General features: G+C 42.7%; 1 long non-coding RNA gene across 1 annotated transcript; it reads right to left on the bottom strand.

The window, feature by feature from the left end:
- Positions 1–62,066: 62,066 nt before the first annotated feature.
- LOC123588537 lies at positions 62,067–115,311 on the bottom strand. Its single transcript, XR_006707899.1, has 3 exons — positions 114,944–115,311; positions 69,684–70,019; positions 62,067–62,835 (listed from the first exon to the last, which is right to left on the bottom strand). It is a non-coding gene; the product is annotated as an uncharacterized LOC123588537 (long non-coding RNA).
- Between the last annotated feature and the right edge of the window lie 28,868 nt (positions 115,312–144,179).

The raw sequence follows: 144,179 nt of genomic DNA, 5'->3' as shown, positions 1-144,179 counted from the left end.
GACCTGGAGGCTTCATCACGCAGGCCACAGCATACATGTCAGCAAACGTGGCTGACACACCAGCTGGTCCCACAGGTGCAGGACTGGTAAGTCTTCTCCCACCACCACTTGAGACCTGAGGAGTTTGCTGTCCTTAGCAGCTCCTGTCAGAGTGTGCTTCATTTTCTCAGTGTTTGACAGAAAACCATTCTGTCTTTCAGCTGGAAAGGCCAGGAAAAGAGAGGAGTTGCTGCTGGTTATCTTCCAGATAAGACCATTGCACGTGCATCTTACATCCTGCTGCATATGATCGTAGAGAAAGTTGGAACCGCCAAAAGAAAGTCTACTAAAGCCATCCAGACTTATTTTAATGGAACTATTGATAATACTATTTCATTTAAAAATGAAGAATCCAGGGGCTCCTGGGTGGCTCAGTTGGTTGAGCATCCGACTTCAGCTCAGGTCATGATCTCACGGTCTGTGGGTTCGAGCCCCACATCAGGCTCTGTGTTGACAGCTCAGAGCTAAAGCCTTCTTCAGATTCTGTGTCTCCATCTCTCTCTGTCCCTCCCCCACTTGCACTCTGTCTCTCTCTCTCTGTCTCTCTCTCTCTCAAAAATAAAATTTAAAAAACATAAAAATAAAAAAATAAAAAATAAATAAAAATGAAGAATCCAACAAGTGCTAAACCAAACTGGATGCTGGGCCCATAGGCACAAAAGGACTCAATCCCAGGCCAACGAGATCTATGCACCTCTTTGTTCTGAACTAGCACCAGACTTTCATCCATGTTCTATTATTTTATATGGGCCAAATATGATGAGAAAAATTTGGAAGATGTCTGCAACAGTCGATATGTATTGTCCACCAACAAATTTTCCATTTCAGGAAGCTGATTTTAGTGCAAAGGAAGGAAATGGAGAAGGAAGGCCAGGAAATAGAGAAGACATCAACACCCAGACAATGGGAAACAATTTTAGAACACATCATTTTTCTGTGGGCCTGTAGAACAAAACAAAAGTGAAAAGTAGCCAGTTTCCCAGGCACTGTTTAAAATTTTCTGTGTGGGAGCCCGTCTTTCCCATCTGATTGGTGGACGTTGATGAGACAAGACACAAGAGAAAGCATGAGAACCATGTAGGTGAGTGTGTGTTTTGGTGGTGTTAGGGCAGGAAAATGTGTCATCCCCAAAGTATTATTCCTCTAAAGCCATGCCTTCTCTTCACAATAGCTGATGTTTTCCAGTTCTACCATGAAATATTTCAAAAAACAAAACAAAAACCTGCCTTCCAAATGTTAAACTTTCCAGTAAATTGATGCTTGGAGCTCGGCATGCTGCAGAATACAGACTAGGTTCCCAGAAAGCTTTGCTTCAACTCCCAAGCTTCCAACAGAGGCTGGAGGATCAGAACCAGTGTGAGGGGTCACTGGAGAGGGTGAAAACAACACTGGCCTTGGGTGTAATCCAAAGTGATTTTTGGCTGCTGAAATTTTAGAAAAACATCATTGTCCCCCAATCTGCACAAACATCTTCTTCCCTCTAGCATTTTCCCTGAAACACTGCTTTAGCAGAGTCTTGCTAGCAAAAATAACACATGTCTTGTAATCCACCCCAGCCCCTAGGGCATCCCCAAGGTTAGCCGTCTGTCTCTACAGAAGGTGCCAACTCCCTTTTTCCCCCTCAAAGGGAGTTGCTTCAGTTCAAGTCAAGAACTTTGGATGTTGTCATTAGCAGGATGAACCTGGCTTTCAAACTACCTAGAGTCAGAACTCATCAGTGCAAACTTGGTTGATCCCAAACTCACAACAGTTTCTTTGTCCTGAATGACGTTAACTTTGGCTATGGTTACTACACAGGGCACGTAGGGGAAATTAAGGGCTGAGCAGCTGAACAATGGATGTGAATGCTTTCCGGGCAGTAAATTATTTTTAAAATTCTCAAGGCAGGGCGGCTTCATCATTTCTACCCTTTCCTCTGACAATTGTGCTCAACACATGGGTATCAGAAAACTAAAGTACAGAATTTGGCTTCAAATATTTTCTATTACAGATATTCTGGTAACACACAGGAGTCCAGTTCCTCTAGCCACAAGTAAGCATGGCTTTGTAAACTGGTCTTTTGTTATCCAAGAGGATCAATAGGATCAGAGCACTGGAATCTACTGTCAGTGGAGCCACAAAAGTGCTGAGTGACCATGAACCACAACAGATCCCTCTCTGCCAGCTGCCCCAAGCATGCAGTGAGGGTTCCAGGCTCAGGGATGCAGGGGGGACAAGCCCTGACAGATCCTCAGTCCCCTGAGGGCAGAGATCCAATTACCTCATTCTCATATTCACCACGTTATGAAGCACGCATGGTGAGTGCCCGGCTCACAACAGATACTCAGCAAACATATCTTCAACTGAGTTCACTGTCCTCTTCAGAGGGTCTGGTGCCACAGCAATGACTGTGTACTATCTATCGGAATAGATTCACATTTTATTTGAGTAAACCCACACTCCCAAGAATGGCAAATTTGATTAAAAAGCACAAACATTAAAAAAAAAAAAAAAGCACAAGCATTGTCTTTTTTCTTTTTTTTTTTAATTTTTATTTATTTTTGAGGGGGAGAGAGATAGAGTGAAAGCAGGGGAGGGGGCAGAAAGAGAGGGAGACACAGAATCCGAAGCAGGCTCCAGGCTCTGAGCTTTTGCATAGAGCCTGATGCGCAGCTCCAACCCACAAGCCCTGAGATCATGACCTGAGCCTAAGTAGATCTCTCAACCGTCTGAGCGACCCAGGCGCCCAGGTACAAGCATTTTCAAACATGATAGTTTAGACAGGATGCAATTCTCATCATATCCTAGACTGGGAAAGGCAGACTGATAAGGAGGCACTACGGAAATAGGGGGAAAAATAGAAGGAGGGTGTAGACAAGGAAAGGCAGAGAACAAACTCAACAAGAAGTAAACAACAGAAGTCTTTTTCCTTAATTCTCCAAATTTTTCTTTGAAAGAAGCCTGAGTTTCTCAACTTTTTGAAATGTTAACATTGTTTTCTGTGTTGGCTTTTCACTTGTGAATAGGCTGCAAGACAGCTGAGGGTTGAAAGGAATGGACTGTTTCTGGGCTGTTTCTCCTCTTTGTGCCCTCAGGGCCTGGCCCCAGGCCTGGACCACAGAGCTGGCGTTCAATTTTTCTTTTTATTAAAAACATAACTTTTAGTGAGCTTTCACATATATTATCTGAGATTCTGATAAATGCAACTGTTGCCCATACTACCCCCGAACCCTTACCAAATCGGTTGGCGCTCCCCAGAAAAACAGCGCTGCCAGCTTCACCTCAGCAAGAAAACACAGTTCTTCCAAGAGGAGCAGTGGCTGGAATTCACATTCCATGCCTGGAAGTCACATCCTGGGCAGGCTGGGTAATTCTTATCGGCCACGCTGTGCTCTCTCCGCTGTGCTCTCTCCGTTGTCAACACTTCAAGATCACAGATCGCAGCCACTTGGGGGCGAGGAAAGCTGAAATTAAAGATACAGTTGACAAAGACTCAAGAGCTCGACTGGGAGCATGTGCAGCCAGAGAGACTCAGAATTCTCTGTAATTAATACAGCAAGCGTCAGGGAAATGGATTTGTATTGCTTTTGAAGCTCATCCGGCCACGTTGAATTAAATCAGGGACAGGGTGTTGGTTTGGAATCCCTGGGGAAAGGGTGTCAGATTCACGGAATCCAGGGAGGAAGCTGAGCCTCGGAGATACGTGGGACTGCGGCTGCTTTATGTGTCCACAGCCATGAGAGTTTGGCCCTGCTGAGGAGTTTGGTGCAAGAATGGGGGAAGCCCAATGTCTGCAAACATTGCTCTAAAGCAGGTGTTCTCATCTGAATAACTGGAGGGTCCTTAGAAACTATTTATGCCTGGGCCTCACTCTGGAGATACTGATTTCACCGGTCTGGGGTACAGTCTGGGTATCTACACTGTTTTCTATTGTCTTTGGCTTTTGAAAAGTTTTATTTAAAAATATACATATCATTTAATTCTGAATAGTTATTATATGTATAAGGCATAGAATTAAAAATGGACACAAGGACAATATAATAAGTCTCTATCCAATGTCTGTCCTTAGCCACTCACTTCTCTCAGAGACAACTTCCAGAGATCATGTTAAAACAGATAAGAAATCATATATGTTTACATATAAAGTGGAAGTGTAACATGCAGTTTTCCTACCTGCAGAGAAGTGTCACCAGCAGCTGCATGTCCTGTTAAATCCAAGGAAAACCCATCCCAAAATATGTTGCCTCTGCTCCTTCTACATGAGCCACCTCACTCCCTTTAAGAGGAAGATTCCTGACTAAATAAATCAGGAACTTGTAGCAGGTATGTGTGTGTGTGTGTGTGTGTGTGTGTGTGTGTGTGTGTGTGTAGCCTCCTCCCCTTAATCCCTAAATCCCCTGAGATGCTGCACAGTGATTACATATGGCCGGGTGCTCTACATGGGATGCAGGACACTTAGCCTAGAAGCCACAAGAGCGGCAGATGAGACCAAAGCAAGGATGGCAAAAGAAGAGAACTCAAACTCTCCCAGTTTAGAGAAAGTCTCCGTGATGGCCTCTGGTTAAGGGCCTCATCAGCTCCTGTTCAAATCTCACCCCCCACCCCCAGTAGGAATAAAATACAGGAGCAAAGACCTGGTGGGTACCATGAAGCCAGAACCTCAATCCTGGGAGGTTAGGAAGACAAAAGCAGGAAGAATGGGGCTGGGAAAGCAAGGCAGCGTCAGTGCTGGTGGTGGAGGGTCAGTAGCCAAAGGCCTGGTACAGTGCCTGGGCCACTGAGGCAGCAAGGAGATCATGTGGGGGAGAGGGAGCTACTGGCGGGACCTGGGGGGAAACTGGATCAAAGCAGAGGCCAGGTGGGAACAGTATAAGGGGTCAGACCCTAATGCCTAACACACGGTCAGCTTTCAGGAAGCATCTGTGGAAATAATGAATGACAGTTACAGATTCAATTGTTTCAAACCACCCTTTCTGTGATCATCATCATTATATCTCTCCCTTATAGGATTCATATAAGTGCTAGAAGATTACTCATAAGGTAAATACTTTTCCCATGTATTTTGGGATGCACTGTGATCCCTTAAAAAAATACACTGAAGTCCTAACCTCCAGTACTTCAGAATGTGACCTTATCTGAAAACAGGGTCTTTACAGAGGCAATGAGCTAGAGTGGGCCCTAATACAATATGATTGGTGTCGTAGTGAAAAGGGGAAACTTGGTTGCAGAGACTGATACGCACAGAGGAAGGACCATGTGGAGATACACAGGCTGTATGGCTGGGGGGATGTAGCTCCAGGACAAAAATCCCCAAGTAATGCCAGCACCCACTGGAGAAGAGGCAAGGAAGGATTCTTCCCGAGAGCCTTCCGAGGGAGCACAGCCGGGTGGACAGTTTGACTTCAGACCTGTGGCCCCCAGAACCAAGAGAGAATGAATTCCGTTGTCTTAAGTTGTCCAGTTTCTGGGGTTTTGTTACAGCAGCCCCAAGAAACTAGCACATTTGTTCAGGTGAAATAATCAAGGGACAACGACATTATGTACAGTGTCCAGGTTCACCCAGGTGGGAAGTGGGCCCATTGCTATTTTCGCTGTGGTCTTATTTCTGCCAGTCTACCTCGCAGCCACAGTGTAAATCTCCAGAAAGATGTATTTCCCGTCATGTGTAACCAGACTCGGGTAGACCCGATGTCATCATTTCAGCCAGGATTCTGCAGCCCAGCGTGAAGAGACTCTCATCGTGGGCTGGTGCCTGAACAGAGTTTTTTTTTTTTTTTTCCCCACCTGGATGATCCACTGTTTCTTGCCCATGTAAAAGGAGATTTTTCAGTAGGACATTTGACCCCATTTCATTTTGGAGAGAGATACAGAATCAGGGTATTTCTGGGATCATCATTCCAAGGGAGAATTCTCTTCAAGACAAGGTGAATATAAAAGTTAAGATCACAATTAAACTGGGTAAACAATTTCCCCTTAAAAATACCAGCCTAGGGGCATCTGGGTGACTCAGTCAGTTAAGCATCTGACTTCAGCTCAGGTCATGATCTCGCGGTCCATGGGTTCAAGCACCACTTCAGACTCTGTGCTGATAGCTCAGAGCCTGGAGCTTGCTTTGGATTCTGTCTGTGTCTCCTTCTCTCTCTGCCCTTCTCCACTTGCACTCTGGCTGTCTCTCTCAAAAATAAATAAACATTAAAAAAACAAACAAACACCAGCCTAAGGGTTACTCCCAGGGTGACCAACATGGAATTAAGGACCTAAAGAAATAGGGCTAAGTTCAGGAGCTTCCCTGAAGTAATGAGGAAGAGGCAAGTCTGATGAGTGAACTCACAGAAAAGTGCTCTTTTCTTCAAATGCAGAAACAAAAAGTGGGGTGAAATGTGAGTAGAGCCAGGGTAGAGTGGGGCTGGACGGGCACCTTTCAGGGGCAAGGGCAGGAGAAAGGGCAGGAAGGTCCTCAGCACTTCCTGCCAATGGCTCTGTAGTAGCCTGAGGCTGGTCACTTCTTCACCATCTGAGAGAACTTTTCTAGGGTAAGAGCTATAAACAGCTCCCCACAACGTGTCCCTGTCTGCCCCCGATTTCTCTGCAGAGCGGGAGCAGCACATAGCAGGCATGCACATAGCAAGCATTCACTGAACGGAAGGTCATGTGGAATTTGCAAACAATCCAGAATGCAAAAACCACAACAGTACCAAAATGTCACCTCCATCAATGGAGTCTTCCCAGTCCATGTTCCTTTTCACTTACTTTAAGTCATGAGTAGACAACCACTGCATCTAAGGAAGAAACTAAGGAGGGGCACCTGGGTGGCTCAGTAGGTTGAATGTCTGACTCTTGATTTCAGCTCAGGTCATGATCCCAGGATCATGGGGTTGAGTCCATCATTGGGCTCCACACTGAGAGTGGAGCCTCCTTAATAGTCTCTCCCTCTTTTCCTCTGCCCCCTCCCCACTTGAGTGTCCGTGCTCTCTCTCTCTCTCTCTAAAATAAAATTTTAAAAATAAAATAAGAAACTAATGAAAAGTGAGCATGTTTGTAGAGTTTATTGATCAAGTAAAACACAACCAAGAAAGTAACATGTTTACTGTATATAAGTATTACCATATTACATGGCAAATGAGCTTAAATTGTCAGTCGTGTTCATAAACGACTGCTATTAACAATATTCTTAGTGAGAAAACCAAATTTTAAAGTGTCGTTTTCTTGCTATTCTGCATTTTTATAATTGACATCAATGATCTTTCCCCTGTATTTCCCAGGCCTCATTTAATCAAGTAACCTTAGAATCTTTAAGTTAAACTGAAACTTAGAAGTATTCTATTTGAGCTACTTGTTAACACAGAAAATCTTCACTGTAAACCCTCATTAACACCACCTTACGCACATACACTTTCACGCATGAGCGCGCGCACACACACACGCACACAAACTGTCCTCAAGCAGCTACCTCCAGCTCACTTTCCCAAGGTAGATGTCCTAGGAGCTTGAGAACCCAGATTTCAGAAGCTCTGGGTCTTGGTCCATGGATAGGCTTCCCAGAGGTCATGGTCACACACAGGGAGAAGAAATGAAGGGAAGAGAAGCTCCAGAAGAATCTTGTGTACGTGGGAGTTTTGCATTTGGAAGGAAGATGAGGTGGTTTAGAACTAAGGGGGGGGGGGGGTAAGGGGAGGAGAGGGGACAGCCTGGTACCCTACTGTCTCCTCTAACCCAGCTCTACCCCCAGATGAACCACAGCAGATTTATTTTCCCAGGAAGCCTTGGCCACAATGAGTTCAGTGGCCAGGAAAAGCCTATCTCCACCTCTCTATCACCTTGCTGATGCCATATGTTGCTCTACCATAGGCAGAGCACTCCTGGACCCATTACAAATAAAAGGCTGTTATAAGCAAATACCTAGGAGGCAGAACTTAATTGGTATGAATGAGTTCCTGTTACAGTGTAAAAAAAAAATCAGATATTGTTGATATTTTGATAAAGCCAGCCAGATGGAAAAGAATTCAAGCAAGAGCAAAACAAAAAGGGAAAGGTCAGGGAGGAAGAACTACGGACTTCGGACTTTCTGATTCAGGATTTGGCTGACCATTGATTTCATTTCCAAATGCAACTTGGATTTTTTTGTTCCCTGAGTTTTAATACATTTCTAGCACCTCCACCCTTCTGTCAGAATACCCCAGCTTTCTTTCCTAAGCCTTGTGAACCTGTGGATCCATTTTGCAGTATTCCTTACTATGTACCTTGTATTGTACTTTGGGAATATTAACTACCTCTCTCACTAAACCATGAACACCTTAAGGGTACACAGCATCTGTGCCTAACTTTTCTCTTTAAGATAACTTGGGGTATAGCAGAGTGGGCAGAAGGGATCTGTTGTCAGGAGTCCTGAAGACCACCCTCAGGTTCAGTGATTCTCCAGAAGGACTCACAGAACTCAGAAAATCTATTCTACTCACAGTTATATTTGGAATAACATAAAGATACAGATTAAACTCAGCAAAGGTAAACGGCACATAAAGCGGAGTCCTGAAGAGAGAGACCACGCATGAGCTTCTAGTCGTCCTCTCTCCATAGAATTATACAGACAGTGCACAATTCTTCCAGCAAACAATGTGTGACAACACCACGAAGTATTGCCAACCTAGAAAGTTTACCTGAGTCGTGGTGTCCAGGATTTTCATTAGGCATCAGTCACATAGGCATGGAGTGCCCACATAGCCGATCATAGTTTCTCAATCTCTAGCCACTCCAGCAGTCAAATTGATACTGTGTGGCCCAAGGCCAGCAGCATATATCACATTGTTAGCATAAATTATCTGTTGTGGCTCAAGACCCCACTGAAATAGGGTACTTTCATCAGGCTGGATATTCTGAGGGCTTAAATGTCCCAGGAGCAGTCGAGAGCCAGAATTTCTTTGTGGTGTGTAGGGTTTGAACGTTCCAGACCCACTGAGTCAACCTCTATTGCAAAGGATCAAAGGAAGAGAAACTCTTTACCATGAGTTCATGTGCTGACCAATCACAGGGTATTCTAATCAGGCCCTGCCTAACCTTATAACCTCTCTTGTAACTGAGATCCAGTTCTGGCTGATGATGTGGTTCAAAACCTCAGGAGCTTCCGGCATGAAATATGAAACTGGCAACCATACAGAGATAACAAGGAGAGACCAAAGAAAGAGGCAGACCTCTCCAGATTGGTAGGTGGCAGGTGGCAAGGGAATTTATATATAAGGCTTGTCTTGGCGAATAGATCTCTGCACCTGCCCACCAGCATTCAAAGAGTGCACCAATCTTACATAGTGGCTTTAACTGAGTTCAGTCACATGGTCCAGGTGATCTTGGCAACATCTCTCTCTCTCTCTCAAGGCCATGTGCATGAAATAGCTCTGCTGACAGCAATGGTAAGTAGAATATACCTTCCAAGGAAAGGGGAGGGAGTGAAAAGCCTCCAAATGCCCAGGCCCAGGTCTCAGGTCAACTGGTAGTCATGTCCTTTCAATAACCTGCTTGAACAGGACGGAGTCCCCAAAAATGAGACCAGTTAACTTCTTGGTCTTGAACATTTAAAATATTATATTTAAAAAAGGATAATATCTCCAAAGGAATATGTCTCATTTTTGGTGAAGTTTTTAGTTGTGAGTTTTATGATTTTCAGGGCAAATGTTAGAAAGAGACGTAAGGGCTTATGCTTCAATATGCCAAACATACCTGCTTTCACCACATGCAGTGAGACTCCACTACAATAAAGGATTGAAAATGTAAAATGGAGTAAACCTGTATCAAAGAGACAATTCAAAATACCTCTGAAGGAAAGTGGATGGGAGTGAGTTAATGAATAAAATAGGCCAAGAAAGACCTGGCCTGGATGAGCAGTTCTCAAAGTGTGTAACTCAGAACACTAGAGGCCCACCAGATCCTTTCCCAGGGTCCATAAGGTCGTGGTTATATTTTCATACTAACACTAAGATGTTATTGGCCTTTTTTCACTTTGTTGATACTTGCACTGCACAAAAGCAATGGTGGGTAAAATTTCAGAGGCCCACAATGGATCTAGGCAGTAGACCAAACCATACTAGTAGTCATTGCATTATTCACTCCCGTGAACTTGCAAACAGACAAAACAATTTCACTTAAGAAGGTTATATCAATTGTTACATGTTGAAACAGTAAAGGCTTATTAATTTTAACCCTTAGTTTTGATGTAGAATAGAAGAATATACACAGTTATCTAGAAAGGCTGTTAAAATATTCCTCCCTTTCCTAGCTACATATTTGTGCAAAGTCAACTTTTCTGTCTGTATACTTCAACCAAAATAACCTATCACAGAAGGTTGAATGCTGAACTAGATAGGAAATCCAGACATTAACTCAGACACTCAAGAGATTTGCAAAAATGTAAAACAATGCTACTCTTCTCCCTAAATTGTTTTGACTTGGAAAATGTAGTTATTGTTCATGAAAAAATATTCTTTTTCTATTAACATGCGATGAGTTTATTATTATTATTGTTATTATTATTATCTAAAATAAGTGAATACATAATTATTTTTTCAATCTCTAAGTTTTAATTTCTGGTATGGTAAATATTCATAAATATAACCCAAATAACAAAAGGCTCATTGGGGTCCACAATAATTTCTAAGAATATAAAGGGTCCAGAGACCAACATGTTTGAGAACCTCTGAAATAGATCATGCCTCACAGAGAGTCAGTCTGTCTGGCAGTCTACCTGGAGATCTTGAGGGTGAGTCAACTCAAAGGGTAATTCTGGGAAGTGGAACTGAAAGCCAAAGATTGACAATAGGTCTGTGTGGAGGACAGGTAAACCCCTACTTCTTCTCCTTCCCCCAACCCATAGACCTTTCCAAGGTAACTATTGCTTCACTTTGCTCAAGACTGTCCTGGTCTTTTCACTGGAAGTCCCACATCCAGGGCAATCCTTTCCAGATGTGAGAAGTGCTGATTTTCCACCATAAGTGTGGGATACTAAGGGGCGGGGAGGAGTACAAACCCCATACAGCGGTCCCTAAAATAGGGGCTGAAAGCAGTCCTATCTTCAACATCAAACAAATATGGCACAGATTATTTGCCATCCACTGTCATTTCCCCTGAGTGCTGATGTTGGTTGGTAAGGGTGATTTCTGGTTCGGAATGATGGATCTTCCGTTGTTTTGTCACCCTGAGTAACATGGTTTATGTGTGCAATTTAAGTGCACTGTAATTTTGATTTTCCTTCTGGAGAACTGTTGTTCTTTGTATTGAGATAGTGCTAGTTCAATTTTTCACATTGTGAATACTTTTATCATGTTTTCTAAGAGTTCATACAATCAAAATGAGAACAATTACAATACGTATACCCTCATGACCCAGACATCACTGAATAAGAAGGCTAAATGGCTGTGGTATGTTAGTGACAGATGGAAGGACACAGACAACTGGCTTAGGGAAGTCAGTAACCAAAACAGAGCATACCACACAAAATGCCAAAAAGAATTCAGGTACAGTGAAGAAGTGGATCTAAAAGCACACGTAGAGACTGGATCTCAAGTATCCAGGATGAGACAGGCTCATCCAGAATGAGACAGGGTGTATTTCTACAACCATTCAAGGTTTTCTGTTTCCCCAAAGGACGCCACTGCTGTGACTGCTGAATCATCTTGAGTTTACCATGCAAACATGCACACATTATTGTACCCTTGATTGCTGTATTAAAAAATTGAGTGAAGCCATATTCTGATTAAGAAAATGCAACTGAAATGCCCTGGAGGTGGACAAAGAGCAAATTCTGATAAATTTCGTGTTGGTCTCATCTACACATTCTGTGAGATCCTCCCAATGATCATGCTTCCCACTGTATGTATATCAACAATTGAATTGCAACAAGTAAAAATTCTCCCACCCCCCATCTCTTGGTTACTTCAATTTTAAAACTAGAATTTCAAATCACCTTAATCAACAATCTTGTCCAAATAAAAATAGACTTTGCTAATCTATCTGTATATTTGGCAAGCCATGTAAGCCTATATTTTGGCAAATTCCATTCAGTCTGTAAACTTCTTAACAAAGAAAATAAAAAGATTTTACCTGTTAATAATGTCCTCCACACCTTATACAGAACATTGGAAGAAAGGAGATGTGATTTGCTTACCTATGAGATTGAGGCTTTCATAAAGAAAGTGTTTGATTACTTTTCCTGTTATTCAAAATGTGCAGAAGAATATAGTGAGATTTTTGACATCATAAAAGTGGGAGGTATCTTCCTGCCTACAAGATAGCTATCATTGTTGCCTGCCATAGAAAATAAGTTAAAAGTTGGCCTACCATAAAATCATATTGTCTAAATGTGAGACAAGAAGAATGCCTTTATCTGTTTCAAAATATATTAAAGATGAGAATGGAGAAAAGGATGATAGTAAAACAAGATTTATATGCTGTTTCTCCAAAGCAGTTTGATGATGCGGGAAGAGGCCATGAGGAACCTAGGAAAAGGTGAATGGACCACACCTGAGCTATTTGACACTTTATGCCTACATAGAGCATAAAAAGCAATAAAAAATCACACAGCAAGAAAATGACTCATGTTTTGGGAAGCAGGACTACTTCAGAACTCAAAACATTGTTACCAGAAATTAGCAGCCCAGTTAAATAGAATTTCTTTAATTTGTTTACTAAAACTGTAGTTTATTTGGAAGCTAGCTTTGATTTCACAAGTCCAAATTACTTCTTTGTTTTAAAACCATTTTCCCTGAGAAAGAGAGATTTAATTTATGGCACCCAATGTGCTTCAGCGTGTTTAACAATGATGGACATTGTAGACACAAAGAACCTGATTGACAAACATCTGGTCTATAGGAACAAGCCTGTAGATACAAAGTGAATGAGGCCATTCCATGGGGCGCCTGGGTGGCTCAGCCGGTTGGGCGGCTGCCTTCAGGTCATGATCTCACAGCTCTCGAGTTTGAGCCCCATGTGGGGCTCTGTGCTGACAGCTGGAGCCTGCTTCAGATTCTGTGTCTCCCTGTCTCTCTGCCCCTCCCCTGCTCTCATTCTGTCTCTCTCTCTGTCTCCCCAAAATAGATAAACATTAAAAAAAAATTTTTTTTTAAACAAAGTGAATGAACAATCTGGAAATATGGAAACTAATTACTACAGGTCCAAAATCCTGCGATTGTAGTAAGTCAAATCCTAACTATCCTCTGGTCAAATGCCTTTGTGGAGAGGCTATGCAGCTGGAGGCTGCATGTTGGCCTGACACCGGAAATTGGTATAATGCGGACTTGATAAGAGCAGAGCTTCAGGTCTGTAGATTTTGACCATTTTCAGTTACCACTACAGAAAAGAAAAGAAATCTGCCCAAAAAGCTGTAAGCAGTTCAAAGAGGTATTATTGTATAAGGAAACAGAAAGAGTAAAAATATCCAGGTGAGTCATGGGACAGAAAAAAATGTCACTGTTATCTCTCTCTATTAAATATAACTAATAACTATTTAATTTTTCCTATTATGTTTCCCTTTTTAAAGTCTTACATTTATATATCTTCAGAACATACAATGATATAGCTTAAAAAATTAAAATATTCAATAAATAGTTCCCCCCAAAGTGTTAAAATAAGTTGTATTGGGGATAGAAACATTATAAAAATATTATTACATTTCCTCACACATACTGTTTGTTTAGATACTATCAATTTTTTTTTTTAAGTAATCTGTATTTCCGATGTGGGGCTTGAACTCATGACCCCAATATCAAGAATCATATTGATGGCTTCACCAACTGAGCCAGCCAGACTATCAATTATTTTTAAGTATTTATTTACTATTAATTGCTACCAATTGCCACTATTAACTAGCCCTACTGTTATTTAGCTTAAATAATAATATGTATGTAACAGAAAAGTATTACTTTAAAAGTATTACAGGATAATATATAACTTCAAATAGCCAGCTGTTTTTCACATTTTTCTGTTACATTATAACACATACAGGTATAATTATTTTATATTACACTATTATATGGTTTTGGGTTTCGATTTTTTGTTTTTTGGTTTGGTTTTGTCTATTACAGCTATAACCCAAGTTGGATCTCTAAAAAAAATGATCTACATTTACCATTAATATTGTACTTTCCAAGTCTTCTCTAAATAAATCAGATAAATTTCAGGGGAAAGTTGGGTTTCTAGTGTAAATATTGATGAGCTAGAAGAAGGCTTTCTTTCAAGCATGAAGGTCAAGGAGGCCCTCAATCAGACAGTTTACTCCTCTCTCAGGTAAAGTAAAAACTGCTAGTTAGAAGCCCTGTTTTGCCTCCTATGAAGTTCTTGCTAAGACTCTGTCCTGGAGGGAGAGGCCTGGCCAGGAACCAGTCTACTGAGCACCAGACACAGCCCATCTGGCTACACAGTCCTTTTGCCCTAAATGTGAACAGAAAGCCAGAGATCACTAGGAGTATGAAGACACTCAAATATCTTCACTCGGAAAAAAATTTTAAAAGAGAAAAAAAAAACACAAAAGAAACAAAAACAACTCAGGGAACACAGGAACACTTTAAAAACATCCTAGTGAAAAATATATTTTACATCCTCAAACAATAAAAATAAGCCATTAAAAATTTGGAGAAGAAGAGACTTTAGAGTTTAAAGTGTGTCTGATGAGGATTGGCAAAATTCAAGAGAAGTGCCAGAAAACAAAGTGCAAGAAACCTCTCAAAATGTAGAGGAAAAAAATATTAAAATATGTATAAGGAGACAGAGAGATTAATCCAGGAAGTTCGTCTAATGAATGTCCCAGAAAAAGCGGGAGTCTAAAAAACAATCAAAGAAATAAAAAATAAAATTTTCTCCAGATTAAGGGACTCTTCAGGTAAAGGAGGCCTCCAGGAATGCCTGGGTGGCTCAGTTGGTTAAGCATACGACTCGGTTTCGGCTCAGGCCGTGATGTCACAGTTTGTGAGTTCAAGCCACACATCGGGCTCTGTGCTGACAGCTCAGAATCTGCTTGGGATCCTCTCACTCCCTCTCTCTCTGCCCCTCCCTGCTTGCAAGCTTTCTCTCTCTCTCTCTCAAAATAAATAAATAAACTTATATATTTAAAAAGAGGCCTCCTGAGGGAGGATCCAACGCAATAAATGAAAAAGGCCTTGACCTATTCTCACGAAATTATAGAATACCAAGGATAAAGAGAACATCCGATAGACTTCCAATGAGGAAAAAGAAATTACCTACAAAGAAACAAAACTCAGACTAGCAGCAGGTTACTCTTTAGAATCACTGGTGCCTACCAAATAATGGAGTAATGACTTCTGCTTTCTAATGGAAATAATTTTAATTCTAAAATTCTGTCAACCAAGAAATCAATGATCAACTGTGAAGAGAGAATAAAAGTAATTTGAGATGTTCCAAGACTCAGAAGTTTTATATCTCATGCATCCTCTCTTAGGAAGTTCTGGGAAGTCTCCAAGAAATAAAGAAGGGAGGATGAGAATTTGATAAAGCAAATTATTATTGAGAACTTATGAAAAAAATTAGGGGATAATTTGAAAAGAGGGAGGAAGAGGAAGAAAGAAAGAAAGGAAGAAAGGAAGAAAGGAAGAAAGAAAGAAAGAAAGAAAAAAGGAAGGAAAGAAGGAAGGAAGGGAGGGAGGAAAGAAAGAAGGAAGGAAGGAAGGAAGGAGAGAGGTAGGGAAGAAAAGAAAGCGAGGGAAAGAAAAAAGGAAAGAAAGAGGTAATTAGAAACTTTAGGAAAAAACCCTAAATGCCAACACATTCCAAATAAGAGCAGAATAAATTATGGCATAATTTGGAGCAACAATAAAGTACGAAAAAAAAAACACCCTATCTTGCTTTAGGAACATTGTTCTTTGAATGACAATGGCATCTATAGATAGGAACACATATACATTTTTTTCTGTAGAAATCCCATCATCATTTAAAGACTCACATCACTTGGCAGAAATTTAGTAGTGTTTATTTAGAACTATTTATTGGTTTTGTACTTTCAGAATTAGCTTTGTGGTTACAAGAGAGAAAGTAAATGTGAACAATCTGAAGATGGTAAACTTACGTGTAACTGGCAGAGGATGGGGAGTGGAAATGCAAAAGGGAAGGTGTAGGAATCCTAGTATCTTAATTGCAAAAAATTGATGGACTTTAAAGTTGTTGAAAGAAGAATTAATAATTAAAGTACATTATTCAGGGACACCTGGGTTGCTCAGTAGGTTAAACATCCAACTGTTGTGGGATCAAGCCCCACGTCAGGCTCCTCGCTGAATGTGGAGCCTGTCTAAAATTCTCTCTCTCTCTCCCTCTGCCCCCTCCCTGCTTTCAGTCCCTTATAAATAAATAAATAAATAAATAAATAAATAAATAAATACATTATTCAAGGCTGTAAAGAAGCAAAAATAGTCACACAAATATTAAACAGGAGAGAAGTTTGGAGTGCACATTAGTTAAGTCCACCTAAGTGATATAAAAATTACTTTAAACTGAAAACATTTGGATGACCAGTAGCCACAGAATCTATTGAAACTATCGAAACTTAAGTGGAGCTTCCAAAAAACAGCTGCTGTTGAAGCTTCTCCAAGAGTCTCTTGTTTGGGAAGGACCGATCCTTAGAACATGAAGTGCACGACTGTTCAGCTTCTTTTGAGGGGATAGTAGAGAAAGAAACTGAGCTAAAAAGAAAAATGTTAGAACATAATTAGGTTTATTTGCTATGTTACACTGTATGAAAAGCATTGTCAGGTAAGAAGAGATACTACTCTTCCCTGGGTTATATTTGTATAGTTAAATGCTATTAATATAAGTTTCAGGAAAACATGAAATTCTTAGAAATTTGTCAATGACCTTGCTGTTCATGGTATGCCCTTATGCTGCTTGTTGGATAATGGACAGAATGGTATAATGCTACTAGACATAGTTCCAGTTATTATTTTAAATGTTGTATGTCAAACAAGTAACCAAATTTCTTAGTTGCATTATTTTTATAATGAACGCTCCTCAGATCTTTAATCATGGCTGTGTCAGGTGTTTGACCATTCACAGATAGCTATGGTTTCTCTCCAGTTCTTCTCTGAGACCCCTTGCAAACAGCTATAAACCACAGTTCCTCACCTTCAACAAGAAGGAACTGTCTCAAAAACCCATGATAAAGACCATGTCTGGGGTAAAAACTTCCAATGGCATTTTTTTTTCAATGTTTATTTATTTTGAGAGAGAGAGTTGAGGAGGAGCATAGAGAGAGAGAGAGAGAGAGAGAGAGAGAGAGGGAGAGAGAGGATCTCAAGCAGGCTCCATGCTGTCAGTGCAGAGCCCAATGTGGGGCTAAATCTGATGAACCACAAGATAATGACCTGAGCTGAAATCAAGAGTTGGACACTTAACCAACTGAGCCACCCAGGTGTTCCATGATGGCATTGTTTAACTAACTTTGAGATCATACCACTGGACTAAGTCAGGATTTCCAAAAACTCTAGTGGAGAAGCTGATGAGTTCATGAAATGGAAACCCCAGTTCAAGCAGAACAAGAATTAATTACTCGGGAGTAAATAAGCTAATGAAAAATAACTATGATTTTTTTTTTTTTTTACGGTTTTTGTTTGGAAAATCTCTGGTTCTTTTTTGTTTTATTTTCTGGATATAAGGAATTGGGGACCTCAAGAAGAGAAGAATTCACCCACATGTGTAGGGCATACAGGTGAAGTCTGATGGCAGGTTCTTGGTTTGGCTTCCCAGTCCCAAGAAGCTTTTAAAAGATATCTGAGATTCCTTATAAAATTTCCAGGAAAACAAACTTAAACAGGTGTGTGTGGCCAATTACTATTCTTGCTGCACTTAGGTAAATAATCAGGCCAGATTCAATGAGACCAGACTTATTTTGTAAATGAGAATAATCCCACTGTGATTATCTTTGATCAAAGCAGAAGATAGCTGTAGAGAGAGTTCACTTTTCAATAGAAAACTATAACACACCTTTGTGGGCTATCATATTCTAGTTCTGTTTCTTTTTTTTTTTTTTTTTGAGGTTTTATTATCTATTTGTAAACAGGACTAGATCATGCCATCTTACACATTTTGTTGGTCCTCGCCAAAATGTCTATTCTAGCTTCCTTCACTATCTGGTTATAACCCTCAAACTTCATGCTTTTCATTTTTCTCCCACCTTACTGACTTAGTGTCACTGAAAACTAAGACCCAACTGTTCAGATCCTTTCTGGGACTCTAGATTGGTTTGTAGTTGCTCTTTCACTCAAGGAGCTGAAAAAATCCTGCAAGCTGAAGCTGGTTGACTTGATAAAAACTTCAAAGGACTGATCACCACATCAGACCATGTATGGGAGGCCATCACCAAAGATATTCAAACTGAAAACCAGAAAATCCGTCAAGTTACCACTGCGACCCACACTCCACCATCTTGAATCCAATCTTTAACCCTCTAGATTCGGAAACTACATTCTCCCCCTTTGAGAGTTGTTAGCTCCCAACTTGTAAACCAAGTCTTCTCTCCATAGCAACTAAGCCAGCTCTTTGTTTGTGAAATTTCTTGGGAAGTTTCAAAATGGGGAAGATGAAGGGATTAACACCCCACAAGGCAATATGAAAATTACTCTAATTCAAAAATATTTGAACAATCAGGGGTCACAGAAAGAAATATTACCTGAACTTGAGCAAAGCTCTCTCAAAACAGCTGCCATTGACTGTCCCCCCTCCATCCCACCCAGGGAGCTTCCTGTTTGTGAGAAGTCTGGCCCTTAGGGCTGGAAAGTGAGAATTCAGCTACCTATTACCACCAAAATGAGCAATCGAAACTTCCAGACTTCCCCCATTAAAATCCTAACCTCTCCCTTTTTTGTTAAGTTGGTATATAAACCTTTACCTCTGGCCATTGAGCCAGTTACTACTAATTCTTAAGTGCTCCCACAAGCATAATAAACTCTTCTCCTGTTAACCTGCCTATTGTCAGCTAATTCACAGGCCAGCTTTCCTCCTAACATAGATATCCAAAATTGTGTAAAATTGATAAAGTCAGGAAACAGGAAAGTACATTTTATAAACATATTGTCTACAGTTGTGAAGGTAACCACAAAAAAAAAAAAAAAATGAGCACAAGAGAGTTTCTTGGGGGGATGGGAATGGGGCTTAGAAGGGAGAGTAGAAGACTGGCACTTTTCATCACAGACTCTGTTGTTAGTATCTGATTTCTGGATGCGCACATACTGCCTTAAGGAAAAGAAAACAGAAGAAGTGAATGTAGAAGAAGGTCCCCACAATGCCTGAGGACAAGGTGTTCACACCTTCATACAGTTTACAGGGCAGTTCTCCCTTCAGGGTCCTCAATCCCTTCAAAGGATGTAGCACAAAACTGTGATCACAAAACCTTTACAGCCCAGGGGACTCACATCTGGGCAAGAGTCCCAGTAGAGTATGCCGGGCACATGGAAACTGATTGAGACTTCAAACTCCAGACCAAATGTTAAGTGGATATTCAATTGCAAATGTGTCTGCTTTGCATTCCCTGAGGCCTCTGGCAGGGTATTCATGTGCTAATCAGAACTCACCAAAACAATGTTGCTCATCAGTAGCTAAAATCAGTACAAATTGTTAATGCAGAGAAACTTTCAAGAAGCCAAAAGGGAACATACTTCAAAGTAAAGAAGCCTCTTCTACTTTATTATGGAAAATGTGATTTCCCCACCTCCTCCAAATATGTTATGCCCTTCTTTGGACTATCAAAGGATGTGTACACAAGATAAATCTGAGTTTGCAAAGCTTCCGCTCCACACACAAATTTCTCAGGCCTTCATTAACCCCCAAGCCTCGCTGAACTGTAGGCACTGCGCTATTTCATGCATCTGTGCCTTTTTCAAGGAATGTGCCTTTTTCAAAGAAAATCCTGAAACGGAAGGATCTAGCCAAAGGTTCCCAGATTCTCTAGGTTCATGGTGCCCTCAGTGTCTCGGTAACTTTTTGTTCCAGCATTGCAGGCGGAAGCAAGTAACTAACAATTCACTTTGTTACACCGTTAGGTTCCAAACCACTTCATACATATTTATGTTCTACTATTTTGATGGCCAGTTGAAAAAACAATGCACATAAAGTGAAAAGAAAATAGTATTTTGTTCTTAACCACAGCTACTTGCCCCTGGATGTGTGCTCAGTGTGCACGTGTCATTGGGCACCATCGTCCTCATCTCCTGTTCCCCATTAATTTTTCACAGGAAGTGAGAAGTGTGAGAAGTAAGGGAAATGATTTATTATCAGCAATACCAGATAAAAGCTGTGCTGTCTAGTTAACAATAGGTTTACAACCTACTAGAAATATGTACAAACCACCCTCCACACACATTGGAGTCCCAAACCCATAGACACTTCACTTCCTGGTTCTTGTTCCCCCTCTCTGATTCACCGGCTTATATTCTCTGGCTTTGTAATGAGCATGAGCCAAAGAAGAAAGGGAGGAGGGACTGAAAGTCTCTGCGTCACCTCAGGGAATGTACATTTGTTCCATTCAAACTACTTTTGGCCTTACTTGGGCATAGACAATTTCTGGGTGAGGTTGTAACCTCTGTAGTGCTCAGCCAATGAGGAACCAGAGAAGGGACTTGCATGCTAGGAGATAAATTAATTGTCTGCTGTAACTGCCCTGAGTGTGCCTATCCATCAGGCACCTGCTCTTGCAAGAATGTTGATTAAAGCCTCACCTCACTGTGCTCTGAGTCTCCACACCCCTCCTTTGATTGGGTCCATGGTCTTATCTCTCACACATGATACTTCATTTTTATTACAGTGTAAAGAAAAAAGTTTTGCCTCTACCCTTCTGCGTTCTTAGCTGAGACCCCTGTATTAAAAGACAGGGCAGGAGGGGGTCCCTGGGTGGCTCAGTCAGTTAAGCATCTGACTTCAGCTCAGGTCATGATCTCACAGTCCGTGAGTTTGGGCCCCGCATCAGGCTCTGTGCTGACAGCTCAGAGCCTGGAGCCTGCTTCGGATTCTATGTCTCCCTCTCTCTCTCTCTGACCCTCCCCCATTCATTCTCTGTCTCTCTCTGTCTCAAAAATAAATAAAAGTTATAAAAAAAAATTTTTTAAAGACAGGGCAGGGGCACCTGGGTGGCTCAGTCTGTTAAGCATCCAACTCCTGATTTTGGCTCATGTCATGATCTCACAGTTCATGAGTTTGAGCCCCATGTGGGACTCTATGCTGACAATGCGGAGCCTGCTTGGGATTCTCTCTCCTTCTCCCTTTGCCCCTCCATCACTCGTGTTCTGCTCTGTCTCAAATAAATGAACTTCCAAAAAAAATTTTAAGACAGCTTAACAAGGGAAAAACAAGCAAAAGTGTATTAACATGGATAGCTCATATGTACACGGGACATACCCAGGGAAAATGAGTAACTCTTTGAGGTGGCTTAAAATTCAGGCTTAAATACCATCAAAATAGGGAAAGGGAGAGAGAATGTTGGCCTTTTAGGAAAATGCAAATGATTTTTAAGAAAGATGAATAGCCCTTAGAATAAATGGGAGATAGGATAGTTTGTGACAAAGTTTATCTGGGTGTGTTACCCACTTCTAGTTCCTCTTCTGTGGTAAGAGTTAATCTTCCCTGAAGATGAAACTCCCAGGGAGGGTATTTATGACAACTGAGCTCTTTTAGAGGCTCTGTCTTTAAGCAGCTAATGGGAGTTCAGAGAAAGCCTTTCCATGCATTTGCTGTTTTGGAGGTTCTTATAACTCCATAATCGACATGCCAGAGTACCTTATCTTGAGGTGGAACGTCCTGAACTCCTACAGTCACATCATTAGGGGTGAGAGGGAGAATGCATTGTGTGAATAGTAGTCTCAGTCCTTGGATTCCCCGCAAGAAGATTTTCATGGGGATCTGTGCTCGAATACAGATAGCCAAGAGGAAAATTGCAAGCACAAAGCAGTTTATATTAAAGCAACTCTACACTCTCAAGGTGGGAGAGATGGCAGGTTCCTTGAGATAGAACCTGCCCCTAGGTGTTTTTGGAATTGGATGCTATTGGGTGTCTGTGGGCCAGGAGGAGTTGTGAGGTGCAGTGGGGTGGTCTTTAACGGAGGCTACTTCCAATCATTTGGGGACCTCCCATAGTTTGGGAGAGGGTGCTTTTGACCCTGCAAGGTTTGTACCAGAACTGTCAGGGGAAGCGTCTCTCCATCTACGGGGCTGTACCTGCCTTGCAAATGAATTATACTGAGCGTAGGAGCTACCCTGGGGCAGAGGTGGAAAGGGAGAGCATGTGTTCTACACCTGTGGCTCTTGAGCTGTTGGGCCCAAGGTCTTGGAAGGTCAGGATAGTAGGCTCTGAGTTCATAATGTAGAGCTTTTTTAATCAATATTCTTGCCTCCAGCTCATGTCTCTATCATTCCCCTTCAAGGACTTGGGACTTTGCCTTGGGGCGTTTCCTCCACTGCTCATATCTAGTTTCTACCTAGCAAGACTTTGAGGGCTCACATTCTGTTACCCTTCAGCAGCCACTTTCGAAAACACAGCCTCACAAAGATATGACCGAAAGAAATTAATGCAGTCATATTGAAGCTATGGACCATCTCAAGCTAGTAATTCATGGGGTGAGTAAATGATGAGGTGTCTGTTGGATGTGTTGTCCCCCATCCCCCACCCCCCAAATTTCACTCCTATGAATCCAGGTGACTTAGCACATAGTTTGGAAATCACAGACCTATCCCAAGACAAAATTGAGGCCACACATAGGTTTCCGGAAAGTTAGATAAATAGTATTAAGTGGAAAATGATGGAAAGTGGGAGACTTCACCTTAGTACCAAGTAATCAGAAATTTCCAAAAATCTACATCTGAACTTGCTATCAGCAGAAGACCCTTACTACAAAACCTACTGGAGCATTCAAAACACTTCTTGTTCTAGAAAGCAAGACATGTGTAAGCCTCAAAGAATGCTTAAACTAGAAGGCATGTTAGAGATTAGGTAGCCCAACTCCTCCATTTTAAAATACACATTATTATAACTAACATTATTTAGTGTTTACATATATCAGTCACTTTCTAAGTGTTTTACTGCATTAACTCATTTATCCACACCACAATCGCCTGAGATGGTATTATTATTCTAATTTTACAGATATGTAAAAGCTGAGACACAGAGAGGTTTTGAAATCTTCCCAGGATCACACAACATGCAAGTGGAGAACTTGGCATCAGACTCCAGACAACTTGGCCCCAAAGTCTAAGCTCTTCCTGATACGGAAAATAGACCCTGAGAAGATTTTTCACTAGCTCTTTGGTTCAATACTTGACAATTTACAAAGTGCTTTCCAATCAGTTAACTTCTCTGAGAACATAAAGCTACAAAGTAGTCAGGGCAGATATTATACCCATCATACCCAAAATTCAAATAGGAAACTGAGGCTAAGTAGAGTCCAATCCAAGTTCAGGTTGATAGAGAGTAGTGCTAGGGGGCAAGCCCCACTCTCTGTCTGACTCCAAGTTTAGTGATGTGTACCACATTTGGGTGATTTTTGTTCCTCGTATGTTCTCTAAGAAAATACAAGTGACTGCTCAGAGAAAATTAAAAGGCTATCGCTGTTCATGAATATTCAGAAAAATAACAATAGTTTCAAATCATTGCACCAGGTGCCAAGCATTTTACTTCATTAAATCCCCTCAACAGCCTTACAAGATAGATGATTTCCCCCATTTTTACAGATGAGAAAACTGTGGCTCAGAGAAGTCAGTTGGCCAGAGTCCTGGTGAGCAGATTGCCTGGACTCTAAAAACTGATGTACACTTAACCACCGTGCAGGCTTTACAAAACCTGATTTGCAAAATAATACACTCAATTCCAGAAACTAAAGAGTTTTCACTGGCAATCCTGTTTTCTGGAAAAAAAATTATCTTACTTCTATGAAATACCATTGTAACTTTGTAATCCCCATTTTCTGCACTTGGAAATTGGTGGAAACAACCGAAAGGATAACATGAAGAGGTCAAGAGACAGGGTCTTTATTTCATTTGGCTTCTTGTGTAAGTAGAACAGTGGAATTTAAGGAGATTAAAAAGTCACCAAGAATTACAGATGCAAAGAGAGTAATCTAGAAAAATAGGAGGAAATGAACATGTATTACACCCCTATGGTGTACCACAAGCTTAACACCATTTCCTTCTCACATCCGCCAGCTGGTGGGGGTGGTTAAGAACTAGTAACATACCCACAGTGACATTGGTTAGGGATGCTGGGTTTAATTCCCAAACCTGACCTCCTTCTCCTGACAAAATTTCAGACCACAGAAATTAAAAATGCAAACACTGGAAAGTAATGATTTGGGCAAATATGCAAATCCACAAATGAGAGCAATATCCTGTGCCCATTTCTAAACAGTATGTAAAGGATCAATAACAAACAATTAATTTGAAGATCTTGTTTCACAAAGAGAGAGAAATAAATAAACCCACCCAGAGCACTCAGAGGCCAGTCAGCCGGGTTACAGGGTGTGATCCTTGTCTCCCAACAAGTCAGTACCTTGTGTTTTATATCACCTTGATCAAAAGCAAAATCAAACATTTTCTTACCCATGAATGCTTCCCAATTATTGTGCTTAGAATAAAAGACAAAAATGAAAGACATTCTATTAAATATGAACATCTAAGCCATAAGTGGGGAGTTTAAAATACTTGCTAAGGAGTATTACAAAGCATTGTTTTGTAAACTGGTAAGTTCTAGAAGAGTATTGCCAAAAAATGAGAGGAGGGGAAAGGAAGGCAAGGGAGGGAAGGGGGGGGGACTTACAGAAGAGAAATATGAAGTGTTCTGTAGTGATCTGTACATAGAAAGAAAGAAAGAAAGAAAGAAAGAAAGAAAGAAAGAGAAAGGGACAGAAGCGGGGGAGAGGAAGGGAAGAAGGGAAGAAGGAAGGAAAAGTGAGGAAGAGAGGAAGGAAGAAAGAATCTGGTTTTGTTTGTTTTCCTTTGTGTTTTTCAGGTGAATATCCACTCTATGTGATTGTTGTTAGGATAAATGAGTTAACTTGTGTCAGGTCCTCAGAACAGTAGAAGTACATCAGAAGCACTCCAAATGAATGTTGCCTACTATTATTATTACCACCATTATCATTTCTGTATCCACTGATCTATACTGGCATCTGTGTAAGGCTCAAAACCAGGTTGCAATTCTACAAAGGTCAGAACATGAGCATAGCCCAACACTGGTTTGCCCGTCTCTCCTACCAAGGGAGCCTGTCCAGGTAGGAGCACCTATCGAAGCAGACGTGCTTTCAGGTTTTAGAATGCCATTGCAACCATTAGAAGATGCATCCTAAGTGCCTAAGTATCGAATCTGAATTCAGTGTTCGGTTTGTTAGAATAAATTACTACTGCATTGAACTTGAAAAAAAAAATGGTTCTGTTCTAATCTTTAATTTAAAAAAAATTACAACAAAGAATAACAAAAAAAATTAAATTGATGGCATCTTTTTCTATTTCTGTGGTGTTAAAAAAGAGGAAGAAGGGAGAGGTGCAAAAGACAGACATTACCACTTAACAAGAAGTGGAAGAACATAGGATGAAGAACAAAGATTGATGGTTAGAAGGGGATTAAGAGGTATAAACTTCCAGTTATAAAATCAATGTCATGGGGCTATAAAGAACAGCATAGGGAATATAGTCAATAATATTGTAATGACTGTGCATGATGACTGATGGTAACTAGACCTATCATGGAGAGCATTTCCTAATGTATATAATTGTCAAATTATTATGTTGTACACATGAAACTAATATAACATTGTATGTCAACTCTACTTCAGCTAAAAAAAGGTGGTACCAGATATTTTTAAGCGTTCACTTTCCCAAAAGTAGCATGTCTATTATCTAAAATTTATACTGAATAAACCTCTAACAGATATTAGAAGCTTAAACACGTATGTGTCACTTTATGCAATCAGTCAACCCATACAGCACTTTCTCTGTACTATTCTTTTGGTCCTTAATAACCTCTTTTGCAATAAGTGAGTTACACCAATTTATCTCCCCTATTAGACTTGAAAGCTTATTAGAAACTGAGATTATTTTTATCTTTGCATCTCCAGAGTATTTTCTTTTGTGATTTAGGACATAATAGCCTCCTGATTATGATTTCAATGAATAAGCTAATCCAGCATTCAATGAGTATTTAATGAATATCTACTTATTTATGCAGTCCTATCTTGACACTATGGAGGATACAGAGAAATATGAGAAATAGTTTCCATCTGAAAAGAGTTTAGAATTTAAAAGATTTGATAAAGAGATAGATGAAAAGTTAGTCAATTCTTCATATTTAAGCATTATGAATAATGAGCATGGATATGGTGATTGAGGGTGGTCCCTCCCATGTACCCATCCTAGAAAATCACACAGTGTATCACTAACTGCACATGGCAGGTGTCCAAATGTTGCTTGTGGATTGAATCAATGAATGTGACATAAGCCATCAGATTTGAGTGTGAATTTAGAACTTATGAGTCCAACCTCCTCATTTTACAGAAAAGCTGTTCTTTAACAGGGTTCCTCCCACTCAGACTATGCTCCCTCTTTTCCATTTTTCAAGACCCAGGTCTTGTACTTCATCTTGGCAGAGTCATTCCTGACTACCTCCATGCAAGGAGACCTTGCAGTCCTATGAATTCTCAGAAATTTTCACTTCTCTTCCTGATTTCTTTCCTTCTTCCTTTCTGTCTTTGAGTCTCTAATTTATTTTTTACATATTGTACATAACATACTATTTACTTATAATCTTTTAATTATGAAATATTTCAAGGATACAATAAAGTAGAAAACAAAAAGATAAAACAGAACCAAATACCCACTATCCAGATTTATCAAATGATTACATTTTGCCACATTTGCTTCAGCTCTTTATTTAAACATATGTAGTAAAAAAAAAAAAAAAAAAATTCTTTTGGGAGGTTATACTCCAATTACAATGTGGTTGTTATCTCTGAGAAAGGACAGAGTTGGGAAGCAATCAGATGGGGACAGGGGCTGGGAATTAAGCTATGAACTGAGAAAAATTGACAGGGGCACCTGAGTGGCTCAGTCAGTTAAGGGTCTGACTTCGGCTCAGGTCATGATCTCACGGTCCATGAGTTTGAGCCCCGTGTCAGGCTCTATGGTGACCTCTGAGAGCCTGGAGCCTGTTTCAGATTCTGTGTCTCCTCTCTCTGCCCCTTTCTCTCTCTCCCTCTCTCTCTCTCTCATAAATAAATAAACATTAAAAAAGAAGAAGAAGAAGAAGAAGAAGAAGAAGAAGAAGAAAGAAAAAGAAAAATTGACAGTGACAACAGAATACACCCCAGGGACTGATTTCTGTTCCCCCTACACACGCCACCCCCACCCTTCTGATTTAAGGATCCGACTGTTTCTTTTTCCCTGGCTGAGGCCATCTGGCATGGTGAGGCGGCTTCTCCACACTTAAGTCTTGTCTCAACCACCCATTTGATTGCAAGCTCCTAGAGGGCAGGGGCCATGTCTCACCCACACTTGTCTTCTACTCAACACAGAGCCATGTGGAACACATTAGAGGCTTATTTCATTTTATTAAACCACATAGCTCCTGCGAATATGGCACATGCAGCCCATTTTTTAAAAAATTTAATAAGGGTTTCTCTCTCAATTTATTAACTTTGCAATGTCTTCATTTACCATCTCATTCCAAGTCTTCCCAAGAATGTTTTAAGTGTAGCAAATTTACATATGATCTCCAACTTGCTTCCAAGGGATTCCCATTACAATGAGTATGAAAAATTGCCTGAGGCAGTTTTCAAACCCATCTGCACATACCAGTCTTTAGGGATTCATTAGACACATTTTCTTTGCTTATTTTGAAGATAAACTATTGCAGCGTCTCCATGGTCGGGCAGATGTAATCTTCCCTGGCTGGATCCACGGCAGATGCTTTAGCTGCACGGTGGAATTGAATGTCTCAGAGGGCAATAACTCTTTCTATCATTTTTCATTAAAGTGCTTGGAGCGAGAAGTTCCTGAAGGAATAATTATCTGGAATCTGGCAAACCATTTTTGTTCACCCCAGTGAGTTAACCTTGAACATTCCACTCCAAAGCCAGCCCTTGACAGGTTTTTGTGGGAGTTTCGCCTCACACCTTGGAACAACTGAAATGTCTTAAGAAAACCACATTTCTAAAGTGAGAGTTCCCAGGCTGGGTGCAGAGACACGAAACTCTCTGATCACCATGCAGGAGGGTGGGCAGATTTGCCAGATGGGGAATGGAGGGGGTGTGGGGGAGGGGAGAACCCTTGTGTGTGCTTCATGAAACTGCTCTTTTCAAACCTGGACTTCCTCATAGGTTCAGGGAGAGTCGAACAAAGCTGTTATTATTCTAAACTCCAGGCTCTGGTGACATAATCCAGTTCCTCTGCACAACCTCAGCCAGAACCAGACTCCTTGGTCCTGCCTGACCAGTAGAACCTCCTAGTCCAAATGAAGTTCCTGTGGCCAGAGCTCAAGGTCCCTTGATCTGTAGTCAGATCAAGGCAGAGGTGCAATCCGGGTCTGTGGAGGCAGGAATGATGCAGTCCAGGTGGTCTCATCCTTTCAGAGTGGGCCCGAACATGACCTGTTGGAAGCGTTGGAAGGTTCTCTGGCAGAGCCATAGAATCATCTGTGCAACTCCCCAAGGAGATTTCAGTTCAGCTGGTCTATTAAAGTGTCTTTGGTTACAAATAATCCAAACTGCTCTGGTAGGGTAAACCACGAAGAGAACAGGATGGAAGAAAGCTGAGTTGGCTCAAGGAAGAAAAGACAGCTGAATAACCCAGGTCTGCGGAGGCTGGGAACCACCCGGCCCCAGGGGCCTCATGGACCTCTCCTCTAGAGCCGCTTTGTCCAGAGGAAATATAATTCCAACGTACGCAATTTCAAGTTTTCTAGTAGCCATATCTTAAAAAGTAAAAAGAGACAGGAGGAATCCATTTTAATGATACATTTTATTTAACTCAATATATCCACAATATTGTCATTTCAACATATAGTCAAAGAATTGTTAATGAGGTATTTTAAATCCCTGTCTGCATATCAAGTCTTTGAAGCGTGTGCTCTTCACTCGTAGCCCATTTGCATGAGCCACATTTCAAGTGCTCAGTGGCCACATGTGAGTTCACTATCCAGCAGCACAGCTCTAGAGCACTACACTGATGCAAATTATTACCAACAATGTCGGAGATCAATGGATCTTAGCTCAAAACTCCAAGTTTCTGGGAGACACAGGTGTGGCTGAGCCAGCTAGTGTCCTGGATCAGTTTGTCACAGCAGGGTAGGGACACTTAGTACAGACATGGCTGCCCAGTGTCCAGATGCAGAGAAGGGGGGTCAGCAGCCAGGTGGCTACCTCAGGAAGTGGCAGCCAGAGCAAATCTGGGGGGGTAGACACAGGAATTTTTTTTTTTTTTTTTTTTTTTTTTTAGAAAGACAGAACATGAGCAGGGGAGGGGGAGAAAGAGAGAATCCTAAGCAGGCTCCATGCTCAGCACAGAGCCCAACATGGGGCTTGATCCCATGACTCTGGGATCATGACTTGAGCTGAAATCAAGAGTTGGATGCTCAGCGGACTGAGCCACAAAGGTACCCTGAGACTGAGGGCCAGAGTGCTCATTTAACTGTTTAGAAATGGACCTCTTTTCCTGGTCATGTCGCTATAGTTTAGTGGTGACGGGCCAGCAGCTTTGATGAATATTTCTCTGTCACTAAGGAGTTCTCAGTGAGTGCTCCTAAGCTCCCAGGGAGGTATTGGCCCTTCCTAAACCCCCAGGATTGGGTAGTTTTGGTCATGTACAACTTCACTGTCCATTCCATCAATACTTTAAGCACCACCTAGACCACATCAGCCCTTTCCAGCTAATGTCAGGCTGAAGGCCTCAGTGTGCCTCCCCGTGGCTTTCCCTCTCCTCTAATCAAGTAGTGTCCCAGTAAAACTACATAGTGGGGGAGATAGGAGCTCTGATTTGTGGTACTTGCCAATTTCTGTGGTGTAAATGCTCCCACTGTGGCCAGTTTCAAACTACCAACATAACATCAACCTGCCTGCAAAAGTTTTGAAATTTTAATAGTCAGGTCTTGCAACTCAGCATGAGCTAGATCCAGCACACCCCTGCATTTCCTCCTCTGTGCCAGGCCCATTCTCTCCCTTCTTCCTGGTCCCCAAAGAAGCAGTTTGGGATGGACTCTGGCTTCAGAGCCAGGCAGAACATGGCCTGCCTCCTCGGTCAGTCTCTCTCCCCCAAGAAGACTCCTCTGACATTTGAATTGATGTTAACTCATTTACAGGATGGTGACGAGGATTAGAGAAAGACTTATAAAGATGGCATGTTGAAAGAACTCTATAAAATGTCACTGTTAGTGTTTTCCCCTTTCGAATTTTCGACAAGCCAACTTACATAACTAGCCAGGATTAGAGCCAGCATTTGCACACAGAAAAGTCCCTGCAAGGATCTCAAACTAAATTACCCAAACTATGCATGTCAGTGTGGCAAAAACACATACAGCATTTCTTCTCATCTCAGCAAGTATCCGTGGGACTGAATGCGGGGAGGAGCCCGGGAGCGAGACATTAAATTTCACTATGAATTATGATGACCTGGAAGTGAAAAATAGTTGTAGGTCCTGTGTTAGTTCCTAGGAATCTTGTAAGGAAGCACCACAAATGGAGTGGTGTCTGATAACAGAAACGTGTTCTCATAGATCTGGAGCCAGAAGTCCAAAATCAAGGTGTCAGCAGGGTCACGGTCCTCTCCAAATCTCTGGGGGGTGGATCCTTCCTGACCTCTCCCAGCTTCCCAAGGGACCCCTTGACAGATTTGAGTGGCCACCTTAAAGTGGTATTTTTTGGCAACTAATTGTGCCCCCCCCCCACCCTTCCACTGGTGACGGTTCTGAAAGAGGGGTGGGAATTTGATTGGAGAAGGACAGAGAAGGAAGCCCTTAGTGGGAAAGAACTGACAAGAGGTATAGGGAGCAGGTTAGGAATCAAGGATGTTGTGGGAGGGAAGCACCTTGTGAAGAGGTTAACACGTGAGTGAGTTGTGAAAAAAAGGGCCATTTCAGACGCACTTTAGACCTTCTTTCCTTCTAGTCACCACTAGTCTCTTGCCCCTCAGGAAAGATTGTTCACACCCTTGAAGCACTTTGCTGGCTGGTGGCAACTTTAAAGAGGAAAGAGACTGCCCCGAGCCCACCAGGAAGACGGAGTCCCTGTCCCGAAGGTTGAGATGATGAAGACTGCGTGGCAGCTCACAGGCAGGCAGGGGTCACCCAGTGGGTGACCTAGAGGGATTCTTCCAAGGGAATTGCTCTGGAGGGACACAAGAGCACACCTGTGCCTTCCCAGTGTACATCAGGGAGGCTGAGTGGTGATGGAGATGGCAGGACCCCTTTTCTATACCTCTTGCTTAGCTAGATCAAAGTGGCAGTGCCCTCAAAGCACATATTCACAATTACCCAAGGTAGGCCAGGGTGACTGTGGCTGAGTGCACAACAAGAGGGCTGTGGTTTTGAAGGGACCAGCAGGGAAGGAAGAAAAATCTCTTCATCTGTCCTGCACTGTGGGGGCTCAGGCAAGCCTCACCACCCTCTAAGCCTCCATGCCCTGACCTAGTCCTGCCCCATCATTCCACAGATTGTTCTGAGACCTCTCCTGCTCTGGGGTACCCCGGTATGGCCTGTCGCACTGGAACCTCTGTCCTGGCTGTCATGGAGGAGCTGACTGGCTTCCTTCCCAATGTTCCCACTGGCCTCCCTAAGTGGATTTTGGGGAACATGGCAGAAAGCCGTGATGTATCTGTATTTCAAACCTCAATGCATGTCCCTAAGACAGCTTCAGAAACAAGATGGTCACCCAGGCCTTTTCCCCTCCTCCACACACCCCACCCCAAGATCCTGCTGGGCCTTTTCCAAGAGCCTCTACATTCAACAGCTAAGGAAAGATAAAGGTGGGGAGCTGCAGCTCTCCCTGCCTCTGCTCTCAGCAAGCATTCCTGTCAAGCCCCTGGAGCAGAGCCAGGCAGTGACTAATTACCCCCTTTTCCCACTCTTCATTCTATTCCCCCTGAGGCAAACAAAATCCTTCAGGCTTTCAAAGTTCTTAGAGAAGGCAGCGTCTTTAGGGCTTTTTCTGTGCAGGGATCAGGATAAGAAAAGGAAAAAACATCCCAAGGCCTAAACAATGAAGTCCTTTGTTGCTGGCCAAACTGGAGGCAGTGGTGCTGGGCCTCTGGGCCAGGGCTGGGTGAGGTTTGCAGGCCTTTTGAACCAGGCCAACTCTTCCTCATCAGCCTCCTTAAACTGGGAAGGAGTGTGGGGAGGTGATTTTAAATAGATTCTAACAAGCGGGGATTGATTATCACCCCTCCCCAGCACTGATGGTGCTGGGACAAAAAGACAGTGCCCGGTTGGGGAATTTCTAGTAATTTTCTAAGTCATCTTTTACTTCCCTTGCTCTTTCTTCAGTTCAAATTTAGTGAGCACCTACTATTGGTAAAGTTCTCTCCTGAGGGAGATAAAACTAGGGACCCTGCTCCTGAGGGACTCAGAGGGGATAAACCCTGAATTACCTGAGGAAATGGTAATGGACTCCGCAGAGGCAGTTGCTTTGCTAGACACTGTTGATTCTCCTCTGGACTCACCACTACTACTCCTCTTTGCGAACAGACCTATAACTAGAGTCCCAAATGCTTGGAGACCCATGTTGCAGTTCAAGGCCAAAAGCCATCTACTGGCAGAATTTCCTCTTGCTCAGGGAAAGTCCATCTTTGTTCCATTCAGGCTTTCAACTGATTGAATGAGATGCACCTATATTAAGAAGAGCAATCTGCTTTATTCAAAGTCCACTAATTTAAATGTTCATCTCATCCAAAAACACCCTCACAGAAACATCCAGAATAATGATTGACCAAATATCTGACCACCGTGGCCCAGCCAACTGACACATCACAAGTTTTACCCCTTTGTCTGCTTGGTGCTCATACACATCTCCTTAAACCAAACAATCTCCAAGTAAAGATACAACAAGGTTACACTTCCACAACGTGATACAACTATCCTGAATACAACCAGAAATGCACGAACCCCTTCCCCAAAAGAGAGTACAAAGTCCTTGCATGACAGTTATGCTTCTTTTTGATGTCCTGCAACTAAATACTATGATGTAAAATTTACAATACTACAATATGAAGTCAATACATCTTATGTTACGATACAGGGATATCTGCATACACACACACACACACACACACACACACACACACACACACACATATTCATAACAAAACAAGGAAGAAATACCCGTGACAATGACACACCCTATTCTGTAACTGGTCACATGGTCATGGTCATGGCTGGTATTTATGGCTATCTTCTGTCACTATCCATTCTGTATTTTCTTTTCCTTCAGTAAGCACGTCACTGGGTCTTGGCTCTTTTTTTTTAATTTAACTTAATTTTTTAAAGTGCATATTTTGAGAGAGAGAAAGCATGAGCAGGGGAGGGGCAGAGAGAGAGGATGAGAGAGAATCCCAAGCAGGCTCCATGTGGTCAGCATGACGCAGGATGCGGGACTTAGTGTCGCAAACGGTGAAATGATGACCTGAGCCAAAATCAAGAGATGGACACTTAACCAGCTGAGCCACCCAGGCACCCCTGGTCTTGGTTCTTCACCTGTGGGGTGACCCAAACCTTCATTCCTGAAGGTTTTGAGCCATTAGTAGCCTTGCCTGCATTGGGCTGTTTTAGTTTTCCAATGACCTTAATTACAGAGCATGGTAGTACTAAGAGATGCCTTGAAGGAGCTTCTATATTTCAGACATACTCTTCGTCACACCCATATTGTGCAGCAAAAGTCCAATTGCTTTTTGTTGGTCAACGCTTTTAACAAGTACCCATGCCTGGCCTCCCTGTAGGCAATTGAAAGCTTGTCTGTGCTGGTGGGTTCTGGGTAACTGAAGCTTCAAAGATCTCTCTAGTGACTATAATATGCGTCCAGGGCTGAGATCCATTAACCTAGTGGAAAAGGCAGAAAGGGAAACAAGTGGGGGTGGGGTGGGGATATGATGTGGTTGCGGCTTAAGCAGGTAGACAGCAAGGACACATCACTTCTGCTGTGGGTGCATCCAAGGAAGTCTTTAACGGGAACAAAGGCAGCATGACAAAATCTAACAAATGAAATGTCTCCCTCAAAAATCTAATCTGGGCCATAACATCCCAAGAAATAAAAAATATGGTATAGTTTGTGAAAGAATAAAATTAGCCTTGAACTTGAGAAGTGTGAAGGGAGAAGAGACAGTTACCAGGATCATGATTCAGAGGATAGTCCCACATTAGCCAAAGGATTTTTAAGCAAAATCCCAGGAAGCTGCATTTCCTTTAGATACAAGAAGAGGTAGATAAACTAGCCTGAGTTTTCTCCTCACAACTGACAAGGCTTCAACACTATTTGTTAATATGTACACTCAAATTCCCTATTACTCAAAGAAATGGAAATTAAAACAAGGCACCACCTTATGCTCATCAGGGTAGGAGTAGGTGGGAAGTCAGTGCTCTCAGCATATTGATAGGTGTGTAAGTAGGACAGCCACTCTGAGACACCTTTGGGCCATCCTTCATGATATCAGGAATGCATGTGGCTGCAAGTTGGAATAGCCTTTCCTGGGGATAGGCTCCTGAGACAGTTTGCATAGATCCACCCAGAGATCACACACACATCTCCAATTATACATGTGAAACTCATCGAACTGGCTACATATCGGGAGAGACGATAGGAAGAGGGATGAGGAATGAGAGGAAAAAATTAAGCTAAAAACTTAAAGCCATATGGGAGCTTTGCAAAACCAGTTATGATAGTATGCCATGAACTCCATGCCATGGCATATAATTAACTAGACACTTGCATTTGCACTCCAATTTACTTAATTAATTACTTGCTTTGACTCAGCCTCTCAGGGCCAGTTCATCCCTTGGCACTGACAAAAGGCAAGTCTGAGCCTTCCAAGCTGAGCCAAAGCCAGTTTCAACCAGATATGCCTCAGATGATGTCATTATAATGGTGTATGCAAATGATTTCTACAGGTAATAATATTTTTTTAAAAATCTTTGTCATTCTGATGAGTGGAAAATGTCCAACTGGATCTTGGAAAGTACACAAGAATTTAAAAATTAGAGATTTCTTTAAAAGTCAAATGTTTTTTTATAAAGTGAAGATTTAACATTCCCTGTTGATGCCCAAGAAATCCCAAACTATCATAAGATACAGCTCCGTAATGAGATAGGCAGAATTATGACCTCCCATATGTCCATATCCTAATCTCTGGAACCTGTGAATATGTTGCCTGATAAGCCAAAAGGAACTCTGAAGATGTGAATGAGGTCAAATACCTAACGATGGGGGAAACTAGGATTATCCTGGTGGGCCATATGTAATCATGCAAGTTCTTAAACACAGAGAACCTTTCCTGGTCATCATCAGAAAAGAAAATGTGACTGCAGAAGTAAGGTCAGAGAGACAAGCTGTTGATGACTTTGAGGATGGAGGAAAGGACCATAAGCCAAATATTCCAAGTGGCCTCCAGGATCGGGAAAGGCAAGGAAATGGATTCTCCCCGAGAGCCTTCAGAAAACAATGCTGCCCTCTCAACATCTTCACCTTGGTGCAGTAAGACTTCTGATCTACAGAATTATATGGCAATCCATTTGTGTGGTTTCAGATCACTATGTCTGTCATAATTTATTATAGCAGCAATCGAAAACTAACACAGTAAGCACAATTTGACCTAATTTGATCTTGGCAATCTAGAGTTAGCTTTTTTTTTCTTTCTTTCTTTTTTCTTAACTTTTCCTGCTAAAACCCTACAGAGTCTTTAGGAGTATGATTCAGATGAGTCAGGACTGTGGGAAGCTCACAGAATGTTAGAATTGGAAGCCATCACAGAAGGTACCTACTCCAACTGCCACCCAAAGCCAGAATCTCTGATAGTTGGACACTCAGCCTCTCCTTGAACCTCAGGAAGAAAGCTGTAGCTTCAGGTCCACCCACGTCTACATTATTGAATTTTCACTTCACAGCTGACTTAGTTCTGCTGTCAGAGAACATTCCTCAGGACAAAGTCTGTGCATTGCTTGAGGGCTCTACTAAAATGTCTTTTCTTGCTGTGAACCAAAATCTATGCCTTGAAGTGCCTGTGTTTGGGCATTAGTTGTGTTCCAAAGGTAACATAGAACAAAAGAAAAAGTGTGCATACAGGGTGTTAGATAAGAAGATTGGGTTCAGAAGACAGGGTAGCAGATTATTGAACTGCTATTCAATTTAAGCCTATTCAATTCCATATATGTTCATTGAGCACCTCTTTTATACCATTCTGTTTACTACTGTGAATATATTTGTGAGCACACAGATGCAACCCCTTCCCTGTTGGAGCTTACAGTTTATGTGAAGCAGTGAATAGATACAAAATAAAAATATAATTACAGATTGAAATACGTTCTATGAAAGATAGGTACAAGTATTATAAGCATGTATAACAGGTACTTGAGCACTTGTCACAAGGGTTCCCATCCTGAAGCCCAGATCTAAGTTTGAAATGAAACTTCCTTTCATCACTAGACAGCCCTTCAAGTTCTCAAAAGTTGAGATGGATATAAAGCTGCCAGTATAACTTGACTGTAATATGGTGGTTTGAATTCAGGTGCTTCTGATACGTTTAACATAAAGGCATGGCTGCCTTAGCTATGTGTTTTTGATGGATTTGTTAGGATGCTTTTGCCTAAGAGACAATCCCAAAGGCTAGGCCATTTTTTCTGTACTTGCACACCCCATCATGTAACCACGTGGTCACCCTGGCCTGACTTGAACAGCTACTCCAGAAAAGAGAACTCAACGCAACAGATCCTACCAAGAGGACCCTGACAACTATCTGGGTCATCCTGAGACTACATGACATCCATCTTATTTCTGATGACCTGCTGGGACATAACAATAAGAGTCTGTCCTTCCCCTGGCCAACTTGAGAACCCACAGCTTTCAGGACCAGAAAGCTGGTATATCTGTATTAATCTATATATCTATATAATTAATATTATCTATAGTAATATAGCTAACATTTTTGGTGAGAGAGAGAGGATCACTACATTATGACAATAGGCTCCATTTGCTAAGATGCTGCTATAGCCTGGATGTTCGTATGACCCCAAAATATCCAACATGATGTATTTGGAGGTGTATGCTTTGGAATGTGATTAGGTCATGAGGATGTAACCCTTATGAAAGGGATTATAAAGGAGATTCCAGAGAGCTCCCTCACCTCTTCTACCATGTGAGGACACAGCAAGAAGACAACCATCTATGAACCAGGAAATGGTCTGGTCTCACCAGACACCAAATCTGCCAATGCCTTGATCTTGGACTTCCAGCCTCCAGAACTGTGAGAAATCAATGTCTGTTGTTTATAAGCCGCTCAGTATATGGAATTTTGGTTATAGCAGCCCAAACAGACTAAGATGTTATTTTTAAAATGTACATGCCTTTAAAAAAATAGTCTGAAAATATACAAAGCAATAAATAAAATCAATCTTCAGGGACAAATAAGTTCATCATCATAGTAGAATATTTCAATATATCTTTTTTGTTTTTTGAATGATCTAGAAGACCAAAAACAAAAATCAAGAATATAGAAGATCTATAAAAATCAATTTAAAAACTTAACCTAATGTACAAATAATGGTATACCTAACTTTAGAGAATATATATTTTTTCCCCTTGAGAATGCATGGTAGATTTCCAAAACTTGAGTATGAGTGATATCATAAAGAAAATCTTAATAAACTTCAAAAAAATAAGTGGCACACAGACCATGATCTCTGAATACAACACAATTAGGTTAGATATTCTCAACTACAATGACCAAATATTCATCAATACAGAAATGGAAGAACAAACAATAAAATATTATATAGCATTTGATAGTATAGGGGTCTGCAAACTTTTTCTCTAGAGGGCCAGATAGCAAGTATATTTAGGCTTTTGGGGCCAGTCTCCATCACCATTACTCAACTCTACCTTGTCGTTCTAAGGCAATAGTAGACAATATGTGAATAAATGGACATAGCTGTGTTCTAATAAAACTTTATTTATGAACGCTAAAAACTGAATTTCACATGAAACAAAAACCTTTTGATCTTTTTCATCTATTAAAAAATTTAAAAACCATTCTCAGGTGATAGCCATACAAAATGCATCAAGGAGTCTGGATTTGGCCCATAAGCCACCATTGAATATTCTTTTCTGCTTTGTCAAAGATCATTTGGCCATAGGTTTGTGGGTCCAGTTCTGGGTTCTCTATTCTGTTCCATTGATATGAGTGTCTGTTTTTGTGCCATGTAAATCATAATTCTTAATATTTGTTATATTTCAATACATACATTCAGGCCTATAAATCATCCTCTAAGTATTAATTTAGCTGGATTTTACAAGTAGTTCTAATTACTTAATAATACTTATTATATTTTTTTAACCTATGAGTTATTCACATGTATTTTATTATTTTTCTGATATGTGAGCTTTGGGGGCCCACTTTTGATGTTACTTTCTAGTTGTACTATATTGTGTTATGAGAAAATAGTTTTATAGTATTTTTGTTGAGATTTGTTTTGTGGCCTAAGCCCTGGTCAGCTTTTAAATGTTTCAGGACTGCTTTCCAAGCATGCATCCTGATATACACACACACACACACACATATATATATATATACACACATATATATCAGGATGCATGCTTGGAAAGCATTTATAATATTGTAATTTATAATTAAATTACATTTATAAAAATTGTAATTTACAAATTTATAATTTATTTGTAATTATAATTTTAAAAAATAATATTGTAATTTATAATTAAATTACATTTATAAAATTGTAATTTATAATACATATATATATACACACACACACATGTATACATATATATATATATATATATATATACACACACATATATATATATGCATGCTTGGAAAGCAGTCCTGCATTTAAAAGCTGACCAGGGCTTAGGCCTCAAAAAAAATCTCAACAAAAATACTAAAAAACTACTTTCTCATGACACAATATAGTACAACTAGAAAGTTGTATATATATATATATATACATATACATATATATATATATATATTTCTTATGTGAGCCTTCTAAATTATATTATTAATCCTTATTAATTTTCTATCTGTATGATCTATCAATTACTTATTTGCAGTGTAGGTTATTTTTTTACTTTTTGAGTTTATTCCATTTTACTTATTTGTTATTTTATTTATTTATTTTTATATTAAATATAATTTATTGCCAAATTGGTTTCCATACAACACCCAGTTCTCATCCCAACAGGTGCCCTCCTCAATGCCCATCATCCACTTTCCCCTCTCCCCCACGCCCCATCAACCTTCAGTTTGTTCTCAGTATTTAAGAGTCTCTTACGGTTTGCCTCCCTCCCTCTCTGTAACTTTTTTTACCCCTTCCCCTCCCCCCATGGTCTTCTGTTAAGTTTCTCAGGATCCACATGAGTGAAAACATATGGTATCTGCCCCTCTGCCTGACTTATTTCACTTAGCATAATACCCACCTGTTCCATCCACGTTGAAATGGCCAGATTTCATTCTTTCTCATTGCCAGGTAGTATACCATTGTATATATAAACCACATCTTCTTTATCCATTTGTCAGTTGGTGGACATTTAGGTTCTTTCTATAATTTGGCTATTGTTGAAAGCACTGCTATAAACATTGGGGTACAAGTGGCCTTATGCATCAGCACTCTTGTATTCCTTGGGTAAATTCCTAGCAGTGCTATTGCTGGGTCATAGGGTAGACCTATTTTTAATTTTTTGAGGAACCTCCACACTGTTCTCCAGAGCAGCTACACCAGTTTGTATTCCCACCAACAGTGCAGGAGGGTTCCCATTTCTCCACATCCTCTCCAGCATCTATAGTAGGAGTAGGGTTTTTAAAGGAGGAATTCAGGGTAGAAGATTACATATGTATTGATGAAAAAGCAGGGAAACTTATAACTGTTCATGAGGAAAGATGAAGCATGTGCATTAAGCAAACATATATGTAACATACATCCCATGTTCATTTGGGGGTCGAGACTTAATACCGAAATGAGGCAAAATTCAGCCCCTGCTGTCAGGAGGTTATCTTAGGAGAAGAAGAAGAGGCTATGGGTCTGCTCCAATAACTGGTATAAACTGGATGGGGTCTTGGGCTCTTGTTATCTCTGGTAAGGAAAGGAATGCAGGGCCTTGCTTGTTCATAGGCTGGAACCATATCAGTTGACCTTGAGTCCAGTCTTATGCAGAGACAGCTAGTGAATTTGTTAGTAGGGTCTGAAAAGACACAGTAGCTGATTAGGGAGAAATAATTCTCTGAAAAACAAGTTTTAAATTTCTGTTAGTTTCAACTTCATTAACCCTGTGGGGCATGGTTTCATGTCAACACACAAATATATGTGTGTGTATAATTTTTTATTTGCATTTTTAACTTTAAATTACCAAAAGAGTCTCATTTACATGTAATCTTTTGGGACGTCCCTTAACCTAATAACATGTTAGGATTCATCTGTACCACCAGTCCACAACTTAAGCAACAATAGATGTTGGTGAGGATGCGGAGAAAGGGGATCTCTTTTGCACTGGTGGTGGGAATCCAAACTGGTGCAGCCATTCTGGAAAACAGTATGGAGGTTCCTCAAAAAATTAAAAATAGAACTACCCTATGACTCAACAATTATACTACTAGGTATTTATCCAAGGGATATAGGTATGCTGTTTCAAAGGGACACATGCACTCCAATGTTTATAGCAGCATTATCAACAATAGCCAAAGTATGGAAAGAGCCCAAATGTCCACTGATGGATGAGTGGATAAAGAAGATGTGGTATATATATATATATATATATATATATATATATATATATATAGTGGAGTATTACTTGGCAATCAAAAAGAATGAAATCTTGCCATTTGCAACTATGTGGATGGAACTGGTATTATGCCAGGTGAAACTTAGTCAGTCAGAAAAAGACAAATATCATATGACTTCACTCATATGAGGACTTTAAGACACAGAACAGATAGATGCATACAGTGAAGGGAAGCAAAAGTAATATAAAAACAGGGAGGGAGACCAAACATGAGACTCTTAAACACAGAGAACAAACAGAGGGTTACTGGAGGGGATGTGGGAGGGGGGATGGGCTAAATGGGTAAGGGGCATTAAGGAATCTACTTCTGAAATCATTGTTGCACTATATGCTAACTAATTTGGATGTAAATTTTAAAAATAAAATTAAAAAATAAATTAAATAAATAAATAAATAAATACCCTACTCCTCAGCCCAGAATCTCGGAGGTGGTCTTTGGACATCAGTCCACCATCTCACCAGGAGCCAGCCTACTGAACAAAGCAAACCTTCCTTTTCAACCAATACTTGTCTCTGGAGTATTGGCTTTCCAGGGGTGAGCAGCTGAACTTGGGTTTCAGTAGCATACAGATATTGCTCTAATGCCTATCCCTGCCCACGTTCAATCCACTGATCACAGGGACAGAACCATTTTATTGCGAGTCACAAAGAGCTCAGGCTACAGGTTACATAAGAGCAATGAAATGACTCTGCATATGTGTACTCGCTAGGAATATTTACCACATGAAAAGGACATAATGAACACAGGATTTCCTCAGGTGAAAGGAAGGAGAGAGATGGAATAGGAAGACCATGGATGTGGGTTATTATCAGGGCCCTGGCTCTCATTTGTAATGGTGGACTTGCAAGTGCTTATTGCATCAAAAATAGCTAACTGTATAAAAGTGAGCTGTGCATAGTGACAGTATGTGATGGGACAAAGATTATAGTTAACCCAATTCTATGTACCTGAGACCCACCCAAAGAAAAATGTAAGAATTAGGTAGACACAGGGAAAGGGTGTGTGGAGAGGTGTAGGAAAAGTGGTACAGGTAGATGGAATCAGATGTGTAAGAGCTTTGAGGAAGGGTCCTGGGAACCAGAAGAAGGTGGCACAATTGCCTCTGTAAGAGTGATGCAGAAAAGGGATGGAGAGTTGGACTGACAGAGGCCTTGGAAGCATTTGGGTTTAGGTCTTAAGAGTGATAGGAAGCCACTGAAGGGTCAGAAGCAAAGGGGTAAAATGAGCAGATCTACACTTGATAATGATCACTATGGCTACAGGGGGAGAACCAGTCCCAGGAGCCAGGGAGTGGCCTCTGGGGACCACAAAGTTGATAGTGAGGTCAAGGCTTGTGGTCTTCCTTATCGCTGACAATCCCTGTAGCCTACTAGATGTTCATGGGATTTTCCTCTGCTCAGGCCTCTCTTGACTTCAAAGGCAAAAGAAATGACTTTCACTAAACCCAGGGGTTGGAAATGATAGGCCCAGGGAGCAGATGGTGCATGGTACTTCACTTCTAGTTTTGTCTTTCTCCATCAACAATGGCAATTGATGGCAAGCTCTCTCAATTATTTAGGAGCACCCTATTGTACTAATATGTGGGTTAATTGTCTTCCAAAGGCCACACCATCTCACAGTCTAGCTTTCTATGGAGTATGAGGAAAACATGTCCTTTTCATTCAAATGACATGGACTTCTTGCCAAACCTACCACTGTTGTACTGAAGGCACTTGGTGCTCCTTCCTGGCCTGTTTTCTCTACTCAGAGCCCACTCAGGGGTTGCTAAGCATGAAAGCCTTTGTTGTGTCAGAGCTACCCTCAGACAGTTCTCTCTGACTGCCAAATTTCTCTCTTGTAGATGGGGAGTAGAGGGAAGCCATTTTTGTTCATCCCGTTATAGATGAAATTTCTTTTCTAGGAGAACTTCAGGCTCAGCAGAGAATGAAGAGTGATAGGGTAAGGAGGAATAAGGATGATGAGCTGACTTGGATACACAGAATACTGATTATATAAGCAGATGTATCTGAAACAGGGAAAGCAAAAGTTGCCACATCTCCATGGCAATCAGCATGGAAACCCAATGGCACGCTTTGTCTTTTTGGTGGAATTTTCATTCCATAACAGGTAAAATTGTTTCTCACAAACACATCAGTTAAGATGGGAGTTAATTGATCTGCAGTGAGTATTGGTGGTCAAAACTCATCAATACATGGGTGCTTGGGTGGCTTAGTCAGTTGGGCATCCGACTTCGGCTCAGGTCATGATCTCACAGTTCATGAGTTCAAGCTCCGTGTCAGGCTCTGTGCTTGGGCTCAGAGCCTGGAGCCTGCTTCAGATTCTGTGTCTCCCTTTCTCTCTCTTCCCCTTTCCCACTCACACTCTGTCTTTCTCTGTCTCAAAAATAAATAAACATTAAAAAAAAGTCATCAATACTGATGTCTGGGGACTTGGTGAAGACTTCAGTGGACCCTTGCCTAAGGGAGACTGCATGTCATGGGAAAGAGGCTATAGTAATGGCTGGCGGATGAGTGTAGGGGGAGTTTCATAACGGAATGCCTGAATGACATTTACAAAGATGCCCTGAAAGATTAAGAAAGTGACAAAAACCAATCTGTAGACTTAGGGAATAGAGAGTTTTCTTCCAAACTCTCTCCATTATCCCCAAATAGAATTATTTGCAGGCCACATACAAATGTTCCGATCTTTAAGGCACAGTGAAATGTGTCTTCTTGGGCACCATGTCCCCAGGCTCTCTCCCCTTACAGGAGAGAATCAATAATGTGAGTCTTCAACTTGCTTCCTACAGAAGTCTATACTAGTATACCCATCTTCACCCTGATACCAGCCATGTGGATGAGGGAGATCACCATGAAGAATTACACCTGGTTAAGGAAGACTGTGCCCTCCCTCTCTTTGGGCACTGCATCTTCCAATCCAGGTAGGACTCTGAACACAAAAGTGGTTGACCATACAGGTGGTCAGGACTGATGCCAGGCAATAAGTAGTTACCTGATATTAAAATATCTTGTCTGATGACTCCCTGTTCACATTCAATCCGCTGATTGCCGACAGAGAACTATTTTATTACCAGCTACAAAGATCTCAGGTTACAACTTATACAAAGGTAACAAATTGTCCAACTAATTCTTATTGCTTTTGCTAGTTTATTCCCTTATCAAACTAGGGATAGTCTTGTTCATGATGGTTTTCTCTTGGCCCGCATAAATCCCCAACATTACAGCCCTGGCTCCCAGGGACACTCTGCATCCTTGTGCGGTCCCTGATCCACCTTCAAGTCCAATCCAGATCTGAGATGTCTCTCTGCAGAACCCCAAGCCCTGACCTAGCTGCTGTCTCTTTCACAAGTATCCATCCAAGACCATCTTTCCCAAGCACTGCATCCCCAGGATCTTACTCCATGTCTAGACATGCCTCTCTTCCCTTCTCACAAGTCTTCTCCAGATGTCTTACCTCTGGTCAATTAAAGTATTAAAACTATGCTTGCTTGGAGAAGTCCAGTTTGACTCAATTCATCCTCTTATCTGATTTTGCTTCTTCTCCAGATTCCTTTATTTCTTCATTCACACTCCCACACTCTACTGAGTGACTGGGCCTCTGGGCCCCGTGGTCACTCAACACACTGAGTATGCTGAAGAGAAGTGTCACCCACTTTGGGTCCCTAACCAGTCCTCATCTCCATTTTGAAGGAAACTTCCTCTGTTCCCTAACTCAAGTCTGTGCCCAGAGAAACATCCCTGGGTGGATCTCTTGCCTGCTCTTTGGTTCTGTGTAATTCCTTCTTCTCTGGGTGGGACCTGACCTCAAGGCAGACAACCTGAGAAAGCTCTGACCAAAAATGGCTGTGAAGGAACAGCACAATTAATCAAGACCTGTCTCGTGAGCAGTTTTGTTGAGGTGTATAGTCCATTCTCATCATTTGTGGTAGTTATGTGCTATAAAGTTACTGTAAATGCTGAATTAGCCAATACTGAAACATTGTTCCAAGGGGAAATACAGGGTTAGGTTTCTATGAGCCTTTGATCATAATTTCATGAACACATAACCTCATTGTATGTATATTTCTGTTTAAAAACACCTTATTTAATATATATTGTTGGTTAACATTGAATCCACAGCCAACAGCACTATAATGCATTCCTGAACGAAGCTTATCTAATACACATATTTTCTCCATAAGACACATCACAGCCTTCTTGCCCTAAGAACTATACAGCACTTTAGAAATATCTTTGAAGGTCATTTTAAACAGTGAAATTACCAACAAAAAACACAGAAATGCCAAAAAAAAACATGGCACTATACTGCAAAAAGAACATGTTTGCAGTATGAGAATTCAGATGGGAACATGCACATTAAGCTAGTCTAATTTTTCATTGTTCTGTACACGTCCACAGATGACTTCAAAAGCAACAGAGTATTGAATTGGGGTGTTACAAATAAATTTTAGTGAACAGAAGATTTTGCAGATAGAGAATCCTTAAATTATGAGGTTTGACTGCTGTTGGTTGGTTGGTTGGTTGGTTAACAGTCAGAACAAATACTGAGAGATCCAAAAAGAGACGCCACTGCATATTCTAAGAGGCTGTGGGAACCACAAGGCAGAAGAAACCTCGTGGGAACATCCTGCTACATGAGGTCTACTAAAAAGTCTCTGTTCCTTGCTATCAAAAAGCTAATCAGACCGCATATATATACCCATATTTTACTCTTGCTTTCCCCTGGCAAGGAGATAATGAGAGTTTTGGTAAGTGATGGTTTGTTTCAAAAAGTCCTATCAGAACTGAAATTGCACTTGAAGTCAATGAGACTGGTTATACCACTTCTAGATCACATGGCTTTGAGTTCCCTAACTCAGTTGTTTCATCCTTATGGGACAGATACCTGTCCATAACCTGCCCATGAACCTCCAAGTTCAGAGGGTTATCATGAAGGCCATGTGAGATCATGTTATGGACTCAGGTCCTTGTTATCTTCTGATCCAGCTTTTCATACTTCTAGAGGAGGACTACAAGGCTCAGCAGGAGGAAATGCAAAGATGGCCAACAAAGGAAATTCGGCAAGTTGACACAACACTACAGCAACTCTAAAGCTGCCAACCTCACTCTTCCCCAAAGACAGAACAACGCATTCCACGGTGGTTTGGGCAAATCTGTCCTGTTGCTCTTATGGGAGAGGTAGGCTGCAGGCAACTCAGTGAGAAAATCAAGGTATTTGGTTTCCTTGCCCAGTGAAACAATATCCTTACTTTCCTGAATGAGCACAAATGGTCAGGACATAGGGATTAGTGGCCTCACTGTCCACAGGAATGGGGAGCGCTCAGACTTTCTCTCTTCCCCTGCAACTGTAATTTTCCTGAAAAAGGGCAAGTTCTGTATTAAAATAAGCAGTCTGAACCTGGAGGGTCCCCTGAGGATGACAGATAGATACTTAGAGTACTTACTTCCCCAAGCAATAACTCCTGGGGGCTGCAGACCCCTTGTTTACCCTTTCCCCCCACCCCCCACCTCTGGCATGGGAAATCAGTGTTTTTTTACATTACATCCAGAGGTTCAGATCCTCTGTCAAATGGTTTATTTCAAACAACTCTCATCTCTGTCTCTTCACTGAATTCCTTCTACCCACTTCAGGGCAGACTGTTGGAGACATAACCGCAAGAGTACAAGAAGGTATTTTGGGGGAAGGAGAGAGAAGCAGACCTTTATTAGACACCTATTCTATTAGTTCACCATGGCCACTCAGTGCCCCAAATATTATGACCACCATTTAATAAGTGAACAACAGTACTTGTCCATGGTCAAACTGCTTGGCAGTGATAAGGTTAGAAGGCCAGCCCATTTGTCAAAGCCTGGCTTGTCTCCCCAGCTTATTAAACTTTCTCAGGACTAAATACCACTAATGAGAAAGATAAATGAATCATACTCCTGGGTGATCTTGGGCTCAGTGGACACAATCCATGGTATTTAGACTGTATGAAATATTCTTCCTGACCATTCACTGGGCAAACTCCCTCTCATGCTTCCAAGCTCAGTCAATCATCACTTCCAAGAAACCATTGCTAAGCTCCAGGTCTGGGTTCAGTAGCCCTCCCATGTGTCCCAGTGTTGTTCTACCCTATGAGGGCATATTGTGCTGCTTGCTTATTTGTCTGTATGGCCCCAAGAGATCAAGGACCATATCTGTCTCTGCATCTCCAGCTCCCAGTACACTGCTCAACATCATATAGCTGCCCAATGAATACTTGCTGAGTAAATGTTGACTCTAGCTAAACTTTCTCGTGTGTGAATTGCCTCTAGAACAGCTCTATTAGTGACAATCCAACCTCTGCAAGCGTAACATCAATAACAGAAAGCAAAGAGACGAACCCTTCCATGTTAATCCCACACCACATCCATTGTACCCCATGTTCTTTGTACTCCAGCTACACTGGCCTTCCTTGAGATCGTTAAACATGCTATGTTCCCAATACCACAGGGCTTTTGCACATACTGTGCCCTTTAAGTGCACCACCCATTTTTTTCTCCAGATGTCTGCTTAGTCATAGTTCATGTTCTTACAGCAACATATGCCTATTCCTCATGTCATTTAGTACATGATCTAGGTCTGATTGCCTGTCTCTTGAGGGAGACACAGAATCCGAAGCAGTCCCCAGGCTTGAGCTGTCAGCACAGAGCCCCATGAGGGGCTCAAACCCATGAACCGTGAGACCATGACCTGAGCTGAAGTTGGAAACTTAATCGACTGAGCCACCCAGGCACCCCCAAAGGCAGCCAAGTTCTTATAAGTCTTCCCTCCATAGCACAAACCCAGCTTCTGTAGTATTATAAATTCCATCCTTAGGTTTCAAGGCATCTGACCATAGCCTGTCATAGACACAAGTTAACCAGCCTCAGTTCTCTGTGTGCTATAAGTTCATGTATTTGTCTTTTTATTTATTTATTTTTTTAATTTCCCTTTCTGATCTTCTAGTTCTCCTGAATTCTAGTTTTACGGAATAGTATTTTAGGATAAGTGTGTTCAGTAAAGAAGGTGAGGAAAAAAACATCCGTCCTGACTTCAAGTATATAAATTAGATTTCTTTTTCCCCAAAGGAATGTGTTTCATTTTCTTCCTGCTATCTGACATTGTTCAAAAAATGAAATAAGCTTGATTAATGTTTACATACGTTCCAAAAAAAAAAATCAAGAAATCCAAGATTTGATAAGCATTTTGAACCTAAGAAAAACCCCAGTTGCTGATTCTTTGTGAGTGACAACGTCCTGGTTTGAAGCAATTATCACTGGGAAGTGAGTTCTGCTTGTCTCCAACACGATTACAGCAGGATGAACCACACTGATAGCTTTTTGTTATGTGTTATGTGTGTGTGTTTTATTTTATTTTTGGTTTTTGAGTGTTTTCTTTTTCCCTTGACATCAGATCACATGTACAGAAATAATTCCAAAATCTCCACTTTACCATTATCTGTTGTGAGCTATGAGATGCATTACACACATCTAGAACCCAGCTTTTGAAATGATTTCCCCAAATTTGTGGATTTTAAAAAATCAAAGTGAAGAGTTGTCAGATATTTTTCCATCTTTAGTTTACATCTGTAAGAAAACCAACACAAAGAGGGGAAGAAGGATGAGGGGGAGAAAAGCAGTGGAGAAAAATGATTGTGCCCTCTCTCCAGCTCTCATTCCAATCTTGAAACACTAGGAGAGGGCAGCTGGGTGGCTCAGTGGGTTAAGCATCTGACTCTTGATTTTGGCTCAGGTCATGATCTCACGATTCATGATGTGAGCCTGGCATCTAGGTCCTCACTGACAGCGCAGAGTCTGCTTGGGATTCTCACTCTCTCCCTCTCTCTCGCTCTCTCTCTGTCCCTCCCTTGTGTTCTCTCTCATTCTCTCTCAAAATAAATAAACTTGAAAGAAAGAAAGAAAGAAAGACTAGTCGAAAAAGAAACCGAAAATTACAGATTTGCTTTATGAAATTGAGACTAAAAGAAAAAGATGACTGCTCCAAAATAATGAACCTGACAGTGGAAGAAGTCATTGCCAAGGACAGAGCCCGAGGCCCCAGCCAAATGCTCAAGGGCTCTCTGCAGAGTCGCACTGGCCTGTCAGGTGCTTCAGCTGATTGCCTGCTCTTGAGGGGCCCTCATGTCTCCATTTAACCTACCAAGAGATAGAGAGCACTGGTCAAAGATTGTGCTGAAACCCAGAGATACCAAACCAGGCCACTTCATGCCCCACACGTTATCCATAACACCAGCCTTCAGAACAGGAAGAAGGCAAACCTGTGCCAACTTCTCAATAAATCTACCAGCTTCTGGTCATCCTGCTTCTTTTTCCGGCTGCTTATACATACCATTCATTTAAGACTCTTAGCAAAGGTGGGTTCCCAGTGCACTGCTGTGCCACAGGTGGAATGGAACATGCGTCACCATTCTCAAATCTGTGACCGATTGTCCCATCTACAGCAGTCATGCATGCAGGCAGAGCCAGGCACGTGCTGGCCAACGTGGCCAGTCCTTTATTAGATCAGAGCCTGTGACCTCACTTCAGGAATTTAATGAAGGAGCAGGCATCCAAATGCAAAAATTCTTCATTTGGAAGGAAACGCATTCTTCCTGCAACATTTTTTAAGCCCAAAGAAAGTGCCAGAATGTTTTTAGATTGAAGGTTAAATGTGATTCATAAAATGTATTCCACTGACCAACAGGAACTTGAAGCTAGGGTAACACATGCCAAGGGCTACGGGCCCCGACTCAACAGCCCCCTCCCTCTAAGGTCCCACAGGGTTCTAGAGAAGAGTCCAAGAATACCACAAAGAGGCCCCAGGGCCAAAGTCGGCTCCGAGTGCTCATTCATAACGAGTCCTTAGGGAAGTACATTGTCCAGGACTCTCCACCCGGCTTACTGCGCCACCTCACAGCCCATACCTAGGGGTGGGGACTTCCACGGGGGACTGGAAGCCTGATTCTGTTACCATCCCACTGATTAAATCCAGGTGTTCTGTTTATTTCAGAGTGCAAAAAAACACGCCAAGAGCTTAAAACTTACGTTACAGACAGGAAACAGCACTCCAGAGACACCTATGTCTGAAACTTAAAGACCACGCTGGGCCTTCTCTCAAACAGGGGCTGTTTCTTCCCCGGCTGGGGCCCTTGCCTGTGCCTCTGGAGAGAGAGGGCACTTCTGTCTCCTCACCCTGGGCGGTTCAAGGCTCCGCTGGCTATAAATTACCTATTTTAAATGTACTTAGTCGTCCTTTCTCCTTACTTTAAAAAGCAGATGGTTTAAACTTGATCCCAGCCACTCTGTCTCAAAAGAGACAGTCCTTATAAACTGGCCATTAAAATCTCCCTCAAAATGTATTTTTAATGCACAGCAAGAACAAGAGTCCTTATTCTTCTATTTGGGCAGCCAAAGTGAGGAGCTGGGGAGGGAAGGGAGGGTTTTGAGAACAATAACAGCCTCATTAAATCTAATTACTTTCCAGTGCTTACTGAGACCCAGAGATGGAGAGGGAGTTTGTGGATGGGATTTCTGAGTCCTTTGCATTAAAGTGACCCCCCCCCCCTTCTCCCTCCATCTCTCACGGGCAGGCATCACATGCCTGCCTCCTCACTTTCTGTCTCTCACATCAACAGCTTTGAGGAGATTTTTAAAAAACCAACCAACAAGACAAGAAAATTCATTTTCTTCCTTGTCACATTAGAAGTCACTGCCTCTTCTGTATTTTCATGGGGGATATGGATCAGCAAGAAAATATAAAATCCCATCATGTCCTTTGAAAGCCCTAAGGCCCGATGTCCACCTGCTGGCTTGCAGACTGGGATCCCTTCAGCTGTGTGCTCTGGAGAGCTCTGGTATCAGCAGCCATTGGCCCCACTGTGAAACCAACAGGCAGTGTGTCCCTAAACCAAGCCCCTCCCTGGGGCCCTCAGTCTCCTTGGCTGCCCAACCTGGGGAGAGCCCAGGAGGACCCCTCAAGTTAATTCCAGCTCCAGAGCCAAAGTTGTCATGTGCTCTCCAGTTCACGGAGGCTGCATGCCTCTGGAACCTCTGCTGCAAGCCCTCTCTGCTATCCCACCGAAGCACGCAAACAACGGAGAAAAGACTAGAAGGCAGTTGGCCGAAATGTAACAGTGGTGTGTCCACTTCAGAGCCTTTGGTTGTGAGCTGGAACAATCTACTTTAACAGTTGGAGCAAGAGGGGTTGATGGACTGACTGGGAAAACATGCTGACCAACCAGGAAGGGCAAGTGCAAGGGCAGATTTGGAGGATTTCTGGAGATGAAACTGTGAATAGTCCCATTTTGTTGCTGACATCAGAATGAGTCATCTCCAGCTGACTTTTATTCCTGAACTCTTTACTAACCATCCCAGTTCCTGGCAGAGTCCTGGCAGGAGTAGGAGTATATATCTACGGCTATGGACATGGTCCAGGGACTGACAGCCTAACCAGGACCACGATGGGAGGTGGGGGGAGGTGTCCTCCCCAAGAAGGGAATGCAGCACAGGCAGAAGCAACAGATGCCCGTGATCAGTGATCACCTCTGGGAGGTCATGATTTCCCTGCTTTTGATGCTTTTCTGGGATATGTAATTGTTTAGACATTAAGCTCCTACTGTTTTGCAATTATATATATATATATCTAAGAGACTGCTCCAGCCTAGAGAGGTTCCATCCAGCACTGAAACACTGAAAGCAAAGCCCTGGTAGTAGAAAAAGCCTTACAGGTAATCGGTGCTCCATCAGTTCCATTCAATAAAAATGGAATAAGGATATGCTACAGAAAGTGAAGATAAAAACCACCAACTTCACATGGAGAGCAATCCTGTCCACCTGCAGTGACCCACGTCGCTTGACAATATACTGCCCCCCCTCCCGCCACACACACATATATACCAACTCTATTGCTTTGCACCCTCTCTTCAGAGAGCGGCCAATAGATCCACTTGGAGAAGAATTTTTCTGTCTTTAATTTGTGCCTACAAATAAAGCAGAGGCTAAGTCTCTTCTTCAGTCCACACCACCACCTGCCCCTTAGAACAAATTACGGCCTCATATTTGAAGGGCTGGAATGTTGAACAAGACAACTACTGGAATATGGAAAAGCATACCTCCTTAGTTTTTTTACTCCCACTAGCCCATTAAAGTTTATTTAGCAGAGGAGCCTTTCCCTCCGCCTCTCGATGGCAACTCAGCAAGTTAATGGCTTGCCTCTGTTCAATGTTAGCTTAAAAGAGTCACTTTGGAGAGAAACAGCTTGTACTCGTCCATGAGCGCAGGTTCAGGCCACCCTTTGGACAACCTGCTGTGTGGAAAACCAGCACGAGACAGCCTGAAATTCCAGTGAGTGGTGCTAGAATTCCTTTCCTGGGGAATTGCCAAAGCAGAGTCAAAAGCCTGGCTAGTTTTTAAAGAACTTGAACTTGATTTTGTCCTCCGGTCAAAGATTTGCTCAAGACAGGGATTATATAGAGAAAGCAGAAAGACATGAAGAAGGGGCAGGTGGTGCCTGGGTGGCTCAGTCAGTTCAGCATCTGGCTCTTGATTTTGGTTCAGGTCATGATTTCATGGTTCTTAAGATCGAGCCCCAAGTCAGGCTCCATGCTGACAGTGTGGAGCCTGCTTAGGATTCTCTCTCTCCCTCTGTCTCTACCTCTCCCCCCGAAAAATAAATTAATAAACTTTAAAAATAAAAAAAGGAAAGACGTGATGAAGGACACCAAAAATAAGGAGGAAGAGAGAAAGGAGATGGGGCTTCAGATAAGGAAAGAAAATCCTCCAGCTACCTAGGGACTGCCACTCTCTGTTCCCACACAACCATCTACCTGTGCCCCACTTGTGGCTACTGATGCTGTATCATCACTGACTCCTGGGAACCAGAGCTGTGTGGAATTTATTCAGCTTTAAAAAAAGCTGCCCTTCGGGTGCTCTTACCTGGAGCCCCATTGGCCAAGCCCCTCTCCCTGCCATCTATGAAGACCTCGTTTGGGCTCAAAGGCTGCTTAGTAACCCCAGCCATGGAAAGGGACACTGGGAGCAGTTGCATCTGCTGAGAACATCCCTCAAAGTCATCACATTGAAGGTGACAAGATGGTCTTCTTATCATCTAGCAGAAGAAAACATGTTTGAGAAAGCAAGACTGTAAGGCACAGGGAAGAGGTCTTCCAACATGGCTGTCTTTGTTAGGGTGCTGCTCCCCACCCCTCCCCCCACTGGTGCAGGTTCCAACACTTCTCCCCCCAGGTGATCCTGCCCGGGGGGCTCAGGTCTGCTCTCTGTACCACCCTTACCTTCCCCCCCAGCTCCCTCCCTCTACAGGAAACAGCCACTGGGCAGAAAGACACACCTTCATTCACCTACATCATCTTGATGTCCTTTTCTTGGGCTTGGTTGCGAATCCTCATCTGAAGTATAGACTCACTGAGGTTAAGGGTTCTTTCCTGTTTTTTGATTACACTCCACACACACCCCCCACCCTTCCAACCCTACCCAACTAAGCCCATGGTGGGTCCCGTCCAAATTTGCCCCACGCTGTGGCCTGTGGGCCTCAGCCCTGCAGCCGACAGCTTTGGTCAGCTCTGTGGTGGCTTAGAGGTCAAACCCCACCCGGAGCTGGGGCCACACTGATCCTCAGGGTCTGTCCCTCCACATGTCCTGAGCTCATTCCCTGTCTTGGCCATCAGATGGCACCACGGTTCCACGGGTCACCCAGGACTGTGGCAGCCGAAAGGGGAGGTTTCCCACACTGACGCTGCCCCTCTGCCCACGGGCCGCGCCGCCCTGCGTGGACAGGATTCTAGCTTCCAGCTGCTCTCTGCAGGGAGTCTCAGCACTCTGAGAATGTCTGGGGTGGCACCCCTGTTCTAGGTTGTGTCCTTCTGCCATCTGGGGCTGGACCTGTCCTCCACACACATCAGCACAGGCTGCATTAATTGCCTGGCACATGAGGACACAGTCCCTCTATGCCCTGAGGGTGATGGAGCAGGTATGCAAGGGCTTAGCAGAGCCCTCCAGTGGCTCTCAGCTAGGGAGGTTCGGGGAAGCATGAGAAGCCCAGCTTTGTCATTGAAATACTGCCTTTAAAGAATGTTCCAGATTCCCCCAAATCCATAGGCTCCCTTTATCTCCATCTGTCCCCCCACGTCCCCCCACCTTCCTGATTTAGGCAGAGGAGTCAAAGACTTACTAAGTATTCCCTGATGAAGGTCATGGTAGACAAAGGGGAGACAGCACCCAGAGGACACTCTGCCCCAGAAGCCACATTCTCCCAAATCTTTAATATTTTTCTCTAAACTCACTTTGATTACTAAGCCTTTCTATCAAATTCTCAGCAAATAGATGAGAAAAAAAAAGTATTTAGCCAAAACATTTATTTTTTACCAGTTGACCTTTCCTCCTGAAGGCCTACAGATTGGATGATACTGAATGATCTCGATTTCAAATCACTGCAACTGTGGCCACAACAGCCATCAGAGACCTTTCTTCTGTTGCCTGTGACCTTGGCCATGGGTCTGTGTGTGCATCCCTTGTTACATCCTCTTGGGGTTGTACACAACCCATAGAGCCTCTGATGGTGAGAAAGAGGAAGAATGAAGGAACACAACTTCAAACAATTTACTAACAACTTAAAAGCCACTAACAATTTGACTTAAAAATCACACAATCAATGTAGTACGTGTGAATTACATGACAGCAAACACACAAAAATACACAGAGCGTACACGGGTTCATCTATAAAGTCAGCTTCATTTTGAGTTCACTTAATCCCCAGGACTTCAGAGTTTTCTTTTCTTTCTCTGTCTCTTACACACACACACACACACACACACACCTGTATTCGAATCAGATGTCAGTTGATTGTTTATGCCAGAAACTCTTCCTCGACCTACCAAAATTGAATGTGACATACTCCAGAGAATCTTAAACTTATTCTGAATTATAAATATTTGCGCCCCCACCCTGCACTGTTAGCTTCTTGAGAAAGGCAGCTAGGCTCCATTCTTCTTTGGTGCTAGTTTTATGCTCTACAATATTTGTAAAACTGATGAATCCACATGCACAGGCAGGGGTTGTGCAGGCACACACACAGGTGAGTGCACACACACACAGACACACACACACACCTCGGCTCTTACAAATGCACCCTTTAACCTAAGAACTAGCCTCTACAGGAATCTTCAGGAGAGCTGCCAGGGTCAGACGTTCTCTCCCAACACCCAAGGGATGCTTTTCCAAAAGCCAGGTTGTAGAGAAAGGAGCTTGTGTAGACAAAAGTGGTCCAAACTGCCCAGTCTCATACTTGATACTTGCAGACTGCAGGCTGGAGGCTGGGAGAGGGATACAGACATCACCACATAACATCAAGTTGGTAGCAAACAGACTCAAATTAAGGCATATGTGAATCCTCTCTTCCTCTAGTGTCGACATTTTACTTGTGAAAATCTCTCAGGCAGACAAGTAGCCCAGCTTGTCAGGCGCCTCAGCCACACCCACTTCATCTCCCCATTGATTGTCTGTTCAGCCCCAGCTCAAGAACAGCTTTAGTCCACCTCTCCCTCCAAGCCAGTCCAAAGCCAAAGCGCAGAAACCCTTCTCCCTTTCGCTCTCTCTCTCTCTCTTTCCCAATCTCTCTATCTGTCTCCCTCAAATTTGGATCCATAACCTGCTCTTTGGGATTTTCCCCTCTCACAAAGGTTCTACATTTTCTAGGACTGAAAATAAATGCATAAAATGCTTAAAATCAGAAGATTTATGATCATGCTCTCCCCCAATATTTTCTGTTGGCCAGAATGAGTAAGGGATTCTTGCTCTTTGCTCCTCTTGGCTTAAAAAGCAGATAGGGAGGCCAGCACTGCTCTTGGGGCATGTCCAGATCCTTCATAGAATCACAAGGCTCCACAGAAGTCAGGTCTTCCCTGTGGTCTCCACTCGATGGTCCCAAGTTCACTGTCTGAAATATTCCCCACACCCACCTCACCCCAGGCTCCCTTTTGCCCTTCCTTCGTTTTCTGTTTCTTCAGAGCACTTACCTCTGCCTGAATTATATCATACATTTGTTCATTTGCCTGTTCGTGGTCTGCCTTTTTTGCTAGAATTTAAGCTTCTTCGGGACAACAGCTCACCTCAGTGCTGTAGCTGCAGAGTGTGGTCAAATGCCCACCACAGTAAGAGTCTGATAAATGTTTACTGACTCAGTGAATGAATAAATGGTGATCTTTTCTGTGCCTCACCCTCTTCCAGCTCAATCTCCTGAGCTCTTTTCCTTGACCTCTGTGCCTGGGTGGCCTGGGTTTTAGTTCCCTTGCTCGACTTTCTGTTCTTGGGTTCGTGCACACCTAACTCTCCTCCACCAACTTACCCCCAGCACCACCCACTTACCCAAGCGATTTCAGGCTCCCACCACATGTTTCATACCTACCTGTACTTTTTCTTCACAGCGTCTATCACAGGGTTGCAATGTTACATTGATCTGAGAGATTATTCACTCTGTGAGTGTCCCCTCTGCCGAGTAATTGCCTTTTTCTTACCGTTATATTCCTTGTTCTTAGCACAACGTCTGCCACATAGCAAGTGCTTAATAAATATTTACATTTGATCATTTTTACTACTAAATGAACAGTTTCCTTCAAATCTTTGAGTTTTGGGGTAAAGGGTACAATTTATAAAAAGGGAAGTCATGTCCCAGATTACCAAGAAGTTTTTTTAAGTCTTTTTGGGCAGACTTCCCTAAATTTTCCTGTTTTCACAAACCAAACCAGTAGGATTGGACCCATTATTTTTAGCTATATACTAACCATAATTTTTTAAAGTGGCTACTCATAAGGATGGAGAGATGAATTCAGGGATGGGTGATAACGGTGGCACAAAGGGTTTGCCCGAGAAAGAGGTAAAGGTTACTAGTTAATTCTGAGTTTTTGTCTTTCCTATCAGCTACTTCCCTACCCTCCTCCATCCTATTAGGAAAAGCCAAAAAAAAAAAAATCTGTTATCACAAAACACCTTGGCAATTAAGATTGTGACTATATCTACTTTTATTTACTGCCATAAGATTAGCAAGACAACTTTTAATCCAATTTCATAGCATCTTGGAACAATTAAACAATTGGTGCAATCTGACCCTCTCATTTTAAAGATACAGGAACTAAGGTCCACAAGCTTTCCAAGTTCACAGAGTGCAGCCTTGTCTCCTAGAACCATACGCCACTCTCTCAGTTGTAAATTTTTTATTTTAACATTAGCTAAAACTTCCAACAATATCGTTTGCTGTCCAGAATATGGTAAGTAATGCAATGCTCAAGACTGCTGGCAAGGACAACATGTTGTGTGTTAACCACATAGCATGTCTTCGTTTGAGTTTTCCCCCAAACCAGCCTCTGAGACAAGGATTTAAGTGCAAGTAGTTGATTCCAGAAGGGATGGAATGGAAGGGACATCAGGAAACTGGGAGGGCATGAGGAGGTGAGACAGTGATAGGAAGAAAGCCCATGAAGGTGGGGCAGTTTCTCATCTCACTGGAACACCCTAGAATGGACCCACTGGGAGCCAGGTAGCTGGGTTAATTACTCCCAGCTCCCACCCCTCCTCAAACATACTTGCTCAGGGGGCTGATGACTGAGCAGCATGTCCAACCTACCAGCCAGGCTGCTAGCTGTGTTTCTTCAGACACAGCACCATGAGCAGAACATGGATAGGGGGAAGGTCCAGGCTGCAGGCAGCCTCTTTATCTCTAAGGTAGATGGAGGGGCATTCACAGACTCTCTCCCTAGCACTGTGTAGGCCATGAAATGCAAAGCTGTGTAAGGCATAATGCCTGATCTCAGGTCCCTGCAACAGGGAAGGACCTTTGCAATCATCTCACCAGAGGTTGGCAAGTATTTCCTGTAAAAGGCCAGATAGTAAATGTTTTGGTTTTGTGGGCAGTACGGTCTCTAGCGGGACTTCTCGGTTTTGCTGCTGTCATTGGAAAGCAGCTGTAGACAATATATCAAAAAATTGAGTGTGGCTGTGTTCCAAGGAAACTCTATTTACAAAAACAGGGTGGTGGGGGGGTTGGATTTGGCCCCAGGCCATAATTTGATAACCCCTAATCTAAACAAATCTTTTTATTTTAGCATCAAGGAAACTGAGACCCACAAACCTGACAGCTGCTCAGGGTCACAGTTAGGGACTTGCTTTTGAGCAAGCTCAGGTTGTGAGTGAAGAAGCTTTCAGTCTAAAACAACCCAGGACTCTTTCAGGCCTCAAATTGCTTGTGTTTCAACCAACAGAGCCAATCAGAACTTAGTGTCATCGCTGGGGAGGAGTTGAGCTAAATGCAAAAAACAAGACCTTTGACAATATGGGGCAGTACAGAGAAGCCAATCACGCTATGTAAGAAAGGTCTCCGAAAATCTCTGAGGTCTCCCCTAAAATGCAGTGCACATGGTTTCATGCACACACGATTTTGGATATCTTCTGCTTTTGCCTTTAGATCCAGTTTCCACTCATCTCCACCCTGCTCTAAGCCCCTGGAGAATGAACTATATGAACCACAACAGCAAGCTCCCATCCTCTGACTTCCTGTTGGGTTCACCAATGGCAGACACAGGGGGAAAAAGTAAGATCAGGAAATTTACTCTCTTATCTCCCTCCCTGTGGGGTCACCACCGACTGGCTTCCTCTCTCTACCAGCTTCCCACAAGCTGCTTCTGATACTGTTTCTTGCCCTTGTTCCTTCAAGCTTCAGGATGGTTAAGGCATCCCCTGATGCCAGTTCTGGGGTTCTACGTTATCTCTCATCCCTTCCCTACTTTATTCCCACACCTTTGTAAGAGACCCTGTATTAAATATCCCTCAAATTACCCTATTTCAACGTGCCACCTGTTTACCATTGGGCTCCTGACTGCCAAGATATAACATGTGTCAAATGAATGTCAAAGGCAGTATGTGCTATGGAACTTTGGAGGGAAAGGAGAATCCTCTCCTGGTTGGTTGAACAGAGAATGCTGAATGGGGCCTTGAAGATGAGCTGAAAGACATGCATGGGGAGGCCATATCTGGAAGCAGAAGACTATGGTGGTATGTGTGTGGCAGTGGTCAGCTTCAAATCCTTCCCTCGGCCTCAGCAAAAGCAGGAAGCCCAGGAAATTAGTCCAGATCCCTTGAAAAGGCAAAAAGAACCTGCATTCCAAATGGGGAAAGAGTCTACCCCACAACCTGCCAGCTTTTGCCACAGAGCTACATGAGGAAATTAATCAGAGTTGCTTCATAGAGTGGGAGAGAGCAGGCATGCTCCCAGTGGGCCCCCAGTCCTCACCACAGACTTCTAGTCAATCCCAACATCTGTGGAGCAGTCAGGGAAAGGTTGCAATTCTTCCCAGCAGGGTGTGGGGTCAGATTCAGGGCCTGGTGTCACTGACAAGTCCTGCCCTGCCTTTGGGGCCAGACCCAAGGTCCTAGGCAAAGAGCCAGAAGCTGGCGAAACCTGCAAGAAACAGTGGTTGCCAGGCCCCAGAAAGAAGGTCCTTCTCTCTTGATGGACTATACTGGGAAGAAAGCTAACATCTTGGACACAAGAGAGCAAGGCATAAAAATCATGACCCCCATCCCTTCTCCCAGTACAAGCACAGAAACACTGAAAAGGAAAATACACACAGACACATAGACACTTTCAAAAGCCAGGACTCGTCATTCCCAAATGGATTACATGGCCAATTTAGCAACTTCATCATGGATTACTTAGGCCCTGTTAGAGTCAGAGCTTTATAAATTGGATGCAAAATTCATGCAGATTTCCTATAGTTTATCAAACTGCTAACTCCCTGAAACCAAAACACAGAGCAAGAATGTGCCAAAGAGCTAAGGAGGGAGGAGATGAAAACTTTCTGAAGTTAACAGTGGATTGAGAACACAAGATTTAGCGCACTGCTCACTCAGCCCAGGGGTATTTTGGGGATGATCTGGTTCTTCTACTTGACCTTGGCCTCCAAGGCAGGAGATGTTGCCCCTGGCTGTTTTTTGTGGATTCATTATGCTCAAATGTCTTTTTTTTTCTCTGCAGAGATTGGTGTTTTGAATCCATGCTGACTCTTGAGCTCTCTAAATTTACTACCTATGAAAGAGCAGTACTTCCTTAATTTGTAATTCCTCCAAAAGTGTGCCTAAATTGGGTATTCTGGAAAGTCTCTCTTCTGTCTAATCCCACTCATCAGCTAATTAGACTTGGGTCATTTTGCTTTAGAATCTCATCCGTCCAATTGACATATGTTTGCAGAACATCTACCATGTGCCCAGAAGTAGATTCTCTGACTCCCTGCCACTCATTCCTTGGATTGTTTTGATTGTTCTTCCCTGTTTTTCCTCTTGACTTAACCATCTAAGTAGCTTTATTGGCTTGCAAAGGTGATATGAAAGTATCACCCTCCTTTCTTCACGTACGAACCATGGTGCAGAGGTATTTTACTCTCAAGGGACTGCTTCAGAGCCGCAGTCTCACAGGGTGGAGGGGAGCATTGTGGTTCACAGACGTGGCTTGTGGTCCCCTAGCCTGGCAGTCTTGGGCACACAGATAAACCACTTCAGAGTGGTTTATTAGGAGCCTTCAGCTCCTAATCTGTAGAATGGGGAGGATATCACTTCACTCAAAACCTTGTTGGTAGGTTAAAGAAAAACTCTCACATGTGACATGGAGCAGTTCTCCACATACACCCAGATCACTTGTCTGCAGAAACACAGCCATTTTTCCTGAAGAAGACACAAAACTGCAGGAGGCAGGCTGGGGTTAGGAAGAAAAGAGTCAGGGATTCTTTGTCCTTCTAACACAATGCGGGTCATGAGGAGAAGACAAAATTAACCTACTGCCAAGTGCAGATTGCCCCACCTAGTTGGAATAACATTATCCTCTCCCCCTGGCCAGTCTTCCTTCAGAGAAACATCATGCTGATGTGCACAGAACAGACGTATTTCCAGAGCCACTGGAAGGATTAGACCCTTGCACTCGAATATCAGGTTAACGTGCCACATTTAGCTGGTGTTATTTTATGGAATTATGGAAGATGTGTCAGTTTTTTCAGTGTTTACCCTCCCTCTGGCCTAAGAAATAATTTCCTTCTAGATGTGGATGCGAATGTGGAGGCTGAGGGGTAAATGTGGTGTCCTACTGAGAATAAAACTCTTGCTAAACTCAAGAGGCTCAAAACCTCTTGAGATTTTGAGATCCTTGAGAAGGATCCCTGGTTGGAAGCTGTGCAGAGGAGCCTGGTTGTTTAAAGTCACACTCTAGATCTGGGAGGGTGTTAGGGAGGGACCACACAGGGGTAGACTCACAAGGGGGGCAGAGCACCTCAAGATGCTGGGGAGAGCATTTGGTCCCTCTTGTGCCCCCATCAGTGGAATCTGCAGTGACCAACTTGGACCCCACACTTGTTCTCCACAAGTTTGCTGGCAAATGGCTTATGCTCTGTGCTCCCCTTGAGGCCATGCTTCTTTTTTAAGGAATCAAAAATTTGAAGCCTTCCAGAATCCCTGTGTGGCAGGTGGTGGCAGTTTGGTCAAGGATTCTACTGTGATCCAGTCCGGAACCCGTGCTACTTGTCTGAAATTTAGTACATCCTGACTAAAGCCTTAAACCTTCCTTCTGACAGAACTTGAACTAGAGACTGGCACTTGCCAAAGGCTTTTCTGCTCAAAAATAATTTTCGTACAAGGACAGAGCTGTTGTTCTGAGAAGCTCTGAGCAGGTCTGGAATCTTCCCTCTCACAGGCAGGTTCTATGTAACCAGCCACTCCCCATCCTCAACCCCATCCATCTCTCTGCATCTCTGGGGGACACACTGGCCCCCTCAGACACTCCAACAGAAACCAGGAAACAGTGGACAGGACCTTTGGGGCAGTGCTATGAATACCCTCTCTCAAAAAGGATTAAGACAGGCACCGAAGCTGTCTTATCCCATATTTAGTGCTGTTTTCACTTGCTCTTGGAAGCTATTTGGATGTCCCTCTGCATTCCTGGAGATCTTCAGAAGTTTTCCAAAGATCCACCTCCTTTTTCTTTATTTCACAAGGTATTCAGAGCCCCCAACCTCCTCCCCCACCCCCATGAGCCCCTGTCCTCAGCACTTTCCCTTGCCATCCTCCTCCCCAGACACACTACCCATGCCCTTTGGGGCACACTCGGCCCTTTCCCAGATCTGCTGGTGGTGTCCTGGACCTTTGGAGAGATCCTCACAGCAATTCTCCCTCTGGATTCAGGACCACCTCAGCATCAGGACCATTCTGACAGGTGTGGTGCAAACACTGCTCAGCATTAGGTAAGAAATATTAGAGGTTGAGGGAGTATGTATCCAATCAGTAAGGTTCACTGAACATGAATTCCTTGCACAGTACATCATGAGGTTCTGTGAAAGAACAGAAAATATGATCTTCAATTCCTGCTTTCAAGAAGCTCAGTCTGATCGTGCTGATTCTCTTTCACTCTGCAGACACTGGGAGCTGTTTCAGGTAGAAAGGCTCTGTAATTTAGGGATTCGGTCTTCATTACCCTTTTATCAAATAAGGACAGAGAGATTTCCACAGGTGACAGCTTATTCAGGGTCCCACCGGGGGAACATGGTAGGCTGTGATGCAAAGTCAGTGTGTCTGACCCAAAGCCCAGTGCCCTTCCCACCCAATCGGACTGGAACATCATTACCAGGATGGGATGTTTAGACCTGAGCTCACATTTGTTGGGACTTGCAAGTTGAGCGGTAATGTAATAAAAGTAGTTGTTCCTGGAAGAGCTTCTGGAATCCATGTATGAGATGGACTGGGAAGAGGAAGAGTAAAGATTGAGTCGCCATCTAAGGAACTGTTAAAAGAATCAATATGATTAGGTGACTTAGTGCTATAAATCCTCTTCCAGGACTGCGATACTGTAATTTATAACAATAATTATATATTTGGTCTTCCCTCTGATACAGGCACAGAGCTCCTAACACCCAAATTCCCTAAGTGCTGAAGGCCATAAAGTGTCTTTTTTTATGTTAATGCAGTGACTTTTGGACTGTCCCCAGGTTCCCTTAGGTTGGAGCTGATTGCTGGGGAACCAACCATGTGATTGGAAGGTTGCCTCTTTCAGTCCCACCCCTTGACCTCCTGGGAGGGGAGACAGGCTGGAAGTTGAACCTAGCATCAATGGCCAATGATTTAATCAATCACGCCCCTGTAAAGAAGTCTCCATAAAAACCCAAAGATATGGGTTTGGAGAGCATATGAGTTTGTGAACTTGTGGAGATCTGGGGAGTGTAGCACACCCAGAGAGGGCGTAGAAGTTCTCTGCCCTTTCCCCATACCTTGCCCTATGTATCTCTTCCATCTGATTTTCCTATTAAAATGACTGGTAGTCTAGTAACTAGAATATTTCTTCTCTGAGTTCTGTGAGCCATTCTAGCAAATTAATCAAACCGGTGGAGGTCATTAGAACCTCTGGTCAATAGCCAGTTGGTCAGAGCACAGGTGACAACTTGGACTTGGGATTGGCATCTGAAGTGGAGTTGAAGGGGGGAAATTTTGTAGGACTGAACATTGAACCTGTGGGATCTGACACTATGTCCAGGTAGATAGTGTCAGAATTGAGTTGAATTGTGGAATTCAACTTTTGTAGAAGCAAAAAGAATTGCTTGGTGGTGTGGGGAAACTCCCTTTTTTCTCACGCTGGAATCGCTATGAAAACTTTTTAAGGGCAAAGCTAAAATCAGCCTTTTGTCAGAGGATGGAATTGACTTTTCCAAGTGAGCCTACTGAACATCTACTCTCACAGCCCCTAGGGTGAAACTCGATCTCAAGCAGCTCCTTTTGATGCTCTTCTGCCTGCAGACCCAGGTCTGCTGTCCTTATTTTAACAAGGCCACTGAGTTGGAATTTCACGTTTACTTCTCCTTGCTATCACCCTGTATTCAGAATGAGAATCCTGAGAGGGGTTTCACAGTCAGTCCACACTGTCCACCACTCCGTGCTCTACTCTTTTGATAGTGGAGTTGTGATCTACTCTGTCAGTAGCCCATGATGCCCCTTGATGGCTCCTGCCTTCCTTTCCACACCCCAAGCTGAGCATACTGCTTCACTTCTGGGAACTCATCGCTCACCCAGTGTTTGTTGAGTGCCTGCTCTGTGCCAGGCACTGTTTGGAGCCCTGAGATACATTGATGGCACCAAACACCCTCTACTTCTGGGTTTACCATCTGTGAGAGAGTGACAGGCAGTACTCACTTCAAGTGAGAAAAATAAAACTACCAGGGGCACCTGGATAGGTCAGTCGGTTAAGCGTTTGGCTCTTGATTTCGTCTCAGGTCATGATTTCTCAGTTCATGAGACTGAGCCCCACGTTGGACTCTGCACTGACAGTACAGAGCCTGCCTGAAATTCTCTCTCTCTCTCTCTCTCTCTCTCTCTTTCTACTTCTCTCTCTTTCTCTCTCAAAATAAATAAATAAACTAAAAAAAAAAAAAAAAAGAAGAAACTTCCACGTAATTCATCACAGGACACTATGAGGAAAGAACTTTGGCAAGAGGTGGGGAGTACTAGTGAAGGCCTTTTAAACTGGGGGCTGAGGCCTGAATGACAGGGAAGTTTAAGCCTTATGAGAAGCTGGAAAAGGAAACTGCCAGCCAGAGCGGACAGCTCCTGACAGCTCCTACAAAAGCCCAAAGGCAATAATGACCTTCTGTGTTTGAGTAACATGGAGGCAGACATGTTGAGGCAGACTCAATAGCATGAGCAGGCCTAATACTCAGCCAGTAGGTTCTACTGCCCAGGTGCTTGTTTTTTGATTAACATCTGTTCTGATTGGCCAATTGTACATTCTAATTGGATAGGTGTATGAGAACCAGAAAGTGAAAATTTTCAGTATCATCATGTGATGTGACCTGAGGTCAGAGAGGTAAGGGGAGCCTGGGTGACAGTCAGCTTAAGCATCTGACTCTTGATACTGGCTCAGGTCCTATCTCATGGTCCTGAGATTGAGCCCCAAGTCTGGCCTGCACCGAACGTGGAGCCTGCTTGAGATTCTTTCTCTTCCTCCCTCTCTGCCCCTTCCATGCATTCTCTCTCTTTCTCTCTCTCTGTCTCTCTCTCTCTCTCTCTTTCTCTCAAAATAAAAAAAAAAGGGAGGGGTGAACAGGGTCTGGATCATGCAGGGTCTTGTGGGCCATAGCAAGGAATTTGGATTTTATTCTAGATTTAGTGGGGACTTCTAAGCAGATGAGTGAAGTAGACTACTCATATTTTTAAAAATAGTGTGAGCTGTTATTTGAAAATTGATTGGGGGACAATATCTCCTGTAGTTCTGATAGATGAAAATATTTTGAGTCATGGCAGTGGGTATGGGGAGACGGGGGCATTTAGGGTATGTCTTAGAGATAGACTTGGTTGTTCTTAATGATGTATGGGAAGTGGGGGGCAAAAGAATGATAAATTAAGGACCCCTATGTTTTTGACCTCAGGAACTACATGAACAGTAATTTCATTTGCTGAAATTGGGCAGAATATGGCAAGGGTAGGTCAATGAATGTTTTTAAATAAATAAAAATTATCATTGATTGGCCTCACAAGAAACTCTGTGGTTTGTGGAGCACAGCAAGCAGCCCATACTGTTATACTTTAAGCAGGTTAAAGTTGTATAATCCTAAACAGCAGGATTTCATCAGTCTCTTGGCTCCCATGCCCACCCCACTGCAGATTTTCACCAGCAGGGTCTAACCTCAAGGATTTTCCATGGTGCACAGAAGACTTGTCCAGATTTGTACTAATGGGGACAGTGTGTCCTAATGGTGGTAGTCAGGAGTGGGAACAGTTCTCTGCTCCCAGCCTGTAGCAATTACAAACGGCAGGGCCACCAGGGACCTAGGGTCTGCAGCTGGTTACAAAAGAACATCTCGGATGAGGTCTCAAAGTTCGGTTCTTTTCCCCTTCACTGTTTTTTTTTCCAAAAGGACTAGATGAATTTAGTTCCAGGTCAACCTGTCCTTTTACCCTTTCAGCTTATCAACCTTCTGTTTCTCCCATCCCTTTTATCTCTGCTACAACAATAAGATCCTGCTTTGAGCTGTGCATTCCAATTTGCAAAGTTCCTTTCTGCGCATCATCTCATTTGATCTTCTCAACAAGTAAAGATATTATTTCCATTTTACAGATAAAAACCTGAAGCTCAGGGGCTATCACTTGCCAAAGCCATAAAAATAGAACCCATAATTTTCCCTCAGATATCCCTTCCTCCAATTTACTCCATACCAATAATTGGATCTACCAATTACTCAATGATCTGTGCCAGAAGCCTGGGTGATGCTTTTGACACTGCCTCTTCCCCAGCCTTTATCTCACTAATTGCCAAATCCTGTTATCTTTATCTCCTAAATATTCTTCTCCATCTCCACCATTGGGACTACCATCTAGGTCACATATCTTTTCCTGGAACTGATAAAAGAGTCTCCTATCTGCTCTCCCAACACCACTCTTTTTTTTTTAATATTTATTTTATTTTTGAGAGAGAGAGAGACAGAGAGGTGGGGAGGGGCAACAAGAGAGGGAGACACAGAATCCAAAGCAGACTCCGGGCTCTGAGCTATCAGCACAGAGCCTGATGTGGGGCTCAAACTCACAGACTGCGAGATCATGACCTGAGCTGAAGTCAGATGCTTAACCAACTGAGCCACCCAGGCACCCCTCCCAACACCACTCTTTCCCTACTTCTGTCCATCTTTCATACTATGTTGAAAATTGTTGCATAAGTACAAATCTGATCATGTCATTCCCTAATTTAAAACTACTTACAAAATCCCAATTATTAGTAGTAAAAAAGAAAAGAAAAGAAAAGAGAAGAAAAGAAAAAAAAAAGAAGAAAATGCTTGACATTGCTCCCAAGCACTTCATGGTTGATCACTGCCAACCATTTCATCATCAACTGCATCTTCATCCCCTAACTCTTAGCTTCCATCTCTTTCTCCATGTTCCAGCCACATTGACCTTCCTCCAGTTCTTCAAGTGTTCTAACCATTTCCAACCTCAAGACCTTATGCTTGCTGTTTGCTCGCCTCGAATGTTCCTCCATTCAGTCCAACATCACATTGTTTACTTAATTTCTACTCAGGCTTTGGGTGTCAGCTTAAATGTTCCTTCCTCAGAAAAACTTTCCTGAATCCTCCAGATGATGTCAAGTTGTTCTCTTAAATATTTTCATATTTCCTCATATTTCTCCTTCATGACACATATCACACTTAGAATTCACTTATTATTTATGTAATTGTAAAAGTTACCCATTGCCACAAAAATAGTGCCTGGCAAAACTCAGTGACTTCAAACAGCAATCATATTTTCATGGATTTGCAAATCAGTTAGTTGTGGCAGAATTGTGTGTGTGTGTGTGTGTGTGTGTGTGTGTGTGTGTGTTGGGACAAAGAGCAATACTAAGGAGCTTAGTTTATATATGTTTGAAAATCCAGAGTTTTAGTTCTAGTTCCAGTTCTAGTTCTAGTTCTCTGAGTCTCTTGACTTGAAATCCTAATTTATGTTGTATGTTTTTGCACAAAAAGTATTCACTTTGCCACATTCACCTCTGCTACACCACATGCCATTCACTCCTACCCTTCCAATAGAGTGGCATTGCAATAGAGACTGTGATGGTTAATTTTACGTCAACTTGACTTGACCATCTGGTGCCCACATACTTAGTCAAACATTACTCTTAGTGGGAGGGTGTTTTTGAGTGAGATTAGCATTTAAATTGGCAGATAGAGTAAAACAGATTGCCTTCTCTGATGTGGAGGCCTCATCCAATCCACTGAAGACCTGAATAGAACAAAGTTGCTGTTCCTCTCCGGAATAAGAGAGAATTCCTTCTGCCTAAGAGCCTTCAAACTGGGAAATCAGCTTTTTACTTGCCATCAGAAACTGAAACATCAATTTTTCCTGGGTCTTGAGCCAGGTCTCGGACTGGAACTACACCATCAGCTCTCCTGATTGTCAGGCATCTGGACTCAGACTGGAATCACATTGTCAACTCTTCTGGGCGTCCAGCTTATAGATTCACCCTATAGATCTTAGGACATGTAGGCCAATTTACTAAAATAAGTCCCTCTCTCTCTCTGTCTATAGACACACACACACACACCTCCTATTGGTTCTGTTTTTCTGGAGATTCCTGACTAATACAATGACCATCTCAGTTTGTGGTGATTCAGAGTTTGGAATATGTGAAGTGTGTAGGATGGATGATGGGCTTTGTTAGTCACATCCTTGGTGAGGGACAGGGACCCAATACAGATGGGCTGGCCATCATTGCTGCAAGTCTGGCCCTGTCTAGTCTGTTTTTGTTAATATCAGGCCTCCCAAAAAGCAGGATGCCTGACACAGGGTTGGGCTAAGCACACTGGAAGTGGGTGAAGTTTATCTGGTGGCCTATCCTTCTGGATCTCCTCTCACCAATTTTTCTCTGCATGTGTATTGCCTGAAACACTTAAGAAGAGAGAGAGAGTTCTGGAAGACAGGAAATCCTTGAAAATCTCAGGAATAATCACTTAAAGTAGATTCTGGTATTGTGGCATGTTCCTGGACAAAGGGCATGCTTTGGGAAGCAGGGTCTTCCTCCAGGCCACACAGAAGGCAGGTCTTGTGCTCCAGGTTTGTTATTGTGGATATGGATGACCTTGAGCCACACACGGTTCCCTCAACTTAGCTGTTCGTTTGAATGACTTGGTCCTATATAAAAATATACCAATGGCTTGAAAAAGAAGAAAGAACCTTCCTGAAGCTGCAGCTGTCAGGAAGGGTCATGTTTTCTGTACCCTGGCAGGAGATTGATCTGGAACTCTTGCAAAACTCCCAACAATTTAGTCTTAAATTGCTCTGAAGTGGGAGCACCTGGGTGGTTCAGTCCATTAGGTGTCCAACTTTTGATTTCCGTTGGTGAGATTCAGTCCCCCATCAGGCTCTGTGCTGACAACATGGAGCCTGCTTGGGATTCTCTCTCTCCCTCTCTCTCTGCCCCTCCCCATGCTCTCTCAAAACAAATATAAATAAATAAATAAATAAATAAATAAATATTTTTAAAACATTGATCTAAAGTGAAATTCTATATTCCTTATCTTTGGCTTTACTTTCTTCTAGTCAATATTTATTCTACCATTTCCAGGATGAAGATTATTCTCTTTAGTGGAAATGACATGGTAACTAAAACTAGCTCTGTGCTCTCATAAGGTAGAGTAGAAAAAGGAAGATTGTACTAACAATAGTAGAGTTGGGTTCTGGTCCCACTTAACCACTAACTTCTCAGCTCTTTGACCTTCTTAAGGCACATAAACTCACTGCACACCATGCATAAACTGTGCACCAGCAAGGGAAGGGCAGAGCCAGGGAGAGAGAGAGAATCCCAAGCAGGCTCTGCACTGTCAGCACAGAGCCCGATGCCAGGCTGAAACTCACCAACCATTTGATCATGACCTGAGCCAAAGTCAAGAGTCAGATGCTTAACCAACTGATTCACCCAGACACCCCAGCAGCTGAGGCTTTTATCCGGCAATGCCCAACATCCTCTTCCTTTCATTTCTCCCACAGTTCCCACAAGATAGTGTTCAGCCCTGGTAGAGAGAATTAAAGCCAGTGCAACCATTCCCACATGATCTATCCCATCTTTCAAAAGTTGGAAGAGATTGAGGCAAAACTCACACAGGTTGGATTTTCAGCAGTCTCCCCCATTGCTTCTTCGGTGTAGAGGGAAATTTCAACACTTTAATACTTCATGTGAACACAACCATGGCAAGATCCACATCCACATCCAGCTTTTTGTTGGGATTTCTCTGTGCTAATCGATGAACTCTGTGCACAATTTAGCGTTGTCCAGCCTCATTCAGCAAGCACAGTCAGCCCGGTGCTGATAACGCCCTTGACGGCACTTCTGTAGCATGCTTCCATTGCCTCTTAAGCTGTTACCCCTCTTCTTCATTCTGGAGCCCCGGTTGCTTATGATTACTGTCATTGTCCAGAGAAGCACAAGAACTTTGCCTGGAGGGAAGAAAGAAAGAACAAAGTGTGCAGTGCTAAATGAAAGGGGGGAGGGAGCAAAGGAGAAAACTGAAAGAGAGTAGAGGTTTGGCTGGAGATAATGCTCGGGGGCGGTGGCTAACAAACTCCCTGAGCCCGCGAGCAATGGCAACAAAGGAAGAAAGTGCAGCCAGCTGGCTAAGTGGCCCTAGAAATCAAGAAAACTCTGGACCCATTGGTACTCAAGAGTGACCTTTAGGGTAAAGAAAAGAGAAAGGACCTTCCATCAGCCAGGCCTAATGAAAGAGTAACAGCCTCTGTTTAACAGATGGAGGGAAGAGAGTGAAGAACTCTGGACATCAATCTCCAGGGTGTGGATGAAGAAGACAGCCAATCCTAGAGGAGCAGAACAGGTCAGGAACCACACGGAAGTCCATGTGGACAGCTCAGAAATGTTGCCTTTGGGTGGAGAGGGGATTAAACAGACCCAGTAGCTCTGAAGCTCTGTAGAGGTAGAAGTGATAAGTCTTTGCTCTGCAGAGTTTGGTCGAGTCCATTCATGTTTTCCAGATAAGTGAGTAAGGGAGAGATTGGTGCTAAGACAGTACAGAATGTCTAAGGGGGTCTTCCATTTCTTTGTCTTAGAGGCTCAAAATAAATATTAATGACATTTGAAGTGAGCCTGAAGTTACCCTGGTTTGAGCTTTGTTTAGGCCAAGGACAAATATTTGAACGAGCTTACACCAGAACATCGAACTGGAAATACTTCTGTCTATTTCAGATTTAAAACCACCCTCAGAATTAGGTTCATGTTTAGCAGGAGAAGGAGGTGGTCAGGGGTAGTAACTCTTTTCTTTGGATCTGATGCAGCCTTCACCTCTGCAGAAAAAATAATTGCTTCCCTTACAACGCCTCCCATTTAAAATCTAAGATCTGATGAGAATAGAGGCCATCTATAGCTTCCTCTACTACTCAAGAAAAAGAGAGGCAGAAACCCCTATCCCCTAGTCAAGGTGTGAGGTTAGACAGAAGTCTTGGAAAACGGCCCAGATGGACTGTGGCATGATGAGAGAGACTTGCAGATAATGCGGGACATTTATAGGCATTCTTTCCAGAGGGGCTGCCTTCCCAGGCTCTGCCCCCTCTGACTTTGAGAGTGAGGTAAGTCCCATTCTCCACTCTAATCAAGTACTATAATCTTCCCATTAGTCTAGCACTTCTCAAAACTCTGGAGAAGCCTGTGACATGATATCTGTGTCTTGGGTGACCAGAAGTACCACCATTTTTCCCAGAAGCTGGATGGACCTAAGGAATAAAAGCAAATCCCTCTGTGAGCTCTCTCATAGCCACACAAATATTTTACATGTGAAATCAGATTAAAAATTTAAAAACATGGCTGCTTTGAAAAAAAATACTTTTCAAAAGGACAGTCCTTCTGTGTTATGCTGGGAAAGGTGCAATGAAGGTAAGAGGCTGTCCTACATATATGAGTCTTGGTTGGAAGAGGTTAGGGGCTGATTGAAGGGAAAGCAAGCTTCTCTTGGGGCTTGTAAACAATATGAATTTACTCCACAAATCTTGAGTACAGCAACTACTCATTTCTTTATTTCTCTAAATGAACTTACATCTGACTCAGCCTCCTAAATCAGCTTAGCTTCAAATCCTTTTGGGTCATTAAAAAAACAAAAACCAGGATTTATATGATCCAAGAAACAGGAAGTACCTCCTGCCTTCAGTACCTGCTGGTCATCAGGTTGATGCTCAGAGTCCAAGCCAGTGCGGTCCCTTCCAAGACTGCTCCAGTCCCCCTCCCCCAAGCCAAGAAGGAAGCCCCAGGAACCCTTCATAGTTCTGAAGTACATGAACTTCTTGTTCACCCCAGACATCTCCACATTCATTCTGTCCAAGGTCCTGCCACCGCCTGCCACTGTGTACAGGCAGAGCATGGGTCTTCACTCCCAAGGATCCCAAACACCCCTCCTTCTTCCACTCTAGGCATCTTTTCTTGGTTTAGGCAACCCCTCCCTTCAACCTGAGAGATCCCACTCTGGGATAAGCCAACTCCTCCCCTGCACAAGCCCATGCTTGTTTCTCCCCTGGGGCAAGAGAAGTCCAGCTCTCCAGAGCACAGAGTCTTGACTGTCCTCAAAGGAGGTGGGAAATACCACTCATTCTTTCAGAAGGCTCCTCTAGGCTGGGAAACAACAGGGAATGAATTCCTCAGTCAGGCTGTACAGCCATGCACTGTATAAGGGAACTGCCTACTCCTGCCCCAGCAGTGATTTCTTGGCCTCCTTGTGCCTATAATTTGGGGAGGGAAGGAAGCCTGGGGTCTTAGCTCTATTCTCCTCATGTTCATTACACAAAGTCACTGACCCAAAGAAGCAGGGAAGGCTGGATGCAGTCAGGGCCCTTCTCCCAAGCCCTGGGAGAATGCCTTTGCTGGGAGGAGGTGCCTTTCCTAATTCACACAAAAGCACTGTGTAGGCAGACAGGGAGCAGCCCTGGACCCATAAGTCTGTATGGCCCTCGGGTGTCAGGGGCTGACTGCCCTGGACAATGTAGAAGAACTCCCCAGGGCTCTGTGAGATTTAGACTTAGCACAGGAGTTTCACCAGGAAAGAAGAAATGGGAAGAGACCTGCACAGCCCAGTAGTCTGACAGGATGGGAGAGAGCCAACATGCTTGAAGGATGTCACCCACCCCAGCCATTTCTGTGGTGGGTCAGGCCAGGCCAAAAGAGAACACTTCTCCCTTGGATTGTCTCTTCCTGGAAAGCTTTTCTCCAGCTGGGCCAGCGTGCTCAGCATGCTTGGAAAACCCTGAAATAGGAACTGAGAAACCTGGGTTGTTATGTCCTTCAACCAACTTTGGAAAACAATTTTTCTTCTCCAATCCTCAGTTTCCCCATCTCTAGATTACCAAGTCCCACACAGAGTAGTTGGACAATCACATGAAACAAGATGGATAAAATCGATATGAAAAATACAAAGAAGTACACAAACACAAAATAACAGAGTGGCGCTGTTATGTTTAAGGGTCCTCTCCTCTTCTTTCACTCTGATCTTTGCTCCTGTAATAGGTCCGACACAAAGAGACAGTGAAGACATCCATAAGGAAGCTATAGGAACTATTTGTTGATGCGAAACCAAAAGTCCCCCATTTCAGTTTGACAGGAGAATATAAATGAGTTCCTCCACTCTCTCAAAACTCCCAACCCCAGTTTCCAGGAGCTTCAGACAATTTGTCTATTTGGGCTGAGTCTTGTGGTGATCATTTCCCCATCTGTCTGGAGCCACCCAGGGACAGCAGCCCATGGGGGCTGACTCTCCAGAAGCCTTCATCCTTCCCAGTCACATCTGGGCCATGTGCCCAGCTTGGGGGAGAAAAGGATCTGGGAGGAGGGGTGTTAACACAGGGACCTGGAGGCAAGAAGGAAGGACAGCCAACCATTGGTGCCCCCTCCAAAGAAGACTTGGACTCTAAAAATAGTTTCATGATGTCAACCCCAGAACAAAGGCTTCTGTGGCTTCAGGAGTAAAAAATTTCACTTTGGAATTCGACTGAAGGCTTTGTTACAAATACTTCATATGACAGAACCTATTAATATCTCTACCTAATTGCTCCCAGTTTTGTAATCTCTGTGGCAGAAATTCCAGCCAGGTCAATTAGGGGGAGTGGATTTGCTCTATCGGGGGCCCCCCAGGTTCCTGTAAATCAAGTCCTGTTGGCATTTTACCCAGCTCAGCAGCCTGTTGCTGTAACATGGTCTAAAGTCTCCTTTACCAGCCCAACCTATTGGCTTCTCATGTTGGGAAAGACAACAGGGAATTAGGGAGGGAGACAGAAAGAAATGCACTTATGTTAAAATGAGGCAGAATCTCAGACAGCAAGCATGTTTTAGTGAATTTGCTTCTGGCTGGATGCAAGGAGTTGCTAAAAGTTCTGGTCCTATGCTTTATAAAATGTATCAATCAAAATCTGCCCACTGGCTTTTCTTAGTGAAGCTCCAGGCCTCAGGTAGGATTGTCAGCCTCTCTCTTCTCCCACAGGAAAACCCAAGATCATCATGAGCAGAAATGATGGAAATTGAGAATTCAGAAAATGGTGGCAGGAGCATTTGACCCATAGCTCTGGCCCAACAGTACACTTCCAGAGAGAAAATTCCTTTGAATTTATATCTGTAAGGGCCTCCACAAATATAAAAGCTTTATTAAAATGAATATGAATCATTTCCTCCATGCACCACAGGTTAGGGCTAGGTGACTGAGGATCATCTAACACCTGTTGTCCCAGTAGTCATCTGAAACAGCTAATATCAGTGAATGTAAATGATATTAAAGTTTAAGAATATTCCCAGAGTTGAGGGGGAAACAGACTACCCCCACCCATACATAGATTCAATGGCAAGTTACACACGAGCAGAGCAGAATGCATGCTCAACCTGGTCAAGCACTGTTCTTTAAATGGAGATGGAGGGGCGCCTGGGTGGCGCAGTCGGTTAAGCGTCCGACTTCAGCCAGGTCACGATCTCGCGGTCCGTGAGTTCGAGCCCCGCGCCGGGCTCTGGGCTGATGGCTCAGAGCCTGGAGCCTGCTTCTGATTCTGTGTCTCCCTCTCTCTCTGCCCCTCCCCCGTTCATGCTTTGTCTCTCTCTGTCCCCAAAAAAATAAATAAACGTTGAAAAAAAATTAAAAATAAATAAATAAATAAATAAATGGAGATGGAAATTCTCTTTCAAGATCTTATTCTTCTGTTGGTTTTTGTGTATTTGCTTGCTGACTTAGTTTCTTCTCTAATTAATTATTTTTAATGCATTAACTGACTCATTCATCAAGAAATTTTTGAGGGACTCTTCGATTCCAGCTTCTATACTAAGTGCTAAGAATTCAATGAAGAGCAAAACTGGCAAGAATTCCTATTCCTCTGGTACTTACAGTCCAACTGGGTGGGGGCTGGAGAGAGAGCAGAGATCTTCAGAGGATGTAATGAGGTGCTGCATTGTATGTGATGGCTTTTTGCTTTGGGGTTTGACTTTTGTTGTTGCTGTTGATATTGTTGCTGCTGCTGTTGTTGTTATTGCTGTTGCTGCTGCTGTTGTTGTTTGGAAGATGAGCATCTGAAAATGGTGGTTTGGGATATAGTTCTTTAAACTATAAGTTTTACTTGTTTCAATGACATCTCAGACTGTAACTAAAAGCTCCTCTTGGCTGAAACCACTCTAATGATCTAGTCCAAATTGTTTGGAAACGTCAGGAAGATGAGTGCATAAGCTGCTGTCACCAATGTTAAGTCAGAGCTCACAAATAACCGGCCAATGACCTCTGATGCTGCACGCCCATGTGCTATGGTGCTGTCTTCTTTGCCAGACTCTGCAATGGTCCCTGTGGATCATTAGTCTGGTGATTGCCCCGAATAGATGTCTCTTCTTTTGAGTAATGACATTTTCCTGGGGACTGAGCTGTATGTACTCTGGCACCTCACACCAAGAACTTAGGTCTAGAATGAAAGCCAATTAGAGGTGGGGTGGGGGTGGGGTTCTGCATGAGCCCCTTCTAAATGCACTAGCTGCTAAAGTGCAATGAAGCTCCTTATAATCAGGTATGGAAACTGAAGCCTAGTTGAACACTATCTATGGTGTTTTCTACCCAACCTGGGGAGCAGCTGCTTCAGAAACAGTCCTGTCCTATGTGGACTTGCTTCTTGGGGCTACAGCTAAGAAACCATCATTTAATTGGCCTTCCCAATTTAACCTGCCATTAACATCAGTCTTCCTTCTCTTCACCCATCAGAAGCCTTTCCTTGGGGCCTCCCAATTGTCCATCCTCTTTGAGTCTCAGAGCCCAACTTCCAGGTAAGATGCTAGGTCTGGAAAAAGTAGCAGTCTGAGGGAGGGAGCCATGTTGGAACAGTGATTGTTGGGAAATCACTCAGGAATGTGGGGCAGCAGGGGACTGGGCCATCTCCTAAGTTTCTAGCCCAAGGCAACATTTACCCTTCCATCATCTAGAAACTTGGAGGTGGTTTTCTATTTACCTTCTGGAGAAAATAAGTTCCAAGCCTAGAATTGGCAGGGTTCCTAAAAGCTGTTAATATTCTTCCTTCACCATTTCATAAATTTTCCTCTAATGCATCCCCTTACTAAAGCCAAACAGACGAATTTTATATTCCTCTCTCTCCTTCTCCTTCCTCTTTTTCTTCCTTTCTTCTCTTCTCTTTCTTCTCCTTTCTTCTCACCTCACTCTCCCCCTAGTAGGGGGAATGTGAAGGGCACATGGGCCTCAGACTTTCTGTTTATGCAAAGGAATTATTCTCAAGGCAACAATTTTCCCAACGACAATGTAATTATGAAATATTACCCAAACACATTGGGTATTATTGAATGTGCCATTTCTGGATCCTGGCCAAGAGCTTTGGCAGAAACAGGACTCAAAGGAGGAAAAGAGGGAGAAAAATTATGAACATGTCTCCCCTTCAGTCCTGCTGTTGAATTAAACCACATGTAAGTTTTTCTAGAAGAGTACGCAGAAAGGAACAGCTCCAAAGCACATGTTTCAGAGGAGAGGCCTTGTCTCGGGGATTTTGAAAATTAGTGGCTGAAACAATATAACATGAAGTTCAGGAGCATGAGGAAGTTATTAAGTGCTATTGCCATGTACGGTAAGGGTTGTTAATCAGCACCTTACTACTGGCTACTTAGAGATAGGATTTGAGTAAACACGGAATTGTGCTCAATAACTATACCAGAGATTGTGAGGACCCTGGTCGACAGGGGTAACATTCATCTTCAGAAAAGAGTTGGGGTTAATGACGTGACAAATCCCTCAATAAAATAAACCCTAGAGGGAGAGCAGAGCTGAAACCTCATCGACAAGGTTGTAATTGTATATGCCTGGGGCTCAGAGGAGTCTCTGGCATTTCTTCCTGCCTCTAGTATCATGACATCACAAAGAAGCACCCAAAAACTAGGGTGTGTTCAGCCCTCTTGTATTTCAGTCATTCATTCATTTGTTCATTTATAAATGTATTCATAAATGTATTTATAAATTTTTTAACATTTATTTATTTTTGAGAAAGAGACAGAGAGACAGAGACAGAGTGTGAGCAAGGGAGGGGCAGAGAGAGAGGGAGACACAGAATTGGAAGCAGGCTCCAGGCTCTGAGCTGTCAGCCCCGAGCCCCATGTGGGGCTCGAACTCACAAACTGTGAGATCATGGCCTGAACTAAAGTTGGATGCTTCACTGACTGAGCCACCCAGGTGCCTCATTCATAATTTAAATGATAGCTATTAACTACTATGAACACATACTATAGATTTTATAAAGATCTGGTCCCTACTCTGAAAAGAATTATTACTTAGTGAAAACAGAAAACTTATAACTACAACAAGCTAAATTCACAACACAAAACAAAACAAAAATGAATAAATATATGTGTGTGTGTGTGTGTGTGTGTGTGTGTGTGTATGATGCATGTAAGTACATAATAATTCCAACCAGAAACTTCCAGGGACTTTAGAGGAGGAAGGCAAGAGCACTGTCATCCAGGTAAAATGAAAGGCATGGAATATTATTTGGGCTACAGATGGGCGGAAGAAAGAAGAGTCATTCCACGGCAGATAAACCAGTTTCATAGTGGTGGTGAAACCCTTCCTTTTTTGCTCCATTCATACGTAAAAGCCATGTAAGAGCTCTGCCATCAAGGACAGGACTGGCTGGATGACCTTGACATTGATGAGAGCTGCCAGAAAGAATGGCCAGAGAAAGTGTTAATCAGTTCAGTGTCCAACTTTGGCTTAGGTCATGATCTCATGGCTCGTGAGTTAGAGCCCCGCATCAGGCTCTGTGCTGTCAGCTCACAGCTCAGAACCTGGAGCCTGCTTCAAATTCTGTGTCTCCCTCTCTTTCTGCCCCTCCCCAGCTCACTCTCTCTCTCTCTCTCTCTCTCAAAAATAAATAAAAGTGTTAGGAGTGCCTGGGTGGCTCAGTTGGTTAAGCGTCTGACTTCGGCTCAGGTCATGATCTTACTGTGAGTTCAAGCCCCGCATCAGTGTCTGTGCTGACAGCTCAGAGCCTGGAGCCTGTTTCAGATTCTGTGTCTCCCTCTTTCTCTGACCCTCCCCCATTCATGCTCTGTCTCTCTCTGCCTCAAAAATAAATAGAAGTTAAAAAAAGTTTTTTAAATAAATAAAAGTGCTAAAAAAAATTAAAAAAAAAAAAAAAGAATGGCCAGAGATGGTTAAGTTAAAATAAGGCCATTATGGATACCCTAATCTACTTTGGGTGGCGTCTTTATAAGAAGACATCAGAACACACAGAGACACACCAGAGGAGCACACACACAGAGATGACCATGTAAACAAGCAGCAAGAAGGAGGCCTTCTGTAGGCAAGGAGAAACAAAATCTGCTGACACTTTGATCTTGGACTTCTGGTCTTCAGAACTGTGAGAAAATAAATTTCTGCTACATAAGCCACCTAGTCTACAGTATTCTTATGGCAACCCTAGCAGACCAAAACATATGACTTATCATTTCATCTGTTAATGTAAATAACATGAATAGATTTTAAAATGTTAATCCATGAATGTATTCCTAGGATAGACTAAAGTTATTTAGAATATGTTTTTAATAGATTTTACTTAGGATTTTTACACCTGTATTCCCAAGTGAGATTGGTCACAATTTCCTTACTTATATGTTTATTATTTTGTTTTGTTATTAAATATAAAGGGATATTTACAAAATGAATTGAAGATCATTCTGCTTTTCTATATAATGGGAAAAATTGAATAGCATTTAGTAGAATTCACCTAATCCTGTGGGGAGAAAGAAAGATGGGAAAGAATAGATTTTTTTAAACACTGATCCAACTTTTATAAAGATTATAGGTGTATTCAGTTTCTATATTTCTTTTTGAGACAGTTTTATTAAATATATTTTCTGGGGGTTTTTAAGTTTTGTCTAGGATCATTATACAAGAATCAATTGCATTCACAAATAGCAGAAATGTAATGTTGGAAGACTTTTAAAATATACCATAATAACATCACAAAATATTAAGTGCCTAGAAATAAATCTAACAAAATATATGTAAGATTTTAAATGACAGATGATAGACAGATAGATAGATGACAGAGAGAGAGAAAGAAGGGGGGGCAAGCTAGAAGCACTTTCAGGATGGTGGCAATAAGAACCTCTGAAATCTAGTCCATTGGAGAAAAAAATCATAATTAACCTATTCAGAACTCTGGAAATCAACTAAACTTTGCACTAAATCAGAGGATCCTTTAATTCAAGAAAAACAATTGAATCTCAAGAACAATTTCCTGTTCCATGTCATTTTAAAAATTGCTCTAATCCTATCCATGTCTTCCAGCCCTCCTGTAGCTTTAAAGGCAATAGTCTCACAAGTATGCTGACTGTGAAAACCAGAAGCCTAGAAGTCACCAGAACTAATTTGGAGCTCCTCAAAAGCCCCATCCTCAGAGAATTGTCATCATTTGATATGTCTGGCAGTTTACTGAAAAGCTCTTTTTTCAGAAATTGTCTTTATTTGACTGCATCAGAGCTCTCTGTGTGCGAATAGCCTTATCCAGGACATTTGTCAAAAACAGTCAGTGACAATTGTTCAAAATTGCAGCTGCTTAAGGCAGTGTTACCAGTCGTGAGTAATAATAAGCAAATGAAAAATTTTAAATAAATATTGAAGAGTTAGATGTCTACAGAGGGCTTTGAAAAGATCCAACAAATTCCTAGAGTTTAGAAAGCCACATGTATATATAGGACTGTACATAAGCCCAGGAAAGGCTGGAGAACACCCTAATCTCTCACCTCTGGTTGACTTTGAAGTTCTGTGAAAGCAGGAAGAAAAAGCTAAGGCAAAGTTGTAAACTGCCCATGGGAGCATTGAAATTTGTCCCAAATACACACATAGAGTCCCACAACAAAGGTTGGAGACTAATTGATTTATGGCATTTAAGGAAATCTCTGTCCAATCATTAAATTCTCACTAAACTAACCCCGCCAAGAATTCAGTGACCACATATGATAGAGGGTAAAAGGTTTACAGAATTAGTCCAGGCAAGTCACTAAACAAACAGAAACAACAAATACTAACAATAACCAAACAATAACCAAGTGTTGGAAGGGGAGTGAACTTGAATTCCAAAGTTACTACATTGCTTTATTTAAAATACCCAGTTTTCAACAACAAAATACAAGATATGTAAATAAACAGAAAAGTATAGGCCATAAACAGGAGAGGCAGTCAATAGAAATTGTCCTTGATGGGCCCCAAACATGAGACTTAATAGACAAAGACTTTAAATCAGCTATTATAAATATGTTTGAAAAACTTCAAAAACCACATTTAAAGTAAAAAGAAAGTATGAGAATACTCCCATCAAATAGAAATTACCAATAAACAATTAGAAAATGTTTAAAAAACCAAATAGAAATTCCGGAGTTGAAAAGTAAAACAACTGAATAACAAAAATGGAAAAATTCATTAGAGGGACTCAGAGCAGATCTGAACTGGCAGATGAAAGAATCAGTAAACCTGAAGATAGATTAAGATTATCCAGTCTAAGGAAAAGAAGAAGAAGAAGAGGGAGAGAGGGAGGGAAAGGGAGAGGGAGAAAGAGAAGAAGGAGAAGGAGAAGGGGAAGGGGAAGGAGAAGGGGAAGGGGAAGAAGGAGAAGAAGGGGAAGAAAGAGAAGGAGAATGAGGAGGAGGAGAAAGAGGAGGAGGAAAAGGAGAAGAAGAAGAAGATGATGATGATGGAGGAGAAGAAAAATGAACAGAATCTTACAAGCCTGTGGGACCCTCTCAAGTGTACCAACCTACATATTATGGGAATGCCATGAAAGAGACAATGATAGAAAAAAATAATTGAAGAAATAATAGTTTAAAGTTTGCCAAATTCAATGAAAAGTATAAAACTGTGTACCCAAGAAGTTTGACAAACTCCAAATGGGATAAATTGTAAGACATTTATACATAGACACATCATAGTCAAAGGATTGAAAGATGAACACAAAGAGAAAAGCTTGAAAACAGCAAGAAAAAAGCTATTTGTCATATATAAGGAATTACAAATAAGATTAATAGCTGACTTCTCATCAGAAGCCATGTAGATTAGAGGCAGTAGGATAAAATATTCAAAGTGCTGAAAGAAGAATGCCAACCAAGAAATCCATATCCAGTAAAAGTATCCTTGAGAAGTTAAGATATTCTCAGATAAACAAAAACTGAGAGATTTTGCCACTAGCAGACCTACCCTACAAGTATACTTATAGGACACCTTCAGGCTGAAATGAAAGGATATTAGACAATAACTCAAATCCACTTAAAGAAATAAAGAGCATTGGTAAAGGTAACTACATAGGTAAATAAACGTATTTTTTGCAATACTTTTCTTCTCATGGCAAATCTAAATGAAACTAGAAAAAAAAAAAGCAAACTATATCCAAAGCAAGCAGACGGAAGGAAATAATAAAGATAAGAGCAGAAATAAATACTGAATAGAAAAATAATAGAGAAAAATCAATAAAACCAAAGTTGGTTCTTTGAGAAGACCAACAAAATCAACTAATCTTTAACTAGACAAATCAAGATCTTAAAAAAATAGAAAAAGACTCTAATTAATAAAATGGGGGGGGGGGGGAAGAGGGGACACAACTACCAAATGAACAAATAAAAAGAATGATAAAGGTATATTATGAACAATTGTATACCATCAAATTACATAATCTATATGAAATAGACATAGTCCTAGGAAGACATAAACTACCAAAACTGACTCAAAAGGAATAGAAAATCTGAATCTGAACAAAATGATAGCAAGAAAGGAGATTGAACTACTAATCAAAAACTCCCCACAAAGAAAATCCTAGACCCAGGGGGCTCCATTAGTGAATCCATCAAATATTTAAATAGACCAATTTTTTTATGTTTATTGACCTTGTATTGGGTACAGTTTCTTAGATATGACACCAATAGCACAAGTGACAAAAGAAAAAATAAATAAATTAGGCTTTACAAAAGTGAATATATTTGTGCTTCAAAAAAAACTTGAACTAGTAAACCAGCATTCATAGCAGCATTATTCATAACAATAAAAATAGTAACAACGTAAGTGTCCATCAACTGATGAATTGATAAACAAAATGTGGTATATTCATACAATGGAATATTATTCGTCCATAAAAAAGAATGAAGGACTAATACATCATGGATGAACCTTAAAAACATTATTCTAAAGTAAAAGATGCCAGACACGAAAGGCCACATAGTGAAAAACTCTATTGATATAAAATGTCCAGAATAAGCAAATCTATACAGACAGCAAATAAATCGGAAGTTGCTGGGGACTGGAAACAGGGTAGGGAGAGGGAGAGTTGGGGAGTGACCACTTATGTGTATGGGATTTCTTTTGGGGGTGATGTGAATGTTCTAGAATTAGTAGTGATGGCCGCACAGCTCTGGGAACATAAACTACTGAATTGCACACGTTAAAAGGATGAGTTACATGGTATGTGAATTATATGTCTAATGTTTTAAAAAACCAGAAAAACATTAAAGACATGGGTATATGAAGAGAAACATAATGACCATGGCTTATAAAATCAGTATGTTAAACATAATAATTTCGCTCAAATTATTTTATAGAGTCAATAAAATACCAGCCTAAATCTTAATGTTTTTTAAAAAAATTTTAATGTCTATTTCTTTTTTATAAAGAGAGATAGAGAAAGAGAGGGACAGTGTGCAAGCAGGGGAGGAGCAGAGAGAGGGAGACACAGAATCTGAGGCAGGCTCAGGCTCTGAGCTGTCAGCACAAAGCCCGATGTGGGGCTTGAACCCGCGAACTGTGAGATCATGACCTGAGCTAAGTCGGTCGCCCAACCCACTGAGCCACCCAGGCACTCCTCAATGTTGTTTTTTTTTTTAATGGACTTAAAAATCTAATTCTAAATATTATATGGAAGAACTTGCAGTCAAGAATAGTCAAGGGTATTTTAAAGAATGAAGTGAAGATGGAGGATTGCTCTACAGCTGTGAAAACTTATTTTCAACTATATAGCCCTCAGAAGCTAGGAAAGGATAAATAAAATGGGTCAAATTCCTGAAGAGAGAATCTGAGAAAAGGAAAGCCAAATAATCAATCAATATATGAAAAATTCCCAACCACACCAGTAATCCAGAAAATAAAAATTCAAACCACAGTGAAATACCATTATATACTTACAAAATTGCAAAGATTAATATCTGACCATATGGTATGAATTGGCAGTAATATGGAATGATGGGAATTCATACCCTGCTTTCAGGAGCTTAATTTGCACAGCCACTTTACAGCTTGATTTACCACTCTACAGTCAAATTGAAGATGTGCATACTCTGCAACCCAGCTATTACATTTCTATGAATGTAGCAGAAGAATTGCAAAATATTTTTAACAGCACTATTTGTAATAGGGAAAACTGGATATAATCTACATTTGCATCGATAGGGAGATTCCTGTCTTGTTTGCTTAGACTAGTGTCAGACACATGGTATTTCTCAATAAATATTTGTTGAATCAATAAATCAATGCAAAAGTTAGGCAAGCTTGCAGAAAGACATTCCCAAAGACACTCCATTTATCAGAAATCTAAGTTGGGAAAAGAACTTTTGGTAGAACTTTCAGCATTGTCTCTCAGGCTAGTCTAGTCTGGGATTCACCTCCTCAAGGTCCAGGAGTTTGTGGTTTATCTCAACAAATCAAAGTAAAAGGAAAGTGAAGGGAAAGGAAAAGAGTGAAAGGAAAGAGTCTTTCACTCCTCATTTTTCTGCTTCATTTTACTTCTACCAAAAAGAGCCTTTGCAGCCTCCTGGAAAAAGAATGTTGTCCCAAAACAGTAGCCCTTATCACCTATGGGGAAAAATATTTTTCACCAAAACATATCCTCACCAAATTAACATGTTTTCTAAAATTTAACATAATTATATATATTCTTTTTTATGGAAGTATACTTAACATACAATGTTATATTAGTTTCAAGTGTACAACGTAATGACTCAACAATTGTATTCATTACTCAGTGCTCACCATGATAAGTGCAGTCACTATCTGTCATCTGTCACCAACAATGCTATTACAATCTTACTGACTATATTCCTCATGCTGGACTTTTAATCTCCCTAACTTATTTATTGTATAACTGGAAGTTTGTACCTCTTAATCCCCTTTACTGATTTCACCCTCCCGCTATCCACTTCCCCTCTGGCAACCACTAATTTTCTCTGTATTTAAGAGTCTGGTTTTTTGTTTGCTTGCCTCTGTTTCTGTGGCTGTTTGTTTTGTTTCTTAGGCTCTGCATATGAGTGAAATCATATGGTATTTGTCTTTCTCTGGCTTCTTAATTATGCCATCAGGTGTCAGTACTACTGATGCCATATTTGTCAACAAGTCTGAATGAATCATGTGAGATGCTGATAGTTGGAGCCTTGGGGCTCTGCAGATTCCAAGTCCAATCAGAAAACTTCAGTGGGAATATCAATGCTAGAAGACCTCCCTGACCCATTCCTTCAGGGTGATTAACTGTAATTAGCTGCATAAAATCTCTGATCCCAGTGTCTCAAACTGGGTGTAGAGAGAAGCCATCTGATGAAATTCAAACCATTTATAAATGATCACCATGAGCTATCTTCCTACAAAGGATTCTTTCTGTGGGAAATCACATTGATAGTCAGAAAGCTTGGCTCTGTTATAAGCAGGTTATCCAGGAATTCTTCATATGAAGGAATTGGCTAGAAGCTCTGGTGGTCTAGATCTAATCTTGAGATTGCGAATAAGGAGAGGAATGGAGTATGTGCCAGGCTAGTCAAGGGAAGTGAGCAAGAAGTCTGGGACAATCAATCATCCATATTTCTTGCTCAGGGATCATATCTGGGATAGAATATTTGGGTTTTTTTCCTGCCTCTCTCCAGATAGCTCCTGATTGTGGCTGACTATAGCTTCTGTTGCATCAATCATAAATCTAAGCCAGTTAATTGCAAATCGCTGGTGACCAGACATTATGGTTTCTGACTCGATGTATCTCTGAATTGTCTCCATTTTTTCTCAAAGTCTTTACTCAAATAGTCTTACTACAACTACAGTGGTATTACAGATATTCAATGAATTGTTGAAGGGGACTAGCCAAGAAAACTTGTCTGGTTTCTCATTTCAGATTTAACAACCAGGGTCATTCTTCTTGAACTATTAAAAAGGAAACATCTCGAATCTTGCCTATTATTTTCAGTCAGATGTAGATGAGACCTTACTTATAACACAATTAAGAATGCATACAGAATGCTTCTTAATGATGCTCTTTTTTGCACCTACTTTATTAGCACTTTTTCCCACTAACATTGGCACTGTAGGAACCATGGAATTTGAATCAGACAGACCAATGCAGCACTACCAGAATAAAAGCTATCTACAGAGTATCTGAGCTCCCACTATTTTTTAAGTACTTTAATTTTTTTCAAAGTTTTATTTTCAAGCAATCTCCACACCCAACATGGGGCTTGAATTCACAGTCCCATGATCAGTTGTCCCATGCTCCACCAACTGAGCCAGCCAGGTGCCCCAGTTACTTCAGATAATTTATCTCTAATCCACACATCAATACAACATAGGTTCTCCATCCCCATTTCCCCAGGAAAGGAAATGAGCTCAGAAAGATTAATTTACCCATGGTCATGCAACTACTAAGTAGAATTACAATCCAAATCTAAGTCTGTCTTTCTCTAAAACTCATTGCATTAAGCATAGCATTTTTCAAAATGGCAGTTATAGTATCTCTTTTTTAAAAATATATTGTGCTCTTTTTTTAAGTTTGTTTATTTAAAGAAAGAGAGAGAGAGAAAGAGAGAGAGGGAGGGAAGAAAGAGAGAGAGAGAAAGAGAGAGAGGGAGGGAGGGGCAGAAAGAGAGGGAGAGAGAGAGAATCCCAGGCAGACTCCCCACCATCAACACAGAGCCTGATGCAGGACTTGAAGTCATGAACCATAAGATCGTTACCTGAGCTGAAGTCAGACGCTTAACCAACTGAACCACCCAGGTGCCTCTCATAGTCTCCTTTTGAAGAAACTACTCAACCCACTCCACCCGTGTGGGGAGTAAACCTTAGATGCTTTCTTGTATGTGTTGCCCTGCTGTGAACAGGTTTTTGGTGTCTTTGGACAAGCTGATTGGAGCAAAGGTGAGATCTTGCCCCCTAGGTTGACCAGACTGGCCAGTCTATAGGTTGAACAAGGGTCTATGAGCAAAGATCATTGCCCAGGAAGGATAATGATGATTCTTTTGACCCAATAAAATTCTCTTTCTCTTGGACTTCAACAGGAGATACATAGAAAGAGAGTCAATAGCTAGGTTTGGAGGAGGAGGAAGGGCACTTAAAAACACACAGAAAGAAGACAGGCCATGGGGGCCAAGAGAATGCAGAGTAAGCCAAAGATCTGAGACAACAGAATAAAACACATGTGGAGAATAGAGGATGAGATAATCAGAGTTGGTAGTCACCTGCATGCTAAAAGCAGTGACTAAGACACATAAGTCACTATAATAATTGTAAGGGACCAATAAATGTCAAGGTGGAAGGAGGGGATGGGTGAAAATAACTTAGCAACTACAGCTGCATTTTTCCAGTTCCCAAACTAAACTCCTGTGTCTTTGAGACCAGTTATGCAGCTCTGTGTAGGGATATTGTGACATTCCTGCCTCCCTTATTGCATACATATCCTTGCTCTAAGTCTCCATTCCTTGAAGTCACCGAGAGATCAAAGGAGGTAAATACATGTGCGTGCCCTCTTTGCCTTACATCTTGCTCTTCTCCATGTTGAGCAACTGGAAAGTTGTCTCCTGCTCTTGCTGTATCCTGGCCAGGGGAGCAGTACCTCTCCTAAGCTGGCTGAGTCCTGAGCCCTCATTGGCACCTCTCCTCTCTCAGAGGAGACCTCTGGTCGTAACCTTTGAAAGGCAGACCCATAGAATGTTCACATAATACATAGACAGCCTTAACACAGTGCTGAAAGATTTAACTAATGGAAAAGGGATAAGGTGGCTCCACTTTATGCTTTTTGTTTCTTTCTGGGATTGTGGGCACCTGTTCCCCTGGGGTTACTGAAGTTGTGTGCTTCAGGAATACATGTTCAGTGCATTTTTCCTGAATGTATTGCTATACTTGAAGGTCTAGTTGCTCACTAAGTGTTCCTTGCTACTCTGATGTAGCCAAAATTAAGGAGAGGATTTCCTAATCAGGAATAAGGTTGAGAGAAGGGTCCAAAACTCCACTTGAGACCCAGGGGAAAAAAAGAGAGTTTATTAAAGAATATGCACATGTTCCTCCTAACAGCTTTGGGATCTGCCTCAGAAAGAGATGAAGAATCCTCATTTGCCCTGACTTGAGTCAGAAAAGTCTGCCAGCAGCATGCTCTGGCACAAAGGACCAGGCACGTGGTTCAAACTTTCTTTGAACATCAAAGAGCCCATGGTCTTCTGGGTGACCTTGGAAAAAGGAAAGGGAAACAGGGAAGCTTAGACCCCGTGTTGATAGTATAAAGATCAAAAGGGACCCAGTGGGACATAATGCTTCCCTTTATCTCCTGACTCCAAGAGTGTTCAAACTGTCCGCCATGCCCTGAAGCTGGGGAATTAGGAAGGAATTGAAGTGTCTTTCTTCATTTAGGGAGACAGAATAATGCAGAAATTATACCTCATCCTAAGAAAAGCCTCCTGAGGGATTTTCACTTTCCCTGGCCAGGGCACAGCTTTTTCTTCTGAGAAGTTTCACTCCATAATCACATCTGCTTGCCCCCTTCTCCAGTACCCCTGTCTCCCCTCTCCAGTACCCCTGTTGCTTTGATTCTGTTGGGACTTAGTCCCCAGCACAGTGCATGGCCTAGAGATGGCACTAATGAGTATTTACAGAACAAAAGAGTAATACAGGAATGAATGAGTGTCAAATGTCTTGTTAGAGGGGCAATTTAGTAACAATCATTCTGCTTTCAGCATTTCACCCTTTTGCCCAACGTCAGTGAATATATGCCATATACCAACTGTGTGCTTGTGCTTATGGGGAGGCAAGAAAAGCTTTAGACACAGAACCTATACTCAGGAGCCCTCAGTTTACCTAAAGAGACAACATATGGACCCAATCACAGAAACGTGTCTGGATTCTCAAACTATCACTGAGGGAGCACTAGTTAAAACTGTGTTTCCCAAGGCCCACTTCTCAGGGTTCCTGATTCAGATAGGACCCCAAAATTTAAAATTTGAGCCAGCTCTTCATATAACTCAGAGGTTGCTATAAAGGAGTCCACTCTTAGAGAAGTACTTACTTATAGGGAAAAACAGATTAATTAAGCAAGCATTGAAGACCTTGCCTGGTCTTTTCAGTGAAATATCCCATTAGTCTTGAAAACTTCTGCAGCCTCCCTTCTGCCCCCACTCCATATCTCACTGGTGACTCAGAGCTCTAGGACTCATGCATGGCCCACTTAAGTCTCAGGGGAGGTATTTCTGGTAAACTGACAGAGCAGGCTCAGTGAAGCTCATTGCACGGGAGCTAAGTATGATCCTGGGAGAATAAAACCCATCTCTTTCCTCACACCTCAGCTTTAGTTCTTGCTGGATGTCCTAAGGGAAGAAGGAACCAGGTACAATGGTCTGGGTTGTCAGAAATGAGGTGTGCTATGAGGATGGGCTCTGGAAGGTGGACCTCTACCCCACTGTCCTCTTCTGAGTCTCATGGAGAGTAGGGAGTCTGTCAATACCAACTCGAAGAACCTTTCCACAAAAGCTGTATAATCATTAGGGAACAAGCAGCATGCCCTCAGAATGCTCAACACCAAAAGAGACATCCTACTCCCACCCTGCCCAGGTCATAGCACAACAGCCTGTGGTGGCAGAAGCACCATGAGGCGGGTGTGGAGAAACCGTGCAGGGGAAGTACACTCATTCTTGAGCACTTTCGAGACAGCCCTGAGAACCCACCAAAATACATGGGGACAGGGGCTATGAGATTGCAGAGTCTTCAGTGGAGCTAATGCCATTAAATTTGCCATTATGTTATCCCCAAATGAACAAATTCCCAAATATCTCTCAAATCTACCTACACTTCTTTATCTTTTCATGACTACTCAAATGATGTCACATTTGCTCTTCCTTTCATTTCTTCACTCTCTATTCTACTCATGGTATTGCAGCCATAATTATTTTTTTTAATTGTAAATCTGATACTTTACTTCCCTTCTTAAAGCCATTCAGTAGTTCCCCCATTACCTACAGGATAAAGCCCAGACTCCTACAGATCCTTCAGAGCTTGACTCAAGAATGAGGTCCACCAAGAAACTGATTCTGACTTCCTTAGGTAGAATGGACAACTTCCACATTGGTCTCTGCTATATTTTGTACCTTATTTAATTAAAGTATCACATTTTATGGAGTTTATTTATTTACCTGATTCTCTTAGATTGGAATCTCCTTGAAGACAGAGATTGTATCTCTTATTCATCTCTTCTACTAGTGCCTAGCATAGTGCTGGGTGAACACTATGAATTTAATCAATGCTTGATTCATTCATTTGTTAATACCCTCATATGAACCCTATTGAGAACTACTTTTTCCTTGTACCTTAATGTGTTCTCATCCCCACCATTGAATCTTTGCTTCTGTTCTTCCTATTGCCTGAAATAGCCTCTTATTCTTTCTTATTCCTTTTAAAATTTCTTTAAACATTTTCTGTAACCAAGAATTGCAATACATCAAATCCTTAACAGAATAATTCTGCAATTTGTTGTTTCTGTTGACTCTTGCTCACAGTGGCTTATTTCCTTATGTGGTTTGTAGTTTGGGTTTATGAACTCATGTTTGGTAAGATGCTCTAAGACACTACTAATCAAGAACTACTTTCAGTTAATTTTGTAGTTTGAAGTTTCTTGCACAATGGAGGTAGTATAAATTTAAACCCAATACTATATGAGTAGACCTACTTATAGTAACAAATTCATAGTGGAGATACTTTTCTTTTTTCCCCCAGAGCCCAACCTGATGAAACAAGTTTCCCTGTCTGTTTTTCTTTGCCAGGGACCACATTCTCTTAATCCATATTTTCCCTGGGGATCCTATTGATGTGTGAGTGTTGTCTCAGTTCTATCTTCTCACCTTGTATGGGCTTGAGATCATAAGATTCACAAAAGGAATTAAACTCCAAAATTCTAGATTAGAGATAGGCAAAGTATGGCCCATGGCCTAGTTCCAGCTTACTGCAAGTGAAATCCTCCTACACCCCTTTGTTTATGTATTGTCTATAGCCGCATTCATTCTACAAAGGCAGAGTTGAGTAGTTGCAACAGAGACCACGTGGTCTTATAAAGCCAAGAATATTTACTGTCTGGCCCTTTACAGAAAATGTTTGCTAATCCCTGATCTAGACAACCAAGACTGCCAAAGGCATCAGCAACTTTGTTTTTAGTCTCTAGGAATTACTGTCACCTTTTCGCAAACTCAGTGATACACTTCAAAAGAATTTTGCATCCAGCAAGGTTAGCTATATTGTATGAGAGATTTTCTAGGACATCTAGTTTACCACGTTGCCATAAGCCAATGTTAGCCTCTTCTTTCTTATTAGCCTTTCAAAATCCTGATCACTTTTTGAGGTCCAAAACAGAAACTTTCTCCTTCAAGGAAGGCTTCCCCAGAGATTTCAATTCTTGATATTAAATGTATCTCTAAGCTTCTAATGTGCTTGTCATCTATAACATATGGCTCAGTAATTTATTGTAGGAGGGTCTCTGTTTGTGTGTATGTGTTTAATTACCCTCCAGTTGCACTGAACAGAAAATTATTTTCATTTGTGAGGTTGCCAGCATCTTAATAACAATGCTTACCATTTAGATCAAGACCTACTATTTTGGGTATAGAAAACTGAAACAATCTTGAGATGCTACAGAGCTCTAAATCTGGTAGATTAGAAAAGAAATTTGGCAGTAGAGCATATAGCAGGGGGTAGTAACAACTGTTCAGGTCTTGGGTTTACAAAATCGAGTTCAGGGTCACCTGGGTGGTTCAGTTGGTTGAGCATCCAGTTTTGGCTCAGGTCACAATCTCACAGTTCGTGAGTTAGAGCTCCATGTCGGGTTCTGTGCAGACAGCTCAGGACCTGGAGCCTGCTTCAGATTCTGTGTCTCCCTCTCTCTCTGCCCCTCCCCTGCTCACACTCTGTCTCTCAAAAATAAATAAAACATTTAAAAAAAGTTTTTTAAACTGTGTTCAAATCTCGGCTCTGTCACTAGCTATATGATCTCAGGAGATTGTTTCACCTTTCTAAGTTCTGGTTGCTTCACCAATGAAACAGAGTATCATTCCTGCCTTGGATAATTGAGAGACTTAGAGATAAAGTACATAGTATCTATCACAAATAGGTGATCAGTAGGCCATTATCACATTGTTATAGACAAAACTTGTTTATTGATGATCTTAAGGCCACAATTGAAGATGGCTTTGACTATTCCAATACTCTATGTGTCCAGGAAGGAATGTGACCTGCATTTGTATCCAAATTTGAGAAACTTGGCCAAGGAGCATAGGAAATACAAAAAGTGAGGAATTGGAAAGGAGGCATTCCTAGACCTTACCAAAAAAGGCAGATTTTCAACATTTTTAGTCTGACCACAGAAATTCTGCAGGGCTAGAATATAAATAGACTAAAGATTCTAACCAGTAATTCAACAAAAATTATTTACTGAGATATAACTACAATAACTATCAACAAATGATACTGCTACTGTAGATAATATATCTTGGTTTTGTGTTTGGCATTGGCCTCCTGAAGTTCTTTTAGTATCTTGTTCCACCATGCCTAGCAGGCCTGAGTTCTGCCAGCTAGTTTTATTCTTCAGAGAAAAACAAATTTTTTTGTTGCTTTTTCCCTTTCTCTTAGCGTTTGTAACAGAGGAATGGAGCCCCAGGCAGGAACTGAAGAGGGAGATAGAATGGTATGAAGTTGCACTACCTACCTTGGCTGGCTTAGACCTATACCTTATGAACTGGTTTGGGGCTTCTAGAAGCCTACTCTAGGAGCTCTGGGTAATAATTTGGACTGGGGATGGCAGTGGAAGAGATCAGAGATTTATTTATGAACCCAGCCACAGAAGAGGCAAAGGCAGTTTGCTGGTGAGGAAATTGGCCCTTCCAGGCATTGGGCCTTGATTCCCTTGTCAGTACTGACCAGTTGCTGCTGACCTGACCTCTCCAAGGCCTTGCCTTGTGGCTGACACAGCCCCTACCTCACCACACTGCTCCTGCCCTTTCAGGGACTCCGGAGTCCCTTCATGCAGTGTCCTCTTTTACAGGGTAAAAGGGATTCTCACCCTTGTCCTCTGTCCACACCTCTCTTCCCAGTTGCAACCATTTTACTGGTCCACCACTTCTGGCTTATGCAATCATGGATTTTAAAATCTACTTGTTTGTATTTCTCACAGGGCCAAACACAGGTGTTCTGTAAGCTTTTCTGACTCTTGCAAATCAGTATTTATCACGTTGCTCTGCATCTGAATAGGGAAGTCTACCCACTTGTGAACATTTAACTTGTATAGGAATCTTTTTCAGGAATGTAATTGTGTACATTTTGATTAAATAAAGTAGCTAAACTAGGCCAATGGTATGTTTTACTGTTATTTAAAATGATCTATAACAAACAATAAATTGATGAAAGATTTGCAATTCAGATTTCTCTAATATACAAAAAGCATTGCAAAATTAAGAGACCAAACACCACCACCAATAACAAAACAGGTAAAGGGCATGAATAGACAGTTCATCGGAAAGAAAATAAAAATGGATCTTAAACATAGGAAAGTGTGTTCAACCTCATTCACAATAAGACAAAAGCAACTTAAAACTGTATCCTTTACTGTTTTTCTGCCTTTCAGATAGGCACAAGATACAAAATTTTGGTGCCATACCTGTTGCCAACTTTGTGAGCAAGGGTGTAGGGAAATAGGCAAGCTCATGAGCTGCTATTTGGAGTATAACTTGGTACAACGTCTCTAAAGTGTAATTTGGCAATATGTATCAAAATTACAACTGGATACACCTGTGACATAGCAACTTCATTTGCAAGCAATTGTCAAACACATGTATTTGTGAGTATAAACTCACATATACGTGAGATGTTATATACCCAAGATTATTCATTCTAGCACTGCTTATAATAGCAAAGTACTGGGGGAAACCTGGATGTTCATCAATAGGGAACATTGTTCAAATGAACTGTGGTACATCTATATACTGGACTACTATGTAGCTATTAAACAAGACATTGGAGGAGAGGAAGATGGCAGCGTAGGAGGACGCTGGGCTCACCGCGCGTCCTGCTGATCACTTAGATTCCACCTACACCTGCCTAAATAATCCAGAAAACCGCCAGAGAATTAGCAGAACGGAGTCTCCGGAGCCAAGCGCAGACGAGAGGCCCACGGAAAAGGGTAGGAAGGACAGCGAGGCGGTGCGTGCTCCACGGACTGGCGGGAGGGAGCCGGGGCGGAGGGGCGGCTCGCCGGCCAAGCAGAGACCCCGAGTCTGGCTGGCAAAAGCGGAGAGGCCGGACAGACTGTGTTCCGACAGCAAGTGCGACTTAGCGTCTGGGAGGTCATAAGTTAACAGCTCTGCTCAGAAAGCGGGAAGGCTGGATGACAAAGGGAGGGAGAGCTGCTGAGCCCCCGGACAACAGAGCTCAGTTTGGTGGGGAACAAAGGCGCTCGCCAGCGCCATCTCCCCCGCCCATCCCCCAGCCAAAATCCCAAAGGGAACCAGTTCCTGCCAGGGAACTTGCTCGCTCCGCGCAAACACCCAACTCTGTGCTTCTGTGGAGCCAAACCTCTGGCAGTGGATCTGACTCCCTCCCGCTGCCACAGGGCCCCTCCTGAAGTGGATCACCTAAGGAGAAGCGAGCTAAGCCTGCCCCTCCAGCCCCTGTGCACCTTGCCTACCCACCCCAGCTAATGCGCCAGATCCCCAGCATCACAAGCCTGGCAGTGTGCAAGTAGCCCAGATGGGCCACACCACCCCACAGTGAATCCTGCCCCTAGGAGAGGGGAAGAGAAGGCACACACCAGTTTGACTGTGGCCCCAGCTGTGGGCTGGGGGCAGACATCAGGTCGGACTGCGGCCCCGCCCACCAACTCCAGTTATACACCACAGCACAGGGGAAGTGCCCTGCAGGTCCTCACCACTCCAGGGACTATCCAAAATGACCAAGCAGAAGAATTCCCCTCAGAAGAATCTCCAGGAAATAACAACAGCTAATGAACTGATCAAAAAGGATTTAAATAATATAACAGAAAGTGAATTTAGAGTAATAGTCATAAAATTAATCCCTGGGCTTGAAAACAGGATAGAGGACAGCAGAGAATCTCTTGCTACAGAGATCAAGGGACTAAGGAACAGTCATGAAGAGCTGAAAAGTGCTTTAAACGAAATGCAAAACAAAATGGAAACGACGACAGCTCGGATTGAAGAGGCAGAGGAGAGAATAGGTGAACTAGAAGATAAAGTTATGGAAAAAGAGGAAGCTGAGAGAAAGAGAGATAAAAAAATCCAGGAGTATGAGGGGAAAATTAGAGAACTAAGTGATATACTAAAAAGAAATAATATACGCATAATTGGTATCCCAGAGGAGGAAGAGAGAGGGAAAGGTGCTGAGGGGTACTTGAAGAAATAATAGCTGAGAACTTCCCTGAACTGGGGAAGGAAAAAGGCATAGAAATCCAAGAGGCACAGAGAACTCCCTTCAGACGTAACTTGAATCGATCTTCTGCACGACATGTCATAGTGAAACTGGCAAATACAAGGATAAAGAGAAAATTCTGAAAGCAGCAAGGGATAAACGTGCCCTCACATATAAAGGGAGACCTATAAGACTCGTGACTGATCTCTTTTTTGAAACTTGGCAGGCCAGAAAGAATTGGCACGAGATCTTCAGTGTGCTAAACAGAAAAAATATGCAGCCGAGAATCCTTTATCCAGCAAGTCTGTCATTTAGAATAGAAGGAGAGATAAAGGTCTTCCCAAACAAACAAAAACTGAAGGAATTCGTCACCACTAAACCAGCCCTACAAGAGATCCTAAGGGGGACCCTGTGAGACAAAGTACCAGAGACATCACTACAAGCATAAAACATACAGACATCACAATGACTATAACCCATATCTTTCTATAATAACACTGAATGTAAATGGATTAAATGCGCCAACTAAAAGACACAGGGTGTCAGAATGGATAAAAAAACAAGACCCATCTATTTTCTGTCTACAAGAGACTCATTTTAGACCTGAGGACACCTTCAGATTGAGAGTGAGGGGATGGAGAACTATTTATCATGCTACTGGAAGCCAAAAGAAAGCTGGAGTAGCCATACTTATATCAGACAAACTAGACTTTAAATTAAAGGCTGTAACAAGAGATGAAGAAGGGCATTATATAATAATCACAGGGTTTATCCATCAGGAAGAGCTAACAATTATAAATGTCTATGCGCCGAATACCGGAGCCCCCAAATATATAAAACAATTACTCATAAACATAAGCAACCTTATTGATAAGAATGTGGTAATTGCAGGGGACTTTAACACCCCACTTACAGAAATGGATAGATCATCTAGACACACAGTCAATAAAGAAACAAGGGCCCTGAATGATACATTGGATCAGATGGACTTGACAGGTATATTTAGAACTCTGCATCCCAAAGCAACAGAATATACTTTCTTCTCGAGTGCACATGGAACATTCTCCAAGATAGATCATATACTGGGTCACAAAACAGCCCTTCATAAGTTTACAAGAATTGAAATTATACCATGCATACTTTCAGACCACAATGCTATGAAGCTTGAAATCAACCACAGGAAAAAGTCTGGAAAACTTCCAAAAGCATGGAGGTTACAGAACACCCTACTAACGAATGAGTGGGTCAACCAGACAATTAGAGAAGAAATTAAAAAATATATGGAAACAAACGAAAATGAAAATACAAAAATCCAAACGCTTTGGGATGCAGCGAAGGCAGTCCTGAGAGGAAAATACATTGCAATCCAGGCCTATCTCAAGAAACAAGAAAAATCCCAAATACAAAATCTAACAGCACACCTAAAGGAAATAGAAGCAGAACAGCAAAGACAGCCTAAACCCAGCAGAAGAAGAGAAATAATAAAGATCAGAGCAGAAATAAACAATATAGAATCTAAAAAAAAAAACTTTAGAGCAGATCACGAAACCAAGAGTTGGTTTTTTGAAAAAATAAACAAAATTGACAAACCTCTAGCCAGGCTTCTCAAAAAGAAAAGGGAGATGACCCAAATAGATAAAATCATGAATGAAAATGGAATTATTACAACCAATCCCTCAGAGATACAAACAATTATCAGGGAATACTAGGCAAAATTATATGCCAACAAATTGGACAACGTGGAAGAAATGGACAAATTCCTAAACACCCACACTCTTCCAAAACTCAATCAGGAGGAAATAGAAAGTTTGAACAGACCCATAACCAGCGAAGAAATTGAATCGGTTATCAAAAATCTCCCAACAAATAAGAGTCCAGGACCAGATGGCTTCCCAGGGGAGTTCTACCAGACGTTTAAGGCAGAGATAATACCTATCCTTCTCAAGCTATTCCAAGAAATAGAAAGGGAAGGAAAACTTCCAGACTCATTCTATGAAGCCAGTATTACTTTGATTCCTAAACCAGACAGAGACCCAGTAAAAAAAGAGAACTACAGGCCAATATCCCTGATGAATATGGATGCAAAAATTCTCAATAAGATACTAGCAAATCGAATTCAACGGCATATAAAAAGAATTATTCACCATGATCAAGTGGGATTCATTCCTGGGATGCAGGGCTGGTTCAACATTCACAAATCAATCAACGTGATACATCACATTAACAAAAAAAAAAAAAAGAGAAGAACCATATGATCCTGTCAATCGACACAGAAAAGGCCTTTGACAAAATCCAGCACCCTTTCTTAATAAAAACCCTTGAGAAAGTCGGGATAGAAGGAACATACTTAAAGATCATAAAAGCCATTTATGAAAAGCCCACAGCTAACATCATCCTCAACGGGGAAAAACTGAGAGCTTTTTCCCTGAGATCAGGGATGCCCACTCTCACCGCTGTTGTTTAACATAGTGCTGGAAGTTCTAGCATCAGCAATCAGACAACAAAAGGAAATCAAAAGCATCAAAATTGGCAAAGATGAAGTCAAGCTTTCACTTTTTGCAGATGACATGATATTATACATGGAAAATCCGATAGACTCCACCAAAAGTCTGCTAGAACTGATACATGAATTCAGCAAAGTTGCAGGATACAAAATCAATGTACAGAAATCAGTTGCATTCTTATACACTAACAATGAAGCAACAGAAAGACAAATAAAGAAACTGATCCCATTGACAATTGCACCAAGAAGCATAAAATACCTAGGAATAAATCTAACCAAAGATGTAAAAGATCTGTATGCTGAAAACTATAGAAAGCTTATGAAGGTAATTGAAGAAGATTTAAGGAAATGGAAAGACATTCCCTGCTCATGGATTGGAAGAATAAATATTGTCAAAATGTCAATACTACCCAAAGCTATCTACACATTCAATGCAATCCCAATCAAAATTGCACCAGCATTCTTCTCGAAACTAGAACAAACAATCCTAAAATTCATATGGAACCACAAAAGGCCCCGAATAGCCAAAGGAATTTTGAAGAAGAAGACCAAAGCAGGAGGCATCACAATCCCAGACTTTAGCCTCTACTACAAAGCTATAATCATCAAGACAGCATGGTATTGGCACAAAAACAGACACATAGACCAATGGAATAGAATAGAAACCCCAGAACTAGACCCACAAACATATGGCCAACTCATCTTTGACAAAGCAGGAAAGAACATCCAATGGAAAAAAGACAGCCTCTTTAACAAATGGTGCTGGGAGAACTGGACAGCAACATGCAGAAGGTGGAAACTAGACCACTTTCTCACACCATTCACAAAAATAAACTCAAAATGGATAAAGGACCTGAATGTGAGATAGGAAACCATCAAAACCTTAGAGGACAAAGCAGGAAAAGACCTCTCTGACCTCAGCCGTAGCAATCTCTTACTCGACACATCCTCAAAGGCAAGGGAATTAAAAGCAAAAGTGAATTACTGGGACCTTATGAAGATAAAAAGCTTCTGCACAGCAAAGGAAACAACCAACAAAACTAAAAGGCAACCGACAGAATGGGAAAAGATATTTGCAAATGACATATCGGACAAAGGGCTAGTATCCAAAATCCATAAAGAGCTCACCAAACTCCACACCCGAAAAACAAATAACCCGGTGAAGAAATGGGCAGAAAACATGAATAGACACTTCTCTAAAGAAGACATCCGGATGGCCAACAGGCACATGAAAAGATGTTCAACGTCTCTCCTTATCAGGGAAATACAAATCAAAACCACACTCAGATATCACCTCACGCCAGTCAGAGTGGCCAAAATGAACAAATCAGGAGACTATAGATGCTGGCGAGGATGTGGAGAAATGGGAACCCTCTTGCACTGTTGGTGGGAATGCAAATTGGTGCAGCCGCTCTGGAAAGCAGTGTGGAGGTTCCTCAGAAAATTAAAAATAGACCTACCCTATGACCCAGCAATAGCACTGCTAGGAATTTATCCAAGGGATACAGGAGTACTGATGCATCGGGGCACTTGTACCCCAATGTTTATAGCAGCACTCTCAACAATAGCCAAATGATGGAAAGAGCCTAAATGTCCATCAACTGATGAATGGATAAAGAAATTGTGGTTTATATACACAATGGAATACTATGTGGCAATGAGAAAGAATGAAATATGGCCTTTTGTAGCAACTTGGATGGAACTGGAGAGTGTGATGCTAAGTGAAATAAGCCATGCAGAGAAAGACAGATACCATATGGTTTCACTCTTATGTGGATCCTGAGAAACTTAACAGAAACCCATGGGGGAGGGGAAGGAAAAAAAAAAAAAAAAGAGGTTAGAGTGGGAGAGAGCCAAAGCATAAGAGACTGTTAAAAGCTGAGAATAAACTGAGGGTTGATGAGGAGTGGGAGGGAGGGGAGGGTGGGTGATGGGTATTGAGGAGGGCACCTTTTGGGATGAGCACTGGGTGTTGTATGGAAACCAATTTGGCAATAAATTTCATATATTAAAAAAATAAATAAATAAAAAATAAAGTAGTATAGATTTGCAAAAAAAAAAAAAAAAAAAAAACAAGACATTGGGATGGGTAGTTTTTAGGGCAGCTTTTAAGCTGCTAGTGATATCATGTTAAAGTGGGAAAAAAAGCAAAGTTCAGGATGATATATGACATACAATGTTGTCATCTGCACCAACAAAAGTGGGAGAGGAAAATACATACTTATACTTCTGTATGTATGAAATGTCTCTAAGGACACATGGGAAAGGTAACACTGATTGCCTCTAGAGAGCAACAATGATGTCTGAGGAAGAGGGATTGGATGCAGACTGCATACTATTTCATACCATTTGAATTTTGATCATCAAAATAAATACAACATTTTAATCAAGTGCCTCCATTGTTGGTGACCAGTGATGCTTCTAGTGTGCCCGAAGCACAAATCCCTTTGCAAGTAAGATGGCACCCAAAGTTTTGCCAGCTCCATAGTGACTTCCCAAGCAGTAGTGGGAACTCAAGCCCAAATATACTCTTGGCATTTCTAGGAGCTCTACACTGCCACTTCTCAGGTGGCCTTAAACCAGTCTGCTTTGTCCTTCTGCTCCCACTCACCCTCTCATCTGCCCATGGTTCCCCCAAGAAGGCCTCTTATAGTAGACCACCTCACCCCTGCCCATTGCTTCTGCCAAGGCAACTCCAGACGCTCCCAATATTTCCATTCCCTGGAATGCTGGCTCCTGGAAAGGCAGAAAAGCCAGGAACCCTGCTAGGGGCTGAAGCATCTTGGCCTGACTGTAGAGTCCTGTGGTCCCTCAAATATTTCTATCAGCAGTGAGTACTAACCTCCTGTTCCCTGTCTGTTAAGATCAAACTGATGGCACAAGGCTGCGAGGAAACAGATTCCATAACATCCATCCACCCTCCACTGTTTTTGAGGGGACAGATGGTGGAGGGGGTTCCTTGCTTCTTCATAAATTCTTTCCCTTCAGAAGCAAAACAAATACAGGTATTGGTTGGTAAAGGGGAACAGATATTATTTGTAATACTTGCAGTCAACCAAGAAGTTTTGCTAATTACTACCCTTACAAACACAATTTTGGGCAACTCCTCTTTTGCAAGGATTAGCACATTAAATTCTTCCTTGGCGTTTTCCACTGCACTGATTCTGACCCTTGCTAGCCCAAATCCATGTGAGCTATGGACCGGTACCTTGGTTCCAACCTACACTTTGAGTCTGGATTAGCCTTCCTAAAACCCTTGGATCAGACCACATCTGCAGAATTGAGTGTTCTGAGACAGTCATACTTTTCAAAGAACCCTTGAAGTTACAGCCTGTTCAAAGGAGACCTCCTACGAAATGTATAACACATTCAATAAGGTGTTGTGTACAAGCTACGTGGAAGTCACTAGGTTAAGTAATATGTGGAAGAGAGGCATTCTGGTCCTCAAGGAGCCTGCAGTAGAGAGTATAAAGCTTATATTCTCAGTAGAGAATATAAATCTTTCACACAAAATGGCTGCCATATAAGGCTCAGCAAGCCATGTGACTTAATCTATGTGCAGACAATATACTATAGAAGTTCACAGGAAGGAGAGTTTTCATACAACTGGATGAAGCAATAAAATATAAATTGGGTCATGAGGAAAGGGTTAGCATTTGGACCCATGAAGAAGGAAGAGAAGAGTCTGAATCAATGCAGAGAGTACCTGTAACATGTGGTAGTCTGGCTCCATTGGAGCACAGAGCCAGTTGAAGAGCATGGTGGGGAATGAGCCTGGGGTAACACTCAGGTGGCTGCAGTAAGTATAATTACTACCATTTGCATGGCCTTTCATAATTGCTACAGCTCTTTCCTGTGAATTGTCATTTGACTTTTACAATGACCCTATGACTTAGATATTTTCATGTAAAGAAACTCAGGCTCAATAAGACTTTGACGTAACTCACACAAGGTTACTCAGTGGCAAAAACTGCTTTTAAGCTAGGAATCTACAGAGCACTTTGCATGAGAAGGCACTAAAAATACCATAAATATGTGCTAGTTGGCCCCTTGTTGCCTGAGGCTAATTTTAAAAGATTGTTCTCTTCCATAGTGTTTTAACATTCCCCTTGAGTAAATTATTTTCCAATATTAGTTTGCATTATGAGTCATTTCTTTCCGTTTTTTTTTTTAATGTGAAATGAGTCATTTGTTAAGGTTAAATTTCTTCAGGTAAGCTCCAGGGTAAACTTAAATGTTGACCCTCTGAAAATAATCCAAATTCTGAATTACTGGTGGGTGAATTACTGTTCCTATAAATCAGGTCCCTGGGCCAGTGTTTCCAGTCTTAGAATTTTCACAGTTGCTTTCTAACTGGCTTTGTGAAGTTCTCAGACTAGTTGGTATGATGAACAGGGAGACCCTTTATCTTCTTCTCCTTTTTTGGTATTTTGGTATAGCTGTTTTGGTTTGGTTTTAATAAGAATTAAAATAATGAAAGTGACTCTGATACATCTTGAAGCGAGAATGAATGGATTTCTCCATTACTTCTATTCTGAAATTTCTTCCCATCTGCTCCCTGTAACTCAGCTGACTCAATAGCGATGGCTTCCTGTGAGATGCCTGTTGTTAAGTAATAGTTTGCTTTTATTGTTTTTTTTGCTCTGATTTCTGTACTCCTATTTGCAGCCAGATCTCTAGTTTTGTTTTGTATTTGTTTTTTATTTTGTTTTCATTTGCCTCACTTTGTTTGGGGGCCCGGATGGTTGCTGAGTAAATCACTGCTGTGGAGAGTGTGCTCAGTTCTCAAGGAGGAAACCTAACTTCGCACTGGCACTGCGAAGTCATGGTCATGGGTGCTCTGCAGTTGCTGGCTACATGAAAGCAGTGATCTTTGCACATGTGAACCGAGAACTTTCTAGAGCTCCAGTAATCTAGGGCTTTCTTCATTTTGTTACATAGAGAGAGGCCCTTTGGGGTATAAATGCTTACCAATTCGTCCCCATTCTCCTCACAGGCCCTAGTTGAAAAACGCACAGTTGGTTTTTGCTATTCGCAGTAGTTATGTTCTATAAAGGCTCTGCCAACACAGAATGAATGAGTGTGGAACCATTGCTCCTAGAGAAAATTCAGGGTTAGTCACATTCTCATCAACCTATTAATACATAACCTCATTTGATGCCTGTTTCAATTTAAAGACACCTTTAAAAAAATATTTATTGTTGATTCATTAGTGTAACTCAAGGCCAACAGCAAGATAATTCACTCCTGAATGAAGCTTATCGATCATGTATCTTCTCTGGAGGCACATCACAGCCTTCTTGTGCTTAAGAACACTGGACAGCACTTTGGCCTCACCCTTGTAGGCCGTTTTAAACACCAAAAGCACTAACAAAAAGCACAAAAATGCAAAAAATGTGGCACTAAATCGATCACCAAAAGGACACTTGTTTGAAACGGTATGAAACAAGGTGACAGTGGATCATCAGCTGGGAGCACGCTCATTAGAAGACCGAAATGTTCTTTGGCATGTCCATGAATGACTGCAAAAGTACCATGAGTACTGATTTTGGGATTACAGATAAATTTTAGGAAGTAGATGAATTCACAAACACAGAATCCACAAATAATGGGGATTAACTGAATATTGAAAACGTGTGTGCATTGGAGGAGTGTGCTTATGGAAAGAACAAAGGATCCTGCCTAAGGAGGGGCAATGTTGGGGCTTCTGTAGAGCCAGATCAAGGCCACTGCTGTCTATATAGTGGCTTTGTGTGAATTAGATAGTGGTGCCCTATCTGGGCAACCTCAACCCTATGGCACGCAGCTTGAGGAACAGACAGAGCAGTGAAGAAAAGAAACTCCTTCCTCCAGAGTATTTATTTTTGCACCAACACACAGGGCTTGGCTGATGGGGCAGACAAGATTTCTGTCTCTTCTCACCCCTTGAGCAATGCGAACTGTAGAGCCAAATGTGGTGGCCTTATAGAAGAATGTGGTGTGGATGGGTCAACCTTGTCTGGAAGCAAAAATTAATCCTTCAAACAGACCCTGTCGAGGATCCTCCAAGGGGACCTCTATGTCACTATGTCTACTCTCTGACTCAATCAAAGGCTCCAGGCCTTAGACTTCTTTAAAAGCCCCTGTATTTGTTTCTTAGATTTGTTGTGAGAAATTACCACAAACTGGGTGGCTTAAAACAACAGAAATTTGTTCTCACACAGTTCTGGGGGCTAGAAGTCTAAAGTCAAGAGCCAACACAGACGTGTTCCCTCCATAGGCTCCAGGGAGGAATCCTTTCTTATCTCTTCCAATTCAGCATTCCGTGGCATTCCCTGACTTGTAGCTCCAGTTGCTGCCTCCATCCTCATGGCCTTCCTCCCTGTGTCTCTCTGTGACCTCTCTTCTTATAAGGGCACCAGTCATTGGATCTAGGGCCCACTCTCATCCTGTATGCACTCATCTTAACTGATCATATCTGCAAAACTTTATATGCAAATAAAGTCACATTCTAAGGTTTCAGGGGGACATAAATTTTAGGGAACAACATTCAATCTGCTACTGACTCCATAATTGAAGTCTAGGGAACATAAAAATGAAGACTTTGTCAATTATCTGTTGTCCTTTGTCCAGACCTCTACAATACCTTCCAGGTCTCCACTGCTACACTCCCTCCAGTTACAGAGTCTCTTTGATCTTATGTCCTCTTTGGGCTTAAGGGCTTTGAATCAATGGTAGTAAATGAAAAGAAAGAGAAAGAAAAACAAGTAGCAGCCACAAAAAAACACTAAAAATATTTCACCTTGAAAGCTGATGTAAATATGCACAACCTCCTCAACAATATCTTAAAGTGTCCTGTGACCCAAGGGCAAATTCCAGGGGTCACCAATGGTCTGGGCTTTAGAATCACAACCAGAATAAAACAGAAGGTTAGACATTAATGACCCTTTGGCCACAATATTTCCTATGGACTCAGGAGAACTGGTACTTCAAGGCCTGCCTTCAAAATACACCGTGTACTCTGACAAATTCTGTAAGTGCCCTTCAGTCCACTCTGAACATCAGAATCTTGACTATGATGATGAAAAAGCCAAGTCAGGTCAGTAGATATTTACCTACAGTCTATCTGCCAATACCTAAAGCCTAAGTCCTTGTAATGTTAACAAAATAATCTCTTGAGAATGACCAACTCCATTGCCTTGTATAACAATTAACAAATACAGTTTACACCACAGTTTTTTGACTGTTCAGCATCCTTTCTCCCTCCCCCACCCATCCATGTGTCACCTGCATGTGGGGTTAACTCCACATCTGCCTCCGGGTAGATGTGTGAACTGACACATGGCCAGTTAGAGCACGGAATTCTTCTGGTCACAGCAATTAAATGAGAGATGCCTGTCAGAAACAATCAGTGGCAATGAAATGCAATGAGACAGTTTATGGCACTCTGGGGGAAGGACATGAGTTGATCCTGCTGGATTTGTGGAGCTACTGGCAGCCATATTGTCACTGGAGAATTACTTGGCAGTGAAGCCAAGATGAAGAACAGCAGAGATGAGAGAAAACTTTAGACTGAGACGTACTGGCATCATTAGAGCCCTGCATCTAACCACACCCAAAGCTGGGAGAGAATATTATACTCTTAGTTCCATGAAGCAGTAAACTCCCTTTTTTGTTAATTTCAGTTGGGTTTTGTGTCACTTGCAGTATCTCAACTCATATGACATGATACAACTAACCGTGAAGGTCACATGTATAACTTATCTAGTAGATTCTGACAGCAGGTCTCATTTCCTCCTCACTAGGACAAAAGAAATCATTCTGAACCAGTATGGTGGAGGTCCCCATGATCACCCAGTTGGGTCCTTTTCTCTGGGTCTCACATTGCTCTAATCCTACCATGTCTGGTCTTCTGAGTGGTGTTGATTCTTGATCATCAACTCAGTTTTTGCTCATATGTCAGGGTCTCTAGATTCAACTCCCACCACAACACAGACGGACAGAGAAAATGTAGTGTTTCTAGTTTGCCAATAGCTAATCTGATATTTCCCCTCTGGAGTCTCCACCTACTGATTAACAAGAAAAATATTAACTACATCCAGTTTAAACTTACTCTAATCCAGTCATGTTAAAAGCTTTTTTAGGAAACAGACAGACTCATTTGGCTAAAAATTCTTTTACTAAGATAAAATTTCCCTCCTCCTGCTTCTCCTTATAAAATGTTCTCTGGGTGCATGAAAAGAGGGGCACTTGCTCATCCTATGTCAGCAAGAATGGAGCAGAGACCTCGAGTTTGGTATTCTCAACCTCCTCCAGTGTCTGGATGCTATCCTTTGTCTACCAGAAGGCTGCAGTGTAGATCTCTCTCAGGCTGGTCTTGCTTATCTTTAGCAGAATTAAGTATCTACCTCAGATTGCCTTGGCCCCACTACTGGATACAGATGCTGACACTTTGCCTACCCACCATCTGGTTCAGTGCCCTAGAAGTCCAACACCAGCCTTACAGTGGGCCACTTCTGCCTGTCATGGTGTATGCCATGGAAGACCCCTTGGCTGCCAGCCCAGTGTCCGCACCACACATGACCAAAGGCAGCCTGAGGAGGTCAGCCCACAGGGGCTTCCAAGGCTACCCTATGTATGCCACAGGTTGACCTTAGCATGGCTGTGCATAGGTTGATGTGTTGCAGACTCTGTTCAGTATGGCCTCCATCCTGCTGGACTCCCCTGCCCCTCACCAGCCCAGGACTGGAGAGGACAGTTCCACAAACATAGGTCCAGGTGCTTCCCAGTTCTCACTCTTTTTTCTCTTCTGTCCACATTCTTCAGGCAGAACACACACCCTGCCTGTGCTTCCGAAAATACATAGTCTGGTTTGTATTTTGCTTTTCCTACTTCACACCCACTTTCCCTCTGACTGCAGCTAAGCCTGGCTCTCTTCTATGCTGTGGAGAAATTTCCAAGCTGAGTTGTGCATGCTCAGTTGCTGAAATGTTAAAGGGGGCAGGGTGGGGTGGGTAAAGAGATACGGAAATTTGTTTCTCAGGACAACAGTCTGGCTTGCACAGCCATTTTATTGTTGAAGGATCAGATTCTGGACGTCAATGGCTGAATGTTAAGTTGTTCTCCCTCTTCACATTTCTTGAATAACTCTTCTCATTTCCTCTGTGGCTTCCCACCCCCAAACAGAAGAATGTCTGGGCAGATGAGAGCCGCCCTGTCCAAGAGAGATTCAGGCAGTGGTGGGAATGCTCTACATCTGTGCTCTTCAGGACAGTAGCCACTGGCCAGATGTGGCTGTGGAGCACTTCAAATGCGGCTAGTGGGCCTGAGGAATGGACTTGTCATTTGTCTAATTTCAGGTAGTTTAAACTCAAATCGCCACACATGGCTAGTGACTAGCACAGAACTAGAGTAAAGGTCTCACACTAGGCAAAATAAAATGATAAAATCTGGTGCCCCCCCCCACCCCGTGCCCCTAGAAAATGGTTATGTAATCTTACAATCTTCATTCCAGTACAAGTGTTCTGTGTGCTGACTTACTTCACACCCAGAACTTTTTGTCTTTGCCCAAAGACATGGTAACTGATGTCTGGTTTTGCAGCCTTGCATGTCTCCCCATCTTCTAAAATGTCCTGCAAGAGATGTCCCCTGTTCCAGAGAAACACATCCTTACCCAAGACCCTTGACTTTCTCATAGAGAAATCTTCCTTGTTTTTTTTTTTTTTTCCAGATTTTTCCCTTAGTGTCAGCTAAGATGTGGCCAACCTCTCAGGCATCTTTAGGAGGAAAGTCAGTGAACAGCAGGAAACAGCTCCATAAAAGCCTCTTCTCCCTGGCTCCAGGAGGTCGTGGGCATGAGTAACCTCCCGGTTCAGCTTATTTTCTTTGGGAAGTGTCTGTCATGTTGGCATCTTCCAGGAGCCCGCCTGCCTGCACCTGGCTGATTGTTGGAAACTCCTGTGTACAATAATGCGCACTGCATCACAAGATAATCCAGAGTAACTGGGAAGGCCTGGGAAGGCAGGAGGACCTCCTGCCTTATACCCCCAACTCTGAGCTATCAAACAATGAGGTCATCATGCTGTGCCCTTGGACTCGCCCAGGGGAAAGGGAAAGGAAGAGGAAGAGGAAGAGGAAGAGAAAAACACCCCCAGGGCAGTCTGGAGTGTGGCTCACCGAAGTGGTCACTGCCAATAGCGCTCCGGTTTGAGGAGGAATAACTGGCAATGACAATGAGAAAAACTGACATCTGTACAGCTTTCCAGCACTTTCTCACGCAGTATCTCACTTCAGTCCTTTAAAGCAAACAGCTTTATTAACATCTTTGATTGTGGAAAGAGGAAGCCGAGCCTCTGCAGAGACCAGTGTCCTGTTTGAAGTCACATGTCAGGAACTGATGGGGCAGGGCGACTATCTCCAGAGCCCTGGATGGCACAGGGCTGGGGACAGGAACAGCCACAAAGGTAAGGCTGCCAGGCATAATATGTTGGAGAGATGAGGAAAATAGTCACCGGGAAAAACTCTGGAGAGGACATAAGACATGTTTGAAGTCTAAGATGGTGGTGAATTTCACAATACTTAAAGTGATCAATAACTCTGGCTTGCACTTGCCTGCCACCAGCCATTGGGTAGAAGCATGAAACCCCTATGTCAGGCAACACTTTTCAGTTTGTCAAGTTATTGCTTAATGAAGTTAAAAAAACAAAAACAAAAACAAAAAACCCACACACCTCACTGGACCTTCACAGCAACTCTGTGATAGAGGGAGCTAAGTCAAGGATACCGTTATATTCCCAACATGGATGAGAAAGCCATAGCTCAGAGCCATTCACAAGCTTGCTTCCTATCACCCAGCTGGGAGTTGGGCATGGCACTGGCTCTATGTCCTGCCAGCTAGTTACCTCCATCACTTTGCTTCATGCTTCTCTCCTTTCCAGCCATTGCGGCAGGGAGAGGTAGGTTCCCGTCTGATCAGTCCTCAAGTAGATGCTGCCCCTTGTGAGTCCGTGGGAAGAGACCCTGCGTGCCCACCTACCAGGAGCCTGCACCCCCCTCCTCTCAGGGGCCGCAGCCAGCCTGCACTGTGAGCCCGTGTTGTGTTAGCAAGAAGCCTGTCCTGTGCCAGGCCCGCCCGCCCATCTGCCGGGACATGTCTCCATTAGTCATCACATTCTCTTCCCTTGGGACTGCTCTGCAGAGCTTCCACAAACACAGATTGTCAGGACAGGCAACTGTGCAGCCAACCATGGGACCAGGAGCCTCCCCTGGAAGCTGTTTGCAGGAAGGAGCCCTGTGCACGATAGATAAGTCATCCCCTGAAGAGCCTCACCTTCCAAGACACACCCTTCCTGCTCTCCTGAGTGCCCCAAGGCCTGGGGGAACTGGAAGGTGGGCAGCTTGGCCCCTTCCCCAATCCTATCAAGGCTGCTTCCTGAGGGAAGAGCAAGCCTGAGCAGCTCTGGGCCTGCCATCTGGCTGCATCCCTCTGGAAAGTGGCTGTAGCCTGGGATGTGCTTTCTCAGGTTGAGACATTCTGGGAAGAGGCTCAGAGTTCCTGGGAACATCCTGAGAACAGCCTGTGTTGGCTTTCCCGATGCATAGATGCTTCAGACCTCTTTGAAGTCACTCTATGGGGGAGAGGGTGGAGCTTCCTGCAGCCACACCACCCAGGTCCTGCTTGCTCCCAGGCTGCTCTCAAGAGGCCTGTAGGGAGGGGAAGGGATGGGTGGGGTATGGAGGCAGGAATTTCTGCATCTGCCATGCCCTACCTGCGTGACCACAGGCAAGCCAGTCCAGTCTCTTCTCTGTCCCTCATCTCTTCCACCCAGGGAGAACTAAGAGTTTACTTGACAGCTTTCATTCATTCATCCTTTCATCGAGCACCACTGTATGCTAGGCACTCTGCTAGGAGCTGGGAGCATGCTGAGGAGAAATGCACAAGGGCACTGCTCTCGGAGAGCCTACAATCTAGTTCTTAAAGGCAAGAACCCGGTTAGCTGTGCCTGGCCCCCACCCACAGTCTGCTCTCCATAAATGTGTGTTGACTCTGCCTAATTAACCCATGCCCTTTTGCTCACGGCTGCTTGGAGAAGCTGATGAGATGGTGCAGGATAGGCACTTTGTAAACTATAAAGAGATTATACAAATGTCAGGGATGATTTGATTGTGGCCGTGACCAGCACAAGGGTCTGCCAAGAAGCAGAGGTGGGCCCAGTGTGGGTAGGGAGAAACCCAAGCCTGAAAGGAGACAGTGCTCGCTGAGAACAAGTCCCGAAGGAGGCGAGACCATGTATAGGCACACACCCGCTGAGGAGTCCCGGGGCCTGTGACAACATTTATGAGGCTTGACAGGCAATTCCCCAGGCTCTGCAGGGGAGTTGGGGTCTTCCAGAAAGTAACCATACTAACCAGGTGCCTGGAGGATAGTTTGTTCAGCCAGTAATCATCTTTCCAACTTTAAAAAGCAAAATTCTTTACAACTCTTATAAGGAAAAGCAACTATTTTTCCTCCAGGTCTCAGTCTCCCTCTTGCCTAAACTTTGGAATCCCTTACCTTATCAGACACAAGATTACCTGGGACCTGGCAGTCATTTCTATGTACTCAAAGTCCCTGTCAGCTCTCCTGCCACTGGCCTGAGGCCACAGAGTTAAAACTTCTTCAACATTTCTGAACTCCGCTTTTGTAAAAGTTCTGAAGTTTTGCTAACCTCCCCTGAAAACCTCCCCATATACGGGATTTGCATTTTTCCAAGCTGCTTTCCTTGTCTACTTCAGACAAAAATTAGTGACAAATTTTGGATGGATGGATGGATGGATGGACAGACTGAGTTTTGGCCATAGCCACCTCCTTGTTCTACAGAGCCATTCATTTCCAATAATGATATCATCACCCTGAAAATGCTAATGATAACTAAAAGGTCAACAAAAGTGAATGAGTGCTTCAGGCTGCCTAAGAAAGTATTTTGTAAAACACACACACACACACACACACACACACACACACGATTAGACCTACATGACAGTTCTCTTCCCAGTAAAGCTATTTGAAGAACAGCTAAGATTTGGGTTTGCACTTATGGATCAGAACCCAATACCTCTGGGGTCAGTTTTCCATTCTTCCAGGGATCCAGGCGCTTTGAGGCTTTCCCCTCTCCAGGCAAGTGGTCTTGAGGTCAGAGCTCTCAGCTCACCCAGATGTGTGTGGTCCCTAGCATCTGGACTACACTCGGCAGAGGTTTCACCAGCATCTGTTGAATTTGGCTAAGTCAATTGGGATTGAATGGACAGCATCCACAGAGCAGGATGGAGACCTTTCCTAGCTGCACGAGGACACAATTTCCAGCTGCAGCATCAATTCATTTAATAATAGTCAGGGAGGTTGCTCATGTCCACAGCACTGAACCAGGACTGTACAGTCAAGAGGTTTCTTGTCCTCAAAGACTTGCATGGTCATGGCATCAGGTCTCACTTACTCCCACCTGCTCCCTCCCTATCATAAGCCATCCTCACTCGAAAGAATTGAAAAGCAGAGATTTTTTGTTCAAACCGCCCTACAGAAGCCTCAATTGCCCCCCACCTCCATCAGATCAGCATTGCTGTCCTTGGGGCCCCCCAGAAAGCACTCATGGGGCCATGGTTCTCAAGGCTGGCTGAACTTCAGAATTCCTATAGAGCTGTGTTCACCATGGAACATTCTGATTTAATAGGTCAGGGCTGGGGCCAGGCATCTGCCCCAGAATTTCTGTTTTCAACTTTACCTTCCATTAGAATCAATTGTGTGTTTATGTCTATGTGTGTTTGTGCATGGGGAGGATGGTGGATTTAAGATATTTTTGCCAGGGCTCAAAAGGTGGAATCCCCACCTCCTTCCTGGCACTGATTGAGATGTAAACATTCAGAAAGCGGAAAGCAGTTTGGTGGGAGGGAAAGAACCCTGGGTTGAAAGTGAAGAGATCAGGTTTCAAAGTCCAACTCCTCCTTCACTAGCTGCATGACCCTCAATGTGTTACTCCACCTCCTAAGCCCCAGTTTCTTAGGGTCCAGGTCCAGGGGGTATATAGGAAGAGATCTAAGATCTGTCTTTGATATAACAAACAGTAAAAGAAAAGAGAATTGCTAACCGTCCCATGATCTGCTTTAAGGCCACCAAAGGAGAAATTCAGATACCATTCTACAAGGAACAGAAAAGGTTAGAGGCCTCCTAACCCAAGAAGACAAGAAGTGGCTCTCACTTCTAGAATCTTCCACAGTCCTAGAGTCTCAGTCACTCCAGACCTCAACAACAGTGTTGTAAGGCTCTGACACTTTGAAGCACCTTCTTTTGCTCTAAAATGATACATCTTGGCTTCACCAGGTTCCCTGTGGCATGCTGAAGTCAGAAGACATAATGGATTGTGCTGCTGGTCTGCCTCTCCATTGTTTTGAATAGAAAACCCTCATCAGTTCTCAAGTGAGCCTCACAAGTCAGAATTGAGAACTACTGAAATGGAACCACTTTCTGTTTTTGCTTTGCAGAGCCTGCATCTAGCCAATGACAGTCACCATTCAAGCTCAGTGGCAGCTCCTCCAGGCTGATAAGGAGATGCGTTGATGGTTTTCTGGGAAGCTACAGACTGATGGGGTTTTCCTATCAGCTTAGGAGACAGCCCCATCAATCCATTGCTCAGCCTCCACAGCTATAATTGGGAGCAGATGGTTTTGCTCACTGACAGACTGAATGGAAGCAAGACAGGCCCATTGCTCTTGTCCTTCATCAATTTGCTCTCAGACTGAGAATAGGAGTTTGACAGGGAGGTTCTAAGCCTGGGATAGTCAACTCCCAGAGAAGCCTCAGCCTCACCAGGATGAGATGAAAGATCTCCACAAGCTCAAACTGGGGAGCAAGGGTCTTGAGGGAAAAGCTAACTGGTGTGGAGGCCCTGTTCCTAATACTGGCTGAGGTCTTTGGGACTGAAGTAACCAAACTGCCTACAGCCATCTTACGCAACATCATCTCAAATACATGTTTGCTCTGGTGAACACGGCCAATGGCAACTTATGGGTGTGCCATGGGACACTGACACCCTGGAGAGGGACAGCAGTAGGGCAGCAGCCCCTCATTAGCTGAGATCTACTCCTGGGGTTCACTGAGGTTCTTCCTACCTGGGTTCCCCACCTCCACAGTGGTCAGGAAAGGCCTTTGCAGACCACATGAAATGGCAGAGTTTCTCAGTCATTTAGAAGTAGCCAGCCATTAACAATGAGGAGCAACAAGAGGGAATTTGGCCTGTTTCACCCACTGTGCAGTGGTCATTGTTAGAGATTTGGCTGTGCTTCCAGGAAAGACAGCCACCACTGTCCCTGTGGGTAGCTCTACTATGGCCTACAGAGAATGGAACTCGGGTTGGGGAAGGGCAGAGGTGTGGGCCTAAGACAATTGGCTAATTGTCCCCATTAGGGTCTCTTGAGAGGACTTCCTGAGCTCTCCCTAAGTGGGAGAAGCCTGGGTGAAAAAGGAGGGGGGATCCATCTGCAGCACTCTTCTTGTTTCGTAAGCCTGTCCCACTCAGAAGCCTTCTATGCTCCCCAACAGAGTGTATTATGGATTAAAACCTCTCAAATCTAGCCCCACTTGACAATCCCAATGTCTCTGCCACCACTCGGCATGGACACAATGTCAACTAACATGTTTCCTCACTCCCATTCTGGCTCACTTCTCAATCCAGGCCCAAGTTCACATGCTTCCCACCCTCTGGCCCTCACCTCAGTCACTGCACATGTGAACACTGCTCCTTTGGCTCCCATGCCCATCCAAACTAACCCATTCTCCAAGCCACATATGAAGACCCATCTCTTCCAAGAAGGGTTTCCTAACCACTCCAGCTGACAATGGTCTAACTATGCTCTGAAATACTCTAGTTCTTGCTGTTTAATATCCTTACTGGAGGAACTTGAAGTCCTGATGTAGCTGGTGATTCAGTTTTATGACTTCCCCTAGACTGTAAGCTTGGAAGTGGAGAAATCCCTTGCATTTTTCAAAAAAATATTTTTTTTTTGTGAATGAATGGATGCCATACTTAAGTGCCAACAATCCTAGGTTACCGTATACCTCTTAGCAGTTTTCCCATTTTGAATTGCTGTACTGAGTAGAATGTCCCTGGGGCTGGCATGGTGAGGACAGTCTTGCTTGAGATCCCTTGTTTTGGCCATACGGGTATCACCTTCAGCCTTGCCTCAGTTCTTCAACACAGAACTGCCCAGCTTGCTTCTGGATCTACACCTAATGTGTGTCACTACACAACTCTAGAGAGTGCCGTTCACCTAGGCTACAATGTGGCTTAGCCCTGTAGAGTTGCTCAGTGCATAACCTGTGCAACTGCATTTGGCAGTACTGTCCAACTTCCTGTTGCCAAGGTGGCCAGAAGTCCATCTTTTTATGGTTGTATATTTATGGCCACTAGGAAGAAAAAAGAGATCATACAGAACATCAGCTGAGCTTAGAGTTTGGTTGAGCATTCAGCCTGTGGCCTGAGAAAGAGCCAGCTTCTTCTCCTCGGCACTCTGTAGTTCATGTGCCAGGAATTGCGCTAAACCACCACATGGAGTCTGGTCATGTCCTTCACTCCCTGCTCAAGATGAAGAAACTCTGGGCCAGGCTTTGGACCAAACAAAGCGCCTGGGGCCATCTGGGATGAACCAACATGCTGCTGACTGAGATTCTGACAATTGTCACCAACTATTTGAAACTTTTCCCAAAAATCTTAGGAACTCCTGAATTCCAAGTGAGTTTCCGACTCCACAGTCCCTCTTCATTTCTCTGCCCCGGAGAGCACCCTGACCTCATGGGCTGCCCACACAGTTGTGGGGAGCCCATCACTGAGAGACTGAGCCTTTAGTCATTCTATTAAGAGTTTCCAGACGGTGCGTAACCAAGGGCAATTTTGTAGCAAGCAGGAAATTATCAGTAGAAGTGGAAGTGACAGGGTGTTTAGCAAACATTAAACCAAGGAAGCTTAAAAGGTCTTTGAGCATCGTTAAATAAACATTTAGGATGACTGAGAGGGCAGAATATGAAATGGAAAGGAAAGTATAAACACTTTCTGTGGGTGGAGGAGGCTTTCTCTCTCTTCCATCTTGATCAGAAGGCTAGGAGAGTGCTAGGAGTGGCCTGGATGATGCATTTAAAATTCCAAGCAAAATTATCCTTTGCAAGATGAAGTACCAATCAGCAAACATGCAGAGGAAAGAAACTGGTTCTCTAAGCTTGTCTTGATAGTCAGATTTGACTCAGATATTCATGCCCTAAGATGCTAGGCAGCAGATAGTCCCCAGAGTCCACCTGGCTCAGGACCTCACTCTCCAAGACACTGTGACTGGAATAAGCAGCAGGAAAGCCAGCATCGGGATCAAACAGTCCCCAACTGAGAGCAAAACACCTTATTTAAGCATCAAACCAACCCCCATAACACAGGTATTCTTACAGAAGGGGAAACAGACTGAGATTCAGGTCACATAGTAAATGGCAGAGCTAGAGTTGGGAACCCCAATCCTGAGTATTCCAGAGCCCAGAAAGTACCATGACAGACTCATGCCAAGCTCTTCCCAGGGGTACCTCAAGGAAGAATGAAGACAGGGAGAGAAAGGGGGCATTGGGAGATGAAGCCCAAAGGGACAGGAGCAACCACTGGAGTGACAAGAACACTAATGATAAAGATCAGGAACTTCACCAGCTTCAGGAAACAAGCATCTCCTGGCGCCCTTTTGCTTCTGTGTAGGTTCTCAGTGGCTAAGTTGCACGGGTTCATTTCTCACATGGCTTCAATCAATCCAGGGAAAGGGCAGTGGGGAGCAAGGCTGAGTCAGAGGAAGGGCGGCCAGCCTACCAGTTGCAGGGGTGAGTTTTAGCAATATCACTATTAACCAAAAATTTGGAAGCCTTTCTTAATTTTCTGCCATGGGGCTTAAGCTGGATAATAATCTTGGTGCTTCATTTTATTCCTGATTTTGTACAGACATAGAAGACATAAGCATAAGGTTAGTGAGTGTGTCTGCTTAGGACAACACCTACGCGCACACACACACACACACACACACTAACTTCTCCCCAAATAAATGGGATGGCTGGGGGCGCCTGGGTGGCGCAGTCGGTTAAGCGTCCGACTTCAGCCAGGTCACGATCTCGCGGTCCGTGAGTTCGAGCCCCGCGTCGGGCTCTGGGCTGATGGCTCAGAGCCTGGAGCCTGTTTCTGATTCTGTGTCTCCCTCTCTCTCTGCCCCTCCCCCGTTCATGCTCTGTCTCTCTCTGTCCCAAAAATAAATAAATGTTGAAAAAAAATTTTTATAAAAAAATAAATGGGATGGCTGAACACCAGAAACTACCATGAACCAACCTCCTCACAAGGGACCCGCTTCCACACTCACCTCCCCGCAAGAGACCTGCTTCCCCACTTTCAACTGCACCTTCCAGCCCTAGTAACTGGAGTACTTAAGAATGTAACATAGCAAAACAAAGCAAGTAAATAAGAATAATTCCGTGAGGGCAAGTAAAACACAAAACAAAATGCACCTACCAGAGCCTTCCCCAGAGCCTCAACAAAATCTTGGCCATTGTCTATGTTAAGGACTCATTCCATATCCCCAGATCCTTTACCACCTCCATCCCCAAAGTTGGCCCAGAGCCCCTCATTAAGCAACTGGGAAGAAGTAGCTCCCCGTCTCGAAATTACCCCTCCATGTGACTTGCAAAGTCAGTAGGCATGCTGGTCTTCGCTACCTCTCAACTATGTCTCCCCACTACCCGGTTTCTTCAGCATCCCCAGACCCTGGACCACTGGGTGGAGAATCTGTTCCCTCCTTTCTCTTCTGCCTTCCTAAACTTCCATCCTCCCTCAAGGCATGGCCCCACCTTCATCTTCATGAAGACTCCCTTGTCCACTACAAGCCACAGGGACACCCCTTCCCTGAAACCCTCTAGCCTCTCCAGGCCTGAAGCTTGGCTGCCTCACTTGTACCGAGGAAATGAGTCCTGACTCCTTGCTGAGATCCTAAATCCTTGGAATCAGAGACCGCAGCTGCCATTTCTCTGACACTTGGCACAAGTGTGTATTAGTCGGCCAGGCAAGGAGCGTCTGTCCTTTCTGTGAGAAAGTCAGGCCAGCAGCAATCACAGCAGCTGGGGTGGCAACCTGACTCTTGCTGGAGGAGCCCCACCAAGACCTAAATGGATATACCCCAGGGACCCCGGGAGTTACAGCAAAAACTTGGCGCCTGTCCAGAGCAGCTACAGCGTCAACTTTTACCTCAGAGATCAAACTTTGACCTGATTTCTGTTGTGTTGAACTAAGTCCCAGAGGCACCAAGAAAGGAGAAAGAATTTTTTAAAAAATTGCCTTCACTGTTACAAACTGAATCAGTTATGAACTTCCACAAACAAGGTTCAACGCTCTCCAGATTAAAGCTTTTTTTATTATTTTTTAAAAATGTTTATTTATTTTTGAGAGAGAGAGAGAATGGGGGAGGGTCAGAGAGAGAAGGAGACAGAGTATCTGAAGCGGGCTCTAGGCTGAGAGCGGAGAGACCAGTATTGGGCTCAAACTCACAAACCATGAGATTGTGACCTGAACTAAAGTCGGGGACGCTTAACTGACTGAGCCACCCAGGTGCCCCAAAGCTATTTTTATAGTAGAGAACACTGGCCCAAAGAACATTTACCACTTCTGTGATTCAAACAGCTGGCATGGCCTAGCCACAGCCTCAGACATGTGCATTTACTTACATGGGCTCAGATTTTTAACTCTCTTTTTGTTTTAATATAATGACACATTTTATGTGTGAGGCACTCTCCATATGTACGTTTTTCAAAATACCATCTTAGTGCCCATGTTGGGAACTGAGTTCCCAAAAGCATCTAGGAGAAGGAGAGGTGGGAGAATAGCGCCGTTAGCAGTGAGGGCCAGTGTGTGTAAACATGAGGCTACTGTCTCCCAGCTGGGGTCTGCAGGAGAGAGCCCAGGCTTTACAACAGGAAGTGGGCTTATGTTTCATTTAGGCTACTTGGATCTGTGTGCCCTTGGGCAAGTTACGGACTCTCTCAGAGCCTTTATTTCCATATCTGTCAAAAGCGCTCATGTTAGCCTCCTAGGGCTGCCATGACACAATACCACAAACGGGAGGCTGCAAATAACAGAAATGTGTTCTGTCATAGTTCTGGAGGCCGGAAGTCCAAAATCAACCTGTCAGCAGAGCTCCAAGGAAGAATCCTTCTCTGCCTCTTTTCAGCTTCTGGTTACTGTTCGTGATCCTTGGTGTTCCTTAGCCTCTAGCTCTGCTGCTCCAGTGTCTGCCTCCACTGTCACGTGGACTTTTCCCCATGTCTGGTGTTCTGTGTCTCTGTATCTGAACGTGCCTCTCCTTTATTATATAAAGACATCAGCCGTTGGATCTAAGACCCACCCTAATCTTGTATGGCATCATCTTAATTTGATCACATCTACAAAGACCTAATTTCCAAATAAGGTCACATCCATAGGTATCAGGGGTAAGGACTTGGACATATACCTTTTTGAGGATACAATTCAATCATCTATAAGAGGATAAAAATTTATGCCTCCCTGAATTGTTTGAGGGGAAAGACAAAATCAGTGTGTGCAATGACTGGCCTATATGTACACAATAATTGAGGACTCACTGAGTCACGGTAAACTTGCCTTTGCAAGGATCAGTCCTAACAAGCCCAAGAAGGTGGGGTTAGCCCCACAGCTGGAGTCCCAGGAAGTGGTGTGCAAGGAGATACATGAAGAGCTGCCTAATGGACCCTCTGGTTTAGAGCAGGTACCTACCAGCTACTAGAATTACAGACAACAGAGCCTGATTCCCAGGGCAAAGATTGACCAGGCAGTTAGATCCTCAGCATACTAGTTAGACCATACACAGGAATTAAAGCAACAATCTAGTCATACACACTGGCCAAGCACAGCAGCTTGGGAGAGAAGAAACCCACAGGGTACAGAAGTACCCTTAAGGATAGAAAGACCACTGCTGGAAGGGACAAAGAATGGGTCATGAGATGTGCCTGCTGTGGTCAAGACTTGCTCTGGAGTGAAGTGGGCCTGTTGTTTGAGGAAAATCCAGAAGTGAGAGAGAGAGAGCCCATGGACACAAGTAACCCAGACCTGTATCATTTCTCTCTTTGAAGTGGTGAGCTATGGTTGGTGCCAGCCAGCTCAGGGGATCCTGCTTCACCCTCTTAGTCTCCCTCTGTGCTCCTCTTGTAAATCCTACCCACTGTGCTGAACCCAGGGTTCAGCATCCCACTCCCTTAGAAACTTTCCCTGCCCACTAAGCGTCCTTAGTCACCTTACACTTTAACCATACCATTTACTCCTACAGAACCATTTACCATGGTTCTACAGGTTAGTCCCTCCCCAAATGGACTATGAGTTCCTTGAAAGCATATATAATACCTTATTCTGGGTATTCCTGTGAGCTCAAGCACAATACTCAGGATGTCATAACTATTCAAAAAACCCTTGTTTATTAATTTCTTATTTTTCACCCCTCCTCCTTTAGAGAATTTTATACATTTCAGTGGAAGATAAAAAATGCATTTCCGGGGGAGAAAAATGCAGCTTAAGACACGTATATTAAGCTTTGCTGTTTTTTGGGAATGGATCCTTTATTATATAGTAGGTTCCTATAACTAAGTGTAGCATACAATTCTGTGATTAGTTTGGAAGCCTCCTATCTGATTGGGGCAAAGTCTTTCATCACCCTCAACTACAAATACTCTCTGAGAATTTATTATATACTAGAAACTATTTAATTATAGGAGATGTCAAGCGGAATAGGTCCTTGCCTTTAAAAAACCAGAGTGCATATTGAATTTGTTATAAAACAACATTACCCAACTTAAAACATTCTGCACCATGCTGACCTATTTGGAAGGGGTCAGCCACACACACACAAAAAAAGCTGAGTCCATCTGCTTGAAAATGCATTAACCAGTGAGAAAAAGTTTTCTGAATGCAAAACAGGACACAGTGATTACATACATAAATTTTGATCTGGAATTTGGAGGCCATTTTATTTTAGTGACTGATTTGGGATATTGATTTAGTTGCTTTGCATGATAGCAATGCAAAATAATGGGGTAGATAATAGCAGAAGAGGGAGAAGTCCAAAAGACTTAGCCATTTCACCTCTCCCCTTCCTGCATACCTGCAGTGCGAGTACATCATCAGCATTTCCATTACAGAAAATGACTACTTCATGGAAAAGAGCCAAGAATTTCCTTGAAGAGAAACCACTGTAACAAGATCAACAATGCAGTATTCCTCCTCTGGGTCATCCAATTGAATATGGACACAGTTTTGTTGTACAGAGTCCAGAAGGACCTATAAATTATAAGCACCTAGATATACCATCTCCTGAATTAATGTCAACATAAGATTTAAGTGTATTTTTAAGGTCTTCAACTGATATTTGTGTGTCGTCATAACTGCATAAGCCCTTTCACCATGCAAAATTTATTATCATTAGAATAATTATCTCCAGGAATTGTGCTGAGTGTCAAGAATAGAATAATAGCTCATAACTGGAGGAATGGATGTCAAAAACCCACAAATCATTCTATACTTTCCCACTGTAAATATGTATTCAAAAAAGTGATATCCCCCCTCCTAAATATGCATATTTTCAAAGAATTTCTCAGGAGACCCAACCACTCAAGGTGCTCCTGGGTTTCTATCAAAGCATGATTGGTTTCCAAGTAGCTGAAGTGATAAGTAATTAACATGATTGGTTCCCAGTTCTGCACAATTCTGTCCACATTGCCAAGGAGATAATTGAAAACAGCATCATGGTTCTTAGCCCTTAACAAGAAGATTCTCTGAAGGTAAAAATTATCCTGAACCCTTGACTCAGGACTCTCACACCACCTTGTCTCTTTTGGAGATGACTTGGACAAGTCAACCCTCTCTTGGCTTCAGTTTCTGTGAGAACCTAATGAGGAAATACGTATGTATGTGAAAGCACTTTTCAAAGTTGAAACAAATACCATGGATTTTTGTGTGGACACCCAGAATCCAACACAAAGTCCTGCAGATCCCTTGGGATGGGAAGACATAAGCAAGAGCAGGCCTGTGACCATCCGTAGACTCTGAACCCGGAGCTGTCACTCACAGCAAGGAAGGGTCTTACTGCTCAATACCCAGATGACCACATCAGTGCATGGCAGGGCAATATGTTTTCATTCTCAGATACTCAGCTGGAAAGTTCCTTGTCTCCCAAGGTGTCAGCATTTCAAAGGCCAGTGGAGTCTTGAGAAGAGCACGTCCCAAGCTTTGTGACTGTGGTGGGTTTGTGTGGTGTCAACTTTGTGAAACTGGAAGGAAAGCAGAAGCCGCATTCCTTTGACACTCAGGAGGTCAGGGCAGCATACCAGTTGCTGCCTGTCACAGCTCATGCACATCATCACTTACTGGAAGCTCACCTAATTGACATGGGGAAGCAGCCATGCCCTCAGCAACTCCAGATCCTGCCAGATCTTCCTCTTCAACAACTTCAACTCACAGGCCAGGTATATTCTAGCTCTGTGACAAAGGGCACTAGTTTCTCCTGCATAACACCCATCATCAAAGTTACAGGCTTAGATGGTGAGAGACCAGCATGGATTCTGGTCCATCTTCATGAGTTCTAGGTCATTTGTCTAGGTTCCAGTTTGTCCTTGCTTCCCCTACTTCATGACAATCTTTCCAGACAGAGTGCTTCGCTGGTTTCAGGATCTAATATCAGCTTCAGAAGCAACAGACTCTCATGGAGCTTCCACAATAGATGAAGGTCAAATTCCCATAATGAATCCTTATTGTGTACAAATTCTAGTGGTTCTGCTTCTCTGATTGAACCTTGTCTGATACAGAATTTGGTACTTGAAATTTCCAGAGGAACAGGCCTTAAAAATGGGTTCTCTGAATTGGGCCTGGTTTTTCTGGAATTGTCTTTCTGCTCTGACTATATTAAAAGGCATTAATCACCCTGTTTCCAGTGGTAAAAGAGACACTGATAGTTTATGGTATTGGGTGGCAAAATAATTACCTGAATTATCACTTGTTATCAAGTGCTTATAAAAGGTAAGACATTTAGCAACAAAATATTTGTGGTCACTAAAAATTTTAGTAAAATAAAAAACATAGTGGAACTGGTTAACTGTTTACACATGCACCAGAAAACTTTGAGGAAGAAAATGATGAAATTAAGGCTTTAAATTTCCCATCATATGAGGGACTCAACATTTTCTATTATGACCCTAAATAAGCCTATCTCCTGTAGCCATCAGATTGAGATTCCTAAAAAATAAATCTAAACCTAAAGTCTAGTTCTGCAGGTGGTTAAATTGTGACACAAATTGAATTGCCACTCCCATGAATTTCTTATGTTATGGCATTAATTTTGAAGGAGTGCGACCCTAAAAATTGGGACAGAGACATATGGGGAGATTCCAGCCTAGGAGATCCCAAAGAGGTTAATTCCCTTGGCCAGAGAAACTACACTCTCCCTAAAGTAGGTGGCTTGCAAGGGATTGGAGTCCTTTGGATAGGATAGGAGTCCAAGGGATAGGAATCTCTCTAGCTCTGCTTTTCCCATTTCTCCATGCTTCTAAGTTTTTAGCCAGACTCAAGTTCACAGGCCCCAGAAGATAAAGTACAAAGTATGATCCATAAGGAAGTCTGATATACACAAAAAGAATCACATGATTTTTCCAATTTATGTTGATGAGAACCCAGGAAACATGTGAAATGGCTTCTCATGGTGTGGGATCAGCCTGGAAGGAAAATAATGTTGGATCAAGCCAAATTTATTGATATGGGCCACTCAGATTCAAATGTTCACTTAAGGGGCTGATAGTGGCTTCTAACATTTTGCTTGGCTGGTTGACAGAAATCTGGACCAAAAGGTGACTCATACTAAATATGGCTGAAACGCCAAAATTTCCCTGGCATATTGTAGAGAAAGGTAACTGACACAGTTTCTGTAATGGAATGCTGAGACTTTTGATATCTCTAGAACTGATAATATATGGGCAACTGACTGAAGTCTTTCTTGATCCATTTAAGCTAAGAAACTCTGGGTCTGACTTCTGTCACAGAAGAGAGTCATGGCCACTATCATTCTGCTATGAAAGTCAATTCACATCCTACAGACCCTTGAATGAAGGGGAGACCAGGTCTTTTTAAGGAAGAACCCTGCTATAAAACCAAAATGTTGCACTGTACTTTTTCCTCCTGGTCCCCTCCAAAGGCACCTGCAGTCATTTTCCAGGGTCACTGTGCTTTGGGGAAAAGGAGATAATGAGAATTTGGGGAGAATACTACGGTGACTCTGAACTAACATGAATTCCTACAAACCCAAACACCACAATGGTACACTAGTCAGTGTAGAAGCTTATGGTGAACAAAAATCAAAGAAGTTTTATCCCAGGTTTACCTCACAGTATGCCCAGTAAGTCCCCAAACACCTAAGCCCACTCTGTAACTATTTCCCTAGTCTGGGAACACATAATGGGAATACACACACTCAGCAACTGGCAGAATCCTACACTGACCCATGAAATGAGGGCTATTATGGCAGGGAAAGACAAATAAAAGTCACCACAACTGCTTCTATCTACAAAAAACAATATTAAACCTAAGGCAATACCAATTTCTAGAAGGACTGAAGAGATTAATAACACAACTAAGACGTTGAAAATTGTATGGGTGGTAATTTCTACCACATCCTCTTTCAGCTCACCTATTTAAGCTGTGCATTAGAAAGATGGATCTTGAGGGGTGCCTGGATGGCTCAGTTGGTTAAGCGTCTGACTTTGGCTCAGGTCACCATCTTGTGCTTCATGAGTTCGAGCCCCATGCCAGGCTCTCTGCTGACAGATCAGAGCCTGGAGCCTACTTAGGATTCTGTGTCTCCTTCTCTTTCTCTCCCTCCCCTGCTCACACTCTGTTTCTCTCTGTCTCTTAAAAATAAATAAACACTAAAAAAAAAAGAAAGAAAGAAAAAGAAGAAAAGAAGGAAAGAAAGATGGATCTTGAGAAAAGACAGCAAATTACCATAAACTTAATCAGATAGTGACTCCAATTACAGGTGCTGTTGTTGATATTTTTTAGGTGATGGGGAAAATCAATACATCCCACAGAATCTGTATGTAGGTATTGACCCAGTAACTGCTTTCTTCTATGTATGTTAGTTTCCTAGGTCTGCCATAATAGAGTACCACAGAACAGCACAAACTCATTCTCTCACAGTTCTGGAGGCTAGCTAACCAAAATCAAGATGCTCCTTCTGAAGCCTCTCAGGGAGGATCCTTCCCTGACTCTTCTAGCTTCCTGTCATTCCAGGTACTCCAGTCTCTATAGCATGACTCCAATCTCTACCTCCAGCATCACATCGCTATCTTCCTTCTGTGTCCATGTCTTCACAAGGTGTTCTCCTCTTTGTGTGTGTCTTGAGTCCAAATTTTCCTTTCCTTATAAGGACACCAATCATGTGAGATCAGAGCCTATCATAATGACTTCATTGTAATTTAAAGACATCTGAAACAGCCCTATTTCCAAATTAAGTCACATTCACAGGGACTGGTGGTTATTCAACATACATATTTTTAAGGGGCACAATTCGATCAATAACAAAGTACATTTAGGACTCCCATGCCCTATGATTAAATTACTGTAATTAATGTTAATGGAATTAGAACTAATTAATGGAAAACTACAGACAGTATGGCAAATGGCCCAGATTTGTCAGGAATGAAGGTTTGGGTCACCCCATGAGGTAGGGAACTATGACAAGCTAACATGCTTGTTAAGAACGAAAGGAATAAACAAGCATGGAGAAAAGCAAGAAGATACGTATCATAGCTGTGACCATGTGCACACAGTATAGGAATGATAATGTTATGAATATTTTTATTTTGATAAACATATACTTATGTACATATTGGCCAATTCTTTTCTTTCGCACTGTCTTCCAATTCCTACCATCTGAGTTGTGTTAATAATAGTTAACTTTGTATCTCAGTATTTAAATTAGAGGATATTAATAGGGGATTGTCACCCAGCTAGAAGTAGAATAAAACTCATCCACAGGTAGAAAAAAGGACTTTATCTTTTAGGGAAAGGGTTAGCCTGTTTTTAGTTGTATAAAGGATAGTTGTATTATATTAGGTGAAAGCATAATTTTCATATTGCCTTGTTAGGAAATTAAATATGTTAAAAGTGATACATGTGGATAAGAAATGTACAAGGGTCAATTGTCATAAATTTGTATCAAGTCAACTCAGCTAAATTGGATCGATGTTTCCCAGAAGTTCTGGGTTAGCACTGGCCACAGGACACATTTTGTGTGAGATCTGAAAGGCAAAAGTAAAGCTGAAGCCATATTCTTCTTACGCTCAGAAAGTTGGTGCAGGGTACCAGGAACTACTGCAGCTCACACACACTGCCACCCATCTGCTGGCTCACCTTGATAGCGCAGGAACTCCAACCCCTGTCGGATCTCTCCCTTCAGCTTATCAATTCCTGGGCCAGATGTGCTGAGCTCTGTGACAGTACATGCCAGTTTCCCCTGCCCATCACCACCCGTCATCAAAGTTGGAGGCTTAGAAGTGGCAAAAGAGGGTCAGTAAGGGTTCTTGTCCATTCTCATGGCTTCTTGGTCATCTGTGTCAGTCAGTTTCTCCTTGCTTTTCCCATTTCATGAACACCTTTCCTTCCCAATTGCCTGCTTGTTGACGTCAGGCTCCAGCACCAGACAAAGAAGATACAATCTCTCATTAGTCTTCTAGCCAATTCCCACAATCGTAGGAGTCAAATCCCCATAAAAGTATCTTATTATATATCTTAGTGGTTCCCATTCTCTGACTGAACCCTGGCTGATACAATGCTGCCATAGACCTTAAAAGGCACTGACATGTAGAATCAGCCATAGGTCCAGCTAGAAGCCGTCAACTGTGTCAAACCAGTAAGATGTCATAGGTTGTTTAGTACCTAGTGTTGAGATGGTTATGGTTCACAACTGTATAGGACCCACTTATTAATGTTTTCCCCTGTATCTTTTTTTAATTATGTTCCCAGTTCAAAACTGTGTTTGTTAAATACCAAATAATTTGCTTCCATTTTTATGACTGAAAAATAATCAAAGCTGCTCATCAGCCTGAGAAAGCCAACATTCCTACCCTGTACTGATATCACTCCAGCCAGAAGCAGTGAAACTTGACATGTTGATGAGCTCTCCAAAGGAAGGAAAGTTGTCACATCTTCAAGTTTCCCTCAGAAATGTCTATGGAAGAGAGGAAGTGAAAATAGGTGAAGCATGAAAACCTTCTCAGAGATCCTCATCAGTGGGGGCGTAACAGTCAGTTAGCAGACCCAAGGGTGCAAGGAAAAGGAGGAAAGAATGGGTGGAAGTGGAGGTGGAGGTGGGTAACAGATGAACTTGCCATGGGGAGAATGGGACATTTCAGTAACATTCTGCCTGAGTCTGTACCAGAAGAAAAGGCTGTCCCTTCTGAAATATCATGAAAATACAACTGTACACAGGTCAACAGAGAAGAAGGTCTTCAAAGTCCTGTCAACCCCAATTTATCACATTATGTCAGCGAAGCTTGGATGATATTACAGAAAACCCAGCGAAGACAGTCACCCCAGCTTTGCTGTTGCCAGGCCTCTACAATGGGAAGTGAACAAAAAAGAGTTTATCCCATGAGTTACCTCCTAATAATAGTAACAAAGATGACAATAACAATGGAAGCGCTTGGTGTGAGTCAGAAGACCTATGCTCCTGAGTGAATGTCATCACCATTCTTGGCTTATTTTGCATCCTTGACAGAGATGCTCAATGTCTACCAAAGCCCAGTGTAGACTGGAAAGCAGCTACCTGGCCAGGGACTGCATTTTCCAGACCCCTTTGTGATTAGTTCTCACCAATGCAATGATGAATGGATCTAACTGGATCACTTTGAATCTAAAATGAACAAGGAAAAATGAGCCTTTTCCAAGCTGTCTTCTCCTATATCCTGGCAGGGAGTTGGCCCCCAAGGCAACCTTGGAAATCACAAGTCCAGAGGCTCCACCAGCCCATATCCCTGAATGTCCATTTAGGGCAGAGCCCAGTCCCCACCAATAGGACTCTACATGAATGAAAAGTAACATTTTATTATGTTTGAGCAGTGAGATAATGAGGTTTCTCTGTCAAGGCAGCTAGAACAAACTGATACAGCCTCTAAGCTATGGGTTTATGATCAGTTACCAGTTTACAAATACTTCCTTAAAAGAGATTTTTGTACTTAGTTTGTCCTGAAGAATAACTACCCTGTGAAATAGATCAGTTAGATATTTCTTACACTTTGCATATGAAAACCTGGAACTCAGAATACTGAAGTGATTCCCCAAAGTCACTGATGAGCAGGAGGGCCAGGATGTAGAAGCAGGAGACCTGGATTGGATTTGAGCTCCAGAAGCAGTGTACAGGGGAGAAGAGGGCACAATCATGCACATCAGCGAGCTCTGAGTGAGATCGTGACTCTACCTGGGACCGCCCTTGTGACTTTGAGCAATTCTTTAAGAATCTACTTCCTTAATAATAAAGAAGGAATAAAAGATAATATGAATCTTGCAAAACTGTTATAAAGTGAGATATTCACATGGGTAACATAGTAACCAACTAACAGGCAATAGTAATAGTTCATACTCACAGAACACTTATGTGCCAAGCACTGCTCTATCACTTTACATCCACTGACTCATTTATTCATTCAACACCCCTCCAAGTGATATACCATTACATCATCCTTACTTTAAAGATGACAACATTCACAAAAGTTAAGTAAAAAATCTCCACAGGATTACATATTTTTGCCTAGATTCCCCCAGAAAGGAAAACCAGAGGGAAAGGAAGTGAGGAGAGAAGAACGGAGGGTGTAATTATCACCAAGCTGGTTATGACTAAATGCAGCTGACTGCTTGACCCCATCAGACAGTCCCACAAGAAGCTTTATAAGATGCGACTCATGACCATGCATCTGGCGGCAGGAGGATACATATGCATAACTGTTGGGTAGAGTCCAGGGAAGCCCCAGGGCTAAAGACAAGGAGAATCCAAAGTGAATATAAGGTGAGGCATTGTCAGTGTTGACTGGATGAGGTCAATTGCATCTGTGCACAGTGGACGTTGGAACAAGAGGTAAATGAATTTAGAAAAGCCTGAAGTGGTGCATGGTTGGCTATACTACAGATCTAGGAAGTGGTGGGGCTAGTTGAAATCCACTCTGTGTGAAAGACATGGTTACCACTCTTCATTCGCCATGGGGTAGGAGTGGGAGGGGCATGCATTATAACTTAGTTGTTTTTTCAGTGGAATAGGTTGACACAGATTGATACACATGTTCTCTTCCAGCCCATGATTAATTCCTGTGTTTAAGGATTGGCTCACCCAAGTCAGAGATACAGGTGTTAACCATACACAGCGAAATCAAAACCTTCTGCTCAGGACAGCCATCATGTGGAACCTCCAGGTCCAGTGTCAGTGTGAGTCTTCCTTGAGGAACCATAGCTGGCTCAATGACTGGAGATGTCAATGCGCCCAATTGCACCACCATGGAAGAATAATTCTGCTGCCCCCAGCTGGCCCATGGCCTTAGAGGAGCTTCAGGCCACACTTGTGTCTCCAAATCTGGCAAGGAAAAAAACAAAAAAACCTACATACTTTTGTTCTTTAATTATAAAGGCAAAAGTAATACTTGTCCATTAAAAACAAATAAGTGAAAGAGTAACTTATGCTTATTGTGGAAAATTTGGAGGGATGAATACACTGAGAAGTTTAAGAGGAAAACAATTGTCACCTAAGGTCTTTATTATTTTTTAAATGCTTATTTCTTTTTGAGAGAGAGAGAGAGGGACAGAGCATGAGCAGGGAAGGGGCAGAGAGAGAGGGAGATACAGAATCCGAAGCAGGCTCCAGGCTCTGAGCTGTCAGCACAAAGCCTGACGTGGGGCTTGAATTCATGAACCATGAGATCATGACCTGAGCCAAAGTCGGACACTCAACCGACTGAGCCACCCAGGTACCCCACCTAAGGTCTTTTTTTTTTTCCTCCTCAAGACAACCATCATTAACATTTTGGTGTATTCCTTTTGGTGTATTCCTTTTGGTGGTCATATAAATATAAACTGTATTTTTAAATAAAATTGAATCAGATGTTATAAGTGTTTTATTACTCTGCTTTGTTCTCTTAACATTTTATGGTAAATATTTTATTGCTGTTAAATACTCTTTAGAAACACCATGTTTATAGCTGAATAATATTTTAGACATTCAGGGTGTTTATAATTTTTAACTATTATATATAGAACTATGATGAACGTCCTTGCACACAAGTCTTTGATCACATTTCTGGTTATTTTCTTTAGGAGATACTTAAAAGTGGGATTGTTGTGATGAAGGACATAAATATATTTACAAAAAGTCTCACTGCCAAATTGTTTCCAAAAATTTTGTACCAATTTATAGTCCTATCAGCAACATGTTAACACAGAAGCACAGCATAAACAAGTCAGTATTTTTTCATGTTTTTTTTCCAGATTAATAGGAGGAAATGGTATCTCATTATTTTGATTCATATTTCTTTGATTAATGGTTCTATTGACCAATTCTTAGGTTTGTTGACCATTTGGATTTCTTCTACAAATTGCTTGTTCATTTTCTTTGGTCATTTTTCGGTTGGGTATTTGCATCTTTTTATTGACTTGATAAAGCTGTTTATTCTTTGTCATATTCATTGCAAATACTTCTGCCATTTTCTTCATTTCACTTTTAATTTTTATCATAGAGGGATTTTTTTGAATATGGACAGTTTTGGGTTTTTGTTTGTCTTATGTAGTTAAATCTAACAACCATTTTCTTTGTGATTTATCCCATGCTTATAAAGCTCCGCCATTCCAACACCAGTTGCGATGTTTTCCCTTTATTTTCTTTTAGGTAATTAAGAAGATTCATAAAATATATAAAATCACAACATATAAGAATTGGAAACACTGTCAGTGTCCTTCATTTTATAAATGAGAAAATTTGAGCCTAGGAGGTAAAGTAACTCAAATACCAGAGCACACAATAGGTGGCAAAGACTTTATTTTTGATTAAAGTGTAATTAACACGCAACTAAATCCATAAATTTAAAGTATTCAATTTGATAAGTTTTGACAGTTGTATGTACTCTTGTAACCACCACCCAAATCAATGTACAGAATCTTTCTACCTCCATCAGCAACCACGATCTGATTATCTTTTACTACAAATCATATTTGCCTATATTTGGATTTTATTAAAATGGAATCATAGAGTAAGTACTTTTTAGTAGCTCTCTTTGTTCACTCAGCATAAATTATTTGAGATTCAACCATAATGTTGAGTCTATAAGTAGTTCATTCTTTTTTATTGCTGAGTATGAATATAATACAGTATGTTAATCCATTCTCCTGTTTGTGGGCATTTGGGCTGTTTCCAGTTTGGGGCTATTATGAAAAAGGCTGATATGAATATTCTTGTAGTAGGACTTGTTTAGACATATGATTTCATTTCACTTGGGAATAGAATTGTTGGGTCATTAGATGGATGCACGTTTAAAGCTAGGGTTTGCAATCTGACTCTGAAATGCCCTGAGCCATTGGACCACATGGTCCTTTGCAGATCCAAGCATTAGGAGGTCAAGTTCAACTTCTAGCTCTTTCATTTCCTCGCTGTGAAAACTTGGGCAAGTTACTTCACCTCTCAGAGTTTGTTTCCTCATCTGCACAAAACCCTCAGGGTGCTGTGAAAATTAAATGAGTTAAAACAAATTAAGTACTTAGGATAGGGGCGCGGCACATGGTTAGTTTTTATTACTGTTATCTTAAAGAATGTGTCTACATTTTGTCTGTCAGATACTAGCTTAGAAAATGGTTCTCTTGAAACCAGCTTGGAAAGTCCTCCCTATGAAGGTGGGGCCACACTGTAAAGATTATTTATGGAAGAAGACAGTCCCTTCCTACAAATTCAGCTGGACCTGCCACCAAAATGCCTATGTCCAGACCAGCTAGCTTTGAGCATCCCTGCTGGGTGTGAGGCTCCCACCCTCCATTTCTTGCACCTAACCTTGTTGGGTTCAGTAAACACAGTTCTCCTGCTCAATGTCCAGCCCCAACCAGGCCCTGAGGACTCACAGCTCTTAAATCCTCTTTAACATCTGAGCAGGATCCCACACCCAGCTCTACCTCTCCTTCTTGGGCTCCAACCATATTGCCCAAGACTTCATTAGCTTTGGCTCATTACTGATGTCCCAGCCTATAGCCAGTATGGTGGTAAGTCTTCAGGAGCAACACATTAGTGGTCTGAGGTAGTAGTGTTGGAAATGAACTGAGGAACACCTTTCCTATCTTGAGTACTTCCTAATTCCTTCTAGAACATCTTCTAATTCTGCCTTTCCTCCATGCCAGTACCTCCCACCGAATGGTAAGCTCCTAAGGGCAGAATCTAGACTATTTCATGCGCAATGGCATACTGAGTGCCCAGCAGAGATCCTGGCACATAGTTAGCAAGGCACCCAATAAATATGTTGATGTATTGGGGAAAAACATATTTTTCACACAAGTATTCAATGCCTCTCTTCTCCTCTTACCTGCTGAGAAGATTTCTACCTTCCCTCATAGTTCAACTTCTGGGCTTTTATTGTAAAGATCAGAAAAGAGTCGAACAGGAAAGCAGAGCCCAGAGAGGTTTCTTAGAGTTTTTCAAAAAATAGAAGCAAATTATTCATCCATCAATAAGAGCATTTATCAATAAATTATGGCCACACATATAATACATATTTTAAATGCACAGTCTAATGTATACTAATCCATAGACTTCATTCATGTACTTATCAACATGGATAATAGTAAAAAGTTCAGTTTCTAAAATTTGGAGAATGACATATACATACATGATATGTTTGAGGCCATTTAAATAAAACTTTAAAATACAAAATTATGCTATTATTGTTATGATGGATGGCTATGGATATGTACTATGTAGAAATAGTCCAAAAACATATATAGAGAAGAGTATTAGAGTGGTATACACCCAACTAGCTTAGGGTCACCTAATTTGGAACCAAACTATATGGTATAGAAAAATGCAATTTATCTGTAAAGAATAACTGGAAGTTTTGGAGCTGCAACTGCCATGATCAGAGCTGCAGTTTAAGACGTGACTCTTAACAAGGGAAGGAGGGAAAGATTTAATCACTCAGCATCCATCAAGACACTGTTACAGGCACTTGGAATATATATTAGTGAAATCCCCGCTGTCACTTGCATCCTTGTTGTTTTCTAGGCCTGAGGTACAAAAGTCTATCTCATGGCCATCCACATGACAGCGAATGAAGGACTGGAGGTGGAGGGAGACAATGAAAGGGCAAGATGGGAAGTGAGAAGTCACCGGGAAGAAAGCATAGCCAGGTTCAGTGTGCAAGGTCCTGGGAGAAGATGGGTGTGTCAAGCATGGAAGGGTGACACGAAGGATGGGGTGTCCCTGAGAGAAGCAGGGAACACAGGACAAGAAAGAATGGGCTCCTGCTCTAGGCCTATCCCTGAGGCAGAGTCAGGTTCTGCAGAGATGGATGGCATGTTGCCTGCTCCCAGGGAACTCAGAGATTAGTTGTGACAACCATTCATTAAGCAAATATTCTCTGATCAAGTGTGCTGAAATCTACCCTATGTAACTTGTCATCCTAGTAACCTGGCAAGAACTTGATCTACAGCCCCTGAAGGCTACAGTTCTGGGGGCTTTGTGCAGAGATAAGAGAAACCTGGCTCTGGCCAGGAGTGAACATGAGAGAGTTACAACGTGCACTTGCCTCTCAACCAACTCAAGTACCTGCACCTCACCTCCCTAAACACTGTTAATTCCCAACATCCCAGTCTCTGGCTGGCTCAGCCCCCAGAAGCAGTGGGCCGTGACCATAAACTTTCCAAACTCAAAACATCCACTCAGGGAAGATAATTTCTGGTTCCAGGAAGACTGTCCAGAAAGGGCTGTTAGAAAGGCGCACCCAGGACACTGACTGCTCCAGTGGGCCAAGCATCAGTCACTTGCATGGTGACCTTATGCAATGGCTTAATCTGTCTGGGCTTCAGTTTCTTCATTGTCATGAAGACTTGCTTAGATGTCCTGGGGCCACTCCAGCTAACACAAATGTTATCAGTTTCCCAGGGCTGCCACAGCAAAGTATCACAAACTGGGCAGCTTAAAACAAGAGAAACTGATTGTCTGGAAGTTCTGGAGCCTGGAAGTCCAAGATCAAGGTGTCACAGAGTTGGTTCCCTCTGAAAATATAGGGAAAATCTGTTCCAGGCCTCTCCCTGGCTTCTGGAGTTTGGCTGGCAATCTTTGAGTTTCCTTGACTTGTATACACATCGCCCCAATCTCTGTCTCCATGTTCCATGATGTTCTCCCCATGTGCATGTCGGTCTTTTCACGTGGTTTTTATAGGACACCAGTCATATTGAGTTAGGGGCCCGCCCTACTTCAGTATGACTTCATCACACTGGCATTGTACTGACCCCATTTCCAAATAAGGTCACTTTCTGGGGTACTGGAAGTGAGGAGTTCAACATAAATTTTTCAGAGACACAATTCAACCCTTAACAACAATCCTGAATGTCTGATTCTTCCTCCCATGGGCCTCTAGGGTGACCATGAAACTATCATTCAGATCAGAAATTCTGAGAATGAAAAGGATACTAAAACAATTATGACAGACAATGGTGTAACGGGACTGACCAGGCAACCTGGGTCATATGGTCCCCAAAGGGCTTGTAAGTTCCAACAGAGGTACCTGACAAAAGGCTGAGAAGCAGGGCTCTGGATGTTGTTTCTGCCTCCTACTGGGTCACTCTGTGCCCAGGATGAAAATCCAATCCTATCTCAAAATGAGAAATGAACAGAGAGGGAGAGTGGGAAAAGAAATGAAGAGTACAGAGAGGCTGGGAGAGGCTGGTGCTGGGAATGTTGGTACATGTGGATGACTGCAAAATGTTATCCCAGTTTCAAAGAGGAGCTCTTTACTGAGATCCAAAAATGGACGCAAGCCCAGGTCAGAACTGTAGCGTACATGTGGAGCCACGTGATGTATGTAACAGACACCCTCAAAGAGTTTCCAATCCATCCATCCTGGGTGACACTGTTTCACATGAATAGTTAAAGGGAATCTCCATGCTGTGTGAGATGCTATCTATGCTCAGTACTGGTTAGTGCAGCCACGGTTCCAAAAAGGAGTCAGTACAGTCCTCTAAAAAAATTGGAGATTTAGAGGAATGGGAAGGTCACTTGAGAGCAGCAGAGGAAAGGCCAAAAGGTATAAGGGACAGTGGCTAGAACTGCCTAAGTAAAAATGGCTCCAAAAAATGAATTGAGAAGTGTCCCTCCTCCTCTATTTTCCAGATGTATGTAAGATTTGTATAATTTCTTCCCTAAAGATTTGATAGAATTCTCCGGCAAAGCCACCTGGGCCTGGAGCAGTCATTGTGGGAAGGTTTTAAATGATGAATTCAATTTCTTTCATTACTTTGAGTCTACTTAGGTTTTATTCTCTTCTGAGTCAGTTTTGGGTATTGGTGATTTTTATTGCACTGTCCCTTCCATCTAGGATGTCAAAGTTGTTGGCATAAAGTTTTAAAAATAATATCCTTTTATGATGAGTTCAATGCATGTGGCATTACCACATGACATTGGTGGAATTACCGATATCTTGCATTCTAGATATTGGTAATTTCTGTCTTCTTTCTTTTTTCCTTGCCAATCCGGCTGGAGGTCTATCCATTTTATTCCGTGCAGAGATCCAGGTTGGAGTTCATTCATATTTCACTTTTTTTGTTCTTTCTTTTTCATCAGCTTAGGTTCTTTGCTTTGTTATTTCCTTTTGCTACTTATTTGGGGGCTAATTTGCTCCTCTTTTTCTACATTCTTTTTTTTATTTATTTATTTTCCTCTCTCCTGTCAGGAGCAATCACTTTTGTTTAGTTTAAAGGGTAAGAAAAAGAGATGGAGGCAAAGGGTTGGTGAGATGTATTTCTTGGAAGAGGATTAGTAGCTTGTTAAAGTAGATATGGATGTTCTCTGTCCTTCTCCCCATCTCAAGCAAAGGAACACTGGTTGGGACCAGAGCAGAGGTGGGTAGGAAAGTTCTTAGGGGAGAATAAAAAGTGTCCCCTGGAGCTGCAGGTCCAGGATCATGTGTCTGACTCTCAACAGAAGACCTCTTAAGGTAGAAGGTGGGTAGTTATAAGGAAAGGCAGCATTATGAGAAGCTGCACTGGGAGTGGCTTTCTAGGACCTAACAGGGCCAGACTGTTGGGTTTTTCCACTGGGCCAGAAATGGTGGCTGGGCTGAATCCATCTAAAGAGTATACTCATGAAAACTCCCTCCAGGGCTCTGACAGACAGCTGTGGGTTGTATTTCTAGAAGTAGGAACTGAGGGGGTTATCATTTAAAGGATAAGGTGCTCCATGGGTAGGAAGAAAGGATTTCCAATAATTCATAAAAAGTCCCCATGAGAGAAAGATCCTAGCACTGAACACGAGTCAAAATAGAGGGCATCTATTCCAGACAACTACACATTTGCCAAAGATAATAACTTCACCCATACTTGTCCTCCTTAATCCCACCTGCCACTCCCCAATAACCAAGAAAACCGGTGGGGGAGGAGGCAGGACAAGATGAAGAAGAGACCACCTATCCTTTCTTCGTGGCAAATGTGGGGGGATGGAGGAGGAGGAGTTTCACTTGAATAGGAACTTTAAGCTTTGTAGATGAGTCTGGATTATTTGGTACACGAGAATGAGACTGATCCTTAGTACCAGCAAGGGGACCAGAAAGCTATGGTGTCTACATGAGTTCTCAGGATATGGATCCAATTGAACAGGTAGGAAAGGCAATAGTTGGGAAATATAGCATTATTGCATTATTTCAGGCCAAGTCCAGCTCATTCAGTAAACCAGTTACAAATCCTACATATGTGAAAATAGGTTATAGGAAAAGATATGGGACTCCAGAGGTCAGAGACAAAGATCAGGCTGTGGCCAGGTCTCTCCTAAGTCCATATCAGTGGTCTTGCAGTGTCAGGACTTGGGGCCAGATCCTCCTCGTTACCTGTGAGTGTGAACCCGCTGGGATGGGGCCCAAAATATCAGCCCCTGCTCTCACAGACACCTTAAACTCATGTCCCTGCCCCACTATGTGGGACTCCAACAGCACAATGCAGACAGGACATATGCTCTCTGTGCTCTACTGAGAGCGAGGAAAGATTAGTTTCAGACAACAGGCCTCAGAAAAGAGCGTGAGGTGGGAACATGTATTACCAAGGAAAAAATGGAACGTTTTTTAGGAAGAATGGCAGGGAGATGCTAAGGTGGGTGCTACTCAAACTATGTCATGAAAGACTAGCTGTTTCTTCTTTCTAGGCTGTCATGGAACTACATTGATCCTGACAAATGATCAGGAAAAATTGAATAAAAACAAAGCATGCAAGATACAAGCTCAAAATTTGCATTGGATTCGACAGACACAAAGCTACTCCAATCGATTGCAGTTTCTGCACTCATTTCATTGCGTGTAAGTGGCAGCCAGGCCACGGATGGTGCTGCGTGACACCAGCTGGGCTCAGTTAAATGGGAGCCATTGTGCTTCTATGTGGGTCAGTCCTTAAAACTTGCAGGATTTTGATAGACCCAGGCCAAGAGACCTTTAGTCTCTCCCTGCTTGTCTCTCAGGCTCCCTGGGCCAACTTCTGATGGGGTGAATCTCCAAGCATCAACCTTCTGGGTCCTCCAGCATCAACTCCATGCCTTAATTCTCTCTCTCAAACATCATGCTACTCCCTCGGCCTGACATACCCTCTTCCTGACTTGACATGTCCAGCCCTCACTACTCTGTGAGGCCCAGCTTCAGGACCACCTGCCCCACTTTTCAGATCCTCCTGGATAGCATTGCCCTGAGGTTTCTCAAGGGGGCTGAGCCATACTTGTCTCAAGCATAGTTTATGTCCTGCTGGCACTGTGGTGATTTATGTTCCTATGTTACCTTCCCTAAGAGACTGTAAGATACCTGGAGACAGGACTCATTTCTGCTTTACCTTTTCAAACTTCCTAATAGCCAGGACGGTGGCTACCTAATAAAGTTGGGCTTTTGTCAATGGTTGAAAACAAGACAACCTTCTCCCTCACTCCGGATGGAGCTGGCTGGGCACAGATAAATAGCTGTTTGTCTGCTCTTCCTACCTCGAGTGCCAGGAAGTTCCAGGCCCTGATGGACCCCAGCCAGAGAACTCCCAACAGCACTGAGGAAAATGGCTGGTTGCTAAGTGGACCCTTTTGAAGGGCTCCGTGCCTCTCTAAGCTCTTCAGAAAATGAGGACACCAGCTGTCCCCTGTCTCAGTCAAGCAGGCGCTTCTTTTCATCTCTCCTAGGCCTCTTATTGCCCAGCGGGGTGTCAGAGCCCAATGGCAGTTGTCCCAAGATGGGGAAGCAGACTTGACAGATGGAAGATAGGTTAGCGTTGTGTGAAGGGAAACCACTTTTGTTTAGACTCCCGTGTGCACGACAGGCACAAGGCTTGATTACAGGGTGATGGGCTGTGGAAGGAATGTGCCGCCCAGCTGGAAAACAATCGTGGGCTGTTTTTGTTCCTGCATCCAAGGGTGCACCGGGACGGATGGCAGCATGCAAGCTCAACGTGCCACATTTCATACCTGCAGGAACCAAACCCACGTCCCTCCAGCTCCTTGGGGAGGCTGTGGTGCCTGCAATTCCCCCACATTGGCCCTGCCATAAATCAGGCGTGGCTACCCCCAAGTCACAGGCAGTCTGGACAAGGCAACTGAGAGATGTGAGGAGCAGGGACAGCCTCCAGACTGGCTTAGTCTGAGCGAAGGAGGCTGCCCAAACTTCTATGGCAGGGACAGGTTCCCTGCCAGGGTCCCTGAGCTAGGCCCTGCTGTGCCACTCCTCCAACAAGAGTGTCTGTGTGGAGAATCGTTATCTGGCTGTGAAAGAGAGCTGAGGAAGAGAGAAAGAAGGGGGTAGCTAGGAAAGCAGGTAGGGAGGTTGCAGGGGGCTAGGGCTGGGAGGAACCAGAGGGGAAGATATGAAGAAAGATTTTAAAGGGGAAAAAGATTTAAGGGGAAAAAAGGAAAATAAGGAAATCTTAAAAGCTAGGGAGAAGAGATGGTAAATAAACATTAGTGGTACAGTTTGGGGGAGCCTAGTAGACTGGTATAAATGTTTCTTGAATGCATTTCCCCTCCAAGGTGGAGTCCTTGATCCCGCCAGCAAGGAGCAGGGCTCCCCAGGGAAAGCTGTGAGTCTCTCCATGAAGCCCGGAGAAGTCCCTTCCTCTTGCTCCTTGGCAGCCCAAATCCTGGGAGGCCCTGCAAGGTGAGTTTAGGGCTCCACCCCAGCGCAGCACAGAGACCAGAAAACCGTTTCATTTCACGGAAGATGTCTGCTGAGGTGGCTGGAAAAGCCCGTGTGTGTATGTGTGTGTGCGCATGTGGGTGTACGTGCGTGTGCATGTGCATATGTGTGTATATGTGTATGTATGTGTGTGTGCATATATGGGTGTATGGGTATTGAGTGTATGTGTTCATGTGCCTGTATGTGTGTGTGCGTGTGCGTGTCTGCATGTGTGTGCACGTTGTGAACGTGTGTGTGTGTTGAGGGACTAATGAGGAACTCTCCTGCCAGGGTTGGAAAATCTTGCCGCTGCAAGAGTTCTGATCACTTTTGATTTGGGTGTAGCTGTTTTCCTCTTGTAATCCCCAGTGTGGTGAGCAGAGGAGGTGGAAAAAACTCCGCGAAGTTTTTTTTCCATTAGGAGGCCACTAAACCGCGTAATTCCAAAATAAGGGTCTGCTGCATATATAGCTGCCAATTTATATATTCCTGGACTTTGGAGAGTTTCTTTTGTCCCAGAATGCCCAAGAGAAAAGGGACAATATTTTTTTAAATTATTTTTGTGATAAATACACATCACAGAGTTTGCCATACTTACCATTTTCTTAAGTGTACAGTTCAACTGTGTTAAGTATATTCACATTGTTGTGCAACCAGTCTACAGAACTTCTTTCATTTTACAAGCTTGAAACTCTGTACCTATCAATCGAGACCCCAGTCCTGCCCCCCCACCCCAGCCCTTGGCAACCACCAGTCTACTTTCCATCCCTACAAAGCTGACTGCTCTGGGCACCTCACAGAAGTGGAATCTTCCAGTATTTGTCTTCGTGTGACTGGCTTATTTGACTTCGCATAACATCTTCCAGGTTCATTCATGATGCAGCATGTGTCAGAATTTCTTTCCTTTTTAAGACAGAATAATATTCCACTGTGTGTATATTACAACATTTTATTTATCCACTTATCTACATTTCAGCCATTATGAATAATGTTGCTATGAACACAAGTGTACAAACATCTCTTCAAGACTCTGACTTCAGTGCTTTTCAGTATATACCCAGAGGTGGAATTTCTTGATCATATTGGTAACGCTGTATTTTTTTAAGTTTATTTATTTATTTTGAAAGAGAGAGAGAGAATGAGTGTGCAAGGGGCAGAGAGAGAGAGAGCGGGACAGAAGATCTGAAGTGTGTTCTGTGCTGTCAGCACAGAGCCCAATGCAGGGCTCGAACTCACAAACTGTGAGATCATGACCTGAGCTGAACTTGGACACTTAACCGATTGAGCCACCCAGGTACCCCAGTAACTCTCTTTCTAATTTTTGAGGAATTACCATATTATTTCCCATAGTGGCCATACTATTTTACATCCCCATGAACAGTGCACAAGGGTTCCAATTTCTCCACATCCTTGCCAACACTTGTTGTTTTCTGGGATTTAAAAAAAAAATTATTTTAGAGAAGGAGAGAGTGTGAATGGGGGAGATAGGCAAGGGGGGCAGAGAGAGAGAGAGAGAGAGAGAGAGAGAGACAGAATCCCAAACAGGCTCCACACTCAGCATAGAGCTCGATGCTGGGCTCTATCCCACAACCCGGGGATCATGACCTGAGCTGAAATCAAGAGTCGGAGGCTCAACTGACGAGCCACCCAGGTGCCCCTCTTGAGTTTTTTTGATAGAAGTCATCCTAATGTGTGTGAGGTGGTATCTCTTTGTGATTTTGATTTGCATTTTCCTGATGATTAGTGATATTGAGCATCTTATCATGAGCTTATTGGCCATTTGTATGTCTTCTTTGGAGAAATGTCTATTCAGGTCCTTTGTCCAGTTTTTATTCAGGTTGGGTTTTTTTTGTCTGTCTGTTTTTGACTTGTAGGGATTCTTTATATATTCTGGATATTATATTATCACATATATGATTTACAAATTCTTCCATTCCATGGGTTGCCTTTGCCTTTTCACAGTTGACTGTGTCCTTTGATGCACAGAATTTTTAAATTTGGAAGTCATCCAATTTAATCTCTTTTTTTTCTTTTCTTGCCTGGAAGGAACCGTATTTTAAGCCAGCTTCAATATTACGGCTCTTCTCAAGATGCTGTTAAGTAAAAGAACAAGATAGAACTCCGTCCCAGTGAATGCAAGTGTATGCGCCCCAGTAGCTCAGGCCAGCCCCAAGGGAGCAGGCATGGACCAGGTTAGGAGCTAACTTTTCCTTTCTGTTTCTTTTCGTGTCAGAGTTTGTAAATGAGCCTATCAGAAACTCTTTCTTTGGGGCGCCTGAGTGGCTCAGTCAGTCAAGCATTGACTTCAGCTCAGGTCATGAACTCACAGCTCATGAATTCGAGCTTCATATCGAGTGAGCTCGAGCCTTGCTCTGGGCTCTGCACTCTTCCTCCCTCTCTCTCTGCACCTCGTGGGATTTTCTGTCTCTGCCCGTCACTCACTCGCGTTCTCTCTCTCAAATATAAATAAATAAATAAATAAATAAATAAATAAATAAATAATTTTTTTTAAAAAAAAGAAAGTCTTACTTTGCACACCTATGCTAATTTTAGGGTTTTGATTTTGGCTTGTGTTGTTTTTTTGCTGCTGGTTGGGTCCTACAGCAAGGAATCTTGAACTGTCCACAAAAGATCCAAAATGAACCCCTTATTTAGGAGAAAAGGTCCCAGGTTTTCTGGCCAGCTCAGATCTTCACTATTTGCAGCAGAAGGGAGTAATCCTAAAAAGTCAATAAATGGTCCCACAGGAAGTGAGCCAACTGCAGACATTTAACTGTTCAGAAAGATAAGGAGTGGAAAGCATCTTATAAGAGGGTGCTCAGCACTCAGGGTCCTGCCTCTATGCTTTATGAGCCCTAATTCAGATCCAGTGTCAGTTCTTGGGTCCTCTGCCAAAGAAATACTGGAAAACCAGCTTTTCCCTAATTTCATTGATTATGTCAGCAACTGATGGACACCATCTGTGAACCCAGACCAACCTTCACACATTCAAATCTGCTGGCATGAGTTCACCATTCTTCTCTCATAATGGGGGCGGGTGGAGCCAGTTTATTGAAGACACTTTCAATCCAATAGTGCCAACAGGGGACAAGAAAAGGCTTCGTGTGCAGAGACAGCAAAGCTGTTGGAATGCTGCCAAGCTCTTCACCCCTTTAGCATAAAGTTCCTTTCTCCTGGAATGCCCAGCATAGGCCACAATCTGCAACGCTGCAATAATCCAGTTGTCTGCATCCATCCCTCTTCCTTCTTAACCATCCAGTCCAAATGAGTTGAGTGCAAGCCTCAACACAGTGCTGAGGGCAAGGGCAGTGATGAAGGGCAGCACAGAACTGAATTACACATGTATAATACTAGTATAATGCATTGTAATATATAACATGGATTCTAGTAGACTTCAGTATTAATATTAGACTTCATGGTGCCTACAGACAGGTCAAAGTGATTAAAAGATATCCCTGAGGGGTGCCTGGGTGGCTCAGTCGGTTAAGCACCCAACTCTGGATTTCGGCCCAGGTCACGATCTCATGGTTTGTGAGTTTGAGCCATGCATCCGGCTCTGCACTGATGGTGCAAAGTCTGCTTATGATTCTCTCTCTCTCTCTCTCTCTCTCCCTCTTTCTCTCTCTCTCTCTCTCCCTCTCTCTCTGCCCTTTCAGTGCTGTCTCTCTCTCTCTCTCTCTCTCAAAATAAATAAATAAACTTAAAAAAAATACTTCATAAAAAAAAAAAGAAAAAAGATGTCCCCAAAACCAGAGTGATCAGCGTGAAATGGACTTGGTATCACACAGTTGAACATTCCACAGGACAGCAAGTATGGTGAGTATCGCAGAGGAGGGGTCTGTGAGGAAAGGAAATCCCAGTGGCCTCATATTGAAGCCACAAACCCCACAGACACCTACAGAAAAGCAAGCACACATACCCCAAAACCATCACCCATGAGCTCTGACCCTAACAGACACCCACACCCACACACAGACGCCCATCCGTACATATCCACACCTCGAAAAGAGATGTGCTCTTCACACACAAGTTCAAGGGTAAATTATTTTTCAGTTCCTCATGAAAGAACTGGGAAATGGACAAATGCCCAGGGCTCCTTAGCGAGGTTTGGTGACCCAAGACAGCACTCACGATTGAACTTATATGTCATCACCCCTTGGCTCCATTCCAAACAGGTTTCGTGTGCACCCCAAAAGAAAATGCACCATAAGTTCCTGGAAGCATTGGGTCTTTTGAAAGAGTGAATTAGTGTTCGTGGGAGGGGGTTGCTGAAACTTCAGATGAAGAGAAATGGCAAGCATGGACTGTTTATTCCAGAATTCCAAATGTTCTCCATGGACATGCATTTATTTGTGTAAACAGATAATGGTCTTTTAATGTACTCTGGCTTATTTTCAGCACAGGTCAAGTTCAAATGCTTTGTTTTGCCTGGACAGTAACTGGGCCTTGAGGAGATCCAGGTGGTTCTGACCAGATGAGAAGCACGTGACTTGTCCAGTAGAGGACCCACTCAGTTCCAGAGGTCTGTGTTGCTGGACTCCCAGCCACGTTTCATCCCTAGTGGAAGGTTGCATCCTGGTTCAAAGATGAAACCTTTGATTTCTTCCTCCCACCTACCATATTCACAAAAAGTCCTAAGGGGCGAGGGGGAAGCTGGCTTGGACTAGAAGCCCTAGAAGTTTGTTTGAACATCACAGCCCCTTTGTAAATCAACATTTGAATGAGTTAAGTGCATGTGAGTGAGTCTGAAACACAAGGGTCACATTCCCTCTAAAATACTTGGGGTGCAAAATGCACTCCAAATTTAGCCTAATCCCAAATTAGGAGGCAGACCTTGTCAAGTCTCCCTTGCCCTGAAGTTTGGCCCAGCAACCAGGAACCCCAGCTGGAAAGGACAGAGCTGGAGTTCCCGGGCCTGAATTCCTGTGGTTGGCTTGTGACAGCCTCCTGACGGCCTTCCCCGGGAGGGGGGGGATCCTGCACCCGGACTCCATAATCTGTACCAACAATACCAAAGGCACTGTGATGGGTCTTCCCCAGCAGGCAGAATGTGAGGCAAGCGATAATAAGAACAATGAAAGGGTCTGACATGGAAATTTCAGTAGGAAACAAGCAATTACATGAGAACAAACATTCCCAACGCCACTCACAATCATCGGAACACATAACAGTGATTATAAAAATGATAGCAACAAATTCAGACCCGGAGCAGTTTGTGCTTTAGAAAAGAGAGTCCTCCTGGGGCGGAGCTGTGACCTTCCCTGGCACATGTGGACAGTGTGTGTGTGTGTGTGTGTGTGTGTGTGTGTGTGTGTGTGTGTATGCCTTTTAGAACACATGAATTTCATTTGACTTGATTTAAAGCTGGATCTCTTTCCCCTGCAGTTGAAACCACTTCTCTTGAGCAAACACATTTCCATCCACCAGGCAGGGAGGAAATTGTGAGTCAGAAAAGAGGCCAGGATTTTCTCTGGACCTGCTCTATGTTCAGTCTGAGGATTGCTGGAAAATGTTCAGACTTGGAGAAAAGAACGTTCCCCCACTGTAGAGCTGTGCTCTCCAATCCAGGACTAGAGGTAGGATCACAGTGAGGAGGGTCTAGGATAGAAATATCTTGCTAGGATCCAAACGGACTAGGCCACATCAGCTGTCCTTTTTCAATCACGATTCATGGTACCAAGGATCCAGTGTCTAAGGTTTTAAGGTATGTTCTTTCCTTCCATTGAATGGAAAGCAATGCAAGTCTATAGGTTCTGGCACATATCTAAACTGTCCTGGCTTAGCCTCCATTGTGGGATGCCTCTATCACCCATATCTGGCCTCCATATCATAAACAGTCATTGGTCCTGGCATTGCGAGGCATCCAAACATAAGGAGGCAGCTTGAGAGAATTACCAGAATATGCTAATGGTTTACTCGTGGCGGCAGTTGGCAAGTTGGGGGCAGACCTAGGAAGGCTTCATGCTGACATTAATTGCAGTTTATGGCTGGTGCTTATTTTTCTTTCTAGCCAACTACAAGCTGCCTCCTCATCCCCTCCCACCCCTGGAGCGGGGAGGGCCCTTGGGGCCTCCTCCAGGACTGGCCCAGGTCAGGCCCTGATTTACCGTGCTGGAAGGCTATACCACAGAAGTCACCAAGTCACCTGCCAAGCATAGCAGCCAAATTTCGATTCCCGGTAGCCTCGGCTGCCAGCCTTGGGAGGGAGCGCTGACCCCAGAGGAATCCAGTTAATTCTGTACAACCCACCCTGGCTGTTGTGGGCCACGTTGTGAAATAGACACTTGGGTTTTGGCATGTGTCGCCTTTATTCCTTCAGATTATAGGCTTAATCTTCTAGGCAAAGAGGCACAACTACTCAGATCTGCATAAACTCTCCAGAGAACTAGATAGCAAAACTGGAAACTAAGGTCCTTACCCCAGCCCCCACCCCCCACTCACTCATTCTTGGT

Source organism: Leopardus geoffroyi, chromosome B1, assembly GCF_018350155.1.
Source record: "Leopardus geoffroyi isolate Oge1 chromosome B1, O.geoffroyi_Oge1_pat1.0, whole genome shotgun sequence".
Classification (NCBI taxonomy): Eukaryota; Metazoa; Chordata; class Mammalia; order Carnivora; family Felidae; genus Leopardus; species Leopardus geoffroyi.
This window is presented reverse-complemented; position numbering and strand designations above follow the sequence as displayed.